Source organism: Ictalurus furcatus, chromosome 15 (genome assembly GCF_023375685.1).
Source record: "Ictalurus furcatus strain D&B chromosome 15, Billie_1.0, whole genome shotgun sequence".
Classification (NCBI taxonomy): Eukaryota; Metazoa; Chordata; class Actinopteri; order Siluriformes; family Ictaluridae; genus Ictalurus; species Ictalurus furcatus.
Window position 1 is genome coordinate 7,682,973 of NC_071269.1, and position 122,093 is coordinate 7,805,065.

General features: G+C 41.0%; 2 protein-coding genes across 5 annotated transcripts; both read left to right on the plus strand.

Moving 5' to 3' along the window:
- Positions 1–5,315: 5,315 nt before the first annotated feature.
- On the plus strand, positions 5,316–96,259 carry LOC128619035 (collagen alpha-1(XXIV) chain). 2 transcript variants are annotated; one of them, XM_053642876.1, is made up of 60 exons: positions 5,316–5,949; positions 13,329–13,399; positions 17,653–18,878; positions 28,548–28,601; positions 29,939–29,992; positions 35,656–35,709; positions 36,022–36,075; positions 38,645–38,689; positions 40,455–40,508; positions 41,071–41,115; positions 42,055–42,108; positions 43,361–43,405; positions 45,163–45,216; positions 45,480–45,524; positions 51,926–51,979; positions 52,075–52,119; positions 52,768–52,821; positions 52,980–53,033; positions 53,511–53,564; positions 56,309–56,362; positions 57,635–57,688; positions 58,312–58,356; positions 58,463–58,516; positions 58,993–59,037; positions 63,237–63,290; positions 64,503–64,556; positions 64,733–64,786; positions 64,913–64,966; positions 66,362–66,415; positions 66,519–66,563; positions 66,659–66,703; positions 69,336–69,389; positions 69,873–69,926; positions 72,245–72,298; positions 73,295–73,348; positions 75,081–75,134; positions 75,244–75,351; positions 75,435–75,488; positions 75,708–75,815; positions 77,015–77,068; positions 78,871–78,924; positions 79,058–79,114; positions 79,545–79,598; positions 79,774–79,827; positions 80,128–80,181; positions 80,748–80,801; positions 81,122–81,229; positions 81,528–81,635; positions 81,720–81,827; positions 82,879–82,932; positions 83,041–83,103; positions 86,658–86,711; positions 86,888–86,923; positions 87,682–87,717; positions 87,939–87,965; positions 89,135–89,188; positions 91,948–92,116; positions 92,337–92,446; positions 92,551–92,802; positions 93,294–96,259. In XM_053642876.1, the coding sequence occupies exons 1-60, from the start codon at positions 5,903–5,905 to the stop codon at positions 93,441–93,443; spliced, it is 5,025 nt and encodes a 1,674-aa protein (XP_053498851.1). In that variant the 5' UTR covers positions 5,316–5,902; the 3' UTR covers positions 93,444–96,259. The 2 variants fall into 2 exon arrangements, with proteins under 2 accessions (XP_053498851.1, XP_053498852.1); XM_053642877.1 differs by having other exon boundaries at positions 89,135–89,179.
- A 976-nt stretch (positions 96,260–97,235) lies between these two features.
- znhit6 (zinc finger HIT-type containing 6) lies at positions 97,236–118,684 on the plus strand. Of its 3 annotated transcripts, none has more exons than XR_008387947.1 (11): positions 97,236–97,432; positions 98,756–98,821; positions 99,297–99,403; positions 99,659–99,747; positions 99,834–99,937; positions 110,064–110,129; positions 110,426–110,506; positions 112,132–112,212; positions 116,826–116,950; positions 117,217–117,413; positions 117,693–117,830. XR_008387947.1 is itself a non-coding variant. In XM_053643733.1 (10 exons), exons 1-10 carry the CDS (start codon positions 97,341–97,343, stop codon positions 118,265–118,267), a joined length of 1,386 nt encoding a protein of 461 aa, XP_053499708.1. In that variant the 5' UTR covers positions 97,236–97,340; the 3' UTR covers positions 118,268–118,684. The 3 variants fall into 3 exon arrangements, 1 of the variants encoding a protein (XP_053499708.1); XR_008387948.1 differs by having other exon boundaries at positions 117,285–117,413; XM_053643733.1 differs by lacking the exon at positions 117,217–117,413 and having other exon boundaries at positions 117,693–118,684.
- Positions 118,685–122,093: the final 3,409 nt, after the last annotated feature.

Consider the following 122,093-nt stretch of genomic DNA (forward strand, 5'->3'; position numbering starts at 1 on the left):
ATAGTTTTTTTAAGATAAACGTTTATTTTGAAATTGATGCATGCAACACGTTCCACAAAAGTTGGGACGGGGCAGTTTAGGACTAATAGCGATGTGACGAGTTGATATAAGAAGGTGATGTGAAACAGGTGAAGAAATCGTCTAATCATAGTATATAAGGAGCCTCCCAAAAAAGACCTAGTCCTTCAAGAGCAAGGATGGTCAAGGCTCGCCAATCTGCTAACAGATGCGTCAGTGAATAATCCAACACTTTGACAACAACATTCTCCAAAGACAAATCGGTAGGATTTTGGGCATTTCACTTTCTACATGTGCACAATATAATTAAAAGATACAAGGAATCCGGTCAAATCTTGGTGCGTAAAGGACAAGGCCGAAAACCACTCCTGAATGCGCATGATCTCCGATCCCTCAGACATCACTGTCTTAAAAACCATCATGACTCTGTAATGAATATCCTGACATGGGCTCGGGAATAGTTTGGTAAACCTTTGTCACTCAACACCATTTGCCGTTGCATCCACAGATGCAAGTTAAAGCTTTACTATGCAAAGCAGAAGCTATACATCAACACTGTCCAGAAGCTCCGCCCACTTCTCTGGGCTCGGTCTCATCTGAGATGGACAGTAGCACAGTGGAATTGTGTTTTGTGGTCTGACGAGTCGAAATTTCAAAAACAGCCGTCGTGTTCTCCGGGCCAAAGAGGAAAAGGACCATCCAAGCTGTTATCAGTGTCAGGTCCAAAAGCTAGCATCTGTCATGGTATGGAGGCATGTCAGTGCACATGCTATGGGGGTGTGTCAGTACCCATGGCATGGGTAACTTGCACATCTGTGAGGGCAGCATTAATGCAGAAAGATATGTACACATTTTGGAGCAACAATTTGCTGCCATCCAGAGCAGGACAACGCCAAACTACATTCTGCCCAGATTACAAGCACATGGTTGCGTAAACAGAGAGTGCAGGTGCTAGCATGACCTGCTGCAGTCCTGACCTGTCTCTGATTGAGAACGAGTGGTGCATTGTGAAGCGCAAAATAAGGTGACGAAGGCCCTGTACAGCTGCGCAGCTGAAGAAATGCGTAATGATGAATGGGGGGAAATTCCGCTCGCTAAACTTAACCAACTTGTGTCTTCACTCAGTGCCCAAACGCTTAATAAAAAAAGTTGATGTTACACAGCGGTAAACAGTCGACTGTCCCAAATTTTTTGGAGTGTGTTGCAGTCATCAGATTTGAAATGAGTGTATATTTTCAAAAATACATTAAATTCACAAAGTAAAACGTCAAATAATGTCTTAATAATGTGTTTTCAATATAGTACAGCGTGAACTTTTTTCTTTCTTTCTTTTTGCATTTTCCATACCGTCCCAAAATTTTCGGAATTGGGGTTGAATAAAGATGTCCCATCTTGAGGAATTTTCCATCCTTGTGAGTTTATACCAGCTATATGACTTGTATGTAATGAATTTAAAAATAAATAAATAAACAACACCAACATTTTTTGTTACTTTTAATATTTAGTAATCTATATATTCTTGTATTTAGCATCTATTCAGTTATTTTTATGTTAAGTTATGTATTATTGATTTATTTACTTTTTTTGCATGAAGATTAAACCTAAATAAAGTGAAATATAGAGCAGACAGTTATACAGAGTGGCATGTTGCTTGTTTTGCCTGTTGAACATCTGCTAATGCTTCACGTTTGCCATCAGGGAGGAACTCGGGCTTCCCCTCGCGCTGCATCTCCAATCTGCACGGAATGATCCAGAAACCATGTGCTGCACAGTTACTAAACTGGAATACACATTATAGGCATTCACTGTCATATAGTAAAACTCCGACTCATGAGACTGTAGGTGATGAGACGTGTTATTTCACCAAGCTATGCCCTTGCTTTGTCAGCTAATTTCATTTCAGCTTTTGATGTCATGTGGTATTTATGTTCCAGCACATGTGCTTGACTGACTTGGACTATAATTGCACTTCGAGAGAACACCCGCTGAGATTCACGTCTGGTTCCTGTCATACGCTTGTTTCCACAGAACAGATCATCACACTCTGAGCGCTCTGTGGACTTTGAGAGTGGTGATGGCTCAGACTTTCCCTCTGGGATTTGTGGTAGCTCAGCTGTTAAAAGTTTTGTGGTCATTTCTAGAAGGTTGTGGGTCCAAATCGCAGACCAGCCAGAGAGCCACTGTTGGACCGCGTCAGCTGATCCACTCTGTGATTGGATTCTGGCACATTAAAGGAACAAAATCTACCCTGAAGTATGTTTATATTGGCATATTTATGATGTGTTTGGAGATTCTGGTGCTAATTTCTTGTCTAGGTTTGCTGTTACCTCCTAAAAAGAAAAAAGTGAGGGCTTCTTTTCTCACTCACTTTTCATTTTGCAGTGATGTTCAGTTTTATATATCAATGAGAAATCCAGCATAGAAGTAGTGGAGACATCGGTGGCGAATGCTGAACTCAAAGCCCCAGAATGCAAAGCAGTTAAAAGTGATCTACAGTGCATCCGGAAAGTATTCACAGCACTTCACTTTTTCCACATTTTGTTATGTTACAGTCTTTTCCAAAATGGATTAAATTCATTATTTTCCTCAAAATTCTACAAACAATACCCCATAATGACAACATGAAAGAAGTTTGTTTGAAATCTTTGCAAATTTATTAAAAATAAAAAAACAAAACAAAAAAGCACATGTACATAAGTATTCACAGCCTTTGCTCAATACTTTGTTGAAGCACCTTTGGCACCAATTACAGCCTCAAGTCTTTTTGAGTATGATGCTACAAGATTGGCACACCTATTTTTGGGCAGTTTCTCCCATTCTTCTTTGCAGGGCCTCTCAAGCTCCATCAGGTTGGATGGGGAGCGTCGGTGCACGGCCATTTTCAGATCTCTCCAGAGATGTTCAATCAGGTTCAAGTCTGGGCTCTGGCTGGGCCACTCAAGGACATTCACAGAGTTGTCCTTTAGCCACTCCTTTGTTATCTTGGCTGTGTGCTTAGGGTAGTTGTCCTGTTGGAAGATGAACCTTCACCCGACTCTGAGGTCCAGAGCGCTCTGGAGCAGGTTTTCATCAAGGATGTCTCTGTACATTGCTGCATTCATCTTTCCCTCGATCCTGACTAGTCTCCCAGTTCCTGCCGCTGAAAAACATCCCCACAGCATGATGCTGACACCACCATGCTTCACTGTAGGGATGGTATTGGCCAGGTGATGAGTGGTGCCTGGTTTCCTCCAGACATGACGCTTGCCATTCAGGCCAAATAGTTCAATCTTTGTTTCTCATGGTCTGAGAGTCCTTCAGGTGCCTTTTGGCAAACTCCAGGTGGGCTGTCATGTGCCTTTTACTGAGGAGTGGCTTCCGTCTGGCCACTCTACCATACAGGCCTGATTGGTGGAGTGCTGCAGAGATGGTTTTCTTCTGGAAGGTTCTCCTCTCTCCACAGAGACACGCTGGAGCTCTGTCAGAGTGACCATTGGGTTTTTAGTCACCTAAAACCCAGTCACAGAAAGGTTTCTGTACCCTTCCCCAGATCTGTGCCTCGATACAATCCTGTCTCGGAGATCTACAGACAATTCCTTGGACTTCATGGCTTGTTTTGTGCTCTGACATGCATTGTTAACTGTGGGACCTTATATAGACAAGTGTGTGCCTTTCCAAATCATGTCCAATCAACTGAATTTACCACAGGTGGACTCCAGTCACGTTGTAGAAACATCTCAAGGATGATCAGTGGAAACAGGATGCACCTGAGCTCAATTTTGAGTGTCAGGGCAAAGGCTGTGAATACTTATGTACATGTGTTTTTTTTTGTTGTTGTTTTTTTTATTTTTAATAAATTTGCAAAGATTTCAAACAAACTTCTTTCACATTGTCATTGTGGGGTATTGTTTGTAGAATTTTGAGAAAAATAATTAATTTAACATAATAATTTAATTGTAACATAACAAAATGTGGAAAAAGTGAAGCGCTGTGAATACTTTCTGGATGCACTGTACATGATGATGGCTGCGATGCCACTGGTGGTGGAATTAGCATGAAAGTTTAAGTTTTGGAAGCTGATCTGTTTGAGCAGAGTGTACAGATGAGGAGGTGAGAGAGCTGGACAGATTAAAGGACTAAAGCGTCACTGCATCGCGCTTTTTAGGTTGAGACGAAGTGAAAGCTACCACTCCACTACCAGGAGAGAGTCGACTGGGACTGTGGTTATTGTGGGAAACCAAAGTGAAAATAGATGACTAAATCTTGTACATCTTTGAAGATCACGTGTCGATTATAACAATGGATATGCAAATTGTTCAAGGTGGAATTAAGGCTGGATTGAGGTGACAGGAATTCTTTCATATGAAAACCAAAGAAACAAGCCTGACTCAACAGAGTAGCTGTGATCCCTGGGTGAGAGCAATGGAGTTTCACTTTTACCCAGCTCCCATTTAAGTCGTGAGATGTGACTAAAATATCAACCTTGGTCCTGACGGACACATTTTGGTATTTCTCCCTCTGTGTCACTCTAGTTCAACCACTGAATCAGGGGAATTGGGAGCAAAGAAAGCACTGAAATGGTGGTGATGGTAGTCCAGGTATTGCCCCTTTAACAAGTGAGGTTTTTAGACTACTCTATAGAGGACCTGTTTGAGACCTGCTCAGATGGTGTCCATGAGGTCTGACATGACAAAGAGTCAAACTTTTATAAAACCACTCTGACACCTTGGGTCTGTCGGCACGGAAATCTCTGAATTCAGATTATTAAATACTCTGAAGGACATACTAATGTCCAGAGATGTTCTCCCATCTTCATACATCTAAAATCCATCTAGTGGAAATCCCCCCAGAGACTGGCTTGTGTTAACCGTATAAAAAGAAGAGCAGTGCAAGCTAATTTATAGCGAGGGTTGCTATGGTGACTCTCGGCACCAACGGTGCTATTTTGAGCCAAATTCGCTGAAGTGGTGGTCATTAGCCGCCAAGTGCTATGGCTAAGTGACACTTTGAAGTCTGAGAGCAGACCTGAACCTTGGCCTAAAGGGCAGAGGCTTTGACCTCTTGGTGTAGTAGCAGACATCAAAAGCAGGACACTCGTCTATTTTACGTGTGTGTTTTGAATCTGATCAGAGATTGAAGCATAAAGTCTCTACAGCAGCCTGAATACATGCTAACATGTAACTTCTCTGCAGAATCATGATATCCACGATATCTCAGAAAGACATAACGTAATTGATCACGATATTGATATTATTATATTAATATTAAAATATGCAATTGACGCATTTTGAATCTGGTTTTATAAATATAACTGTGGAGAAGAGCTCGAGGATCGGATCGGTGACGTCACCAGTCGGTGAATCGGCGAAACCCGACACCAATTATTGCTCGGGGCTGGGATGAGCGCGTGCGGCTCCGCTTCTGCATAGCGCAAGTCGAGGCACGTGCGGCACCCGCTGCCCGGGGCTAACGAGAGAGAGAGGGAGAGAGAGAGCGAGAGAGAGAGAACTAACGAACGAACCAGAACCCAGACATTCCCACCTCCCTCACGGAGGATCTTCTGCGTTACCGAACCCCGGCTTCACTGTACTACGGATCCGGTCCTTGCACGTGCGCGCAGGACCGACACCGAAGAACATCCCGGTGCGCACGCGTCCGCATCGCCGTTAACACGCGAAGGGGATTAGGAGGGGGTGTAAAGTTTTCCAGAAAGAGGGAGAGAGAGACGAGGGGAGCAAGTTTCTGTCTTGAGAAAAATGAGGAGCGTTTGAGGCTCTCGTGCACTTATTTTTTTTTAAATTCACTCTCACCGGCCGCCACCGAGCTCCGGCTCGCGCTCCCGGTCTCCTCTGGCGCGCGATTCCGCTTTCACCCAGGACTCTGCTGCTCGGACAAATGCATACAAATGCATTTAGGAGCCCAACGGACAAGGGGCGGCCGCGTTGCACAAACGTGAGTAAAACCCTGCAATGAATTCTGCTTCTGGTGTGCAAACATATGAGCTATGGAAGACCTGCTGCAGGACACACACACACACACACACACACACTGCAAAATCAGCTTTTTATGGAAACACTGGAAACACATGTTGCACTCTCACAATCATGGGAAGGTGCATGCTGTAGCGAACTTTCAGAGAAAAGCTTTATCAGTGGTTCAACAGATCCAGTTATGTGTCTTAAATAATTTTTAAAGATATTAAACGTACATTTAACTACTACTTCCATTACTATCTTACATTTATTAAGTTTTATTTATGATTTTTTTGGGGGGTTATGTTCTTATGGAAGCATTATTATTATTATTATTATTATTATTATTATTATTATTATTATTATTTGTCAGTGCTTTTGCAGCACTTGTTTAATCACATGCCATTTAAGTCAGACTTTCTTTCAGCCACATATGACACAAACTCCATGAGCTCGAAGTACAATGGGTTCACATGGCAGTGAGATGTCAAAATATTTGTACAGGGTTGCAGGTGGGTTGCAGGACTCATCTGTGCACAGCTGGATATATCTGTTAAATCACATCAGAGTCAGAAAAGGCATCTGGGATTGCGGATATGGGATAATGAAAAGTCTGGAAGTTTTGGCCAGTGATTTTCTAAAAAGAAATGGGGGTTTTTAATTAAAAAAAACAAAAAACCCACACAATTAAATTAATCCAATCTGGCAACCATGTTTATGCAGGGAGATGGATTTCAGTACAAACGAGATAACAATATGCAAGTCAGATATGAAGTTTAATATTTGTTTATTCCTTTATTTGGCTCTTGTGAAGGTGTCAGCTGACATGCTTGTACACGTGGAAGAAAAATCCGTTCTCATTGTGGTCTGCTTTCAGTCTTCTTCTTCTTCTTCTTCTTCTTCCTCTTCTTATTCTTCTTCATGAGCCTGGTTAAATGGTACAAATTCCTCATAGCAGTGTGGAGACTGTTTCCATCTGGCCAAACTAAACCCACTGATGGATAAAGGTCTGAAAAATCCATGTGTATGCTGGATAAACCGGGTCATCGTGCAATAGAATTCTGCCAAACGCATCTTGTGGACATTTCACAACATTAACGTAACTATAAGTGGATAAAAAGGTATGACATGTCGTGCTTTAATGAATATAAAATTGTAATTGTTGGCAGACTGTGACGCCGCTTCATCACAACGCGCCATTGTTGATTATTTTCCTATAACAGCACGACACAGAGTGCTTTATTCCATGCATATATTATATAATCATTAAAAAATGAGCATGTGTCTGCGTTTTTTTATGTAGCCTTTTCCCTGCCTTTTAAACACACTGACAGAGAGAGAGAGAGAGAGAGAGAGAGAGAGAGAGAGAGAGACAGCGTTAGTTGACTCAAAGAGTTTTGTTCACTTACTCTCTGGTAGCTTGGATAAATATTTACTCAGGCCAGCAGAACATCTCCAGACTCTCTGACCGAGGTGAGAATCCGTCTGAAGACGGATTTGCCCAATCAAAAACAATGCAATCTAAAGGTTGTACAAAGTGGCATTAATCTTTAATATTAATCTTTTATATTAATCTTTAAGTTATCAAACCAGATAGCAGGCACAACAACTGCAGTACAACATCGTCCACCATCATATTTGTTTTGAGTTGAATGGATCACGTGACTAAAAATACGTCACGGTTTTTCGAACATCGCTGTTTTCTCAGTCCACGAAAATGCCGTTTTCAAATTCATCTGCTTGGGAGAGAGTTTTTTAAAAAAAAGCTCAGTTTTCAGCTAACAAAAGCGCAGTCTCGTTGTGGATGGAATTCCTATCATTACAACAAATCTCATTCTGAGTGGCGTAATCCCTACATGGAACGCCGGTTTGTCATGCCTGCCGGTGACCACCAACCAACTTCCTGTTTACACTTGTAAGTGCATGCCCAGTGTGCATGAATGTTCATGTGACATGCTTTTTCGGTCGTGTAGTGTGGATGGAGATCGTTTCTGAAACGTAGCGTGGATGAGGATCGTTTAAAAGCACTTAGTGTAAACAGGGCTTAAAGCTAACTTCCCAACACTATTTCCACCTCTGGTGCCATTCATCTTTCTGCTTTTCTTTATGAATAGATTTTGTAGTGTGTGTGTGTGTGTGTGTGTGTTTTGTTCTGCTGGTTTGCTCTGCTGAGTTTTTCCATGTTTGTATTACAAGGTATTCGTGTTCAAGCGTTGTTCTTTTGGTAAATTAGTGGTTCTGTGTGGTTCATTGGCTGTAATTGATGTTGCGGTTGCGCTGCTACGTTTCACAGTAACTACTCATTACAGCACGTTTTCTCGATAAATTCCCCAAACCATTTTTATTTCCGAGCAGGCGATTACCTTAAACATGATCCAGATAGCATTTGCTTTCATTCCTGACACTAATGCCTTGCTCATAGCAAGATTACTGTGACCTACTGAAGTAGAACAACATTTTGACACCTGAATCTACGGGGAAAAAACCCTGAGGTAACACTTTGTGTAGATCTTTTTAAGTCATGTCAACTAGATTACACACAAAACAACACAACTGAATCAAACCAACTTAATATTCAAATGCTTTCCCAGTACTCTGCTAAAGAGCTAACATTTTAACACTCGTTTATTTTTACTTACAAGCAAATTGCTAACTCAATATAACTCAATATAATCTACTCCTCATTTATTTTTGGTTCACTGGGTTTTGTTTTTTTTTGCTAGCTAGCAGTACCAAGCTGAACATGATGAGTCATTGTGTCAGGCTAGTATGCTAAAGGTTTAGCTGTTATAATAGTAAAAAATGCGCTAGCATTCAATCTAATCTTCAGTATCAATCATTGTCAGCAGGTATGAAGAGAAGAAAATGCAAGTCACTCAATTAATATATTTCTGTCCTTGATTTGTTTCATGATGGACAGATGGCTTTTATTGGTGTCTTGACACAACCCAAATTTTGCCTGTAGTTGAGTGGATAAGGGAACCCTGTGAGGTAGCGGTGGCTCTGAACCGATCAGAAGGTTTTCAGTTTGAATCCCGGTAAAGCTAATCTGCTGTATAACTCAAGTGTAAGTCGCTTCTGGCAAACGAATAAATATAAATTGTAAACTGTCCTGTTGGATGATCCAGATGTCTGAGGCAGCATTGCTATTTCAGATCTTTGGTTTCACATCGATTGGTGCACATACCTTCCCTTTTCTCACATCAACTTCCTCCATTTTTAGGCACAAGGTGTCCGTTCTCTCAGTGACATCACGAAGGTGAGCTCATTACAGTGCTCCAGTCCAGTGGAAGTCCATATCGATAAGGTGCTCTGTGTCCTCCACTGACCGTAATAACTCTTTCCTCACTGTCAGGAAACTTGAAACAGGAAGCAACAAGTTGAACCATCACAAGCCCCAGACCACGGTGTTCAAGAGGACAGGGATGTGCTGTCTCGAAAATAAGTAAACAACAAGCGTGATAACTGGGGAAGCGGTTTTGTTCTAGCTCGCCCTGTCATAGATTTTCAATTCTATTTGTCCTTTATTCAAGGTGTTGCTCTGGAAGTCCTGAGATTTGAACTCGCAACCCCCCGGAGACATGATCTTGCATTTTTACGTGAGGATGCCGATATTTTTTTTTTCTTTCCAGTGAATCATTTCCAGACTCTCTCAGTACGACACTTGGCTGTGGTCTGGCAGCGTGTCGTCTGGTTTGTGGAAGATCGTGGAGAGTTCAGTCTGACCACAGGACTGCAGTCATGTGGTCAAACATCGACTCTGTGCCACAGCAGCGAGAACTGAAAGGAGTGGATTTTACTGAACATAACAGCTTCATGCTACATAAATACTTCAACGGGTTCTTAAAGACGCAGTGGGCCGATTTGCTGAACATTTCTGGGCTGGAAAGCTTCACAACACGAGAGTCAGAGTCAACGATTTCTCCAAATAGAACAGACACCATGGAAACAAAGATTTTTGAGCAGTTCATTTTGAGAGTGTGCAGTGTCCTCAGGTTATGGTGTAAGAAAGCCACACCAGAGTCTCAACCCCAGGCAAGTGACACAACTCGATTATCAGATTGTCTTTCACCAACATCCATATACCCTATACACGGTCAAACACATCTGATATCTGTCCAGTCAAAAGCGTGCCTGACTGCATCTCTGACTGTAAATAATGTAACTTCCTTTTTAGTCATTATCAGTTTGCTAACTAGCTAACGTTTACTTCTGGAGTTAATGGGGGAATAACTGAATTATTCATTTGTTGTCCTGTAATTAGGGCACTGAATTCACCTCTGGGGTTGGGGGTTCGAATCCTGCCTCCACCCTGTGTGCGTGGAGTTTGCATGTTCTCCCCGTGCTTTGGGGGTTTCCTCCAGGTACTCTGTTTCCACCTGCAGTCCAAAGGCATGCGTTATAGACTGATTTCCAAATTGTCCATAGTGTGTGAATGTGTGTGCGTTGTGCCCAGCAATGGGTTGGCGCCCCGTCCAGGGTGTCCCCCGAGTTCCCTTGGACAGGCTCCTGGCTCCCCTGTGACCCTGTGTAGGATAAGCGGTATGGAAGATGGATGGATGGATGGAACACTTGGGCAGTCAGAGCATTAGACCAGAAAATTGCAGTGCATAGTGGGATATGTTTTAGGTGGCTGTGAGAATGGTAATCTGAAAATTAGTTCACTTTATTTTTGGTGAACACAGGCCTTTTTTTCTTCTTCGGTTTAGGAAAGCACTGGAATCCTTCTTTTAGTGCGAGTGCTAGCTAGTTGAGGGAAGTGCTGGCTCAGTGATGTGAGCGGTACATCAGAAGGTCATGAGTTCAAATCCCGGCACTCCCAATCTGTTCAGTTCTAAGTCACTTTGGATAAAAGTGTCAGTGCTTTGGCCTCTGGACTTTATTTGTTATTAGTTTATTGGCGTTTGTGGGAGAGTTCTGTTGAAAACTGATCACATCTACCCTTCTTTGACCTCCAGCTGTGATATAGGCTTCTGGGGAAAATTTGATTATACATGCATTGTGTTACGGTTTAGGCATTATAGACCCTTACATCCAGACCAGATGCTGTGTGTGTGTGTGTGTGTGTTGACTACAGTGCCTGGACATGGGTCGTAAAACTGTCAATTCGCTGCCAGAACTCGGTTTCGGCTTTTGTTCAGATCACTGGCTGTTTTTAATAATTGCAGCTCTGATTATTCTAATATTGTATCACTGATCTTTCAGACATTTCTCATTTAAATTCATCGGCAACGTTGTTTATTTACTTACAAAATGATGAGTGGAATGTGTGAGGAATAAATCACGCCGTGTTGTGCTGTTATAGGAGAATAACCGACAGCGGGGTGGTGTGATGAAGGGGTGGAGTTACTGTTATCACCCTGAACTGGATTATTTTCCCAGAGCAGTGTTTTGTTCCTCTTATACCACAGCGATTTGCCAACAATTACAATGTTTAATTCATTAAAGAACAACAAACTATCTTTTTATCCATTTATAGTTACATTCACCTGTTGTGGAATGTCCACAAAACACTACAGTTCCTGTTATCAGTTTATTGGATAAATAAGGATTCCTGGCTTTCACAAAGGGTTCTTTACATGGGACATGGGACAATTAAGGGTTCTTAGCTTTGAAAAAAAAAAAGGTTCTTTAAGGGTTCTTTAAAAGTATATTGGATAAATGAGAATTGCTGGCTTTCAAAAGGGGTTCTTCATGGGTTCATTGGACAATTAAGATTTCCCAGTTTCCGAAAAATGGATGAATAAGGGTTCATAGCTTCCAAAAAAAGGTTCTTCAATGGCTTGTTAAGGATTCATTTGAAAAATAAGGGTTACTACGTAGCCTCTGAAAATGGTTCTTCAATGGTTTTTATTAAGGATTTGTTGTATATTTAAGGGTTCTTAGCTTCCACAAAAGGTTTATAAAGGGTTCTTTAAGGGTTCATTGGATAATTAAGGATTCCTAGCTTGCATAAACTGGCTCGTCAATGGCTTGTTAAGGGTTCACTGGATAAATGAGGCTTCCGAAAATGGTTCTTTAAGGGTTTTTAAGTGTTTATTGATTAATTAAGGGTGCTTAGCTTCCAGTAAATGTTCTAGGAGTGTAACATGTAGGGTTCTGCTTTGTTTGCATTGTTTATTTTGAGGCAAGGCTCTGTACTTTCATTACCCTCAGCTGCAGGCCACATCAAACCCACGTTTCTAAGATTAACATGCTGGAACCTGATTTAGCTTTGAAAGTCCGTTCTGCTAGTGATAAAACACTGTTTGGGGTTTGCTAAGTGACTCCAGGGTTCTGAATACATCTTCCCCAAACAGAAACTTTTCTGCAGACAGTGACTACATCCATGTCCTCAGAGGAGCCACAATCCATGACTTATACGTAAATTTACACAATCTCATGAATTCTTGTATGATACAAACCTCTTTCAGAATTAAGTGTTAGTGAATAACATGCTTTGAGGTGAATAACTGAATAATAAGCCATGGCAGTGGCTCATATCAGTAATTGGGTCTTGGGTTTGATCCCTGGCTGAGAACTGGGATGTTAACCCAGAGCTGTAGGACTCTGTGCTTCTTGTAGCGACTACCATTGCCAAAATATTTCATATTTAATCTGAAGGTGCTTCAGGCGTGTTACAGCACTGCGCTGATTAGCGGCCCTGCAACATGTAAATAAATCCTATAAAAAGTGTCAGATTAGCGCACTAAGCCTTCCTTTATCAGACTCTTCATCGTTGGCTCAGTTGCTAGAGGTTGAAACCTGGATGATTGATTAGCATTATAATGAGGTTATAATGCTAATGCCTTGATGTTACTGGAAGTGACACACCTCATGAAGCATTCTTATGTCACAAACAGCAAGAAATGTCATATTTGTGACACATGACTGAACCATCAGCATGAGCCTTCATCACCTTCATGATGATGTGCTCCAGACGTTGACTGCAGCTTCAGCTGTTTATGATCAGAACAGTGAAGACCTGATGAAGAGATGTGCTGAAGAAGTTGCAGCTAACACATTGATGTCATTCTGGTTATGTACTGGATATGTAGCTGAGATCTTATGTGTGTGTCTACACAGCTTGGTTAAATATCAGCCCTAGTTTGGATTTGTATGGAAGTTGAAGTTGTATGTTGTTATTTCGAGTTATTATATCCTTTATATTCACCACCTCACAATCTTTCAGTAAGACTCAGGGTTTCAGTAGATTTGGGCTGCTTCATCCCTGTAAAGTGAACGTAACCTTATTCCTTACTTAATGTCATACAGACACAGATACAGTCTTATAAAAATGAAATAGTTTTCTGTCATAAAATCACTTTTCTGCTGTGAAATAAAAAATTTCTCTTTCTTTTTGTTGTTTTATTTTTTCAGGAGAGCCCTCCTTCTGCTCCTGTCAGTATGTTTCACTACACTATCTGCAGAAGAACATTCACAAACTCAAGGTGAGCAGTCTGCCCGTCTATCTCTCTCTCTCTCTGTTTCTCTGTCTGTCTGTCTTTCTCTCTGTTTGTCTGTCTGTCTATCTGTCTCTCTCTCCCTGTTTCTCTGTCTGTCTGTCTCTCTCTGTTTGTCTGTCTGTCTCTCTCTCTGTTCTCTGTCTGTCTGTCTGTGCTGTTTGTCTGTCTCTCTCTCTTTCTCTCTCTGTTTCTCTGTCTGTCTGTCTCTGTCTCTCTCTGTTTCTCTGTCTGTCTGTCTCTGTCTCTCTCTGTTTCTCTGTCTGTCTGTCTCTGTCTCTCTCTGTTTCTCTGTCTGTCTCTCTCTCTGTTCTCCGTCTGTCTGTTTGTGCTGTCTGTCTGTCTGTCTGCCTCTCTAATTTTCTCTCTCTGTTTCTCTGTCTGTCTGTCTGTCTCTCTCTCTCTCTTTCTCTGTCTGTCTGCCTGTCTCTCTCTCTCCGTTTGTCTGTCTGTTTGTCTGTCTTGCTCTCTCTGTCTGTCTGTCTGTCTGTCTGTCTTGCTTTCTCTGTATCCCTGTCTGTCTGTCTGTCTCTCTCTGTCTGTCTGTCTGTCTTGCTCTCTCTGTTTCTCTGTCTGTCTGTCTTGCTCTCTCTCTCTGTTTGTCTGTCTGTCTGTCTGTCTTGCTCTCTCTGTTTCTCTGTCCGACTGTCTTGCTCTCTCTCTCTCTCTCTCTCTCTCTATTTGTCGGTCTGTCTTGCTCTCTCTGCTTCTCTGTCTGTCTGTCTATCTCTCTCACTCTGTTTGTCTGTCTGTCTCTCTGTCTGTCTTGCTCCCACTGTTTCCCTATCTGTCTGTCTGTCTGTCAGAGATTACAACAGTATTATTTGTTTTGTTAATTCTTCATCATCTAAATCAGAACAGTGGAATAACAGTGAAACTGAAATGAATGAACGCTGAAAGCAAGAAAGTCTAAACTGTTTGTTTGTCCGTGTATGAAAGGTTATGAAGTCCTGCTATCTTCCCTCTGCACCGTCTCGGCGTGTCTGCTCTTGCTCTGTGAGAGGTAGAATGCAGCTTGAATGCAGAGCGGTTTCCTCATCCATAGTAGAGAGAGAGAGATAGAGAGAGAGAGAGAGAGAGAGAGAGGGGGACTCACTCTGTAACCATAGCAACACTCTTACCAGTCCTAGTTAGTATCAGATAACTAACCAGTCTAGCTTGCTCTCTAGATTAGATTGATCATTATCAGTAATGCAGATGAAATAAAGGTGATGAGAAGGTTGTTTGTCTTCACTCTAGTTTTGGAGGTAGAGAATTTGAGCTTCTTATGTGACTTGACTGAGTTAAAGTGAAACTCCCAAACTACACACTTTGTTATTGTTAGTTGCAGCAACATTGGAATATTGGAAATATTTCCCATTCCCATTATGTCCTAAATTGTGATCTGACGTTTAAATAGGTCGAGAGGTAAAAAAAAAGAAAGCGAACGCTCTTACTTGCATCTCAAAAAGTTGAACTTATTTAAACTTCAGAAGATCCAGTGTAACCAATGCTTTTTTTTAAATATTTTTTTTATAATATCTGTTTCCATGAGCTGGAGGTCGAAAAAGCATCTTAAGTTGGTGAAGAAAGCACGTTGTCGTCAGATTCCTCAGTGAGCAAAGAGAAATTCCTGCTCTACATCAGACACATTAACGAGTGTCCAGTCTGAGATAGAGGGGTAACAGGAAGTGGAGTGGAGGAGAGCCTCAGGCCTGTGTGTAGCAACGGTGAGGGAATGCAGTGTTTATAAAGACCTACTCAAACCGGCTGTGAGAACTCATTATGCTTCAAGAAAAAAAAAATACTGAGATAAAAAACAGTGTTTATGTAACCTTAATTTCCGCATAGTCGTTAACATTTATAGGAACAATAAAACATAACGAGGCAGATGTTGGAAAGATAATGTGCAATGAAAATACCAATTATAACAATAATAATAACTAGAGATGGCATGATATCACTTTCTTTTCTGATGATGATACTGACACTGAAACCAATAGCCAACCCGGAAGACTTCCGTGACAATGTCAGGAAGGATGTCAGTGAGTGAAGCCCTTTGGTTATGTTGAAGTGGTTTTTATGGGCTGCATGGTTTCTCGTTAATTCATGTCTTTGGAGTCACAGCTCTGACAAACATATTGGACGACCTATACCTGAGGTCAAAGTTCACGGGGTCGGCCATGTGGAACCTGCCTGGGAAGTGAGTGGTGATGCTTTGATGTCTGAATGGTGGAAAAGGGTTGAAATGAGTGCTGGATGGGTTTAAGAGGTATTTTAAAGGAATTTTACTCAGGAAGTGGGTGGAGTCTTCTGATATTGTAATGAATAACATCCTCAGTTAGATCCGAGAGAAAGACACAAGAAAAGAGATGGTAAAACCAGTGATCCTGCAGGGATGAGAAAACCAGTGATACTGCAGGGACGAGAAAACCAGTGATCCTGCTGGGATGAGAAAACCAGTGATCCTGCTGGGATGAGAAAACCAGTGATCCTGCACGGATGAGAAAACCAGTGATCCTGCACGGATGAGAAAACCAGTGATCCCGCTGGGACAAGAAAACAAGTGATCCTGCTGGGATGAGAAAACCAGTGATCCTGCACGGATGAGAAAACCAGTGATCCCGCTGGGACAAGAAAGCAAATGATCCTGCTGGGATGAGAAAAGCAGTAATACTGCTGGGACGAGAAAACCAGTGGTCCTGCTGGGATGAGAAAACCAGTGATCCTGCACGGATGAGAAAACCAGTGATACTGCAGGGACGAGAAAACCAGTGATCCTGCTGGGACGAGAAAACCAGTGATCCTGCTGGGATGAGAAAACCAGTGATCCTGCTGGGATGAGAAAACCAGTGATCCTGCACGGATGAGAAAACCAGTGATACTGCAGGGACGAGAAAACCAGTGATCCTGCTGTTGTGTGCTTTGAAACTCAGCAGGGCCCCGAAAAGGGGTCAGGTAATGGATTGTACAGGTACAAGTGTGAGTGATGTTAGCATTTAAAAAAAAAAGATCTCCTAGATCTCAGATCAGTGTGTAGCAGTAGTAGTGTCTCTGGTGTTATAACACTGCATGAACATATTTTAGTAGAAGCTTAATTAGTTCAACTTCAGGAAAGTTACTGGTATCCGTAACTGGTATAGACAACACCGTGTCCTGGAGAACAGAAAAACCAGCTCAGACTCCTGCTGTTGGGATCACTAGCCTGGATCTCATATTCACGAGCTGAGATTGATGAATTTAATCCTAGCGCTGAAGGGAAAACCTAATCTGAGATCTAAACCATTCCTTTGAAATGTTTAATTAATCTGGGTTAAGGGCAGTGGACCAGCTCACACTGTGTATCTGCAGCAGGCAGGAAACAGAGTTGCTTTTCAACAGCTTGAGCATGTCAGAGCAGGGATCATGGAGGTCCAGTAGCAGGGCAAGGCATTTTCATTACAAATCCAGTCATCAGGTTTTCTCGGATAAGACTTTTCCCTCGATCCCTGTGTTCTTTCCTGTTCTGAGAGAGAATACATGCTGTTTTACTGATAAGAAACATGGGCCAAAATGCTGACTCACTCTTAAAGAAAGCATCCAGTGTCCTCTGTTTCTTTCTGTGTTTGTGTGTTATCCTGGAAAGATCCTGGATCCATGACCTGAGTTTATGGAATTATGAGTAAGACTGAGATGTGATGTGATGTCCAGGATTCCTTTGTATTATGAAACTGTGTCCATTTCCTAGTTTTCATACAGGTGTGTGGGGTCATTTGTGTTTCAGATGTTCACAGATCTTTGATTAGGCAGCATTGGAAAACAGGGAATCATGAATCTTCTTTGTTTTCTCTGCGTCACTAATTCAAACCTGCTGTAGTCTGACTACATGTCGAATAAATTGCCTGTTGCATGTTTTGTATAGATAGAACTCAAAACATGAAGGACTGGATCTTGTCGTATGAGCTTGTCCAATAGAAGTAAAGTTTGTGGATCTGAATCAGTAGGGTGTAGAGGAAATTTAGATCTTTGTGAAAACAGTTCTTGAAGAAACCTTTCAGTCTGACTCAGAGGACTTTACCTTCTGCTCCTCTTTGTCATCCCTTCATCTTGACCACAGCTGCCCCTGATGACTCTGTGCGAGGCCTTGGGGGTAAACTGATATCAGCGCAGCAGATACTAAAGCATATTGAGGGAAATCATGGGCAAAAAATGTCTAGGAGTTTTTGGGTGCTTGGGCCTTAATCACTTTTTCATTGTCTCTTTTTTGTCTTTTTGTCTTTCAGGTGTAGATCTTATTCTCCAGCTGGGCCTGTCCAGCCGCAGAGATGTCACCCACTCCTCTTGGATGATGACCTCACCTCCGTTTATTTCTTCCCTCCCATCTCTCGCTATCCTTCCCCCTGGGGTTGGGGTGACTCTGGACCGTGATGCCATGATTGAAGCCCCTGTAGTGACTGTCCTTCCTGCAGGCGTGGGGAAGGAGTTTTCCCTGATAGTGAGCCTCAACGCCAAGCATGCCACCAATGCCTTCCTGTTCAGTGTGCGGGATGGAATGGACCGGCTCCAGTTTGGTTTGCAGCTTCTGCCCAATCGGGTGGTGGTGTACACAGGTGACAAGGCATCCATCTACTTCAGCTATGAAGTGCAGGACGGACGGTGGCACTCGTTTGCTCTGGCAGTGCGTCCACGCTCTGTGTCCTTTTTTGCCCAATGTGGGGGGCTACACTACAGTGAAGAGACACTGACCAGGCCACGAATGGTGGTCTCAAATGGCCGGGTGGCCATCGGAAGGATAAGCTCCAGGGCGGCACAGTTTGAAGGCTCTCTATGCCAGCTGGAGATATATCCATCAGCGCAGGTCGCAGCACATTACTGTGACTATGTTAAAAAAAACTGCAGACTGGCAGACACTTTCCGATCTCCATTCCCTTCCACATCACCTTCCCTAACGTCCTCTGTGACCTCACCTACTCCTTCTGAAAAACGCACGCGAAACCCAGCCAACTCCACACTCAGGAACTCTATGGACAAAATTAGTCCTACAACTGCATCCTTTTGGAATACACTGAGATCAAGTACCACTCGGACTGTTAGTCCATCTCCAAGCCCTTTCAGGCCAACGCACTCCCCAGATCTTAGAACTACTACGAGCACCCCTCCAAGTGAAGGTAGACCCTACGAGGAGAACAACACTGAGGATCAGCAGCTGCTTGGAAGACCCCGTGCCACTCGGGCCACTCCGAACCTGACCTCTCACCACAGGAAGAACCAGCTGAGTAACGGCAATGGCTCCCAACTTCCAGATCTCTCAGAGCCTCAAATGAAGCTGAACGGTGCGACCTTATACAGGCAGCAAGGGTACAACAACCAGCTGGAACGTCTTGAGGAATATGGTGAGGAACGGACATATGACTCAGGGGTATACGGATACGACTATGGATTTGAGGATGGAGACTATTTTTTAGACTATGATGGTTTTGAAGGTCTGAAAGGGGATCCAGGCCCTCCGGTGAGTGTCTCAGTCATCATTTTATACTTCATGTGTGTTTGTGTATGCATGTCAAAGTGGTGTTTTTTTTTCAAAACCTTCCAAAGGCAAGCAGGAGCAAATTTCTGTATGAAAAATGAGCCAAACGGAAAAACATAAATATCCATACTAAATTCTTTTCTTTTTAGACATTCTTGGACAGCTTTGAGTACTTGGCTGCATTTCTAAGAGCTTCCCTGAGTGAATCAGGGGAAGAAATTAATAGAAATGTTTGGCAGCTAGAGCTATAGATGCTGATTTAAGAAGCAAGACAGTCTTGTTCAAGCGTCTTTCCTTTTCACCTCTAGAGAAACTGAAACACAGCCAGTAGGGAAGGACAGCTGGTTTGTACAGAGAATGCTCTGAGATTTCTAAATAGATCATTTGTACCTAGTGATAACCCAAATTGGCCTTTGGAGATTTATTAGGTTTCTAGCCAGAGAGGTGGACCTTTTAGAGTGGGTTACCCAGATTTTGCCTACTAACTCGGACAATGATGAAATGAATTACAAAATTTCCCAGAGATGTTGTCATATCTTAGTGGGGTGGCCACTGGGGTAGTCATGCTTCACCCTAGCTCTAACTCTAGCATTACCAGTGGCAATGCAACAAACTATGCTACTTTTAAAATGTAACTAGATTATTAAACGCACATAAAGTTACTTTTCTTCACAAAAAAAAAACAATAAACGGTTAATGGTTTATCATTGGGCTATGTTGATTTCCTCATGACCATTCTAGGTCACATGGGCTGTAGGTCAATGGGGAAAGATAAGATATGCTTCCAGTAATACTAGCTTTAGCATTAGCATTAGCAGTAAACCAAAGCCAGGGACTGGATCACTTGCAATAGGAGAGTTACATGTCTCATGTGATGTTTTATTCATATTTTAGATAGAATTTGAAGAATGTTTGGAATAATCATTTCTTTTAGACAGGTCAGTTGTATTAATGTGAGGATGAACCCATACAGAAACTTATCTCCGAACCCATACATATTAACCTATGCATACACACATTTATTGCTTCATCCGTTGAGCTGTAAGAGCAATTGATGCCTCAGAATTTCCATAGCACACTCTCTCTTTGTGTGTATATGTGTGGGTTTATCTGTGTGTGTGTGTGTGTGTATGTGTGTGTGTGTGTGTGTGTGTGTGTGTGTAATAATGAAACTGAGGAAAACAGCTGGCTCTGAAACATATCTGCTCTGGTGTTGGAGTAACTTTATTTCCAGATGTTTACACACACAAACACACACACACAAACACACACACACAAACGTTTGGCGTTTCCCTGATCAAATATTTCGACCATGTTATCTAGCGATTTAAAGTTTGATTCATTTAAAAGAGTCGATTCATTTGAAGGATCGATTTCAGTGAATCGACTGTTTCAGTTTCACCTGGTGGGCTATAAAACCTCTAAATCCTTCCACATTAAATTCTTATCTCTTGGTCCGCAAAAAATAGAGGAGTATGCGGCCAATTTTAGATCGGCGTCATCTGAACTGTACTCTTCGGACATACAGGTTCAAGATGCTGACGCCCAAACTTATCGTTCCACAGATTCAGTTTGAGGACTGGTTTGTGATGATAGATCTAAAAGGTGCATATTTCCACATAGAAATATCACTAGCCTTATCCCCTCGCACCTTCACAAAGTGCATGGATGTCACTCTGGCTCCATTGTGACTCCAGGGCATCCGTGTACTAAACTACCTGGACGACTGGTTAATTCTAGCACGATCCAGGGAACTGGCGGTTCAACATCGAGATGTTGTTCTTGCCCACGTGAAGAGCTTGGAGCTCAGGTTGAACCTCAGAAAAGTATGCTTTCCCCAGTGCAGTGGATAACTTTTCTAGGAGTTATAAGGATTCTACTACGATGAGGGTGTTTCTATCCCCAACATGCGTAGGGTCAATCCTATCAACACTGAGCAAGATAAAACTCAATCTTGGGAGACTTTTGGAGCTTCTGGGCCTATTGCACAGGAAACCGTTCAGTGGTGACTGAGAAGTTGGGGGTTTCGTCGAAGTACAAAACCTCTGAGAGTAATCAGTGTCACGCGGCGATGCCTACATGCTCTGAGAATTTGTGTGTCCCTGGTTTCTAGCCTTGGGTCACACTCTAGGGGTGTCTCCTTTAGTGCAAGACGGTAATGACAGACACCTCCCTCACAGGCTGGAGCACGGTCTTAGACAGCTGTCCAGCTCACGGTCTCTGGAGCGGCCCTCATCTGGAGCGGCATATAAATTGCCTAGAAATGTGGGCCATATTTCTAGCACTGAAATTCCTTCTTCCTCAATTGAGAGGTCACCATGTGTTTACAGACAACACAGCAGTGGTCTCATATATTGACCACCAGAGATGATTATGTCCATGCCCCCTGTTCAGGCAGGTGCACCTAATTCTTCTCTGGGTAGAAGGAAAGTTTTTCAGTGAGTGCAATGTTCATTCTGGGAATATGGGGGCAGACATCCTGTTGAGAGGGTGGCTGAGGCCCCGAATTGGTGGCTTCATCCACAAGTGGTGGAGTCCATATGGCGAGGTTTGGCCAAGCAGGACTGCATGTGTTTGCCTCCGAGGAGACAACACATGGCCCGCTGTGGTTTGCCCTCACTCCTCCCACACAATTAGGGCTGGACAACATGGTGCACATGTGGCCGAGGTCACATCTGTACGCTTTTCCCCAGATCGCTCTGCTCTTACAAGTTCTAGAGAGAGTTTGCCAAGACAGTCTATGTCTGCTGCTAGTAGCACCTTACTGGCCAGCTCGAATATGGTTCTCAGAGATAATAGCCCTGCTAAATGGTACTCCTTGTCAGATTCCCATCCACAGGGATCTACTGTAGACCCAGTGAACTGCGCAATAGCCACAGTCCTGGAGTTCTTAGAAGAACGTTTCTCAGCAGGGTGGGGTCCTTCTACAATCAAGGTTTACGTGGCCGCCATTTCGGCCAGCCATGCCCCTGTTGATGGAGCCTCTGTGGAGTAACATCCTCTAACTTCGAGGTTTATGCGTGGTGTCAGGCAGCTGAGGCCCATCTGCAAGCCTTGCATACTTTCCTGGGACCTTTCTGTGGTCCTGGAAGGTCTGTCAGCTGCCCTATTTGAGCCCTTAGACTGAATCTACTGTCTCAAGCCGGAGGGCTGATTTATCACTTACGTCCAGAACTATGGAAACTGTGGGTCTGGCCCCTGAGGGGTACCAGCTCATAGATTCTGGTCTCACAACTGAGGTTGTAGAGACCATGTTAAACACTAGAGCACCATCCACAAGGAAATTGTATGCACTCAAGTGGTGGCTTTTTGTCTTGTGGTTTGAGGAATGTCAGCTGGACCCAGTGAACTGCACAATAGCTACAGTCCTGGAGTTCTTACAAGAACGTTTTTCAGCAGGGTGGGCTCCTTCTACAATCAGGGTTTATGTGGCCGCAATTCCGGCCAGCCACGCACCTGTTGATGGAGCCTCTGTGGGGCAACATCCTCTAACTTCGAGGTTCATGCATGGTGTCAGGTGGCTGAGGCCCATCTGCAGGCTGCGCATACCTTCCTGGGACCTTTCTGTGGTCCTGGAAGGCCTGTCAGGGACCCTATTTCAGCCCTTAGAGTCAGCCTCTGAGAAGCTTCTGACTCTAAAGGTAGCTCTTCTGCTGGCCCTGACATCTCTCAAGCGAGTAGGAGATCTACAAGCTCTCTTTGTTGCCCCTTCCTGCCTTGACTTTGCCCCTGGATTAGCCAAGGCCTTCCTGTATCCTATGCCGGATTATATTCCTAAAGTGCCTACATCGGCTGCCCACCCTGTGGTGTTGCAGGCTTTCTGCCCTCCTCCATTCCCCACACCGGAACAAGAGAGAATGCACCTGCTGTGTCCAGTAAGGGCTCTTTGTATTTACGTCCATCGCTCCGGCCAGTGGCGTAAGTCAGAGCAGCTGCTGGTCTGCTTTGGCGGCGACAGTAGAGCTGATGCTGTGTCAAAGCAGCGCATCTCTAATTGGATAGTGGAAGCAATCTCTATTGCTTATTGTATCGCTACACCTCTGGGCATAAGGGCTCATTTCACTAGGGCGGTTGCCTCCGTGAAGGCTTTGTCCAAAGGGGTAACCTTACAGGATGTGTGTGCTGCTGCAGGGTGATCTATGCCGCACACATAAATTCGTTATTACAGCCTTGATATTCATTCCACCCCGGGCTTGAGTGTGTTGCAGTGACCCTTGGGCTTGGGTCTTTTTGAACAGGCTGTACCCTCGGTATGACGGAGCAGGTATTCTTGTTCCCATAGTGTTATGCTAAACGCAACGTCGAAGTTCCCTTTGAAAGGGAACGTCTGGGTTACGCATGTAACCCTGTTCCCTGAGAAGGGAACGAGACGTTGTGTAGCTTTGTCATACCAGGGCAGGCCTGTGAATTGCGTCTTCGCTTCAGATAATAGAGGCTGATGGCGTGGTTCACAGGTGCCATATTTATATCACGCGATGCACTTAATTGCCACGTCACCTGATCATGGCAGGCCTATAAATAGAGGCATGATTTTACACAAGCTTCAGATACCGGTCACGCACGCAAGAGCGCTCCCATAGTGTTATGCTAAACACAACGTCTCGTTCCCTTCTCAGGGAACAGGGTTACATACCCAGACGTTTTTTTGGTGAGTTTTTTCAGTTTTGTGTTGTTGTTGTTTTAAAATTTATGGATCTTGGTATCAGTTCATTTACTGGTCGTTGTTTGGGTTTTCATTTTGTTTTTTTTTATTCAAACACGGTCGACATTGATGACACGCGTTGTGAGTCAATCGTGTCATTCATGGATTTAATTTGTGTTCATTGTTCGATGTCTCATGTTTCCTGTTAAGTTGTTATTGCACTTTTATTTTTAAACCTACACACACGTTTTTTTTTTAAACATTTGCATGTTTTTCTTAACATTTGCATAGAAGCTACACAAAGTATTATTCAGATCGACTGGTTCAAATGATTCATTAAAAAGAATCAGTTCACGAGCTGCGAGTACCCAGTCCTGTATTCACACAGAGCCGGGCAGTATAAAGATATAATATCCATATCGTGATAAATGACTTTACAGTATGTGTTTCTTGGTATCGTGATGTACATTTAGTACATTACTTTTTTTTATTATTAATTCAAAAAACTGACAAGAGGCAGCTGATTTAATGGGAAAAAAATATTTCTCATTTTCAGTGTTTCAGTGTACATCTTGTGCATCGTAGAGATGGTTTTGAGAATCCTGACGTGATATTTGCATCATATTTTTATTTCTACGGCAGTGGACTAAATCCCATGTAGAAATGACCAAAAGAAAATTTCTTAATTTCTTTCTTAAAAAAGACAAATATAAGAAATAATGAAGCTTGTTAACATTGAACTGGAAATGTTACGTGTAAATGTTTATAGCCCGAGCCAAGCTCCATTAAAATTAGCTGTACAGGAACCACATGGGAGCGGGAAATAAAAAGTAAAAAAGTAGAGACAGTAAAGAACTGAGAAGCAGACAAAATGTACCACATGACTGCTTTCAAAGACTTCATCGCATAGCGTTCATTTGTTTGTTGCTTTAACCCACTATATTAAATCTGCAGTAGCTAGAGGAAAGGCGTTAGATTTCTTGCTTGTTGCTTGAGTCCTGAACTTTCTATAGCCACTTTCCTCTTGCTAGAATTCATACATTTCGCATTTGAACTTTAAGAGAGAGTACAGAGAGAGAGAATATAGAGGGAATAAAGAGAGAGAGTATAGAGAGAGGGAATAAAGAGAGAGAGAATAAAGAGAGAGAATAAAGAGAGAGAATAAAGAGAGAGAATAGAGAGAGAGAATAAAGAGAGAGAAAAGAGAGAGGGCTGGTGAGGGGATGAATGTTTATAGCTGCTATAATGTAAGTGAGATCAGGAACTGACTTGTTTTGCGGATGTTAAATGTAACTCTAAATGGTTAAAAAGTATGACGTATCGTTCTTTAATCAATAAGGATTGTTAGTGTTGGCAGACTGCTGTGGTATAAGTGGAATAAAACACGCTGTTATTGTGGAACAATTCAACATGTTTTTTCAACATGTTTTGTTCCTCAAATATTAAATTGTTGACATTTTATGGATATTAGTTTGAATTTATTCCTAACGAATGATTCTTGCCCCATGGTGTTTTCTGAGTCAAACAATAAACAATAAAATGTCATTAAAATATAGTAATTATTAGTTCAATATTATTTTTAATATTAATAATACACAAACATTTATTTATTTCTTTATTTTGCAGCCAAAAATGCTTGAACTGGTGAAATTGACCGTGTTTTGCGCGCTGTTTTGCAGTGATGTTTGTTGGTAAACGAGACCTTTTAGCTGTACTCATGTTCAACAAACATGAATCAAAGACGGCTTTGTCTGAATGAGCGTCGTGACGTCACGTGACGCGTCTCAGCCCGAATCTACGGAAAATCTACGGTAATTTAGAAAAATTCGCAAGCTTGTAAATTACCTTGATGGTTAAATCCCCAAGATTTCCACATATTTATATTGATCCATCCATCGGTGGTTCTGTTGTGGTTGTAACGGCATCTTTCTGTTCATCACGCTGTCAGTATGTGACTGATTTGTTTTAAACGATTCATTTCTGCATAATGAGACACATTTTGTTGCCGAGCCTGCGGCTTTATTCCAGCTGTATACATGTATCTCATGAGCGCTGTGTTAATGCAGAATTAATGCAGTGGTTTATGGGGACATTTCTGTGGTCGCGTGCCAAAACAAGCTCAACATGGAAACGAGGTTTTGGAAGAATAGATTGTTGAGAGATAGTGTCTGTCCTGTTTACAAGGTAGCGTAAGGACAGAGCTGTCCTGTAACATTAATTATTATAGACCACTTCAAAATTCAATCCCATCGTTCTAGTTTCTACTGTTTAAATATAATGTAGTAGTAATTATCATGTTATAGAAATGTAGTATCAGTAATAGGGTAATCAGGACTAATAACGAGTATTAGTCCTGGTAGTAGTTTTACTAGCAGCTATAATACTATTGTACACTTTTTTTTGTAGCATGCAATGGATAATACTTAATATAAAATACTTTCATTGTTTTAGTGAGATAAAAACAAACATTCCTGAATGTTAATAGGAAGGTTTATCAAAATCATTATAGCAGTTGATGCTAATAGACGGTAACAGACGCTAAAACAGTGGATCCGGTGTAACGTCTTTTTGTCCATACCAATAAGGAGCATGTGAGAGAGCACCACGGCCTACAAACATGGCTGAAACGGACTACGAATCCCAACAGACACATCCACGCTCACCGAGTACTGATTATGTGGACCTTGTTTCAATCACCTACACACTATTAATATAAATGTTTGTGCACGCGTATCCAATAAGACGTCTAATACGTCCGATATGACATCTCGTCCGATACGACATCTAATACGTCTGATACGACATCTAATACGTCCGATACGACATCTAATACAGCTGATACGACATCTAATACGTCCGATACAATATCTCGTCCGATAAGACATCTAATACGTCCGATACGACATCTAATACGGCCGGTACGATATCTCGTCCGATACGACATCTCGTCCAATACGACACCTAATGCGTCTGATACGACATCTCGTCTGATACGACACCTAATGCGTCTGATACGACATCTCGTCTGATACGACATCTCTCCCAATACGACATCTAATACGTCCGATACATCAACTAATACGTCTGATACGACATCTCGTCCGATATGACACCTAATGCGTCTGATACGACATCTTGTCTGATACGACATCTCTCCCAATACGACATCTCTCCCAATACGACATCTAATACGTCCGATACATCATCTAATACGTCGGATACGACATCTCGTCTGATACGACATCTCGCCCGATACGACATCTAATACGTCCGATACATCATCTAATACGTCTGATACGACATCTCGTCTGATACGACATCTCGCCCGATACGACATCTAATACGTCCGATACGACATCTCGTCCGATACGACATCTAATACGTCCGATACGACATCTAATACATCCGATACGACATCTCGTCCGATATGACATCTCGTCCGGTACGACATCTAATACGTCCGATACGACATCTCGTCCAAACCGACATCTAATACGTCCGATACGACATCTCATCCGATACAACATCTCGTCCGATACAACATCTAATACGTCCGATACGACATCTCGTCCGATACGACAACTAATACGTCCGATACGACATCTAATATGTCTGATACGACATCTTGTCCAATACGACATCTAATACGTCCGATACGACGTCTCGTCCGATACGACACCTAATGCGTCTGATACGACATCTCGTCTGATACGACATCTCTCCCAATACGACATCTAATACGTCCGATACATCATCTAATACGTCTGATACGACATCTCGTCCGATACGACACCTAATGCGTCTGATACGACATCTCGTCTGATACGACATCTCTCCCAATACGACATCTAATACGTCCGATACATCATCTAATACGTCTGATACGACATCTCGTCTGATACGACATCTCGCCCGATACGACATCTAATACGTCCGATACATCATCTAATATGTCTGATACGACATCTCGTCTGATACGACATCTCGCCCGATACGACATCTAATACGTCTGATACGACATCTCGCCCGATACGACATCTAATACGTCCGATACGACATCTCGCCCGATACGACATCTAATACGTCCGATACGACATCTAATACGTCCGATACGACATCTAATACATCCGATACGACATCTCGTCCGATATGACATCTCGTCCGGTACGACATCTAATACGTCCGATACGACATCTCGTCCAAACCGACATCTAATACGTCCGATACGACATCTCATCCGATACAACATCTCGTCCGATACGACATCTCATCCGATACAACATCTCGTCCGATACAACATCTAATACGTCCGATACGACATCTCGTCCGATACGACATCTTGTCCGATACGACAACTAATACGTCCGATACGACATCTAATATGTCTGATACGACATCTTGTCCGATACAACATCTCTTACGATACGACATCTAATACGTCCGATACGACATCTCATCCGATATGGCATCCCGTCCGATATGACATCTCGTCCCGACTGCGTAACATAATATTCAGTGTTTTCACTGAAGTTACGTTTCCAGGTAATATATCAGATTCTGTTGATTTTTTTTGTGGAAATTCCCAGGATGCTGATTCTGCCTTGCGTTCATTCTTAACCCTTTTCCCGTGACATTACCGTTAAACTCCTGCGTGTTTCATGGGAGCTCAGCTTTCAGCTCCTTGTTCTCATTTTATTTTAAAAACAGTACAGTGTGAAACAGGACAGGAGACGGGTTAGTAGTGAAGAGCAAAGCAGACATGTCTGCTAGACCAGGGTGACTGGGGGGGGCGGGGGCGATATTGCGTATTACATTTATAGGTCACAGGCACATTTTCCTCCAGAAAGAGAAACACAGACTTGGCCTGGAAAACATGAGGTTTCATTTACGCCATGCATCTTGTTTCCCCAAGCAGACTATTGTACGACATAAGAAAAGCTCTTTCAGTAAGTTCTGGCTAGTTTTTCTGTCCTTTTCGCCTCTCTTCTCATGTCTCTGTTGTCTTGCAGGGTTCCCCCGGTCCCCCCGGTCTCCCTGGGCCAGCTGGAAAGAGAGGACCACGGGTAAGATCCTCGCTTTTGCTCTGTTTGTGCTTAATTAAGTTGAAGGTGTTGATTCATTTTCTGTGACAAACCGCAGGTTTATATTGTACGTACTCGTCTATACACTCACAACTTACACAACGACTTAACACAAGGTTTAAAAAAACAATAACAAACGTCGACGTGGTGAAGTTTTCTGTAAGGAGACGTTTATTTAACGTTTATGGATGGAGTCTCCAAGCTGTGTTTATTTCTTTTTTTGTTTGTTTTATTATTTCTGTCTATAACGTGACGAACAAACTGGAGCTGACTCGTCTCATGGATGCTTCACGACGCTCACAAATTTTACCTCTAACTAATCTGCAACCAGTGTGTGAGAAAGTGGTCTAAAACGGAGAGGAACACTCTTGCACGGATTGGATTGCTGTGGTTATGGAGGCAACCGAGTGTTAGAGAGAGAGAGAGAGAGAGAGAGAGAGAGAGAGATACGTGACACACACTTAGTGTTCTTCAGCGTTCGCCGAGGAGAGTGAAACATCTGCTTCATCAGATAAAGATGAGAAGTGAGATGCAGGTTGTTTAGGTTCCCACAGTTCACCAGTAAAACCTCTGGCAGAGCTCACACCGAGATGTCGGTTCTCTTTCACTTTTTTATTTAATGTAACAACACACTCAATTGTCTTAAACATAGTATATAGAGCCTGCCATATTCTCAGACACTTTCAAGTGTGTATATGTGTGTGTGTGTGTGTGTGTGTGTGTGTATGTTAGACAAAGTGAGGGAGACGAGTGTGTTACAGATGTGCATGAGAGCATGCATTCCTGTGGCATGCTAGCACACACACACACACACACACACACACACACACACACACACACACACACACTTAACCCATGAGCTGAGATCACTGCTGTCGTGTGAGCTGTGACAAAATGCAGTGTAATATAAATCACAGCTATATCTGTGAACTCATGGGAACTGTGTTACCTTTCTCAGTGTAGTGTGTGTATATGTGTGTGTGTGTGTGTGTGTGTGTGTGTGTGTGTGTATCATATCGTATTAACAAAAACTGTGTTTATAATGTTTGATCCAAAGCAGAAGGCCCAGAAGGCCCAAAATGGCGCATTTGTCCATAAGGAGCGGTCCTGAATGAGAGTATAAGATGAAAGCTCTATTCGGACGGGATTAGTTTTATACAGGGAGGTTGGGTGATGTAATAATTACCAGAGCTTCTCTATGGTTTTAATTCCGTACGAACTCATCATGTCATGTTTTACCTTCTATGAAACAGCCTGTAAAAATAACCCCAGGTTATTGAGTTTGAATGAGTATGAGTATCTTTCTCTTTCACCTGCAGGGTCCTCCTGGTCCTCATGGGATTCCCGGCCCTCCTGGATTACCTGGCCCCAAGGTGAGTCCTCCAACACAAGGTCATTAACATAACAGATTCATGGCTAGGAATTCTGGTCTTCCCATCCCCCGTTACAGCTTCAGGTCTAATAGTTAACAACACAGCTCTATGTTAACGCTAGCTGCTATTCGAAACAAAACTACAGCCGTCATGTTCATCTTTTTTTTTTTTTTTCTTTTGGGTTGGAAACGGCATACTTTCGTATACTTTTTTTTGTACTCTGAGGCATTCTACAACATTTTATAAAAGTTAAATGAATCGATACGACGGCACTGTTCTCGAATTCTTGATTCTGATTAGTTTAAAAATAAGGTATTGATTCATTTCCTGTAGTCGTGCTGCTACAAAATCGCAGGTTTATACTGTATTAACTCGCTCGTTCTAACGCGTTTCCGTTTCTATAGTAACCGTTCCAATGTTTTCTGTAAGAAGGTAGTAAGGTTACTGTATGTAAGTAGTCTCCAGTGTCAGCGCTTTGTAAAAGGTGTAACTTTAAAGTTTTCCACATTGTCTTTTTCACTTGAGGAGAGAGAGAGAATAAAGAGAGAGGACTGGTGAGGGAATGACTGTTTATAGCTGCTATAACGTAAGCAAGAAACAGGAACTAACTTGTTTCTCAACATTCAGTGTAACTATAAACGGATAAAAAGTTATTTAATAAATGCAAAAATTGTAATCGTTGGCAAATTGCTGTGGTGTAAGAGGAATAATTCACTTGTGGACGTTCTGTCTGAACCCCAAGTTACTCCCAATGGCAGACTAGTTTCGTGTGTGTGTGTGTGTGTGTGTGTGTGTATGTGTGTGTATGTGTGTGTGAATGAGACACAGTGTAAAGTGCTTTGTAGGGCTGCTAAGATTAAAAAGTTGCTATATAAGTGCAGACTATTTACCATATTTGATGAATGATGTTGAGAATTTATCGTAGAGCTTCCTCTGCTCCTATTGGCACTGTTGGCAGCTACATCTTTACACACACACACACACACTCACACACACACACACACACACGTTTTTGATAGCACGTTATGTTACAAAATTGGACGAGAGTCAATGTTTTGATGTGTGTGGCAGCGTGTGCTGGCAGATCTCTCTGCCTCGCCGCATATTTCTCCTATAGAGTTCCACTTTCCATCCTGTGTGTGTGTGTGTGTGTGTGTGTGTGTGTGTTGCTTTATATAGTGCTGTGATTAAGATCAGGATCCAGATGTCACACTGAACCATCAACAAAACAGGAGCGATGGGTCATATCTAAGAGATATATTTTTCATTCCAGTGGAAAATCTGAGCACCTTTAGTTAGACTTCTGTTTCTGTGTGAACCTTGTACCTCATGTTCACACACACACACACACACACACACACACACACACACACACACACACTTCTCCATGGTATAGCCTGGAGGTAAAGTGCCCTCACTGATTTTCCATTTTGGCAGCAGATTTTTACGATTTTTTGCTCTCGAGCGTGTGCTGAGACTCGTACAGAATGTCATGTACATCCTTTGCCAATTTATACCATGCCAATTTATTAGCGCTTTAATGATATTCATTAGTATGTGATGTATAGTATGTGAGGTCATGGGATACAGTACCTCGATGCTCATTGGTCACAGGAAATGATGAGGAATACTTTGAGAAATTAATTGACATTGTGTGTGTGTGTGTGTGTGTGTGTGTGTGTGCGCGCTGCAGCTTATACAAGGAAGGGAAGATCTAAATAAGTGTAAGCTCAGTAAATACAATAGTGTGCATTGAATGTAATAATAAAGACGGCTGACGCTCTTAGACTTAATCTTTTTTCTCTTGACCGTCCAGTTCCGGAGGCTTAATTAATAAGTCTGTAACGGTTTGGGACCGCTTTTTGCTCTAGTTTGGATGCAAATCGATGAAGGTTCCTGGAGCAGTAGCGTGTGAACTGTATCGCGTTCTGCGGTGCATACGTTTTAATTAGGCAACATATACGAAGTGAAGAAGCTCATAAAGCTTCCATGATTGTAGACATCTCCAAGTTGGCGGTTTTAGCGTAGAATGTGGCTCAGCTGTAATGGGGAAATTGTTGTGTAACCGCACTCGTCACTGTAACCATGATCATTTGATCATCGCACTTAGCATTTATTGGCTAGTTCTCACATGGCAGTGTTTTATTTATTCATGCGCTAAGAAACAAGGGGTGTAAACCCTCAGGCTTCGTATACAAAGTTTTCAGCTCTTAAGGCAACAGTTGGATATTTGAGAACACTGAACATCTGATCTGATATGATTGGATATCGATGCTTAAAGCGACAATCTGATATTTGATGAAACCGGTGATTCTGCTACGATATGGTACGCTTTTCGTTCATCAGGCAACGATCTGGTATTCGAAGATATTTGAAGGTATGTTCACACGTGCAGTGACAAAGCGATTCGTTTTCGATGAGAGCTGCCGACTTCCAGCGACATAGGCAAATGTCGGCGCCTAGATATGGGCGTGTCCGGCGACACGACGAAGATGAGAAACGTTTATGCAAATTTGGAGCGACTTGTTGCAGTGACTTTCAGTGGGAGCGAAGACGGTAGAGTGCATGTGATCCGTGATCCGCCATGCCTAGTCCGAATTGTTTTGTGGACTTGTCGCGCTTTCGCCGCTTTTAGACGGCCGCAGTGGCAAAGAGCACACGCTGCTTCTCCTTCATCTCGTAGGATGTGATATACATATACACACTGGTGAATTTTATATACAAACACGTTCCTTCCAGAATGTTTCGTTTTAGCAGAAAGAAAACTGGTGTGTTGTCAAAAGTTGAACGCTATTTACCTAGTGGCGAGTTCACAGTACAGCGACTGGCGACTTCCAGCCATAAAATCGCTGTATACGTGAAGTTCCTTGATGATGCCCTTAAATCTGCTATGATATAAATCCGGCATGATTTTGCTTCATAAGGCGACGATTCTGCTGTTAATTCTTGAATAATGAAGGACCATTTTAAAAGTAGCAGAGGTACAGGAAAATTAGCTTGCTAGCATGTTTGCATGTCAGCTTTTGTACCCGGACTAACAAGTGGTTTAGCTGAACCAGGTTCTGCTCTCTGTTCTCGCTGAAAAAATCACAAAATCTTTCTCTTTGCTGATAATAAAATAAACACATGTGGTAAGTGTGGGAGGATAAACGATTGTTTTTCTCTGTCAAATGGCTTTAAAAATGTAGGACATGTGCTGCTTCTCGGTACATGAGTGGGCTAAGTGTCGGCTTGGGGTTTGCACTTCCACCCAGAAGCTGAGAAAGCCTCTCACATTCAGTTGACATGATGGAGCATCTTCACCCACAGCTGTATCTCTGACATGAGTCATCGCCCCACAGTGCTGCATCGCTCTGATCTCTGATCCCTCCATCCTGCGAGCTAATAGTAGAGATAAAGAGACGGTGCTGAACAGAACATGTTGCTGAAAGCCGTAAAGCCGTTACACTCGGGTGTGACATGAAAACGTGCCTGAAACCATAAAACAGCTGGCATCTGCTCTCAGGGCTGTTGACATAGTTTTAGAGTGTGAATCTATCGCATAGAACTTTCTACAGCTGGAGATGTTCATGGGGTCAGCACATAGCTGGTTCGGTGCTAGCTGAGAAATGACATGCTAGCTGAGTTCTGCTTTATTTTTAATAATTTTTTAAGAAAAAATTACAAAAAATACAAAAATATGCATTTCATCAGGGTTTTAAACCATCTCAGGCAACAATCTCAAGGGTTTTTGTTTTTTTCCCCTGACAATGGCTGCTTTTAACTGAGTGACAGGATTCGAGAATTAGCAAGAATTAGCCAGAATAAAATATTTCCTTATTTCCTCCAAAATTAGATTTTGGGGAAAAATACTTACACACAAATCATTTCCTTACCCTTGATTAGCAAGATAAAAAAAAATATCTTAAACAAGACAGTTTCTTGTGAGTTTTTAATTTTTGCTAGCTGCTAATATTATGCTAGCAAAGCAGCAGAAAACAAGGATTAGTCACATTAGCTAATTTGCTTTTGTCCCTTTTTTTTTGAAATTTAAAATTTCTGTTCAACATTTCACACAAAAAATGTAAACGTGTAAACGGTAAACAACAGGAGGAAGTGTTGAATTTTGGTACTGGAGTGTTTGTAGCTAACGATGTGGCTAATTTCAAGAACCTTTATCATGAAATCCTGTTTGATCAGTTGTTTTTGCGAGTAAAACTTGGACAAGTGGCTCTGTTTGTGAGATGGTGGAGAATGTTTGAGAGAGCAGTTGTGCCTTCTGTTTCTGTCGTCGCCGTCTCGTTTTAGCTCGGCACGTTGAGAACGGAGAGCCGACCAAACAAGAGGAACGTCTTTATTTAGCCAGACGCGCTCGGATTAGGAACAGTAGCAGGGCAAAAACACGGGCGTGCCGCACTTGCGCTGTTGCTGCGTCGCCGTACTGTGGCTATGTGATGTGAGATATTTCTGAAACGTGAATCAGCCGCATTAAAACCTATGTTTCTGCTGCGAGGAGGAAAGAAATGAGCTGTTCACGTCCTCTGCTACAAATCCTTTTTGGCAAATTCACGAGCTGCTGCTTTTTGTATATAACGGCGAGGACTGACAAAAATATCACGTCTTGATACTCAAAGATATTCCAATAATTTCTATGGTACATGATGTGCATCACGATATACGTAAAAAAAAAAATCCAGCAAAACATTAATGCTGTATTTAAAAACAATGATGTATTTTTAGTTTTTAAAATATATTTTATATTAGATTATAGTTTTTTTTCTTCTTTTAATTTATTTAAATAAATGTAATACATTATTTATTTATATATGAAATGAGGATTCAAAACAAGCATTTTTTTTAAAAAATCGGTACACAATTTTAACATTTTTGCTTGCTATCAGACAGTATCATTTTATTTATTTTATTGTAAATATCATATCTGTTTTATTCCTCTTATACCACAGTGTCCTGCAAAGAATTACAAGTTTTTTAATTAATTATAAAGTTTTTATCCATTTATAGTTACGTTGAATAGTACGTTCAGAGTACTTAGCCACAGTGTCTAATGTGGTATCTAGGTGTTTGTTGTTTTTTTATTTCTGAAAGTAATACAGAATTTAAATGTAATTTATATACATACAATACATAGATTCTTTTTCTCTTTAAAGCGACAGAATTTAAGAAGGTGCGCCTCAAGGAATAAAATACGACATGGCATGTTGTTATAGGAAAATAATCAGCGACGAGGTGATGTGATGCAGCCTAGGGTTAGGGCTAGGTTTAGGGTTAGGGTTAGGGCTAGGTTTAGGTTTAGGGTTAGGGCTAAGTTTAGGGTTAGGGCTAGGTTTAGGTTTAGGGTTGGGGTTAGGGTTTAAGCTTTACTGCAGCAATTATTTTTATTTAAATTATAATATATATTTTTTATCCATTTGTTGTTACATTTAACGGTGTAGTAGCTGTAAACGACCATTCTCTGTTCTGCGACAGTCTTTAGGTCTTTCGTCACACCTGAACAGACAATGCTACGAGCTGTGTGCAAACTTTATTTAATTTTATTAAACGTTATTTAACTTTATTTGAGTTTTCCATACCAGGTCAATTCTAAGACTAATTTAACTTCATGTCGGTTTGTTTCAAAACGGTTTGGCATGAAAAAATGAACTGATGATGTTTTGTTACCTCAGGGTGCGAAAGGAGACCCCGGGCTGTCCCCAGGTCAGGCGACGAAAGGAGAACAGGTAAGGAAATCACAGATCACTGCTCTGAGATCAGATTACTGCTTTTCATTCCTCTACCACAAACTACACTAATTTCACTATCGCCTTTGCCTCCTACTGTATTTTTTCCATTTTTCCGATGATCTGCTGAATTCTCGGTGCTACTTTGGTTTCTTTTTCGCACCTTCCTTCCTCCAGAACTCATTAACCATCTTGCTGTCATTTCCTTAACACCTTTTTTCCATTCCTGCTTCACATCTCTTGACATGTTTTTTTTTTTTTTGGCTTCTGAAATAGTCTAGACTTATCTCTTTTTTTTCATCTTTTGCCTAGGGTGAGAGAGGACCACCTGGACTACCAGGCCCCAAGGGGTTTCCAGGTCCAGAGGTACGTTCCTCTTCACGCAGTCCTTTTGCGAGCTCATCCCATCTCACCCTGTTGGTATCCCAGTGGTGATAGGCTTGATGGGTTTCTGTGTGCCCCACACCTCAGACATCAAAGTAGATGGATGTTTCATTGCCATTCCCTGGACTAGAGTGTGGATAGTGTCTGTTACAGCTTCCATCACTGCTGCTTGGCTTCTCTAAGCAGGATAAAGTTACATGCTGGTATAAAGTTCCTGCCACGAGCCTCACAAAAGAATCAGAGGTCATGTTTTAACAGCAACCTTCTGACACGACGGCTTTAAAGAGCGAGAGCCGGAGATAGTAACAAAAGCGTATTTCTGTCTGTAAGCCAAGAACATCCTAATAATACAGGTCGCTTTTAAAAGGTGTTTTCTGGAGGAAGAGGACAGAATCGGTCAGTTACTGGTACTATCATGAGCATAAGTAAGGAATAAAACACTCGTGACATGCTGTTTCAGGACGATCTCCAACACCAGAGTGGCGAGATATGAAGCGGAGTTACTGTGAGGTTGATTCTTTTCCTTCGAAGTCTTTTGTTCCTCTTATTCCACAGCAAATCATTCATCTTATACATTTATAGTCAGATTTAATGTTGCGGAACATCACTGGTCTGTCTTTTAGCTCTATCTTGATGTTGAGAAGAAAAAAAAAGTGCACTTTATAATCAGGAAACCACGGCGTAAACTCCTTGCTACACCTTTACCTCTGACTGCTCCAAAGCGCTGAAACTGGAGACTCCTTACATACATGTTAAACAAAAAAACAAACAAAAAAAACACCTTACTACCCCTTACAGAAAACTTTACCATATCAACGTTTACACTTGTTTATGGGAATGATCTGTTACTATAGAAACGAGAAAACAAACGTATTAGAACGAGCTCATTAGTATGAACCTGTGATGTGCAGCTGCGCTACTGTCAGGGCTGCTGTTATAGAAATTAATCAACTCCTTCTGACCAATCACAGTGCAGAATTCGACAGTGCTGTGGTATAAGTAAATAAATGTTATGTTATTTTAGCTACAACTCCTGTATCCAGTGGCTGAATCACGAGTGACGATTTCTTTATTTGTTAATGCCAAAAGAGGATGATGATGATGATGATGTTGGACCTTTGGCGGAATTGCCCTTTAGCCCCCTGTTCCGCCCCCACATCTCCACATCTGTAGAGGATTTAGGAGAATAGACGGGAAGATGGACGAACGCCGACAAGCGATTTCTGCTGGATCACTCATGACGTGACGTGTCGGTCCACCGAGAATCCTCGATGAATTTTATATCTCGCTTTTAAGTCTGATTCTCTTTGAAATAAGATTGCCCTTTCCCACCAAACTATAAGGCGCTCTGATATACTTCATACCTTCGAGACTCTTATTTGTCAGGTATATATATTGCAGCTGACTGCAGTAGTCCGTGGTCGATGGTCCTTTTTATTGATTATTACCCAACTTGCAACCATAGTCGTTGATACTTTCATCTTAAATGTGAGGTTAAGCACCATGGCTATAGGCACATTTCTCCACATGACTGTGAACAGAAATAGTCCCGCATACCGGACCTCGGTTAGGCATAAATAACCCTGAAGCATCACTGTGTTGTCAGGGTTCAGGGTGAAAGGCCAAAACCTTCCAACACTCTCTGAATTCCCCATTCCTCTGCATTTTACACCTCATGGATATCACAAGCCAGCTCAAATTATAACCGTGCTACTAATGAAGTGCTTTATTATTTGGACTGGGCGAGTTACGTTGGGTTTACACAACCTGAATTTGACACAAGACAAAAATCTATTTACATTGTGAACGAATTATTTGCTCGTGAATTGAGATGGACGAATAATGTCATGACCACTGAGACCATAGACCATAGACGACTTTAATGATTAAAATCTCCTTATTACATAAAGAACAGCTCTGTTTTCTGCCCAAGCTGATTGAAGATGTGAGCAGCGTCATTTGATGTGTAATGATTTGTTTGGTACAGGACCTTCGTTGTATAATCTGGAGAACCTGGAGGACACGCCGTATCACACGGTCTGCTCTACAACTTGGACGAGGGTTTATTTTGAACAGCAGCATGAGTGATAATCTAGTGGGGAAAAAACTGGAGAGCCCACATTTTATTGGGGACATTTTGTGTTCCGGTCGAAACCAAACCAAAACAAGAACCCCAGCAGGTCCACCAGCACGTTCAGTCTGAACAGAACGAGGCAGCAAGGTTCTGCCGCGTGTTCTTTTGACCTCCCGTGTCTTTTGCTGTTGTGACTTGTCTCCTGTGTGTAATTCTAGGTGTAGCTCTCTGAAGGGGAAAGGCTTGAAAGGTTTTGACAGTTTGGAGAGAACTCTTAACGGGTATTAGCCTTATCTAAGGGGGGAGGGGTGTTGGGAACCTAAGGCAACAAAATCCCCAAAAATGTGGTTGGACTGGGAAAAGAGAACACATGAGAGGAATGAGAACAAGGTGATTTCTCTCTCTCTCTCTCACTGTCTTAGTCTTTCTTTTCTTTTGCTTTTCTCATCATTTTCTTTGGTTCTCTTTCCCTCACAGGGTCCCAAAGGCTATCCAGGACCACCGAGTCAGCCAGGAGAACAGGTATGCAGCTTGTATACAAAAACACTCACAGTGAAATTCTTGTTTTGTTTTGGTTCTTCTTGTCAATTTTGCGTTATGCCAGTATAGATATTCGGGTGTAATGCAATGACACGATTCGTATCCGCATTCAGATTTAAACCTGAAGTGTGTGTGGCCTAAATTTTTCAGAAGGTTTTTTCCTTTTTCTTTTTAATGAAATATAAACCTATAAACACTGAAAAAAAAACACTTCTGAGATGTAGAAATGCCAGCAGTGTCAGCATACTGTGTTATTTCTGGCTGTGACAGGTCTTCAACCTCAGCTATATCGCCCCAGTTCATAATCGCTCTCGACTAGAGATGCTTCTTTAAAGTCCCCATGAAACGGTTTCTTAGCTGTAACCATGATGCGATTCCGTATGTCGACACATATCCATCTGAAACAGGACATCAGAGTGATGTTGTGTACAGTACAGTACAGTAACAGTCCCTCCAGGATTTTGTAATTTTTTGCGATAGCAGAAATAAACGCAAAATCGAGGATGAGCGCGTAATTTTTCTAAATTATCGCAGATTTTCCGTAGATTCGGGCCGAGACGAGTCCTGTGACGTCATCATTAAAGCCCTCTTCTCGTTATCACAAAAAGCCCTCTTCGATTCACGTTCGTTGAACACGAGTAGAGCTAAAAGGTCTCATTTACCAGCAAACATCACTGTGCGATTGCGATTTCGCCAATTTAAGTAGTTTTTCGCAAAAAAGCACAAAAAACTCCGCAAGTTGCATCACAAATTTTGAAGAAAAGAAAAAAATTGCAAAAAAATCAAACATTTTTGGAAGCTACGATCACAAAAAAACTCCTCAAAATCCTGTACGGAATGATATACTACACAAATCGAAACGAACCTGACTGTAGCTTAGCGAGCTAGCTAAATATGGAGACTAGTGGAGAGATTAACAAGAGGCTTTTTTTACTTTTACTGACGGAGAAGCCCTAATCCTTCTCCATCAGTGACCTCAGTGGTTAAGGTGTTGGTCTAAATGGTAAATGCCGCACTTATATTGCGCTTTTATCCAAAGCGCTTTACACTGCATCTAATTCACCCATTCACACACACACTCACACCAGTGGTAGCAGAGCTGAGATGCAAGGCGCTAACTTGCCATCGGGAGCAACTTGGGGTTCAGTGTCCTTTTAAGGACACTTCGGCATGTGGAGTCACGTGGGCCGGGAATCGAACGGCCAATCCTACGATTAGTGGACAACCCTCTCTACCACCTGAGCCACAGCCGGCCACCTGGTCTACTGCTCAGAAGGTCATGAGTTCAAACCCCAGCACCACCAAGCTGAGAAAGGCCCTTGAGCAAGGCCAAGATGTATGAATGAGATAAATGTAAGTCGCACTGGATAAGGGCGTCTAAATACCGTAAATGAAAACATAAGTGTCTAATGGTACATGAAGACTGAGTTGTGTTCTCGCGCAGTCTGATGACGTGACGTTACAGCATTGAAGAATCAAAGGAAACCTCTGAAAAAGCACCTCACACCACCACTTTGTACAAATAAACTCCAAACATTGAAAGGTAGAAAAGCGAATAGTGTGTTCTACATCCTGATGCAGAGTCAGACTTGAAGGACTTCATCCTGGGCCACAGCCAGAACTGGGGTGAAGAGAGTTCGGCCGGCCAGCGGATGGATCTGAGTGCCGTCGAAAACAATAGCTGTTCTATTCCTCCTCTGGCATGGCTGTGTTCTCATATTTCCCTTCTCTCTCTCTCTCTCCACAGGGTTTGCCAGGATTGCCGGGCATGGTCGGGGCAGCAGGTTACCCTGGCAGGCAGGTGCAGTGACCAAACTCCACTAAAGAGAAACTATATACCCAGAATTCCACCTTGGGAAGGGACTAATGTGTAAAGGAAAGGAATCTGGGACAGGATACTTTAATACAATGAATCAGTAGATAAAGTGTTCTTTATTCTGATTGGATAAATGTTCCTTAACACAGATTTATATTAATGCTCGTGTTCTGTAATAATAGGTTCTTGTTTCTATAGTAACAGCTCATTTACAGGGATTTTTGTCGGACACACAATATAACTTAAAACTAATATTTAAAATATGTGTTCTTTAAAAAAGGAACATGTCTAATTATTATTATTATTATTATTATTATTATTATATTATTATTATTATTATTATTGAAGTTTTCTGTGAGGAGATATTTATCTGTGAGGAGTCTCCAGTGTCAGCACTTTGTAAAAGTCAGAGGTAAAGCTGTAACAGTAACGTGATGTGTTGTGTTTCACCGTGCTGAGTGTAATTAACTGTGTATTCATATGTGTGTGTGTGTGTGTGTGTGTGTGTGTGTGTGTGTGTGTGCGATATCTTTGTGTTCTCTTTCAGGGACTGGCAGGCCCAGAGGGAAACCCAGGCTCTAAAGGTGTCAATGTGAGCGCAACCTCTTTCTTCGTGTCAGAATATATACAACCATATTGCCAAAAGTATGTTCACCCCTGACCATCACACCCACATGTGGTTCTTCGTCAAACTGTTGCCACAAATTTGGAAGCACACAATTGTATAGAACGTGTTTGTATGCTGTAAGATTACATTTTCTGTTCGAGGGCCAAACACTGGTCCAGCATGTCGATGTCCATGTGGCGAGCTCCATGAAGACGTGGTGTGAAGGTTGGAAGAAGGTAGAAGAACTGGAGTGTCCTGCACAGAACCCTGACCTCAACCCCACTGAACATCACTTTGGGAAGAACTGGAACTGGAGCCTCCTCACATCAACATAAGCGCCTGATCTCAACCTCACCAACGCTCTCATAGCTGAATGAACACATATCCCCACAGCCACGCCCCAAAATATAGTGGAACGCCTTCCCAGAAGAGTGGAGCGCATTATAACAGCAAAGTGGGAATAAATCTGGAATGAGACGTTCAACAAGGACATATGGGAGTGATGGTTAGGGGTGCACATACTTTTGGCTATACAGTTTATTTATTTGTCGTATCTGTATGAAGTGGGCGTGGCCTAAACCAAATGGGATTTTGCATGCGCAGTTATTATTTTTGTTTGTACCTACCCGCAATATTTTCTGCTTTAGAAAAAATCAACTTAAATAACCAAACTAGTACACAGTGGAATGATTTAAGGATGCTGTAAATGCATCATCTACCAGATGTTGTCATGTCATAAGCTCAGCCTATATGCCAAGAAGGAGCCGAAAAGAATATTTAAGAACGAATGAGCTGGAAATATTAACTATAATCTTCTCTTAATATACTTTTTATAATTATATTATAAAAATATATCAGTAAAAAAAATCTAGACCTGATCTAAGGCTAATGTGTTTTATTTCCTTGTTTCTTCCTCATATGAAGGGTTTTATCGGACCACCAGGAGCACCAGGAGCACCGGGCATACAGGGAGAAAGAGTAAGTATCACGAGTGATGAAGTGGCCGGAACCAAGGTTTTAAATGACAGGTCAAATTGCTATGATGATCCATGAGTTTACTGACGTAAAGGCGATTCATCAGTAATTATAAAAACTGCAAATGTGCCAATATATTAGTTAGAGCTAGAGTAAGATATAAAGTGATCCATATTAGACGTTTCCAGGACTCAATATTTTTCCCAGTAAAATAAAACGTTACAAACATTTCGCAGTTCACTTGAACCCATTTCTTGAAAATGTTAATACAGGGTGTTCAAAAACTTTTGACTTTCTGGATGATAAATGGCTTTAATCCGCAGCGCAGTGTTATTCTTGATTCTGATTGGTCAGAAAGTGCCAATCCATTTTATTTAGCATTTTTGGAAGGAGTCTCCATTGTCAGTGCTTTGTAAAAGTCAGAGGTAAAGCTGTAATATAACGTATTTGTGAACAGGAACTTTTCCATGACATTATATGTAATCAGAAAACAGATAACAAGTAGAATGTGTCATTCGTTCATAAATTCTGACCAAAGAATGAAAGACTGAATGAATTTACGAGAATGTTTTCAGCCCTACACGCCCCGCAACCATCAGTAGGTTTTTTTTATATTCCTTTTTGATTGATTTAATAATGTGCCAAACAAACCAAAAAGCAAATATATAAATCTGTGTTTCAGTCTGTTGTGAAAGCGCTCTGAAAGTCACAGTACTTATTACAGGGCAAAAAATAACGTCTTAACAAGACAAATCATTCAAAAACAATGAAGGATGTAGTTTTCCAAAAGTATTTTTGATTACAAAATGGTCAAACCCATCTGGCTCTAGTTAACATCTGTTTAGAAGCTAATGTAATGTTGTGCATTATGATTTCTCATGCAGAATCGTGAGGTTTGATTACTTCACAGAAAAGAGAATAGTTTTTTGTTTTTTTTTAACTTGTGGTTGCTATAGCACTTTCAGGCGTCCATTTTGAACCTCACCACCATTTAGCGCCTTTGGATGTTTTTTTTTTTCTTCATTTTTTTAAATTGTTTTTCTCAGTAAGTCCATATGGTACATGTTTAAAATGGTTCAGTGCAACAGTTTCAGAAAACAAAAGTTCAGTCTGCACAATGATGATGATGATGATGATGGTCTGTTAAAAACAGTAGAAACAGTCAAATGTTATCGGCTTGATTTAAAGGAGGTTCATTTTGTTAAATATTTTCAAATTGGACATATTTAGTAATAATCTCTCACTCTTTTTGCAGGGGATACCAGGACCTGTGGGGAAGAACGGACCCAAAGGAAGACAGGTAAAAGGTTCTCGCGTGTTACCAGAGAACGTAAACATTTCTTCAGTAGCGGTCTGTATGAGAGATTGAATTGAAGCTGCAGTGATCTGTAGGAGACGAAGTGTAAAAGTACAATATGTATGGATTTTCTGCGTTGTATGTTTTATAATCAGTGTTGAAAATTCAGTGTTGAAAACAGGCTTGCGATCTGTGAGTGAAGGGTCATTTTACCACTAGAGAAGATACAGAGAATAAAGGAGTGAAATTACCAGTAGACTGGCGTTTACTAGGAAAAATTACACAACCACAAAACTGATTAAAATGAGATTTTAACAGTGCGGTGTGTTATCTGCATGACTACGAATGAAGGGATGCTGATGAAGGAAAGGTAGAATAATTACCATAAAAGGCCATTAAAATGATGATCATTGAAACATTTTCAAATCTGACAATGTTTCCCTGACAAATATGAATCCAGTAATAGGATTCATCACCAATATTCCAGGAAGGGGTCAAACTGGGGACAGGGACAAACTGAAACGCACCAATGATGGGACAGGGGGCAGAGTCAAGACTATTAGAATCAAAACCAAAACCACATGACAAGAACTCAAACCAAAATATGAAAGCAGTTCTCGTTGCACTGGGGGAAGACGTCACATCGATTGCCGCATCCGATAATTAACCTTATAGCTACTTAAGGTTATCAATCGGCTTGTTCGGTATGAGAGAAAAGTCCACTGTTGGCTTGAATTTGCCATTTTCTGTACCGATTATCCTACACAAGGTCGCGAGGAACCTGGAACCTGGGGTCACTGGGGATGTGGTGCAAAAGCATAGTCAAGAATATCTATGAAAAGAAATTCTGTAGATAGTGTTCAATTATATACGATCTTTCACACAACATGTTGTATACAAGGGAAAATCTTTTATGGACACCAATGAAATCCCATAATGCACTGTAAAGCATAAACAGTGTACTTTATAATAAACTATTTATAATACTATATTAAATACTTTGTAATAAACTCTGTTGGGTGCAGAATACATGGAATGTGACGAATTGTGGATTTGGAGTAGATTAATGCTACTTGTGAAGATGCTAACGTATATGTACTATTCAATAATGATTTTAAAGAATGTTGTATGGGAAGGAAAGTGAATCGGAAATTCAGTTCCCTCAGATAGTGATGGACAGGACTTCATCCACTACAGCTTTGTAATATAGTATAATCTCATGGATAACAATATCATGCGTATTATAATTGTATAACTTCAAAGCATGCCCACAATTGCTACAAGCAGTAAAGGAACATCTCTGATGGGCATTTTGGCCTCGTAAAAACATAACACTTGTAAATGCGGCACTAGAGCCATGTTGCCAAGTGGGCACGACTCCCAGCGTCTGTGGATAAGTCCGCCTAATCACAGCCTCCCCTGACTGGATGAAAGCAGGGTGGAAGATGTTCAAAGGGTCTCTCGGACCAGAGAAACACACTTTCATCCTGTGATCTGTGTGCACGCGCATTTTTCAGCATAAAAAATTTGATTTCTTATCTTAATTTTTTTTTGCTTCAGAAGCCCATTAAAATGGTTATATATCAAGTAACACAGCGCTGTTAAAATCTGGATTCTGATTGGTTGTTACTATGGAAACAGCTCATTCACAGGGACTTGTACGTTGGACGCTCGACATCATCATTAATATAATGAAGTTGTCTGCAAAGAGACGTTTAGGTTGTTGAGGTGTGTGTATGTGTGTGTGTGTGTTTTCTCAGGGCGTGATTGGAGACGTTGGGGAAAGGGGTCCTCCTGGGCCTGACGGGAATCAGGTACGATTTTTATGTTCCATAATACTAGAGTTATGAATATGATGATATGATCTCTTCACACTTATTATTAGTTTACTTACCTAAGCATTTACTTAACAAACTAGCGGTTTGTTAAAAAGGTTCTGAAACGAGTTAAAACGAGTTCTGTGAAACAGACCAGTAGCCATGAATTTCAGCCCAAAAGGTCATCACTGCTCTGTCTGTTCAGTGTGGTTTATATTATGGCTAATACACAATTTCATAAATGTCGTTTTTTTTCACAGGGACCTGTTGGAGCAACCGGCACCGGTGGCTTCCCGGGCCTCAGAGTGAGTGTCATCTGCATACTCATGTCTCACTGACGTGTCCGACATTATGTAATCCTCATGCATGAGATATACAGTACAAGAAAGTTAGGATTTGAAAATATTTTAACGTCATTGCTTTTTGATAAAATCCTATCCCAGTTCTTGTATATTACAGAAGAAAAGCTTTCACTGTGATATTTCAGTGACTCGGTGCCTCGGAAGCTTTCATCCCCTTTGCCTCCATACCTGTCTTCCATGAGAACGTGACTTTGAATTGTTCTTCCTTATCACTGTTTTGGTTTCTCATGCTGGGAGAGAAGTCAGAATTAGGGGTTATGGTTATTTGTTCTCGGTGTGAGGAACTCTGATTTTCCATCGCTCCTGGGCTCTCTTGCCAAGAACGGATTACTGGCCTTTAACATGCTTTAACGACTTGGGTAAAAGTCGGCGTTTAAACATTGTTTGGCTGGTTGATGATGTCGAGAGATACGTCAGAAAATATTTGTTATGTGTCATAACTAAATTCTCTTATTTTGATTGGTTGAAACAGCTGCAAATCACAGGTTTATATTAGTGTCCTCGCTCTAATCCGTTATAGTTTCCGTAGTAACAGATCATTCGCAGGGACTTGTACAGCGAACATGTAGTCTTTGATATGGCGACGTTTTCCGTCAGAACATTTATGGAAGTCTCTAGTGTCCGTGCTTGTTGTTGATTATTTTCCAATAAGAACGCTAGACAGAGCGTAGCAGAGAGCCATATGGATTAGCATGAGTACTATATATCATCAGAAGTAGAAGAATGGAGCTGCATTCTCTGGAAAAGTTCCTGAGGTCATTCATCTGAGCCAGGCAAAGAACCCCTCCTCTCAGTTGCAAAGGGTCTGGAACTCTTTGCAGGTGATCTTGTCCATCAGACTAATCCCCACAACCATAACAGTGAAGCCATATGTGTGCAGATGCTGCACTTAGAAAAAGTGGATTTCTCTGGCATCTCCAATATCAACAGGTGTTTTTATTTTCCCTCTGAACACTACTGAATTCCACTGGACTATTTTCTGACCTCAGCTGTACTGTATGTACTGTACACAGTCCATCCATACAGAACATACATGGTTGATCTTTATAATCCAGCAATGGGATGGGATATTGAAACAGAAAGCAAAAGTGTACATGTGTTGCTATATGTTTTTAGCTGCTATAATGCTAATCATTTAGGTCAATTGGTAGATTTTTCTCTAAACTACTTTTTTTTCTTCTTCTTCAAGGCCATTGCCTTGAGCTTGGTATACTCACTTTGTTATCCATGATGGTGTGTGTTTCAATTAGACATGCAATAACGGGAAGCACATGGAACGGAACCCCAGCTACGTCATTCCAGTACCAACCCCCGATATACAAAATTCCAAAGTGGTTAGTTTGATGCTTTGCCCAGCAAATTAGATGCATCTGGTTTTTTTCCAAGTGGAAACAGCATTGTGGACATACATGATTCCATCACTTTTGTTCTCATTGTTCACAATCGTCCAGCCATTTCTCAGACTTGTTACTGGTATCATCTCGGACATTATTGGTATAAAGCAATGGCACTATCTGTATGTGTTTAGCGCTCCAAATATCTGTATCTGGATTTTAACCTGAAGTGGGTGTGGTCTAAACCAAAATGGTGGTGTTTTGTGGGGTTTTTCCTCCTGGAAACTCTGTAGAGCACTGGGGGAAAAACAGATGTAGAAATATCAGCAGTGTCAGCAAGGTGTGTGAATTCTGACAGTTCCTTGGACTCGTATTTGGTTACATCCCTGTTGGACGTAATCACCGATGTAATTTCAGGTGCTGTAGTTCAGTCACATTGTGGAACATGGTCAGGGTTTTATTACTAACAGAGAGAAGGATATTTTTTTTCTTCATTTTATTGTTATTTTCCATGTAAGGCAGAGACCACTTGTAAAAATGTGCTGATTTTTGTGCCTTTTTCAGTCACAGGCACTTTATGAGATTCAGATGTACAATTCAATGGCATTCCAACAGATGGACTTGCTTTGCTTTTCCATTTCCCTTGTGTGCTGGCTCTTCCATGTTTGCTAACCATTAGCTTTCTATTTAAGTCCACGTACAGACGGGATTCTCTGCTTATTTATTTATTTCTTATTTGTATTTGTTGCTTTGGATCCACTTGTCGCCTTGGGATGGAATCGTCACCGCAAATCAAAATAACGTTCTTCAGACTGATCATCTTTATCCTTTAATGAAACATGTCTATCCTGAAGGGTGTGGCCTCTTCCACGATGACTCTGCCCCCCCCCCCCCCATCATCAGGCCGTGAGGGCTCACTGAATGGATTGAGGAAAATGAAAATGATGTAAATCATATGATATGGCCTTCACACTCACCACATCTCAACCCAGTTGACCACCTATGGGAGTGCTCTCCAGCACCATCCATTTTCTCTCCACTACTCTCATGAAAACTCCAGGAGGGAATTTCTTTTGAAAGAGCAGTGGTCCATCTCCCATGTTTTGTTCTAGACACTTGTATAACTATGCCAAGGTGCACTGAAAATTTTCTGGCAGCTTGTTGTTTACTTAGATGATTTTTGTTGTTGTTTGTTCTATTACTTTGTCATAAGATTGTATCTTTAATAATACTTGGCTTGTGCTGCACTTGTTTCTAAGGTTAATGGCTATTCCATTATCTCGTGTATTATTCAATCGGGCAGGCAGCCTGGGAGGATATGGGTACATAAATATCTCCAGTGTCAGTGATCCCTGAGAAGCACAAAACACTGAACCATGCAACCAAATGACTAATTCACATTTCCTAACCAATTGGGCTAGAGTTAGGGTTTGGAAATGTTTAGGTTAGGGTTAGGGCTTAGCTAAAGTTGGGCTTGGCCTATGGATAAGTTTTACTTAGTGTTGGCGTAGGGTTAGGGTTAGGTTAGCCTAGGGCTATGCTAGGCATGAGTTTCGGCTAGAGTTAGTGTTAGGTTAAGATTATGCTTTATGTATGGTTAGCGTTGTTGTACGGGACACAGGGTTACAGTTAGGTCACTGTTAGTGTTTGCCTAGTGTTAACCCTGCTGTAGGGTTGGGTTATCGTCAGGGTATTCTAAGCCAGAAAAATTTGGTTAAACCAATGGAGAGAAATTCCTAGACTGTTTATTGACCATTGAGAGGAAACCCATTTGACTCAATGGACCACTGGATAGGAGCTCAAAAGGATGTGGTATGCAAGTTAGATACACTCTGTGGTTATTGGCAGGCTCTGAAATGTTAAGACCCTGCCAGTTTCTTTAGTTTCACATAACAACTAGTAGGCTCCTATACCCTGTCCTCCTCTTTCTCCAGTCAGTTCTGTTTCAAGCTATTTCTGGAAGAATTTATGAGGGCAAGATCATGTTCCAGCCAGTGCAAAGCACTTTACTGTTTTAAAAGCAGGCTGTCAGTTGAAAGAGACATAACACTTTTATGAAGTGCACACGATTTGTCTTCATCCCATGAAGCCATTAGGGTATCCCGTTCTCCTTCTATGCAATTCCTATGATTTTAGATTCTCCAGATGCACTTCACCGTGCCATGCATTCATGCCGCATGTCCTTATTGGTGGTGGGCTGAGGATGCTATGAGGGATGCCAGTGCTAATAGTGGTGTCAATTGCTCAGTAAGTCCTTTCTTGCAAAGGATGGTGATTCTGAGTGCTTGGAGATAACTATTTGTTTGACACGAGACATGTGCATAAAAGATTGCTGAGATCACTCCTGCGTTAAAGCCTAGGGAAAGGTCAGTGTGTGTTGGAATTAGGAGAAGGTGAAGAAGCTGGTTCCAATGAGTCCAGAAAGCCATGTCGGTTATTTCTTTAATGAACACATTTGTTTTGTGCTTGATTGCCATGGCCTATTTCTAAAACATTTTCCATAATAAAAACCAGGCCAACCTTCAGCACCAGCAAACATCTAACCCTACATGGAAGGAATCAGTGTCATGGCTGAGCAGATTGCCATTTGTGGCTGTACAGCCTTAGCCACTACTTATGCTAATTAACGGGCACTGGAGAGTATATTAAGCAAAAGTGGCCCCGATGTGTAAACTTGAAAAGTAATATTCCATTATCCAGGGTTTATTCTAGTTTTAAATTTGAACAAATATGCTAGACCAAGGGTCATCAACTGAGTGAGCATAGTCTGGATGCAAAGTATTTCAGCAGAAAAAAATACTGCAAGAGAGTCTTATCAGTGAATGTAAAAAAGACCATAGTTCTGTGATCATGGTTCTAGCTCCTTGGAACAAAAACTAATCTCTAGAGCAAATTACAATGTGCATGTACATATATAAACATTTTGCACATTCTTGTTCCTTAGACTTAGAATTTAAGTCCAATCGTAATGCTCAAGATTGCTCACAGTTCCACTTTTAGGGTGAATTTATAGAGGGAAGGGTTTGAGTCTCAGTATTAACTTTTTAGGGGATACCTAGGTAAGTATATTGTGCATGCAGAACATTTCAGGTTTGAGACTTCTCTTTTTTAATGGGGGCAAGAAAGTGCAATTTTTAAAAAATTTCCCTCAATTTCGGGTTGAATATCTCTGGTGAAGGACCAGATACGAACCTGAAATTTTCACAGAAATAAGTCCTCTGTAGTAGTATTCTGCTGTAAAAAAAAAAATTGTGAGGTTGAGGTTAGAGCTAAACTCTGCAGGACAGTAGACCTCTAGGAATAGATTTGAGGAATCACCCTGATCTGTCATGTTGGTACAGGTGTAAAGTTGGTATGCATTAATAGATATTATCCAAATATAAAAGTCCAGCATTTGGGTGAGTGTTTTACCGTTGAACAGTGTCATAAACAGAGCTGTGGTAGTGTTTCTCCTGTGATAAAAGCACTTAAAGCTCGAGGTCCACTCCAATTAAAGCTCGAGTTTACCTCCAATCTCAAACTCACAATTTTTTACAGCAGAATGCTACTATAGAGGACTTATGTATATGAAAGTTTCAGGTTCATATCTAGTCCCCCACCAGAGATATTCAACCCGAAAGTGAGGAGAATTTTAAAAAATTGCACTTTCTCATCCCCATAAAAAAGAGAAGTCTCAAACCTGAAATGTTCTGCATGTACACTATACTTACCTAGGTACCCTCTCAAAAAATTAAGATGAGACTTGAACCCTTCCCATTATAAATTGACCCTAAAAGTGGAACTAAGTCTAAGGTTAGGGTTAGATATTGACGATTCCATAAACAGCTGTATAACCAAAATTTGTTGTGTGCCATGACACAAAGATGGTCGTCGTAGTTAAACCAAATAGAACTGAAAAAATTGGTGATTTTGCAATGACAATACATAGAGGTAATCACTCATAAAATTAGGAAAATTAAAAACTGTCGAGCAACCAACTTAGCGATTATTGGACCACTTGAGATGGAATGACCCTTTTACGTACCTGTATCTTCACAAATTTTACTTCAATACTGCTTGTCTAGATAATCATACCTGTGTTTTGTAGAAGCAAAAACATTACCACCCCACTGACTGTAATAGATATCTCAAGAGACTTGGCACTGCTCTACAAGTGTAGACAACTTGGAATGTACTGTTTGAGACCTGAAGGAAATTTATGTCATGATATGGAAAAAAAAGGATGGATTGTGATTTTCCTCATTAGCCTGTCATCTGGTGTCGGTCACATTAAGTAAGCCTGAGGTGCTTAACCTTTCTCTTGAAGATTTTCTGCTCTTTCAGAATTTAGTTCCAACCCTAATCTTACACATCTGATATTCTTTAGAAGTTCCTTCTGTGGGGTGTTTTCACACTAGGCATTTCTTTTTCCAGAAAATATTAGCTATTTTCTACCGGCTAACTTTCTTCTCTATTGCACAACAGCTAGCAGTGTGGCAGGTTAAATGTGTGACTAAAGCCACAATTCAGCAGAAATATGCGGGTAATTTGCGTTTCTCCTGGTGAAATGTGAGACCAGAGGACAGAGGACTGGCAATGAAGAAAAACTCATCCATTTCGTGAAAATTTAGCTGTGACTCAGCATTTTCATTGTGGTTAGCAATATTTTGGTGAGATTCAGGAAACCCTGGTGAAGAGCAGTATTAGCACTGCTACTATTTTGGAGGAAATCAAGTCATGGGTACAACCCAGAGTTTTGTGCACTGGGACTTTATTGGAAAACTACCTGACTTCATAAACTGTGCAAGTTAATTCTAACTAATTAACTAAGATAAAATATTACACCACCCAGTCCAGCCTCTCATTTCTATTTTATGCAGTAATTTACACAGTAGTTTGGTTGGGAAGTATTATAAATCTTATTCCTCTACAATGGTACTAAAATTAGCACGTCCTTCATTCTGTTCTGCAATATGAAGGAGTACTCCTTAGTGTTTGAGGTTTTTTTCACCATTTTTTTCTTATTTTCAGGGCAACCCTGGGCCTGAGGGACTTCGTGGACTACCTGGCATTGTTGGACATCAGGTAATGACCAGTCATTAAGTAATGTTATGCCAGGCCCTGTGCACTTCTCTGGTGGACACTGAAAACCTCTCCTCCACCTCTTCTGTCATTGGCAGGGCCTGCCTGGAGGCGTGGGACCACCTGGATTGAAAGGTGATAAGGTGATCTAAATATTTCTATTATTGCAGTAAACTGTAAATGTTCAAAGCGCAGCACTTGTGCTAATTATGGGCAGTTGGGGTTGTAGTCATCGTTACCGTTGAATGAAAAGCTAAATTAGTTAAAAGCTAGGGATTTATCAATATGGACACTTGTTGGGTATCCGGTCCAATACCATGCTCAATACCTCCTGCTCGTTAAAAGCGCTCAGATACCAACAGAGGTGATGATACTATGTGACGTAAGCCTAGTGTACATTGGCACACTAATAAACAGACGACACAAAATTACAGCAATCTGGACATATTTCTCAATTAGTGATGCAAACTGTGAAAATATACTCATTTCAAAAAGTACCAAAAAAACACATACTCACCCTGGTATTGATGCATCCTTATCCAAAGGTATATGGAACAGCTCATGAATTTAAACAGGAATTTATGCTAGCACCATGCCCTGCATTTCAGTCGTGGAAATAAACTTTACACTTATGCCAATTCCTCAATCAGGTTGATTGCAAGCAGGTTGATATTTTACTGAAATTACGAATGCTGCAGAATTACAGTACGATGTGGTTATTTCTGTCCCTGAAAGTGAAACTGCTATGCTGTGTTTAGCCTATAACCTCTGTATGGCGCTGTATGATCTAGGGAGAACCTGGATTACGTGGGGAACCAGGAGACTATGGCTACCAGGGTGACAAGGTGAGGGAATGGGACAGCGAAATGTTTGGTTGCTAATGTTTTTAAGCTCTTTTGAACAATGGCTAACATTCAAGTCTTCTTCCAACCATTCCAACTCTTTTGTATGTGTGGAGATGTGTCTGACATTTCAATATATCATAATGTTCCTCTGTGTTCAGGGGGCTGCAGGTATTCTTGGACCACCAGGCCCACGTGGAAAACCCGGACCAATGGTACGCTAGCCACTCTTTACCATGTCATCCTCATAAATACTTCATCAATGCTCTCTCTTTAAGAGTTTTTGGAGCTTGCATCTTATTTTGCGTGCTATCCAAACCTGTATAGTCTTCTATGCACCAGTTCTTTTTTTTTTTAAATACAGCTCACAAAGCTATGGAAAAAGTGCTTGGTAAAGCTTTGTTTCCCCTTGAGTCACATTTCCAAGACAGCGCTTGGGACTGATTGGCATTTTGTACTTGTGCCCAGTTTAAATATAGGTTGGAAGAGGAGGGGGGTGCTGCCGTAACTTGTCAAGCTCTTGTAGAAATCATTGTTTACTTCAAGTTAGATTACGTTCATTTCCACCAATGATCTTCAGCCAATGATATAAAAATAAGCTGCAATCACCACCAAGCCCAAACTACCTCTTGCTATTTGTGTATACCTATGCATTTTGATTATGTGTACATCCTTTTTGTCTTGTTTGAAAGGGGAAAACAGGTGACCTAGGTGCCCCAGGACCACCGGGGCCTCCTGGACCTGAGGTAAGTATCACTAACATGCTCATTGATCTACATCAAGCATCAGTGGTAACATGGAAATTCTGATAGCATCAGTCCAAGCCCTTCAGTTGATCAAAAAGTAAAGGTGTTGGCGAAGATTGCGGATGATTGCGAAGGTTTCTGGTGTGACAAAGTCCTGAGCTGAGAAAAACCCTGGTGTTTGAGACGAATAACATTTTGTTTCCTTGGTTATTCTCAGGTCTTGGTTATAACGGTGTATGTTGGAGAATGTTTGAAATTCTAAACCATAATTATCTGTTCAACAGCGAACAGTGAATCTGGTCTTGTGTTTGGACTTGTATCTTAAATTCATTTAATCACTTCTCTCTCAAGTAAGTGGTAAAATGTCCTTAAGGTTATAGCACAACTTCGGTCACATTTAAACAAACGTACTCCAAAATTTAGTAGGTGGTTTATGGTAAAAAAAATAAATAAATAAAATGCCTTCAGTCATTTAAGGGCACTCAGGTACTGGCATTGGAAGTTGGAGCTGTAGGTCACTAAGCTGTCAGGGATTAGTATTGTGCTAGCATAAGAGCTCGGGGGCATGAGCTAAACAAATACCACGATTTAAAGGCACTTGAGTGACATTTATGATAGTTACTGTATTTGATGTTCCATTAGCACAGTGTTTTGGAGGCCAAAACTGGTCTTTCTTGGGAAACGTAAGTAGATAAGAAGGAATCTGCACATCTTTACAGCAAGGCTTCGTTCAGCATCTCTGTCTAGATGAAACGCTCCAACAGCGGTTGGATGGATATTCTTTAATAATTGTCACTGGGAAAGTTTTCTCGAGGCTCTGTCTGGTTAAACGTGATTCCATCTGGGTTGCAGATGCTGGATGAAGATCAGTTCACGTCTGTGAGTAGAAGGAGTTGTCTCACACAGACTGTTTGCCATCTAGTGGATTTCTTTCAACACAGCACTCGGGTTGAAGGCAGTCCCTCTCTTTTACTGTATTCAGGAAGCAATGTAGCTGAGACGTTAACATGTGTGGGTTGGGGGGGGGGGGGGGCGCTTGAAAAGTATCTCTACAAAAGTAGAGGCAAAAATATTATTTTACAATTACGTCTAATCTAAGAGCACTGGTTTAGTCACAGTTAGGGTCAAGTTGTTTTGTTTTGGGGATGTATAAAAAATATGAATTAATAATACAAATTGAATTTAAATGAAGATCAGACTGATCATGGCTGAGGTGTTACGGACAGATTGGACTTCTCGAGCGTGAACAGGCTTTTTGTGGCTTTGTGAGTTGCTGCAGATGTAGATCGGACAGAGATTGGACTTCTCGAGGCTAAATTACTTTAAACAGTGATCAGACTTACTGTGGAATATATGTTTTAGACCGAGATCTAAATTTTGTGGATAAAATGCTGTTGACCAAGATCGGACCCCTTGTGGCTGTGTTGCTGTAGACTGAGATCAGATTTTTTTGTATGGCCGAGCTGCTAAGACCAAGATCAGACAAGATTAGACTATGGACAGCGATCCTCATGGCTGAGATTCTACAGACCGAGATTGGATTCGGTTGATTCATAGAGATTAGACTCTTTGTGGATGTGATTCTTGAGACCGAGATTGTACTTCTTGTGGTGAATAGGCTTTATACAGAGATCAGACTTTTTGGCTGAAGTGTTACAGACTAAGATAGAACAACATATGGCTGAGTTACTTTAAACAGAGATCAGACATTTGGTGGCTGAATGCTACATACAGAGATCAGACTCACTGTGGATGTGATGTTTTTTGACAGAGATCAGATTTGTGGTTGATTTAGACAGACTCATTGTTAATGAGATGTTTTAGGGTAGAGATCAGACTCATGAACTCAGACTTGTGCATGACCTGCTTAACACAGAAGTCAGACTCCTTGTGGTTGAATTGATACAGACAAATCAAAATACTTGTAGGTGAAAAACGTGATCAGACTTGCTGTATTTGAGATGCTTTAAATAGAGATCAGACTCATTGTTAATGAGATATTTTAGATAGAAATCAGACTCTTTGTGGCTGAAAGCGATCTGACTTTTTGTGGCCAAGGTACTACAGTCCAAGATCAGACAGACTGAGATGCTACAGACATACAGTAGATCAGACTTTCTGTAGCTGAAGTTCTGTAGAGTGATTGGTCTCCTTGTGCCTGTGACGCTACAGATAGAAATCAAACCTGTTGTGGTTGAGACTACAGACTGAGATCAGACTCTTTGTGACTAAGGTGCTTTAGGCAGAAATCAGACTTTTTGTACCTGTAGCGCTACAGACAAAGACGAAACAACTTGTAGCCAAGGTGGTTTAGACAGGGATCAGACTTGCTGTTGATGAGATGGTTTAGACAGGGATCAGACTCCTAGTGGATGAGATTGTTTAGACAGAGATCAGACTTCTCAGGTTAAGTCAGACTCAATATGGATGAGATGTTTGAGTCAGAGATTAGACTACCTTTGATAACGAGATGAAATAGAAAAAAAGTTGCCACCTTCATGACTGAGGTGCCACACGCAAGAATCAGATCAGATGACTGAGATTAGAGGTAGAAATCAGACTCTTATGGTTGCAGCATCAACTCACCGTTCCACAACTGCCTAATTTGTAGCAACTGACTCAAATAAAAACCCTCAAAATAATTCGCCATTAATCTGTATTCCATGACTCGAGGAATAAAATGTCATGTGACTCGTTTGAGGATTGGACATCTCTTCATGTACGCACTTTTCCTTTATTTTCAGGGATTTCCTGGAGACATCGGGGTTCCTGGTCCCAACGGTCCTCCAGGCCCAAAGGTAAAGAAACAGCATGCCAGTTTAAGCCCTGAAACATGGAGAGATTAGCAGTGATCTATGAAGGGTGTAGTCTGATCTAAGACTATCTTAAATCAGACTTCTGACTGCTTATTCAATGTAAAATATTTTTATTTATTAATATTTGTTAATGGTGTCCTGCTATGGACTGGACTCCCATCCATGCCCAGTATTCCCGGGACAGGACCTGGATCTGCCTTGACCCTGATGAACACTTATTAATAATATTGGTATTTTAGTTCCAATGTCTCATAGTGGTTAAAAAGGAGAAAAACTTAATTTCGCTATAATCATATACTTGCAAAGTCACAAAGCAACTTTTTGGCATCAGACAGCTTTGATTAGAATCGGAATTCCTAACAAATCTGAACAGTGAGAATGAGACCTAATGCCTATCACTATAGTCTATGTGACAGTTAGCCATTAGCGCTCGACTAGTTTGTATGGTCCGAGATATTATCATGCTAGCAAACATGCTAACCGACAACTCCTTGGTGAAAGAGCCCAGTAGCTGACCATCAGGAGCTCAAATCAGTGTGATTTTACAGTTGAGACAGATGTCTTTTTCTTCTTCTTTTATTTTCATACGTTTATGTGACCTTTTTTCCTGCTTTAAATTTCAAGCTCTATTTCAACATTTTTCCAGAATTTCAGTCCTTTCACCACCACTTGTAAAACTTATGAGCTTGCGTAGCCAGGTCAGATGTCGAAAGCACAATTTCAGTTGCTAATTTAAGACCGATGTCCTGCTTCACTTCACTTGGCTTTTCTCCCAGAAGATCAGATTACTACACAGATGGACAATATTTTACTCCTTTATCTTATCTAAAGGACCATTATGTGTTTTTGCTGTTGTTGTTGTTTTTTTAATAGTAAAGCTCTTCTTTTCTCTACTGTAATGTCACAAATATGTGTGGATATAAGGAGATTCCTACAGTCAGTACGTTTACATGGACAGCAATAATCTGATATGACCCTGATTAAGACGATACTCTGATTAAGAAACTAGCATGTAAACAGCTATTATTGCTGACCTTAATCCGACTAAAGTCATACTCGAAGTAAACACAAATGGAATTAAGACATGTGGAGTATTCCTATATTAGTTGCATTATAGACATGTATATACCTTAATCAGAATATTGTCTTATTCAGAATAAGGTTAATTGTTAGATTATTGCTGTCCATGTAAATGTAGTCAGTGTTTTAATGAGGATTATGTGTGTGTGCGTGTGTGTGTGTGTGTGTGTGCAGGGTGTTCAGGGAGCGAGGGGACCTCCAGGGCCTTTGGGGCCAAAGGGAACAGAGGTGATAATCTCGTGTTTTTATTTTTCTCACACACATTTTTCTGCCAGTGTTAATAGTATCAAGCAACTCTTTTCCTTTAATCACAAACATGGTCTAAGTGGTTCACACACACACACACACAATTCCTGGCCCTGATCCTCACATCTCTTAGACTCAACTCAACGAGCAATTAACACACAGCTACATATTTTCCAACACTGAAGTCTAGCTTATATAATTTTAACAAGATTTCAACCAGATAATGGGCCAGCAGTGCATTATGGGATTACAAATGCAGATTTTTATTTTTTTACAAATTTTTATTAGGTGTTAGGAAAAACATTTCTCAATCAGCTGGGTGGAAAACCGAGTGGGTGTTTTTGGCGTGTTGCGTGGCATGGCTGTTTCTCCTGGCGTAAAGGTGAAACCTTGATAAACCTTGATAAAGGTGCTTGGTTTTTTTGTTTTGTTTTGTTTTGTTTGTTTTTTTTACAGAGTCAGCTATATTTTACTCTCTTTCTTTTTTTTTTTCCATCTCAACCCCCTCCTCCAGAGGAATGTCCTCATGTCCCAAATAAAGTGTTTATGGCGCCTCATCATTAGATTGTTTACTGAAACGTTACCTCATGTGCTTTTTTTTCCAGGGAGATGAAGGCCCTTTGGGTCCACCTGGCAGTCCTGGCCCCACTGTAAGTGTGCGTTTGTGTGTGTTCAAAGAGTGTGTGTGTGTGTGTGTGTGTGTGCTGGGATTCCATGCTGTAATGCTATGTGTGTGTGTGTTTGTGTATTTTTCAGGGCAGGCAAGGAAGGAAAGGTTATATTGGTGAGCCAGGACCTGAAGGACCAAAGGTAATGGAATTTACTTTTTAAAAAATTTCCTCTTTTTTATATAAATTTTTTTATTTTATTTTTATGCCTGAATAATTTATTAAACAATAAAATATACATCGCTAAGATTTCAATCATCCGACTTGGAGGATTACATGGCTCTTCTTTAAAACTAGTAAAGACTTTTATTTCCTTTTTTTTGTGGTTCCGTCACCAGAATGAAATGCGCTTTGATGTTTTATAACTCTCGGTGATGCTGAATGTTTCACAATGGGTGGTGGTTGGTTGATCTGATAATAAACGTGTTGTGGTTCATTATGACGGCTCAAGAGATCTCTCAGGGCTGTCATTACAGGATAATAACAACATTTGCGATGAAAGAAAGAACCACACAGGAAACACAGACATGTGCTTAGCTTTTCCAGCGTGTCAGTGGGAGAGACGTTAGAGAATGCAGTTGTTTGTTTGTTTATTTATTTTTATTCATGTATTTACAGGGAGAAGTCGGCGACCAGGGAAACGTCGGCAAGAGCGGCCCTCCAGTAAGTACAGCATTGTTAACGTGTAATATGACAAAAAAAAACATCATATCACAATACTTGAAGACATTTCTACACAGGGTTGGAGGTATAACCAGCGAAGTTACATACACACATGGTATATTTAACGGTATATTTATACTAACACGCTGCCAGTGGGGGGGGGCTATAATTAAAAATGAAAACATGAAAAAATTCATCACGTGACATTTTACAATTTGAATTAATTAAAACTTTAACATCTAATAAGCTACTTTCCATACAGACTTGTTCAAAGATCAGCCCAACATTAACACGCCACTTTAGAACAAGTTAAATCCCACAGCAATAAACGTATAAGCTTTATAATGAGTAGAACACTGTTATAATAAGGATGAACGCATCCTTACATCCTTACACATATGTTCCAGGTCTGTGGTGTGATAAGGAAAAGTTCCAGCGTATAAAAACCACAGACTCACACTACTGTACTACGGTAACACTAACGGCACAAAAACTAATGTAGACCAGTAGGAGTTTCTGAAGTGTTGTTTTTGAGGACAGGACAACATTAGACTATATATATATATATATATATATATAAAATAAAAATGCCTGGTGCATTAATATAACTGGATGATGGCACGGCGCACATATCAGTTTAATTCCTTTAAACAGACGAAATTTATTGTGTCTTAGGTCAAAATTTTAAAAATGTGTCATTTCTTATCCATTTTTCCTTCCCGCTGACACTAAAAGGCCATTTTACCCTTTATTTTAGCAGTACGACATGTTAAAAGCTAAAGACGAAACGGTTGCGTTGTAGTGTGAGCAAGCGAAAGCGTAGCATTTCGAAAACGCTTACTGCGACGCTGTTTTCTTTATTAGGTAAAGATTTTACATTCGACTTTTGATTTTGTATATGGTATGTGCGATTCTGCGTGTAAGAAAGAAAGCGTGTTTTCAGTTGAAAAAGAAGCAAAGATGGAGGACATGATGTAAAGGTCATAGGTCAGCCATCCAGCGCCCTAGCACGCATACCAAGCATGTGGAAAATTAAATAGCTTTCACGCTTTGTTCGGTTTTTAGGAAACTGAAAAGTCTACCACACAAACGGCATTTACGTGGTGGAAAAATCAACGTCTTCATTTCTCTGTAGTTTAATAATAATGACCGAAGGACAGCGCGTCCTCTTACAAAGTTTTTGACGTCGTGTTCGTAAACGGATTTTCTCAGCGTTCAGGTTTCAGATTCAACACATGAGCGACTAATCTTCAGTGAATGGTTTTGAAGTTAAAAGCCTAGATCTGCTTGTTTTTTTTCTTCTCCCCCCCCCACCCCCCCCACCCTGTTGGCCTCTTGTGAAAGAAGGTTTGTTAGGCATCAAAGCGAAGAGAAATCTGACAAGCTGTGTATATCGGATATCGGCCATGCAAGTTTGTTCTTGAGAACTGTGTGTGTTGCTCAAATTCGAGTGAAACAGCTCCAGAAAATCAGCACCGGTGTTGCAATCTCCAACACACACTCACACACACACACACACACACTATAATTATAGCGGACACCTGAATCTATGGTCTCTGGAGACAACCCATGAGTGATGGTTTTATTCAGTGATGATGTATAATGGATCTGCATTCAGAATAAGGAATAATTTTTTCACAAAAATACCACCCAAATATGTGATTAAAAGGTCTGCCTTTATGACCCAGTCAATCACCTGACTTGAATCCAATTCAACAAGATTTAAAGACAATATGTTTAGAAGAACGGGCCAAAATCACACTTGAACACTGCGACCCATTAATTTCTTCATACAGGAAGCGTCATGAAGCTGTCATTACAAACAAAGGCTTCTCCACGACGTATTAAATACATTTCACTTAGCGTGTTCAGTACGTTTTTCCCGTGTCATTCCTCTTTATTCCACATATCTTTATTTATTTAATGTTGTGAATTCTTTATATTTCCGGATTTCTTGAGCTAAGACTGATGTCTGGTGAAAATTTCATGTGAATAACCTCATTGGAAATATATTTACTGAAAAAACATGTTGACACGTCCTATACTTATTTCCCCGACTGTACCTACTCTGGGTTGGGAAGTGCAGCTGACTGTTGTGTTCAGCCCCCTTTCATATCTTTCACTGATTCAGAGTTGGTTAGAGTCGTCTGGACATGTAGCGTCATCGTCATGGAATTAAGCTCTCGTACTGTGTGAGCATTTTTGTCAAATACAAATCCATCAAACGCACTATACACAATGGGTGAGATTTACTGTGCAGGTTTTTCCACTGATGGCACGCACATGCTGTACGCACCCAGTCAAAGTCACACCACTAATCCAGGCGCCATTGCTCCTAGGGTTGTCTAGAAGGAACGGTTGATGAATTGCTTGATATTTTATGAGAACCAACACTTTATGAGAACTAATCTGGTGATTGTCAGGGATAAAACGCAGTATAAGTAGCGGATTCACAAACCATTGAGAGATCGGTTGCTTTCAGTGCAATTTTATTTGTAGAGTTGATTAATAGAAATCCAGATGTAGATTTAGATCCCTAATGAACAAGCCAGAGGTGACGAAGAATTCTTCATGAGGAAGAATCCTTGAGAGGAAGCAGACTCTAAAAGGAGCCCATCCTCTTCTGGGTGACACACGGTTTTTGGGAATATAAATCCTTACAGTGTGTTGGTATAGAAAAATAAAGGCAAATAATACTAAGCCCTGGGATGCGTAAAAAGGACAGTCTTGATGATTACAGCAGCAGAAGGTTTCACGATAATGACCTGGTCAATCGATGTGACCCCAAAGTGCTACCATGAAAAGTGCCTGCAAAGTGAATATTGGTAAGAATCTGACAAGGAACTATAAAAGAATTCCCATGTATGGTGTCTTTCTGCTAAAGTCAGATCTACAGATGCAGTTTGTGCTTTCAGAGGCAGGATCCAAGCTTAATCCAGAGTCTAGCAGAGCGGATGACTCTAATTTTCTATGGAAAGAAACCCACTCTCGCCTTAAATTTGGACAAGCTGGAGGAAATGTGTTCTCCACATTCATCAGTTGCAGCCTCCATCCAATTTCAGATTCCAGATTTGTGTGGTGGGAGAACACATCTGCATGTTTTGTATGTGCTGAAACAGGTCCTGGAGCATGATTTGACGTTTTTTGTATACTTGTTAGCTGGATTTGGTTTGATGAGACAAATGTTTAGACTGGACAATGGACAGAAGGAATTAAAGGGAAAGCTTGGACGTTACTGGGAGATAGTGTACAATTGACAAAATACCCAGAGGTAGACCATCAAGTCTTTCTTTTGTCTTTAAACCTGGTTATGTCATGTCTTAATAAGACCACCCTTAATCCTACTGATTAGGATCATTACAGAAGTGTTTTTCATCTTCCGTTTCTGTCCCAATCTTGGCAGTGTGCTATTGCTAGACAATATGCTAGGCTCATGCTAGGCTTTTATTTGTAGATTTTTCTCCAGCATTTAATACGATTCAACCGAGTTTGTTGGTCCACAAGCTCAGGTTGGGTTTTGTAAATGTGTAAATGTGAGTGTGGCCACTTGGTTGCTTGATTTCATCACTAATACGTCACGGAGAGAAAGGCTCAGTAGTAGGTGGGAACTTCTTGAATACTGTTTAAAAAGAATCTCAGGGAAATTCCTCAAGAAATCGGGTGAGAAAACGCCAAGAATACATTTCTGGAAGTTCTAGGTGAAAAGAGCATCTACTTTTGAAGATGCTAAAATACTAAATTGTTTTTGATCACAACATAAAAATAAAGAATGAGTGTATTTAAACTTTTGACCGGTAGTGTAAGTCAAGTAGTTTTCTTTTTAACGTTTGTATTTTAATGTGATATTGATGTTGTGTATTTGTCTGTCTTTGTCTGTATGTGGTGGTAAACTTCCATGCTGCAGAACAAATTGCGCCTAAGGGGGACAATAAAAGGTTACTATACTAAAACCGGTGTCCTGGTGAAATTCCCTCATTGGCCCTTATAAATCATGGCCCCCTAATAATCCCCGTCTCTGATTTGGCTACATCACTCTCCTCTCCTCTCCACTCATAGCTGTTGTGTGGTGGGAGTTCTGGAGCACTATGGCTGCCTTCGCATCATCCAGTTGGATGCTACACACTAGTGGTGGTCCTGTGTATCTTTCTCAGTTATGTGTTTAACGTCTCTTTTTGTGTTCTTCATCTGGGTGTTTGCAGGGAGAAGAAGGACTTCCAGGAATTCCAGGCGTGGCTGGCCCACCTGGGGAAAAGGTAAAATGACATCTCTTTCTTCTTTTCATTATTTCACATCCTAAGAGATTAATGAATAGAGATGAATAGAGTCTTCAGTGTGAATCTTATGGAATTTAGATGATGCTTGTGCCTGAAGTGAATCGTGCATGAATTAATTTTCCTGCACCATTTGAGCATGTATCATTAGCACATTTATAGAAGGGACTTATTTATAATTATACTATCCGTTGTTACCCAGATGAGGACGGGTTCCCTTTTGAGTCTGGTACCTCTCAAGGTTTCTTCCTCATATTTTAGTCTCATATTTCACGTCTCAGGGAGTTTTTCCTTGCCACCGTCGCCTCTGGCTTGCTCATTAGGGACAAATTCATACATTTAAAATGTATATTCTGAATTGATATATTTCTGTAAAGCTGCTTTGGAACAATGTCCATTGTTAAAAGTGCTATACAAATCAAACTGAACTGAACTGAATTGAATTGAATTGAAGGAATGTCGGTCAACAACAGAATCTGTACTCAAGGGTGAATCAGCCAACCACAGGCCAATCCAGATCAGTTTCAGGCCAATTTCAGATCAGTCATTCAGAGGACAGTCCCCACGGAACTGGGCTAAAATATGACCTGTATCCTCACAGCTCCAGGGTCCTTGGGTCAATTCTGAGGACCATTTAACATATTCATTTGCTGGTAGATTCAGGGATAACTGGAAATTATTCCTAGGTGTGAATGAGTTTGTTAATGTGTCCAGTGTTCCCAGTATAGGCTTTGGTTCTACCATGACCCTGATCAGAATACAGTGGCTACTGAAGATGAATAAAATAAATTCTCATTCTTGAAGTAAAAGGTGATCTAGGGATTTCCAAGTGGCTGCAAGTTGAGTTGGTTTATGGCTCCTCAGTTCTCCTAGTTGGTCCATGACTGATAGCTTAAGCTTTTTGTATAAAGTGTTGGTAAATGTGTTAAGTATGCATTGTTAAATCGGTCGTCCAAAGGACATCCTTATATCTCCATTGATGTTAGAAAACGTTTTAGAAGCCACATAATCATAGTTTGCCCAGATAAACCTAGTTTGTGGAATTTTTACCTGAGGTTTAGAAAAGGAATTTTTATAAATAGATAAGAAAGGCTGTAGGCTCAACCTGTTTGGAGAAATTCATCCCACCATAGTTAATCTCAGAATGAATAAAAGTGCATATTGGTTCCTAATTTCATTTTTTTGTTTTCACAGGGAGATCGTGGTCCAGCAGGGCCTTTGGGTCCCCCAGGAGAGAAGGGTTCAATGGTAAGAACACTAATCATTGTTTTAACAAAGCAAAGATGTTGATGTTTAGACTGCTTTTGGGTTTTGTCCATTAATAATCATATGTGGCATACAATTTAACCTCATATCAGCTTTTACTTCTTAGATCTATACTGAATTATTGGTGACTTACTAGGTATTGCTTCCCTCTGTTTAAGGGCTATCCAGGTTTGCCAGGAGGTCCTGGAGATGTTGGCCCACAAGGCCCACCAGTATGTTCTGTAATCAATTGTGGAATAAAAAATTGGAATATATCAATTAGGTCAGTGCAAGAAAAAAAAAGATGGTGTGATTTGAGGTAAAATAACCTTTCTCCTTTACTACATCCCTCTGCTTAGGGTCTGACGGGTCCAAGGGGTACTCCAGGTATTCCTGGGACAAAAGGAAGGAGGGTAAGCCACTAAATGAAGTATCTCATTTTTTGTCCATCCTTTTTTAGCTCAGGGGTTCGTGCCCTTGAGTTTCATTCCTTATTATCGTTTGTATGGAAGAAACCGACTATAATGTCAGAGTAACATTTTTCTAGCTGGGAGCATTACACTAACTCTCTTTTTGCTGGTAATTTGGGGATCTGCAAATCATCTCACTGTAAAGGACTCGTGATTTGCAGAACCCATGTGGTGGCTGCTGTACTGTCTTTCATCTTGCACAAGGTTTTATATAATTTGCTCTTGAGGTTCTTCCAGCTCAGTGTCCTCCATCTGTTTCTTGTGGATTGCGTAAATAATGGATCATAACAAGTTCAAGTTGACCTCATCAACTCTTTACATCAGAAAGCTCTCAATGAAGTGAGACAGTGAGGATCAATCAGGATCTATAAACCAGAACTGCTGAACAACTAATGCCCTTATGAAGAGTTTGAAGTGTGTGCTTGCGTGCTCTGGGCCTGCCTCTTTTTGATGCAGTTTACAGTGACCCCTTATGGTCAAGATCAGAATGACATCCGCTAGTTGTTCAAAACGTGTGGCTGGCCATCAAATCTGTTTTACTGTTGATTCAGTAGTGAAGTTTTGTGCCTACACAGGATACCAGTCTGCTACATGAGTGAGTAAAGTATACCACAGCATGTGGAGGCCAGACGATGAAGCCATGCTACTGCCGGCTGCATGTGTGACTGTCTCGGGTCCCCAGTTTATAACATCATTAGCTATCTTCTATCTGATTGTACAGGAAGCTTTTCATTTATATGTGTGTGTGTGTGTGTGTGTGTGTGTGTGTGTGTGTGTGTGTGTGTTTTCCCTTATACTATTATATACGTACAACACACACATGGTAGCGCTTACCACATAAGCACAGATGGTTGGATTGTTTAAGCATGACGTTGTGGCATGACTTCCTTTCCTGTTTATTTCCATGTCTTAGGCTAGATTCTAAAGCAAATTAAGTTCAAGCGTGGATCATCTTGGTTTTTTGTTTGGGATCTGTTTTTCCAAGCATATTTTTGTAGTAGTAAGTAATTGTGATGGCAGCTTGCGGTTTTGCGTAGATTTGCTAATATGATGCAGTCTCACTGACCTGGATGATGGAAAATCGGTACAATTTCCAGGGGATTCTCTATTAATACTTTTATTAGCCTTGTGCTAGGCTGAGGATTGGGGATTCCAGTCCTGGATAACCACAACACAGACCGGTTAACTGTTACTGAAGCGTATTTGCTAGCTTCTGGTTGCTTACACCTTGATGGTTGGGATCTACATAGAACTTACAAGGGTTCCCTTGTAAATGAGTCAAACTGAAGAACCTATTGCTAGGTTTTTGTTTTTGTTTTTTCTTTCTGTTCATATCAGGGGCCAAGAGGAGCCGATGGACCACCCGGAGAGCCAGGTCCAGAGGGCATCAAGGTACTAATACTACTCATAATATCAAACACACCCCCACATACCGACGCACTTCAGTTGTTTTTGTCTTAACTCAATACAAAGCTATTTACTTTGCTATATACAGGGAGAAAAGGGCGGCCCAGGCCTGAAAGGAGCTACGGGGTTTGTTGTAAGTCCATCAACTTAGTGCTGCATGATACTGATCAAATCAAATATTGTATTTTTATACCACAGTGCTGTTGTGATCCATGTGTGTCTTTGCAGGGCAAAGCAGGAAGTCCAGGGAAACGAGGCTCTCCAGGGCCACCGGTACGTCCACATCCAACAGTTCCAGTTCATGTAGCGAGACCGTATTTTCCGGATTATGACACTCGTACCTCAATTCTGTCAGCATATGGGCATCAGTATATATATATATACATACATATATATATATATATATATATATATATATATATGTGGCTTTGCTTTATTTAGGTACTAGCGTATTTATTTTACATTAAATTTATTAAAGAATGAGGATGGGATTGATTTGTTAATTGATGGGATTGAGTGAACGTCCAGCCATAACATGACCACATGATCATGCGTGACGCAGTCTGTGAGAAGGTTATCCATCCTTTGTTTGTTTTCATCCAGCGAAACTAATCCCATCTTAATAGGGCTCCAGAGTCTTGAAAATGAAAAAACGTCAAGTAATAAAGAATGATCTGACACCCTACTGTCCTGCACTTGACAATCAGGAGGACATTGCATTAGTAGTTTTGGACAGTTGCTTAGTGGACTGTCCTTAACCACTTAATGCACTTGCACTACATACTGTACAGTGACGGACACGGGAACTGTTTATTCTCAAACCTTTTTACTAAACCTTGCCTTCACTCTGTCATTATTGCTCCATTTCCCCTGTATTCCAGTCTTATATCACATGGTGCCATGTGAACTGCTGACTGTACAGTAGAAGGAAGTAGACGGAGTCTGTCATTTTACAGCACACCCTCTCAGTCATTAGCGCTGGTGGTGTGTGTATGTTATACTAAACTTTTAATAGACTTTTAATAGCCTGAGGATGCAGTGCATCGTATCCCCACTTCTCTTACACTTTCCAAATGCTTTTAGACCCACAGCGCCCTCTAGTGCCACAAATAGAGCAACTGAGACTAGTGTACACACTTTGTTTTCAAATCAGTCAAACATATTTGGTGTTTCCTGCTCGGACATCTAATTTTACTTGTCAGTGCACAACAAAAAAAAACAGATTATAAGGTAGAAAGTGCAATACAGCAGTAAGCAGATTTACTGATTTAGTGCACACGTGTTAACATGAATGAAAGAACAAGCTCTTCCTATGTTCCTGAACAAAGTCCTCAAAATTCACAGTGGCTTCACATTTGGCAAAACAAGTGTTTATTATCCGCCAGGCCACACGTTGCGGATACAGCAACGTTGCGGAACAGAAACGGATGTTTCTGTTCCTCGTGGCCAGCCAGTTCCCATGTCTGAAAGAGATAAGAGTTCCACAATAATAATCATCAGGAACAGATTTCCAGGTCCGGTTTCGCATGATGCTATCCCACCGTGGTAATGGGAGCGGGTTGCGTGTAGATTCAGTGCATCCTGTAGATGATAATGAGCCATGTAAACAGGGATGAAAGGAAAACATATGAAGTGGTGCTGGTGACACATCTGAGAGGAGTCTGAGAAACAGGCTGCAGTCATTTCCTGGTGGTTTAACAGCATGCGGCTGGTTTCTCGCAGACAAATAATCAACGTCGCAGAACACAGCATGGCTGAATACACCGCAGTACAACTTACTGTATCTCACTACAGCGTAATGAAACGCAGAACAGCACAGTTCACACGTTCTTTTACTTTTAAAAAGTCAAAAGCAAGGACATTTAAACCGAATCATGTTTCACTTTAGCTGTCGTGCAATTTCCTGATGTACTTCTGTTCTGCTTTCCCACAGAATGTTTACACAAAGCTTTAAAATCCCAGGCAGTTCCCTGAAAGCCATTTTGTGCACTTACTCTCAGATTACTCTCTTCTGATTTCCACGTCTTTCCTCCAACGCTCTTGGATTTTCTGCACCTTATTTTCAGACTTCCTTCTTCTCACACTTGGATTTTCTTTTACTTGCTCTCATTTCATGATAGCTTACATTCCTGGGAAGACTCAGACTTCCTCAGACTTCCATGTCCTCATTCTGAGACTTCCTACGACTTCCTTATCCTCACTCTGGGACTTCCTCTTCTTCACCCTGGGACTTTCACTTCCTCCTCACTTTGGGACCTTCCTCGGACTTCCTTTTCTTTACTCTGAGACTTCCTTGTCCTCACTCTGGAACCTTCTTAGACATCTTCCTCACTCTGGGACCTTCTCAGACTTCCTCCTCACTCTGAGAGTTCCTCATCCTCATTCTGGTACCTTCTCAGAGTTCCTCCTCAGTCTCAGACTTCCTCATCCTCACTCTGGGACTTCCTCCTCTTCACTCTGGGACTTGTTCTGACTTCTTCCTCCTCTTCACTCTAGACTTCCACATCTTTGCTCCTCATACTTTTGTCATTGGAAACAACTAATGCTACAGTATAGGGTATATTCTTCCTTCTTGAAAAATAAAATCTCTCATGCTCTCCAGAATTCCTGTCCTATTTATGATAATTTCATTAAACTTCAGAAAAATGTTAGTTGATGGTTTCTTGTGTGGAAATTGTTTACATGTAGCTCCAGTTTTAGTGATTCAAACTCAATCTCACATTCCTGTAATTGACAGCATGCAGCCACACTCACTGCATACTTCTCCTCTTATCTGTGAATTTATAATGTCCTGGATAAGGAGATCCTATCTACACAAAAATAGTCAATATGGTCATGACCCAGATATGTGTATGTATGCAGGTATGTAATGTGTGTTTGTGTGTGTGTGTGTGTGTGTTTGTAGGGTGTTGCAGGTCCACCTGGAAGTTCTGGTGAAAGAGGACCTCATGGTGAACCTGTGAGTATTTCAGCCTCGTTTCATAAATATTAGGCCAAATTGGTGGTTTTGGGAGCAGGGGCATGGATTTTTCCTACTGGCGTTTTATGTGTGTGTGTGTGTGTGTGTGTGTCAGCTAGTCTAAACATGTAATCAGTCGACAGGCCCCTAGTTGCTCCGTCTGCTGTAAAAACACACCGCAGCTGTTTGAAGTAGCCGTACTGTTTTTTCATTCTTTCATACACATATACACATCAGAACACACACACGGCATCTTCCCCAAGGTTATGTCCTTTATCGGGTTTGTGTTTGCAACATAATTTGGCGATGACAACTGCTCTCTTCACAATAATATTGCCTCAATCATATTTATTTTGCTAAGAGTGTTGAGATCTAACATGTAGCCATGTGTGTGTGTGTCTGTGTTATGCAGAATAATGGAATGTGTTTGAGTGCTGAGTTACGTAACCGAGATTTCAATCTAATGCTGGATTTGTCCATTAGGGACCTAAAGGGCCACCGGGGGAACTGGGAGCAGACGGAGAGCAAGGATCTGAGGTAACACACAGCGTTCCATAATAATGCTTATAAGTGCAGCGATCTCTCTCTCTATCTCTCTCTCTCTCTCACACACACACACACATACTCACACACTCACTCACACTGTCAGCTAATTAAGTTAAAATGTTTGTAATGGTAGCTGTTTCTAATTTCTTTTTTTAATGCTAGTTTGTGGGTTAATCTGTTTACTATAACGCTAGTTCAGGTTTTAACCTCTTTACTATAGCGCTGTGTTTATTTTAATGCTAGTTCTCATTTTAGTCTGTTTACTATAGCACTTTGTGTTTATTGTAATGCTAGTTCACATTTTAGCCTCTTTACTATAGCGCAATGTGTTTATTGTAATGCTAGTTCACATTTTAGCCTCTTTACTATAGCGCTATGTGTTTATTGTAATGCTAGTTCACATTTTAGCCTCTTTACTATAGCGCTATGTGTTTATTGTAATGCTAGTTCACGTTTTAGCCTCTTTACTATAGCACTTTGTGTTTATTGTAATGCTAGTTCACGTTTTAGCCTCTTTACTATAGTACTTTGTGTTTATTGTAATGCTAGTTCACGTTTTAGCCTCTTTACTATAGCGCTATGTGTTTATTGTAATGCTAGTTCACGTTTTAGCCGCTTTACTATAGCGCTATGTGTTTATTGTAATGCTAGTTCACGTTTTAGCCTCTTTACTATAGCACTGTGTTTATTGTAATGCTAGTTCACGTTTTAGCCTCTTTACTATAGCGCTATGTGTTTATTGTAATGCTAGTTCACGTTTTAGCCTCTTTACTATAGCGCTATGTGTTTATTGTAATGCTAGTTCACGTTTTAGCCTCTTTACTATAGCACTGTGTTTATTGTAATGCTAGTTCAGGTTTTAGCCTCTTTACTATAGCGCTATGTGTTTATTGTAATGCTAGTTCACGTTTTAGCCTCTTTACTATAGCGCTATGTGTTTATTGTAATGCTAGTTCACGTTTTAGCCTCTTTACTATAGCACTGTGTTTATTGTAATGCTAGTTCAGGTTTTAGCCTCTTTACTATAGCGCTATGTGTTTATTGTAATGCTAGTTCACGTTTTAGCCTCTTTACTATAGCGCTGTGTTTATTGTAATGCTAGTTCACGTTTTAGCCTCTTTACTATAGCACTGTGTTTATTGTAATGCTAGTTCAGGTTTTAGCCTCTTTACTATAGCACTGTGTTTATTGTAATGCTAGTTCAGGTTTTAGCCTCTTTACTATAGCGCTATGTGTTTATTGTAATGCTAGTTCACGTTTTAGCCTCTTTACTATAGCGCTATGTGTTTATTGTAATGCTAGTTCACGTTTTAGCCTCTTTACTATAGCACTGTGTTTATTGTAATGCTAGTTCAGGTTTTAGCCTCTTTACTATAGCGCTATGTGTTTATTGTAATGCTAGTTCACGTTTTAGCCTCTTTACTATAGCACTTTGTGTTTATTGTAATGCTAGTTCACGTTTTAGCCTCTTTACTATAGTACTTTGTGTTTATTGTAATGCTAGTTCACGTTTTAGCCTCTTTACTATAGCGCTATGTGTTTATTGTAATGCTAGTTCACATTTTAGCCTCTTTACTATAGCGCTATGTGTTTATTGTAATGCTAGTTCACGTTTTAGCCTCTTTACTATAGCGCTATGTGTTTATTGTAATGCTAGTTCACGTTTTAGCCTCTTTACTATAGCGCTATGTGTTTATTGTAATGCTAGTTCACGTTTTAGCCTCTTTACTATAGCGCTATGTGTTTATTGTAATGCTAGTTCACGTTTTAGCCTCTTTACTATAGCACTGTGTTTATTGTAATGCTAGTTCAGGTTTTAGCCTCTTTACTATAGCACTTTGTGTTTATTGTAATGCTAGTTCAGGTTTTAGCCTCTTTACTATAGCAGTGTTTATTGTAATGCTAGTTCAGGTTTTAGCCTCTTTACTATAGCACTTTGTGTTTATTGTAATGCTAGTTAACGTTTTAGTCTCTTTACTATAGCGCTATGTGTTTATTGTAATGCTAGTTCACGGTTTAGCTTCTTTACTATAGCACTATGTGTTTATTGTAATGCCAGTTCACCTTTTAGCCTGTTTGTGAGTCAGCGTGACATAATGCTAGTCATGTTTTACCCTGTTTACTGTAAGGCTGGTTTGTGGGTTAATTTGTTTATTGTAATGCTAATTCAGACACTTTACTATAATACTATTTCATGGGTAGCTTATTTAATAGAATTACTAGCAAACTGAAGTTCATGAGAGTTCCTTTTTGTCTTGAGAGGAAAAGGTGCAGTGTTTTATAATGAGTGCTGTGCGTTTCTCTGGCAGGGGCCTCCAGGACCTGAAGGTGAACAGGGACCTGCTGGAGAACCTGGATCCAAGGTAAGGAGTTCTAAACCCATGCTAGTGCTAATAAGTGCAACATCAGAGCGCTTTTTCTGGAAGCCTGTAGAACTGTTGAAATGATTTGCATAAATTTTATTCGACTGATGAGTTAGCATGAATGTAATTATTTTACCATAAACCATTTTATGAATCTCATCAGATGATTTTTTTAGAAAACATGCTGAAAAGTAATGGCACCCTTCATCTACAGCTGACTGAGGTGTTTTATATTAGAACAGAAAAAGGCGATGATGTTTACAAATTATTATTATTATTATTATTATTATTATTATTATTATTATTATGCACCTGGAATATAACCAAATAATGAATAAATTATTACATTTTATTGTAAAATGTACCCTGACATAAATAATGACGCAAAGTCATTTTAATGTTTACTTTACAAAAGTGAAATGGAGTACAGTTAAGGTGTTGCGGAATTTAATTCTGGATTGTGATTGGTCAGAAGGTGTTGATTCATGTCCTATATCAGTGGCTCTGACAGTAGCGCAGGTTTATTCATAATTAGCGCGGTCGTTCTGATACGTTATCGTTTCTATAGTAACAGCTCGTCCACAGGGACTCGTACGGTGGATGCACCACATAAACGGATTAAAAAACGTCTCTTAATCATTCAAATGGTTTATTTAGCACGCTCCAGTGTCGGCGCTTTGTAACAGTCAGAGGTAACACCTGTAGCGTTAAGTTTTCCGACACCTTCAGGACGGAGGATTCTTTTTACACTTTGTGATTTCTTGGTAACACGACAAGCTGCATCTTTTAACAGGAACTAATCCCAGACTATGTTTTGTCGTGTCGTGTGCAGTGTGTATGTCTGCGATGATATATTTAGTCGATCGGTATAGCATGAGAAAGGAATCTGAAATGTACTGTACAGGGTAAGTTTATAGCAGTGTGTCTTATTCTGGAAAATAGTCTTTATTGGACATTTCTGTTCACTCATGGAAGGTCTGATTCTCTTCCCTGTAGGGTGAAATCGGACCTGCGGGTACTGAAGGAGAGCAAGGGCAAGAAGGCGTAAGGGTGAGTCCACATTCTTGCTCCTTAATTACAGGTCTGAAGGCCTCAGCTGTGTTTTTATTCTTTTCCCTCGAAGACTTTGTGTGTTCATGCGCACTGTCTGATCTTCTACTGATACACCATAACTCAGTCAATCCTCGTGTTTTTGCTTATGGTGCGTTATATTACTGGCACTGATATCCTGCTGTTTTTAACTGAAGAAAAACTCTCTTGTGAACTGAGTGAAGGTTTTAGTTTGGATTAGGGCGGCTGTGACTCAGGTGGTAGAGCGGGTTGTCCACTAATCGTAGGGTTGGCAGTTCGATTCCCGGCCCACGTGACTCCACATGCCGAAGTGTCCTTGGGCAAGACGCTGAACCCCAAGTTGCTCCTCATGGCAGCTCTGCTACCACTGGTGTGTGAGTGTGTGTGTGGATGAGAAACAGTGTAAACCACCTTTTTTATAGAACCATTAAGGTTATATAAGTGCTGACCATTTACCAATTATGAAATGTGTGCACTCGGGCTGCTTTCACACCTACGTTTGTGAACCATGGAGGCCCCACCTTGCAACTTATAGGACTTAAAGGATCTGCTGCTAACATCTTGGTACCAAATATACCAGAAGATACCAAAGATACCAAAGCACACCTTTAGAGTCAGAGCTGTTCTGGTGGCACAAGGTGAACCTACACAGTATTATGCAGGTGGTTTGATGTTATGGTTAATCAGTGTAATTCACACAGTCTACTTCATTCAAAAGTACTTATATAGCTACAAATGTAGCTAAAATATAAGGAAAGATTAACACTACCAGTTCAGCTAAGTTCATCTAAATTATCACCTGTTGCTAGGTATCGGTAATATGGATGCCTGAAGACTAATGTTACAGGTAATTTAGCTAGCTAGCATGTTAGCATTTATACAAACAAAAATGTCAATATATAAAATGTCTTTATATAATAACCATAACAGCCCAGCTTGCTCTCAAGATTAGATTAGATTTCTTTTGAGGACGTTGTTTGTCTTCACTGTAGTTTTAGAGGTTTTAGGGAAAATTTAAAGAATGTGGCCTGCTTGTTCAACCATTCAACAACCAAAACATACACACACTGTTGGTTTTAGTTACAGCGGCGTTGAAATGTTGAGAATATTTTCCATTCAGCATGCTGTAAATCTCCTCATAATCACTCACTAGCGTACGAGACTCTTTTTTCACCATCACTTTGTCCTCCACATTTGTTTTTCTCAACCTGCAACTTGACTGGAGGTCGAGAGGAAAATGGCAAGGGTGAAAGCAGCTTTATGAGGGCTGTAATGATGAACAATATTTCTACATTGTTCTAAAAATGTAAAAAAAAATGTCAATCCTCTTAGAAGGTCTGCTTTAAACCAAATTTGAGCCTCATCTGATGTCTCATCAGGTGACTTTACAGGTGCCATATTGTGAATGTTTCATAATTTTCCACCATAGGAGGAGGAGGAGGTGGATGATGATGATGATTATGATGATGATGCGTCACTGTTAAAATGCCTGTCAGGTTAAAAATACATACCTTCCCTGAAATTTGATGATGCGCTTTAATTAGAGGTTCATGACTCTATACAGGCCTCATTATAATGCATGGGCATATATTTTTCAAAAAAGCCCAAACTTGACTGATTTTCATCATCCGTGGTAATGGAATGCTTTTAAATTATGGTAATGGAATGCTTTTAAGAGTTTTTCTCTTTAATGTGTGTGTGTATCTGTCAGGGGCCTCCAGGTCCAGCAGGAGAAGATGGACCTCAAGGAAAGGATGGGCCAAAGGTCAATAAACAACCAAACTTTTTTTTTCCATTCATTTCCATTCCTTGACATTTTTATTCTGTCTAACTGCACCTTAATTGGTTTAGTGGTTCTTCTGCTTTTGCTCCAGGGTGAACAAGGTGACCACGGTGCTATGGGAGAACCCGGTGAAAGGAGCGAGGTCGGTGACCCCGGACCTCCAGGACCACCTGGAGACGCCGGCGTAAAAGGATTCCCGGTGAGTGCATGAGCCTTCGAAATATAGATTTTATTTATGTTTTCTAGTTTTCTTTCACACTAATTATGATTTCTTTGCATTAGGGACCAGAAGGAAAACAAGGTTCACCAGGCAAACGTGGACGTCATGGAAAGAAGGTAAAGCATGATTTAAGACTTACTGTACGACTCATGACGGACAAGAACAACAAAACAGCTCCAGTCTCTGCTACCTGGGCTGTTGTTTTTGGACAGGAGTCAGTGGTTAGCTTTTGCATCCCAGCGAGCTAGACTAGAGACATGAAGTGCTTACGGGAGACAACCGTGACATTTAAACACTCACCACTGAGACGCCATCATTGTGTTGATTTGTATCAGGGCGACCACGGTCTGGCGGGACAGCCAGGTGAGATGGGTTCCGCAGGCGAAACTGGACAAGAAGGAGAGCGAGGACTAAAAGGAGCTCGTGGAACCAGAGGACCACCGGTTAGTACCTAAATGTGTTCTTGATTACATCACTTCCTTCCTTCCTTCCTTCCTTCCTTCCTTCTTTTCCTCCATTTCAGTTTGTAGAATAGGTGAATTACCAGGCAATGTCCTGTTTGTCTTCGGTTAATCCATGTAAAAGTCACTATTATTCCGAGAAAAGGCGATGTCTGTTTTTAATTTTGGCATGTCTTGGTTGCGCACGATTCCAACCTTCAACTTAAGTCCATTTTTTATGAGTGATTTCCGGAATTCAAGGCCAGTAAATACATAAATATGACAATGTTGTCCCTAATGGAAAAAAAACCCCAGTAATGATTCGTCTGCTCAACAAAAATCTTAATCTTAATCATTTGATTGAAGAATCAACCGAAGCAACCGCGTAACCCGACTCTGAATACGAGTAACTTCCCGGGTTGAACGTGTAAATACTAACTTTAAGACTCTGATTATGACCCTTAACTATAAAGCCTGTAGCTACTTGTGAGTCAGTTAAGCTTTTAGGATGCTGACGTCATGTCCATTTTTTTTTCTTTAAATGTTCATAGATGCAGAAGAAACATCCAGTTTAGCTAAAAAATAGCTTTAAGTGCTGTTGGTGTATTTTTTCTAGTCTCATGTCAGTGGTTCAAGCAAAACAGATCTAAGGTCTGTTAGGATTTCAGTTCTTCTCAAAGTTCTGGTTGGAAATAGAACAGCTCACAAAGCTGCCAATGTATCAGAGTTTTTTTTCCCCTTAAAAGCTGAAACACTTGACAAAGATCAGAACCAGAGCTCGATCCAACAATGTTGTTGACCTTTTAGCTGTTAGACTCCAGCTAGTGTAAACAGTAACAGAGTCTGGACTTGAATCAAAGACTCCTAATGGGATATTATGTTGTTGTTTTTTTTTAAAGTAAATCCATTAAGGATTGTTAGCATGCTAAGCATGAATCAGTTTCTTCTGTACACAGTGATGAACACACCGAGGAGAAGCAGAAATACACGCACCAAAACCCTTCTCCAACTTGGACAGAAAACGTACTTTTCCGAGCTCATTTCAGCAGAAAGAGACTCAGTTTCTAGGAATGTGTTGGTTCTGAACCTGGGATTAGATATAAAGAGAACTTTCAGGTGGCTGTAAGCAGTCTTATTTCAAACACAAACTCGTTTTTCATTCGTGTGTGTGTGTGTGTATGTGTTTTTTTCATTACGTCCAGGGTCAAGCCGGAGTTATGGGACCGCAGGGGGAACCAGGAATGGAAGGGTACACAGTGAGTTACTTTTGCTTTTATTGAAAACAAACATGCACACACGGTTAAATGCTAAATCGCCCCAGGGATTCCTCGCACGGTATGGCAGATTAATAAAACAGAAACTCGCAAAAATAAAAACAGAAACATTCTTCGAAATAATTCATACCAAACATACCAAAGTCCTCCACACGCACACTCGGATCCACACCAGGGCCTAACCATAGATTCTTCAAATATACATTTGAAGAATATAAACAACAAGGCTCTTACAAGATTTTCAGGATTTTCCTCACATTTTGACTTTTGACTCAACATTCCGGAAAATCTGTGTCACCTGTGTATTGCAGAGGATATTCAGAAGTGTCAGAGTATTTTGGCACCTATTCACTAACGGTATTGTTAACTCACAATCCATTTAAATTTACGGCATTTTGGCAGACGCTGTTATCCAGAGCAACGTACATTTATCTCATTTATACATCTGAGCAGTTGAGGGTTAAGCACCTTGCTCAAGGACCCAACAGTGGAAACTTGGCAATGCTGGGGTTCAAACTCGTGACCTTCTGAGCAGTAGACCAACGTCTTAACCACTGAGCTACCACTGCCCAAGCCAACCACAATTGGATTTTTATGGGTTACCCATCAGATCATCTGATTTCTGAGGTCTGAAATTCCTAGTGGAATGTTATGTTTGTTAGTCCTCTCTGCTAATGTTATGCTGAGCATGCAATATAGACTGTTCTGGAAGAACTGTGACATTCTGTGGGTTTTGTGTGAATTTTACACGGTTGCAATTTGTCCCAAAAGTCCCATTCGTCCTGGATTAGTCTTCCATGTGTAGGTGAGGTAATGCAATATAATTATTACCGGAGCATCTCTGGGATTTAAGTCCTGTCCAGATCAGTAATGCCAATAATATTTTTACAGACTGCATATGAACTGGATGTCTGGAATGACTAGAGTATATAATACCTTCTATGAATTATTAAAAAATATATAAAATTTTATATACATCTCCAAACGAATTGACATGTTGGGAAAGATTGATGGCCCTAACCGTGACCATCACACCCATATGTGCTTGCTGAACGTCCCGTTCTAGACTTATTATTTGTGTACATTCAGCTATGAGAGCGTTGGTGAGGTTGAAATCAGGCACTGATGTTGATGTGAGGAGGCTTCAGTTCCAGTTCATCCCAAAGTGCTGTTCAGTGGGGTTGACATCCGGGTTCTTTGCAGGACACTCGAGTTCTTCAACCTTCTTCCAACCTTCACACCACGTCTTCATAGAGCTCGCTTTGTGCACAGGAACATCGTCATCCTAGAACAAGTTTGGGCCTCTGAAGTTGTAATTCTACAGCGTACAGAGACGTTCTATACAATTGTGTGCTTCAGACTTTGTGGCAGCAGTTTGAAGAAGAACCACATATGGGTGTGATGGTCAGGGGTGCACATACTTTTTGTCCACAGAGTGTTGGTCCATCATCCTGTTGGAAAAGAGGTTTTGTGCTCAATTCTAAACACCAAAGTTCACAGGAAGGGTTTTTTTGATCTGTGAGAACATTCCACCAAGGAACACGCAAGTCTGTTCTTCACATTCTGAGAAACAGGCGAATATAACTAAAGAATGAGACAACATGAGTAACAGGAATAGGATAAAAAATAATCAACAGTGCAAAGTGTTTTATGAAGGAGTTTGCCAATAAACTTCACAAGATGTTAGCATTTAACTATAATCATGAACGAACGGTCGTGGTTTCCGAACATTAGCTAGAGTTTTGTGTAATGTTTCTTTCCTTCTGTATCTTTTCTGAATTTAGGGTCATGGTGGCAAGCCCGGTCCACCTGGCCCCCCAGGACCTAAAGGTGAAAAGGTAAGTAGTGTCATACAGATCTGTGTATGTTATTTCTTTAGCAGGAATGTGAACATGTGCTGGCTGTGGCACTACTTTGTGACTGCAGTATATTTGTGTGTGTGTGTGTGTGTGTGTGCGTGTGTTTCCTCAGGGTTATCCAGGAGAGGACAGTAAGACTCCAGGACCGCCGGGGCCCTTAGGTGAACCAGTAGGTCTAGATCTCCTTACACCTCCTATCATTACACACCACTACTTCCTGTTTACCAAACTCGCTACGTGTCAGCCGGGTCCTTATCGACCAATAAAATGTTAGAAAATGATCACATAACCAAGTTTGAACACCATGTCTGAACGTCACTTTTGATTTCATCACGTATCATGCTGAACATACATTAGCAAGTAAATGAAATATTTAATCTTTTAATTGAATTATAAGTCAACCTGTTAGAATAATTTATTTATAAATAGCAACATGGAAAAATGTTTTAAACAACCTCTACTTCCTGTCAAAAAAAAAAAGTCAGTCGTGATACATCTGCTGGTATTTTACATAACATGGTGCTGTTAGATGTCTGGAATTGTGTGTGTGTGTGTGTCTGTGTGTGTGTGTGTGTGTGTGTATGTGTGTGTCTGGACAGGGTCCTCCAGGTGAGAGAGGTGACCGAGGAGACCCAGGAGACAACGGATATCAGGTGAGTAAAAGACGTCTTCAAAGACTTCAGGTTTGTCCCAGGATAAATTTAATCCCAGATTCATTTTTGATCCGTTTCCTGTAAAATGAATGGTTTTTCAATCCCCAGTTAATCTCGTAGAGAGACAGAACGAGAGACGAGGAGATGTGGAGTAATGTGGGTGTGTGTGTTTCAGGGTCACGTTGGGGTCACCGGTGCTCGAGGGTCAGTGGGACAGCAGGGAGCGCCAGTGAGTACACGAGTTTAATCTGTAATTCCTTTCGAAATGGTTTCTTTTTTTTTTTTTTACTATTTTAATCCGCAGAACACAGTCTAAATAACGGGAGAATAACCACATGTACCTTTACTACACCAGAACAGATCTGCTTTTTAATATGGATCATTAAATGTTTTCAGTCCTTTTTAGTAATTATGGAGTGAATTTTTTTCATGCAGTGGTAACGTTCTAACCAACCACAAATGTTTTTATTTGCTTTTGTATTGTGATCTTTTTCATTACATCAGTAAATATTTACCTGTTCGTTTTTAGGGATTACCTGGACTGTCTGGAGAAACAGGACCTAAAGGAGATAAAGGAACTCAGGTGTGTGTGTGTGAGAGAGAGAGAGAGAAAGAAAGAATGAGAGAGATTGATAGATAGAGAGGGTAGAGAGAGAAAGAGGAAAAGAGATATGTACAGCGCCCTCCATTATGAGCAAAGAAGGCTGTGAAAAAGAGAAAGGCTGTGTCTTTATTGTTTAAACTTTTGATCTTTTGTTCAAAAAATTCTCAATATATACAGTATCTTTGTTAAATATAGATAGATAGATAGATAGATAGATAGAGACAGATGGACAGATAGAAAGAGAGAGAAAGAGGGAAAGACATAGATAGATAGATAGAGACAGATGGACAGATAGAAAGAGAGAGAAAGAGGGAAAGAGACATAGATAGATAGATAGATAGATAGATAGAGACAGATGGACAGATAGAAAGAGAGAGAAAGAGGGAAAGAGACATAGATAGATAGATAGATAGAGACAGATGGACAGTTAGAAAGAGAGAGCGGGAAAGAGACATAGATAGATAGGTAGGTAACTGGCTGAATAACTGTATTCAAATAAATGATAGTACTTGGTAAAGTGTGTGTGTGTATGTGTGTGTGTTTAGGGACAGCCAGGAAAGAATGGTGCTCAGGGTCAGACGGGTTCTCCTGGTCCAGAGGTAAGTGTTTATGGCTGTTATGCTAGTCGCTGTGCTGTAAGAGGAATAAAACACTCGGGGACGTGCTGTTACAGGGAAATGATCACCTTCAGAGCGGTAACGGTCACTGCGCTTCATCGCACCACCCTGTCCTGTCGGTGGTTATTTTCCTATAACGGCGTGCCACAAAGTGTTTAATCTCTTCCGAACATTCAGCTAGTTAACTGGATAACTAACACCAGCTACAGATGATGTGAATTAGTTAAAGTGACGCTGGCTTCTGAACGGAGTGCTGAGGAAATGGGTGGTTTCGTGTGTGACGAGTGTGTTGTGTGTTTCAGGGACCTGTAGGTTTGCCAGGGCCCAAGGGGATGATGGGATATCCAGGACCTGATGGTCCTCCAGGCTTGCCCGGGCTACCAGGACTGCCTGGTTTGATTGGTCAAACAGTAAGTTGAATTCTCAAATCTGATTGGTCAGAAGCAAATCTCAGGTTTCTATTCATGCATTCATTCTAATACAGTATGTTGTTCCTATAGCAACAACTAATTTCACACTGCACATTAATTCAAAACGCGTATCGATCATTAATATCGTGAAGCTTTCTGAACGTGTACGGAAGGAGTCTCCAGTGTCGGAGGTAAAGCTGTAACTTTGCGTTTTTCCGATGTCTTCAGGAGGACAGAGGAGTTTACGCTTCTTTGCGGTTTCTCGGTAACATGACAAGTCTCCTGTTTTGATTGACAGGGTCAGCATGGCACGTCGGGCATCGAGGGGAGTGCGGGACTTCCTGGACCGCGTGGTGAGGTCGGGCTGCCTGGTCCGATTGGAGACAGAGGAGAGCCTGGGATACAGGTACGTTCTTCTCTTCTCTTCTCTTCTCGAACCCTTCCTTGAGTTCACCTGTATGACCATTTCACCTCTGTTTGCTTTTTTCAGGGAGAGAGGGGTTTGTCAGGCGACAGGGGGCCAGCAGGTGCTAAGGGCTTGCAGGGTGCCCCCGGAGACCAGGGCAGAAAGGGCGATCCTGGGGTCAAAGGTCAACTGGTGAGAGCCAAACTCCAGTTGAATATCTATGAACCATCAGCTATTAGTCGGCAGTGTTTTTTAATACTAGGGTAACTCCAGTTAATACTGGCGTACAAGCAACTTGCATACTTGCATACTACCTGCAGACTACTACACTCACTAGTATAGTAGCACGCTTCCATAGTTCTCTACTAGCTTACTTTTGTACATTAGCACACTTGCCCTTTAACCAACTGCTAATAGATTGCTTATTGGCTACTTTATCTACTAGCATACTTGCATGCTTTCATAATAGTGTGTGTACATACTTGCATACAGTATTATCCCACTAGAATACTAGCTCTCATGCTAGCACACTTGTGTAATAATGCACTGGTATACTAGCATACTTGTATACTAAGATACAAGCTTTCTTACATGCTGGCCTACTTGCATGCTAGCATTTTTACATCCTAGCATACTTGCGTAATAATGCACTGCTATTCTAGCATATTTGCATATTAACACATTAGAATACTTTGTGCATACTGGCACACTAGCCTACTAGCATTTTTTACTTGTATACTAAGACATTAGTTTTCTTGCTAACTTGCAAACTAGCTTCTTTTTTTTTTACAAACTAGCATACGTGCATATTAACCTACTAGAATACTAGCTTTCTTGCATACTAGCACACTATTCCACATGTGTGGTGGCATTTTACAATGTAGCATACTTGATGTAGGACTGAACTCCAGCCTCCCCTCCAGACAAACCCTTAAAAAAACACGCTTATCTTGTTTTTTTTTTTTTTTAAACTTCTCCAGAAGTCGAAGCTACTAAATCTGCTCAGGCTAATAAGTGAGCAGCGAGCGGTGTCTGATTAAACACACTCCTCAGTGCTCAGAGACACTGCTAGTGTTAGAGACGGACGAGTTCAGGGGAAGAGAAAGTTCTCAGGTTTCCTACAGAACACAAAGATGATGGTGATGCTGAGACTCCACACACATTCCAGACGTGTGTGGTCCAGATCAGCTTAGCTCGGCTGTCAATCGTATGTGTATGTGTGTGTGTGTGTGTGTGTGTGCAGGGGGAAGTTGGAGACCCAGGCATATTAGGACTTCAGGGTTTCCCAGGACCGAAGGTACATAGGCACACACATATCATTAGCATTCTTGTTGAAGTTGTTGTTGTTATTATTATTATTATTATTATTATTATTATTATTATTATTATTGTTTGCTGGGTCCAGGGTCCGAGTGGAGATTTAGGCTTTGCTGGAGTTCCAGGACCCAAAGGACCGCTGGGTACACTGGTGAGGAACATCACTCTATCGTTTTTCTATTTCTTTAGTTTCCCTTTTTATTTTCCTTCATCCCTCCCCCTGTTTTCTAATAATATAAACATTAAAAGTATGAAATAGTGCGCACACACACACACACACACACACACACACACACACAAACATGCACGCATACACACACACACACACACACTCACACTCACACACACGCACAGAAGTACACAGTGATTAAAAAAGTAATACACAAATCAGAACTGTCTTATATTGTAGATTTTTCTTCACTCCGGTATTCTCACAGCGGCTTTACTTTCACTCTTCCTTATTTGCATATCTTCACTACTACTGCATTTTAATACTTGCATACTTAAAAAAATATACATAAATGTATGCCTTCACACTTGCATACGTTTCTGTACTTGTACAGTATACCTCCATTCGCACCCATATCATACTCGCATACTTACATACTCACACACTTTCATACTTGCACGCTTTCATACTCACACACTTTCATACTCACACACTTTCATACTTGCACGCTTTCATACTCGCATACTTACATACTCACACACTTTCATACTTGCACGCTTTCATACTCGCATACTTACACACTCACACACTTTCATACTTGCACGCTTTCATACTCGCATACTTTCATACTCACACACTTTCATACTTGCACGCTTTCATACTCGCATACTTCATACTTGCACGCTTTCATACTCGCATACTTACACACTCACACACTTTCATACTTGCACGCTTTCATACTCGCATACTTTCATACTCACACACTTTCATACTTGCACGCTTTCATACTCGCATACTTCATACTTGCACGCTTTCATACTCGCATACTTACACACTCACACACTTTCATACTTGCACGCTTTCATACTCGCATACTTTCATACTCACACACTTTCATACTTGCACGCTTTCATACTCGCATACTTTACTTTTACTTCTGTATTAATGTGCTTCTCTGTTTTGATGCTCTGACCGGGTTAGAGTTTCTGTTTATTTAATTTTATTAGTGTTATCTCCTCGGCTTTACGTGCTACACTGTTATATTATTTGTTACAAGTCTTTAAAAGGTAAGGACATTATATTTATTATTGTGTGAAGACTGTTTATCAGTCTTGGTAATTTTGTTGGTTAGTCCAGCTTACTCTCCGAGTTGTTTTCACATTGTGGACAACGTTTGGTTTTTGTAGGATACACTGCTGTCTCATTTGTTTATGGAGACTTTGGGTGTGGGAGTTTGGAGGATTGTGAGAGTAAACAGAACATGCCGATGCTTTGAAGGATGTAATGTTATTTAATTGCAAATCTGTTTTTAGAGGATTTAAACCTAACATGGTGAACAAATTATAATTATAGAATTCAGGCAATTTTACTGGGGTTATCTCATATAGTGTAGCAAGTAATAATCTGGAAAAACCTTTGTAATATCACAGTCTAAAACTGGATTTAAAGAGAAGCAAATTAGTAAATGAATCACATGTAAATGAATCATACGTAAAGGAATCACATGAAAATGTATCACTTGAATATGAATCACATGAAAATGAATCACATGTAAAGGAATCATACGTAAATGAATCACATGAAAATGTATCACTTGAATATGAATCTCATGAATATGAAATTCATGAAAATTAATCACATGTAAATGAATCATACGTAAATGAATCACATGTAAATGAATCACATGTAAATGAACCATATGAAAATGAATAAATAAATTAAAGACAAAATAACGAAAAAAAAATAAATAAATAAAAATACTTGCACGCTTTAATACTCGCATACTTACATACTCACACACTTTCATACTTGCACGCTTTCATACTCACATACTTTCATACTCACACACTTTCATACTTGTACGCTTTCATACTCACATACTTTCATACTCACACACTTTCATACTTGCACGCTTTCATACTCGCATACTTTCACACTCACACACTTTCATACTTGCACGCTTTCATACTCACACACTTTCATACTCACATACTTACATACTCACACACTTTCACACTTGCACGCTTTCATACTCGCATACTTACATACTCACACACTTTCATACTCACATACTTACATACTCACACACTTTCATACTTGCACGCTTTCATACTCGCATACTTACATACTCACACACTTTCATACTTGCACGCTTTCATACTCTCATACTTACACACTCACACACTTTCATACTTGCACGCTTTCATACTCGCATACTTACACACTCACACACTTTCATACTTGCACGCTTTCATACTCGCATTCTTACATACTCACACACTTTCATACTTGCACGCTTTCATACTCACATACTTTCATACTCACACACTTTCATACTTGCATGCTTTCATACTCACATACTTTCATACTCACACACTTTCATACTTGCATGCTTTCATACTCGCATACTTACATACTCACACACTTTCATACTTGCACGCTTTCATACTCACATACTTTCATACTCACACACTTTCATACTTGTACGCTTTCATACTCACATACTTTCATACTCACACACTTTCATACTTGCACGCTTTCATACTCGCATACTTTCACACTCACACACTTTCATACTTGCACGCTTTCATACTCACACACTTTCATACTCACATACTTACATACTCACACACTTTCACACTTGCACGCTTTCATACTCGCATACTTACATACTCACACACTTTCATACTCACATACTTACATACTCACACACTTTCATACTCGCATACTTACACACTCACACACTTTCATACTTGCACGCTTTCATACTCGCATTCTTACATACTCACACACTTTCATACTTGCACGCTTTCATACTCACATACTTTCATACTCACACACTTTCATACTTGCATGCTTTCATACTCACATACTTTCATACTCACACACTTTCATACTTGCATGCTTTCATACTCGCATACTTACATACTCACACACTTTCATACTCACATACTTACATACTCACACACTTTCATACTTGCACGCTTTCATACTCGCATACTTACATACTCACACACTTTCATACTTGCACGCTTTCATACTCTCATACTTACACACTCACACACTTTCATACTTGCACGCTTTCATACTCGCATACTTACACACTCACACACTTTCATACTTGCACGCTTTCATACTCGCATTCTTACATACTCACACACTTTCATACTTGCACGCTTTCATACTCACATACTTTCATACTCACACACTTTCATACTTGCATGCTTTCATACTCACATACTTTCATACTCACACACTTTCATACTTGCATGCTTTCATACTCGCATACTTTCACACTCACACACTTTCATACTTGCACGCTTTCATACTCACATACTTACACACTCAGACACTTTCATACTTGCACGCTTTCATACTCACATACTTTCATTTTTACACATTTCCATGTTGCATACTTAAAAAAATGTTTGCACACTTTTATACTTGCATACTGTGCTTACCTGCTTGCACACTTTCATACTTACATACTCAAATACTGCCATGCCTGCATTCTTAAACATTTCTATAATTTTCAGGGTTTCACAGGTCCTGTTGGTCCAGTCGGGATGATCGGCCCGGTCGGAAGACCTGTAAGTAGCTGCATGTTGCACTCTCTCTCTCTCTCTCTCTCTCTCTCTCTCTCTCTCTCTCACTCTTTCTCACACACTCACTCTCTCTCTCTCTCTCTCTCTCTCTCTCTCTCACACTCTCTCTCTCTCTCTGTGCATTTGCTTTAGCTCATGTGTGTGTTTGTGTCGTCTCTCAGGGTCTGCAGGGTCCTAAAGGAGGAGCAGGCGAGATGGTGAGAAACTCGTTTGTCTTTCCTCAATATCATCTTAATATCTCACCTGTAAAGACTCAAGACTCTGAGAAAGTTTTTCTTTCATTTTCATTATTTTCCACATTTTAGATTAAGGCTGAAGACGTTACAACTATCACAAATATGAACAAGATGGCATTTTTCAATTTTACCAACTTTTGGCCTCATCACAGGAGCCATGTTGTTTAAGTTGTAGATCAGTGTAGGCTCGCTTGCTGCTGGGAATAAAAACTGAATAAACACACACACACACACACACACACACACACACACACACACACACACACAATGGTATGAATGATGAAGCCAAGCTGCAGTGTTATATTCTGGCCTGTAGGGGCAGCAGCGCTCCATCACAGATCTAAGGCTCTTTCATAAAACACATTTGCATCCCAGCGCTGCTGAATTCCGCATTCTGATTGGTCAGAAGGTTAAGGTTTCTACAACAGCCGCTCTGACAGTCGTGCAGCTGCAAATCACAAGTTCATATTAAAGCGCTCATTCTTTAATACGTTATCGTTTCTATAAACGTGTAGAATTGTTGACGCGGTGAATACGTTACTTAACATTTATGGAAGGAGTCTCCAGTGTCAGAGGGAGATCCGTAACTTTAAGTTTTCCAACATCTTCAGGACAGAGGAGTTTACGCTTTGGCAACATGACAAGCTGCAAGGTAGTTGTTGTTGTTGCTGTTGTTGTTGTTGTTGTTGTTGTATTCACTTTTTCTCTTGCCACAAAAGGGACCCCAGGGGCCACGCGGTACTCCAGGACCGAGGGTAAGTGAGTCGAGTCATCCAGTGCCACCTTTAAATACCATTCTTTTCACTTTTATTATATACGTCATTTATATTTATGTGTAAAACTAGTAGCTTCTTGTAGTTCTAAAATTCGGTAAAATGGAAGGTGTTCACATCTTGAATCTGTGTGTTGGCGTTAACCATCGAGGAGCAAACTACACTTCGGTTTTCTCAGATTTGTTTGTTTTGTTTGGTTTTAGGGTCCTCCTGGTGCTCCAGGACCACCGGTAAGAGAACTTGTGTTCATCTTTAATATTAAGGCCATGTCCCGAACCTCATGCTAGTACAGCGTACAGTAGGCCTACACATACATGAGCTCACAGACACCCATGATTGGCTAGTGTCACTCTGATTAACTCTCTCTGAAGAGAGAGTGTTCGGCATGGCCATCTTTGCTCTCTTGAACCCCCCCGGCCACGGATAAGTCTGGCGTCGTTGGGATTCGATCTCACGACCGCCAGCCTATAGTCCGAACACTTTTCTGTTGGGCCACTTGGGAGCCATCTTGGAGGTTTTTCAACGTTGATAATGAACCACTGCATTTAACTTAACACATTTAAAAAACTAGTCTGGATCTACCTCCGTCGGCCGACGCGTGTTGCTCGGCTCTCGACTGACCGAGTGGGGTTGGGTAGCGATGTGCAACTTGCGGCTCTGCAAGGTCCCGACAGAACTCGTTCTGCCACGGTGCACAGGTTCATTCTTAGGAAATGAAGTAGGATGAATGGAAATGTTTTAATAAATAAAGCCGGCAGTGGAGGCTGATTACTGGAGAAATGATTACTCGTAGACGTGTAGTTTCACTCCAGGTCAAAGATAAATATTCAATTAGCTAGTCATTGTTGGTTACATTTGGCTGACCTTCAGAGGAGAATCATTTTCTGTGTGTGTATGTGTGTGTGTGTGTGGTTGAGGCCTGTGAAGTTGAGTCACGATGGTTACTGGAAAGTTCGTGGTAGGGTTTACAGGATGCGACCATACTGATATGCGGGATTGTCCAGCAATCCTGACAGCACATTAAGGGCACACACACACACACACACACACACACACACACACAACAGATATAGACCCCAAATTTACAGAATTGTATCTGAGCGCCTCCAGTTCTCTGGCAGCTCTGTGAGGACAAATGGGATGTGTCAAGGTTATTGTTATGAGTGTTCTGATTTCTGGGAAAAGGAAAACCTACGCTATTTAAACATCCAAGGTTAAACGGTTCTAGTGTAAATCACCGAGCCGGCGCAGATCTACACCAGATAAACGAAATGAACATACAGCAGCTGGTTAATTAGATGTGTGGTCCGAGGATGTGAGGGCGTGTTCCTTCTTCTTCGGGTTAACGCAGCTCTGATCTGAGGTCCGGGTGTTTGACTGAGTTGTGGTTACGTTACAGAGACGCGTGGGAGCCAGGACGACGGCTGTGGAATACGACACACCGGTGCGTGAGGTACCGAACCATACATCTGCCTGTCTCTCTCTCCCTCACACACACACACACACACACACTCATAACTTCATTGTTTTATTCTGAAAGTTTTTCCACCACAGCTGAGGGATCTTCATCAGGCTTTCTGAGGAAATCTGAATCAGACATGAAAGGAGGTCAAATGTGAGATTCTAGTCAGGACGCGTGGCTTCGCTTCACTGTCACAGAGAGACAGCTGCTTTATGCAAATTCTGGACATGCAAATAAAAAGAACCAGAAAAGTTATAATGCAAGACTAATATTTATTGAATACATTGTTATTAATAATTATTTACAAACGAAATAGGTGGAGAAGGAGAGCAAGAGAGAGAGAGAGAGAGAGAGAGAGACTAAGCAAGAGATGGAGAGGCACAGAGAGAGAGAGAGAGAGAGAGAGAGAGAGAGAGAGAGAAAGAACAAGCAAGTGAGAGAGAGAGACACACACACATAGAGAGAGAGACCAAGAGAGAGAGACACAGAGAGAGACAAAGAGAGTGAGACAGAGAGAGAGGCAGAAACAGAGAGTTGTGTACAGAGAGAGAGATGGGGAGAGAGAGAGGCAGAAACACAGAGACTCAGAGAGAGATAGAGAGTGAGACAGATAGAGACAAAAATAGAGAGACAGTTGGAGACCGAGAGAGACAGAGAGACCAAGAGAGAGAGACAGAGCGAGAGACAGACATCTACTGTAAATGGGGTTTTTATGATCATTTTGTTAATTGTAATAGTAAAGTCAAAGGGAAAAACAATTCATATTGCAATTTTTCATAGAGGTGAAAAGACGAGATGTGAAGAGTGATGGAAGTTTAAATTAATTAACGAAAGCAACATCAGACGTCACCGTGATTCCGACCGGGATACAGAGCTTATTGAGCATGAATTATTCAGTACAAATTATACATCTCTTAATACGTTACATCTCTTTATACCATAGATCACTTTATACGATACATCTCTTTATACCTTACATCTCTTTATACTTTACATCTCTTTATACGATACATCTCTTTATACTTTACATCTTTTTATACTTTACATCTCTTTATACTTTACATCTCTTTATACGTTACATCTCTTTATACGATACATCTCTTTATATGTTACATCTCTTTATACCTTACATCTATACTATACATCTCTTTATACTTTACATCTCTTTATACTTTACATCTCTTTATACGTTACATCTCTTTATACGATACATCTCTTTATACTTTACATCTCTTTATACGATACATCTCTTTATACTTTACATCTTTTTATACTTTACATCTCTTTATACTTTACATCTCTTTATACGATACATCTCTTTATACTTTACATCTTTTTATACTTTACATCTCTTTATACTTTACATCTCTTTATACGTTACATCTCTTTATACGATACATCTCTTTATATGTTACATCTCTTTATACCTTACATCTATACTATACATCTCTTTATACTTTACATCTCTTTATACTTTACATCTCTTTATACGATACATCTCTTTATACTTTACATCTTTTTATACTTTACATCTCTTTATACTTTACATCTCTTTATACAATACATCTCTTTATACTTTACATCTTTTTATACTTTACATCTCTTTATACTTTACATCTCTTTATACGTTACATCTCTTTATACGATACATCTCTTTATATGTTACATCTCTTTATACCTTACATCTATACTATACATCTCTTTATACTTTACATCTCTTTATACGTTACATCTCTTTATACGATACATCTCTTTATACTTTACATCTCTTTATACTTTACATCTCTTTATACAATACATCTCTTTATACACTACATCTCTTTATACCTTACATCTTTTTATATGATACATCTCTTTATAGCTTACATCTCTTTATACGATACATCTCTTTATATGATACATCTCTTTATACCTTACATCTCTTTATACCTTACATCTCTTTATACAATACATCTCTTTATACCTTACATCTATACTATACATCTCTTTATACTTTACATCTCTTTATACGATACATCTCTTTATACTTTACATCTCTTTATAGCTTACATCTCTTTATACGATACATCTCTTTATACGTTACATCTCTTTATACCTTACATCTCTTTATACCTTACATCTATACTATACATCTCTTTATACTTTACATCTCTTTATACGATACATCTCTTTATACTTTACATCTCTTTATAGCTTACATCTCTTTATACGATACATCTCTTTATACGTTACATCTCTTTATACCTTACATCTCTTTATACCTTACATCTCTTTATACAATACATCTCTTTATACCTTACATCTATACTATACATCTCTTTATACTTTACATCTCTTTATACGATACATCTCTTTATACTTTACATCTCTTTATAGCTTACATCTCTTTATACGATACATCTCTTTATACGTTACATCTCTTTATACGATACATCTCTTTATTGTGGAAATTGGTTTCAGAATTGTGACTCATTTGAATGGAAATTGGGTTACTGTCTTTCCAAAACAAGCTCAAGCCTGCCTCTCTCTCTCTCTCTCTCTCTCTCTCTCTCTCTCTCTCTCTGTCTCTCTCTGTCTCTCTCTGTGTCTCTCTCTCTGTCTGTGTGTCTCTCTCTCTCTCTGTCTCTCTCTGTCTCTGTGTGTCTCTCTCTCTGTCTCTCTATCTGTCTCTGTGTGTCTCTCTCTCTCTCTGTGTGTGTGTGTGTCTCTCTCTCTCTCTGTGTCTCTCTCTCTCTCTCTCTCTCTCTCAGGGCTACCAGAACGCCGAGGCATCCGTGTCCGTGCAGAACGCCGAGGTCCTCAGGACTCTGCACTACCTGAGCGCCATTGTCTCTGACATCAGGACCCCGGCAGGCACCCGGGAAAACCCCGCCCGCTTCTGCAAAGACCTGCTGGACTGCAAACCCAAGATGGCCGACGGTGAGATCCAGATTCCACCATATTAATTAAGTTGTCCCACATCTTCAGGACAGAGGAGTTTACTCTTTTTGCATTTTCTCGGTAAGACGACAAGCTGCGTTTTTGGAGAAAACAGGAATGGGGGCGTGGCCAGGGCAGGGTCAATCATTATTAGTTAATGATTATTGTTAGTAATTATGAATATGGTTTACTAATGAACGTTAATTTGTGCATCTCTCAGGAATGTTCTGGATCGACCCGAACCTCGGCTGCTCGTCTGACGCCATCCAGGTGTTCTGTAACTTCACAGCTGGAGGCCAGACTTGCCTTATACCCCTCGCTACAGATAAGGTACTTTCTCACTCACACATAGACACCACACACACACACACACACACACACATCCGGCACATGTTCATGTGTATATGCTGTACCATTCCTCTGTGTTCCTGCAGGTGGCACTTGGGGTCAGTAAGGTTCAGATGAAGTTTCTGCACTTGCTCAGCGTTGAAGCCACTCAGTCCATCTCGCTCCACTGCTACAGCGAGCCAGATACCACCTCCTCCTCCTCCATCACCTCCTCCATTTTCTCCTCCATCACCACCTCCTCCACCCAGATGCCTGGTAACGTGCGCTTCTATGGTTGGAACGGCCAGGTGCTCGAGAGGAGCTCCATACCACATCATGTGCTTCAGGACAACTGTGGGGTGAGAGAGAGAGAGAGACCGACAGAATGAAAGGGAAAGAGAGTGTGTCTGTGTGAGAGAGAGAGAGAGAGAGAAATAGAGAGAGACGGAAAAAAGTGTGGGAGAGACAATGACAGAGTGAGAAATATCGAGAGTGAGAGAGAGAAATGCAGATACAGAGAGCGACAGACAGACAGAACGAGAGAGAGAGAAAGAGAGAGACACAGAGACCGAATGAGAGAGAGATATATAACGAGAGAGACACACAGAATGAGAGAGAGAGACACACAGAATGAGAGAGAGACACACACAGAATGAGACGGAGATACATGAGAGGAACAGAAAGAGAAACAGAGGGAGAGAGACAGACAGAGAGAGAGACAGAAACAGAGAGAGAGCCAGAAAGAGAGAGAGACAGAGAGAAACACAGAATGAGAGAGAGAGAGAGCGACAGAAAGAGAGAGAGAGAGAGACGCCGGTTCTGATCTTGTGTTTGGTGTGACTGTGTGCAGGTACGTGACGGCCAATGGCACCACTCTCGGTTCCTGCTGCACACTCAGGACCCGACGCTGCTCCCTGTGGTGGACGTGCAGGGTTTCCTGCCCCGGAGCACGGGGCCTGAGCAGCGCCACCTGGAGGTCGGACATGTCTGCTTCCTGTGAGCCACTTCCTCCTCCTCTCACCTGTGAAACAACTGAAGGACTCTCGTTTCAAGATAGCTGCCTGCAAAGCTGGGCCGCTAAAGAGCGCTGTGCTGCCGCCATGCCGCCGTAGCTTCCCACAGGTCCTAATGCCTGACGTGTACAGGGAACACGCCCTGTTTAAACTAAAGAAGAATGCGAGTTGGAACGACGCAGCTCGCTCCCGTCGAGTGTGGGGTTTTTTTTTTGTTTGTTTGTTTGTTTTGTCCGTCGAATATGGTGCTGGAGTTAACCGGGTCCACAGACTGGGTTTTCAGAGCTGTTTTTGTTTAAAAGTGAGCTACTCAAATGTGCTGATCTTTGGAGGTTTTGAAGAAATAATCCAATCCAGAATCTAATAAATAAGTAGAGAATTCAAAACAAAAATGCTCAGTTGTGGTATGAACGATCTGAATCAAGTGTACAAACACGATCAGGTCCAGTTTCAGCAAAAAAAACAAAAAAAAACAAACAAAAACAAAAAAAAAACCCCAGCGTTTCCCTGTGAAGAACTTCTGAAACACTGATTCAGGATCAGGTGCTAATAATCAGTTGTCCAAAACACAATGTTATGTAACACGTACTATATTGTTATTACAGAGGCACATTTCATTGATTTACGTCATAAATACTGTAAGATTTTGTGGCAACAAATTAAGCATGATCAACAGTGATATGGGCGAGTTTAACTAAAGGTAGCTAAAGTTAGCTAACTAGCTAATGTTAGATATTATCTTTCAATGACCAATTCCTCCTTACCTTGTGTAGCTGATCGGGCGAGACGTGTTTGCCAAGTGCAGTAAAACTGTCCCTAAAGAGTTATAAATAACTGCGATTCCCAAACTGAACAAAATAATCCTGATTAGCAGTTTAGCTGTTATTGTACAGCCCTGACTATTTAGTATGAGCCCTTCTAAATATCATTTTGTTAGCTGTTTATTGGCCATAAAAAATTTGGACAAGTTTCGTATTAAGGAAGGTGAAGACAATCCCATAATTCACTTCAGATTAAAAGTGCCGTTTCATTGCAGCTTCTCTTCATTTTGACAATATAAATATAAATCTTCACTTACATACTTATTAAACAAAGCACTCAAACTTGAAAATAATATCTATCAATAAAAAAACAGCGTCGCAATAAGTTCTGCCATCTTGGAATTGGACTGTGTTCGTAAATTTTTAGCAGGACAATATTCTAGGACTACGTTCATGCAGACTAGGACTCAATATATAAGACTTAAAAGTCATAAGAAGTCTGTTGCTAGGCAACAGACTTATACGGCCGAGAAATAAGCAAAAGCTTGCTAATGACCCGGGCTAGAAATTCAGTATGAAGGCATTACGTTTTTTATTTGGACAACATACTGTAAACACACCGTGACCATGGAAACAAGATAAACTGATTCGGAATATCAATATTTTCTACGTGATTAGCAAGCAGGTTATTAGCTAGCTAATTAGCTAGCTATAGTACTGAAGGTTAAGACTATTGTGATCAGGCTGTTTCTGAATCTTTGGGGGATTTAAGTGACATCCTACGTATCTTTTTTTAAAACCCTTTTATTCAGACAGGGCCCTCTAGTGGCTCAGAGGCCCTATGCGACTTATGTTTGTTATTTGCTTTCTGAACGAACGTATAAATTCTCCTATAATATAATAAACTCTCCCCATTTGAGATACTTTTCTAAATATACTAGCATTAAGAAACACACTTTACATTAACATGATAAATCACATGCTAACACTTGTTGTAGCCCAGTGAAGGGTTTGTTGATGATCAGATGAGTTGAATCAGGAGTGCATTGGGACTAAAAGAGCAGGATTGGCGAGGAAACGATGCACTTACCCGGTGCCATGAGTGCAATAGCTTGTGGACGGAACGTGAGAGATCAAGAATTGCTTTTTGTTACGTGTACAAACTGAACCAGAGCCTAGTTAGACAGACGGCACCTACCTCCTTCCCGCATCGCCTTCCAAGATGGCCGCTCACGATGCCTTGGTGTTTGTTGTACGTACCGGCTGCGTCAAGACCCTTAAAGAGTACTTTGTTTGAAATACTGTCATTGCATTATAATATAATTTATATGAATATGTGTGATGTTGATGTGATGTGTTTTATAGGCTTTATTCACGTTTTTTATTTTTCAACAAAAGAAGGTCACCCTTACAGAAAAGTCGTCCTGCATTTCATGAAGCAAAGAGTTTCAGTGTAATTAAATATACTGTACATATTGTACAGTACAAGTACACGTGTGTGTGTGTGTGTGTGTGTGTGTGTGTGTGTGTGTTTGTTTGTGTGTGTGAGATATAACCTGCTTATATGAAGGGCATGGGACTTCTCTGTAAGGGTTCGACACCTTCTCTATGGTGCTGCGCTCGACACAGCTAGTTAATCAGTCACTTTTTTTGCCTGTGTATATTTTGACAATATAATGTTGGTTTATTTATGTTCTCCTTTTTTCTTCGTAAAATTGCTGTACTCCAGTAAATGATAATATCTTAGCCAGATCTCTGACAAATTAAGCATTTAGTCCTAATGATTATTTATATAAAGTTTGTATTTGTATATGTATATACACACACACAAACACACACACACACACACACACACACACACAAGTGGCTCATTGTTTGGCATTGTACTGTCACATTCTGGCAGCTAAAACAGGCCAGATTCACATACATCACACATGTTTAACTTATATTAGCACACATCAACTCCAACATTCAACCTGTAGAACAACAAAATGTAAACATTAGATATGTTTGATATCAAATAAACTGGTTTTATTCCCAGAGTATTTCTGTTTCGTGGTTATGCAGTTGTCCATGCTAACTGTTCGATAACAAGCCTCCAAGAAGAAGAAAAAAAAATCACTGAAACAGTTCACTGAAGCTGGTCAATGTGCATTCGCTTTATATTAAATAAGCTAGCCAGGCTGTTAGTGGAGTACATTACCTGAAAATAAATAATTGACTACCAAAAAAATTGGTATTAAAAATATGAAGGTATCACACCAGGAGGTCTACGGAAATAAGACAAGGCTTGGAATTAGTCACTTAAAAAAACAAAAAAAAAAACAAAAAAAAAACAACATTTACATGTCTTTATTTGGTTGGTTGACAGCAGCAAAATGCTCGCTCTCTCTCTCTCTCTCTCTCTCTCTCTCTCTCTTTCTCTTTCTGGTAAACTGCAAAGCGTAAAATGTTGGAAAACTTAAAGTTACAGATTTACCTCTGACTGTTACAAAGCTCTTACACTGGAGACTCCTTCCATATGTGTTAAATAAACATTATTATAGTACAACAACATATTAAGCCTAAAATAAAATAAAGTAGCCTACATGATAACCCTATATGCACACGATAAGGGGGGAAAATCTTCAAATTCTTTGTTGCAAGCAGATATTTAATAACTATATATATATATATATATATATATATATATATATATATATATATATATATATATATATATATATAAAGATAAATATACATTACATTTGTAATATATCAACCAGTTTATTGTGTCATTAACTCAGTATGCTGTAAATGTTTCACCTAATTGTGTGATATTAAGGCTGTACAGGTTTCTCAGGCGAGACCAAAGACAAACAAATATTTAAAAAATAAAATATAATGAAATCATATGATAAAAACGACGTGTTTCTATGAACACGGGTAAATGAGTGTAAATTTGATCTGGACTTCATATTTGCTTTGCTACAGCACGACAAGTGTCGCAAACTGTCGCTGCGAACAGAAATACGGCAGCGGCTGGTGCACGTGAGGCGGAAGTGAGTGAACGCACTTCTGGAAAGGTTTGCAGTGCGAAAGTTCACTATCGGAGTTTTATTGATTTAAAAATAAGCAACAACAATGTGGGACGCGGCGTTTTTACAGAACAAACTCGACATGGACTTGTCAGAAGAGGAGCGGAGAGGACTGAAGCGGAAAATATCGTTGACAAGGTAAAAGTGTTTCACAGCCGCGTGCGTTTTTAATCCCGTGTGTTCCGGAAACATTCACCCTCTTGCTCTTTTAATGTGTGTTAAACAATATGAGACCTACGACATAAATAATGTGCAGTTAGAGTTATTTAATTTATATGTAAAACTCTGTGACCAAAAAACAACGTGATAGAATTAATGTGTGTGTTTGTAAACATTTTATGGATGCGCAACTGTTCTCTGGTTGCTACGGTGACATGACTGACGTCTCCACTGTCCAATCAGTGACGTGTTTGTGCGATGTACTAGCCAATCCCTGAGCAGGACGGGGGATTAATACCAATGATAATGGAGGAATGACAACACATGAATCCCAAATGTATTTCTTTGTAGTGTATCTTGTTTATTATTATAAACGTATTTTCTGGTATACAAATATTAATTAAATATAAATTTTTAGTTATATATAAGTATCTTCATATGGTGTTTACATCCTTTCTAGAGCACTACATGAGGTTTACACTCTAGTGAATTTTACTCCCTTAATAACAAAATATAAAAAAATTCACAACAAAATAGATAGATATACATTGCATTTGTAATATATCAACTTGTTTATTATTATATAACTATTTTCTTATGTCATTAACTAAATATGCTTTAAACGTTTCACGTTTACGTAAGGCCCCTAGTAGTAATAGTGGTAGTAATAATAACAGTAATAGTAATAGTGCACTTCCATAATAAATAAGGAGCAGGGAGAACTGGAGTAATTAAAAGTTGGAAAGTATTAAAGTAGCTTCATCACCTGCCATTTTTACACACACACACTCCTCCTTCTCCTCCTCCTCCCAGTTCAGGGAAGCATGGTAGCGGCGGCATCGTGTTTGTACATTCTCGGTTGCTTCTCTGCCTAATCCCCTCTAGTCACGATGATGCCGTTTGTTTAGGTGTGTTCTCTTAACTTGCTCTGGGTTCTTCCTGGAACAGGTGTATTGATTGATTCTGAGATCATGTGACACTTTAATTCAAATCATTCGACTGATGACTGCAACCAGAACTAATTTAGACGTTTTACAGTGGTGGGGTGAATACTTTTGGATTTTTTATTTGCAAATAACCGTGCAGACCCCCCCCCCCCCCCAAAAAAAATTGTTCTATTATGGGATGTTTGTGTATATTCATGACACAATCCTAACTTCAGTTCCAATACAAAATGTGGAAAAGAGCAACACTTACGCAAGGCACTGTATACGTTTTTTTTTCCGCTAAACTCTCGGGTCGTTCTGTTCTGTTTCTCTCGCTGATATCCTGCAACATGTTGTGTTTTTTTTTACTCCACAGCTGTGATGTGTGCGAAGCTGAGGAGGCCAAGTACCGCTGTCCCAACTGCCTGAAGTGCTCCTGCAGGTCAGAGAACCCGGAAAAATCCAGACACACAGAAAATAAGAAAAAATAATGATGATAATGTATTTTATATATATATGTATATAAAAAAAATATATATATATATATATATATATATATATATATATATATATATATATATATATTTTTTGCAATTGTAATAATAACTTCTTGTAATACCGATATGGGGATCAAGTCTTTCTCAGTACACCTTTCAGAGATATTCAGAGATGTTATCTTTTTTCAAACATTTAAAAAAATATTTTTTAATTCCAATTTGCAAGCTTGGTTTCGAATTGGAGTAATTTTTCTCGTTTTCTGTTTATTAGATGTTTTAATTTCCAAATAAAATGTATGGTTGGTTATCTGATAGTTGTGAAAGATAAACAGAAACAAACATGAAAAGCACAGGAACAGGTGATGGTCAGGTTAACTGCTAACTGTAATGTAGTGAAATGTCCCCGTGTGCTTGCCGTAGTCTGCCCTGTGTGAAGCAGCACAAGTTCCGCTCAGGGTGCAGCGGCGTTCGGGATCGCACCACCTTCGTCCCTCTGTCTCACTTCAGCGACCTCCACCTGCTCAACGGTAACTGCTCACACCTTCACACTCTGCTTCAATCACAGATCAGACATGCTGTAGCTATATAATGTTTATAAAACATTACAGTATTGTTGTTATAGTAAAAATGGAAGAGCTAATGTTAACAAGCTAACCTCGAACTAGCACTAGTAAAAATCTAACAGCCCGTGTGAGCTAGCATTAGCTCACAGTTAAATTAAAACACAGAGTGTGTATTGCGTAACCTGTCGGAAGAGTAATGGTACGCTGTGTTCTGTGTAGACTACAGGTTTCTGGAGGAGACGGGACGCGTTGCTGAGAGACCCAACAGAGATGCACTGCTACGCACTCGCTCACGCCACAGCTTCCGTGTAAGAGCATGCTGTCCCTCCATCTGTGTGGGTGTGTGTTTTGGTTAGTGTAGTATTTAGAGATTCTCTGCCCCCCCGTTGTTCAGGTGATGCTGCTGTTGAGGAACGCGAGGGCAGCGAAGGTAAATCTGAAGATCCTGCCGAAGTCCTTCAGCCGGCGCAGAGAGAACACGTCCATGTACAACAAAACGTAAGACTCCCACAAAATCACTAACGAAGTTTTTTTTCTCTAATCTGCCCAAAAGTTTTCATCTTAAAGTGGTGAGACCTGAGGCCCCGCCCACACATGGGCAGATCTTTTTAAAAACATCACTTTTAATTCTCGGTGTTAGGAACAAGTCCCCATCCGTGTTATCATCATGTTTCGTAAATATCTCCATGGCAGCATGTTATAGGCTGTTAGTGGAAAAGAAAAACACCAGCAGGGTGAGAAGAAAAAAGAAAGAAGGCAAGAATGAAAAGAAAAAGAAACGTATGAAAGAAAGAATGCGCGAAGGGAAAGAATCGTACAGGATTTCGCAGAGGTGTTTTTGGTTTTTGGATTTTGCTGCGGCTTTTAAAAAATTTTGCGATGAATCTTGCAAAAAAATTTTTTTTTTTTTTTGAGGAAAACTACCCGAATTGGCGAACTCGCAGTTGTACGGAATTGCCTTTCGCAGTCATGTTTGTTGGTAAACGAGACCTTTTCGCTGTACTCGTGTTTGACGGACATGGATCGAAGATGGCTTGACGACGTCACATCACGTGTCTCGACCCGAATCTGCGGAAAATCTGCGGTAATTAAAAAAAATTGCACGCTCCTAAGAGTATTGCGGAGTTCGCTTGATTTCGCAAAATCGCAAAAGAGGGACTGAAGAAAGAAAAAATAAAGAGCGTAAGCAAGAAGGGAAAGACAAAAAAGAAGGAAGAATGGAAAGAAAGAAAAACTAAGGAGTTTTTTTGTTATTATAAATCATCTCAACATCGTGAAGTGTTTTATTCCTCTTATACCACTGTGATTTACAATTACACACAATTACATTTGTAAGGTTTATTAAAGAACGACACGTCATACTTTTTATCGGTTTATAGTTACATTTACTGTTGTGGGATGTCTATGTATCTAGTTCCTGTTCTCACCTACCTTACGGCGGCTATAAACGGTCGTTCCCTCACCAGCCCTCTCTTTATTCTCTCTCTTCGAGTTAATATGACCAAAATAAAAATAAACGTCACAGCTTGTCGTGTTACGGAGAAACCGCAGAGTGAGGAGACGTTTGTGATGGAGGACAGGTTATTCTCCAAGCAATATTTCTATTTTATATGGATATACGGATATATGACGGAACGACGAGACAGACTGGAATAAAACAGATGTACAAATGAGTCAGTTGAGGTGCAGTCTGTTTATTCAGGATGTTCATCGCACTCAGGATGAAGGATTTGTTCTTCTAAATGTTTGACTTGGCGAGGAAGATTTTACAGCAGTGACCTGAAATGAGCGAAACAGGTCCTGGGTGATGAGCAACGTTTCCCGGAATAACTGCGTGTAACGGTTCTTCACTTTACTCTCACACTTCATCATCTCGGAGACTAAGAGAAACGTGTTGGGTTGGTTTTTCTTCTCGTTATTCGTTGGGTACCATGAGAGAGAACAGTTCAGAGAGAACATCATCATAAGATGGAGTGAGAAAGAAAGGTTAAGACGAGATTCAGGCTTGGATCACATGGTGGCACTCTTGTTTAGAAGATAGAAGAACTCTGGGCTTCTGGATCTCACACTCCAGCTTCTCCACAGACGGAGGAACCACCTCAGTTGCCTGCTTTCTGAGCCCTTGCGCTAACAGAGTCTACACCCGGATGTGAGGAGCTCGTAATATCCCAAGTTCTCAGAGCACCAGAACTTCACACAAGGTTCTACGCTTTCGGGAAGAGCCGTAAACATGCTGCTGATGCCTTCAGCACGACACGGTGTGGCACGGTGCTGTAAGGTCTTACAGAAATGACAGCTTTTTGTCAAACGCCCATGTTAGGATGGTAGGACGTCCAAATTCTGGCACGTCGAGTTGTAGAATGTGGATCGTTTTAAAGGATGTAGAGGTAGAACGCTAAGTTATAGAATAGTTTAGCACTGGATTGTTGGGATATAATAAAAACTCTTATGGAGGTACATAATGGTAGAAGATAAAATTCTGGAATTCCCCAAAATCGTATTTCCGGAAAGTAGAATCGAATTCTGCTTTGAAGATCAAGATGTTCAACGTTAGAACACGAATTCCAGCAGCATTGAGGGGCACAATGTTCTTGGAATTCCAGGACGTTATCAAATTGTCCAACATTGGAATATCAAACTGGAATTTCAGAATTCCCGAACATCACTAAGTTGTGCAGTGTTATAATATCAGTTTTTGGCATTTTGAGCTGTGGAACGGGGATTTCAGCGTGAGGGTTCTACAAGGCTCGTGTGACTGTGACTGGAAGTTCTTCCTTCAGTGTGGCCATAGAAACGGAAAACACTCCACACCTCATCAAACAAGTGCAGCAAAGGAGAAAACACAAAGACTGCATTCATGCCTGAAAGTGCAAGTCCCGTCAGTGTTGTGCGTGTGCCTGTGAGTGTGTTTGTTAGCGTGTGTGTGTTACATAAAGTTGTTGTGAAATGCAGACGGACCCACAGATGCTCGGCGGGGAGTGACGCACAGCTGGAGACACACCAGTGATGTCACACACACAAACAAACACACACACACACTTTTTGAGCCTAATAACTCTTTCTCACATAGTGGGTTAGCCATAAATGTTCCGTTTATGCCGGGAACGTTGATCGGACAATTACACGGAGCAGACCGGTGGGGTTCTGATGACATATTTGCACCCCAGTTTGTCCTTTTATACAAAGCCTTATAGCAGCTGGTTTGAATCTGAAACATTGAATAGCAAACCAGCTGTCAGAGATGATGATGAGTGTTTAAAAATGTCTGGAAAGTGTTGAAGCTGTTTAATCAGATTCCAATCCCAGCACAGAGCGGTTAACGCATTATCCAATTCAAGCATAGTGACCAAGCGTTAGCCGGAATTGTTATGGTTAGCCGGTGGGAATTCGGCCGTGTCGCACGACAGGAATGGTGACGATGGTTTTAATAAGAATACGGCCAACAGTCTGGGGCTGAGTTCGCAACTTTGGCACAACTGCCCTCAACTGTTCAAATTGGGCCTGTTGTTGTGTTTTCAGCTTTTATATGACTATCCTCTCTCGACTTTTTGACTAGATTTCTTCTCAGCTTTGGTGCAACTGACTTTGGTCTTCTTCGCTGTCTTCTTGACTTTTGTACGATCATCCTCTCTACTCTTGGTATGACCAGACTCTTGACTCTGACCTGACTGTCCTCTTGTCTTTGGTACAACAGCGGTCTTGACATTGCTATGACTGTCCTGTAGTCTTGACAGTGGTCTTGACATTGTATGACTGTCCTCTTGAGTGTTGGTGTGACTCTGCTTTCGATTCTGGCATGACTGTTTTCTCATCCTTTTACACAGTTGTCCTGATTCTGGTATGATCTTCCTCTTGACTTTGGTATGACCGTTTGGCTACGTCTGTCCTCTCGACTCTGGTGTGACTGTTCTCTCGACTTTAGTACAAAAGTACTCTTGGATTTTGATGTGCTCTCGACTTGTTGCAACTTGGCTCTTAACTTTTGGTATGACTATACTGTAGATTTTGGTCCAACTGTGCTCTCAACTTCTAGCCAGACTGTCCTCTCGAATTCGATTCAGCTGTCATCTTACCTTGTCCTCTTGAATTGTATCTGGTCATCCTCTTTACTTGGTTCTGGCTGTCCTCTCAAATTTTGGTATGACTGTGCTCTTAAATTTTGGTAGCTTTTCATCTCGAATTGGCTCCATCCTTCAACTTGAATTGGATATGGTCATCTTCTTGACCTGGTTCTGGCTGTCCTCTCGAATTTTGCTATGACTGTGCTCTTAAATTTTGGTACAACATTGCCAAACGGTCTCCTCGACTTCCAGTATGACTTTTCTCTCGACGTTGATGCATCCGTCCTCTCAACTTTTGGTATGACTATACTGTAGATTTTGGTGCAGCTGTGCTCTCAGCTTCTGGTAAGACTGTCCTCTCGAGTTTGTTACAGCTCTTGTCTTAGCTTTTCATCTCGAATTGGTTCCATCCTTCAACTTGAATTGGATATGGTCATCTTCTTGACCTGGTTATGGCTGTCCTCTCGATTTTTGGTATGACTGTGCTCTTAAATTTTGGTACAACGTTGCCAAACGGTCTCCTTCTCTTCCGGTATGACGTTTCTCTCGACATTGATGCATCCGTTCCCTCAACTTTTGGTGCGACTGCATTCTTGATGGTTGAACCACTGTCCTTTGAATTGGTACAGCTGTCCTTTACTAGTCTCTGTAATTGTCCTCTACTAGCACAACTTATGTAAGATCATCCTCTCAAATTCTGGTGGAACGGCTCCGTTCTCTTAACTTCAGGGAAATGCACTATCATCACATGTGATAAGAATGGCGGATACTAGATCATGGCTTAGACTTTTCAGAGGAATACAGCCAGAAGTTGCTGACCAGGCAGAAATGGGTTAACATAATTACACTCTCAACCTTTGCTTTGACTGCTTTTGAAACCCCCCCCATACACTGTTCTTTACATTGAACACCAGTAGAAACCAATCACGGTTTTGTTTTATAGGCCGAGCTATTGCAGCTTGCCGTCAGGAACACAGTACTGTCATGTGGCATGAAGCCTCGCCGTGTGGCCAAATCATTGCTTGGACTTTTCAGAAGCCAAAAATGAGTCATTTTTTTTTTTTAAAGGGCAGCCATAACCGCACATGCACAGGGACATGTGCTATTGGATAAAACAAACGAAAGCTTCCCAAAAAAATTCCAAGAAGCTTCATCATTTTCCTAAGTGTTGTCCCAAAATAGCTCTGGCATGTGGAGTGCAGAACCACTTCTCCCAGATCCGCAGCGTGCTAACAGTCATCACGTCTAATGTTCTTAGGTGAAAATCCTCTTCATGCCGAGTGCTAAATGATCTTTTCTTCGGTGGAATGTAGCCAGGATCAGGATTTGGTGTGCACCAGACAGGGAGAGAGAGACATATAGAGGTGTTGGGTGGCTCGCAGCAGGCAGGAAGCAGTTTCACAATGTACTGAGTACATTATATAAAAAGCAGATGTGAGCTGCACAGTGGCTGCAGATGCTTCTACACATAATCTCTCATTCTTTTACTCTCTCGCTCTATTATGGCCCTTTTCCCCCTGACTCCTTTGTTCATGTTTATTCTTTTGTTTAGTGGCTTTTAAAGAATCCTTTGCTTTCTGCAGGATTTAATGTTATCATGTTATATTCTGTAGTGTAGCGTTGCATCTCTTGCATTTCCCTGCAGTCTCTGTGGGTTTTTTTGTATACAGTCCAGGTAAAGATTAGCTAGTACAGAGAGGAAAGTAATACATGTTTACGAGTGTGCAGCATAGGTCCCATCATAGGCCAATAAGAGAACCCTAGCACACAGAGAGACAAAATTGTATTATTCCCACAAAAAACGGTCCTTTTCTTCACAAAGCAACAGGTGTCCCGCCCACTTGTGTCATGTCGACTCGCACGTCAACGTCCACCTAGATAAAAATTGGAAAATATCTGCTAACGCAAGCAAATGGGTTGTGTATTGCATCCTTTCCCTTTCATTGAGTTGCCATTTCCTCCGTTGAATTGTATTTACATTTGGTCTGACTGCCGTATTTACCCGAGAAAGCAGAAGAACAGAAAACAGTTTGAGGTGTCTCCCTCAAATATTTGTCATTTCAACAGGTCAAAAATGGTCAATTCTATGGTTAGACTGCAGATCCTGGTACGTTCAGCTTGTGTGAACTAGCTAATCCTAGCACAACTTATAGGATCAGTGCATTAATACTGTCAGAGCCAGGCCTGCTAGGAAGCTAGTTAGATATTTTGCAGCTTAACTAAAAATATGGTCTTCGTTATTGTTTTAATCTGGACATTATCCCTCATAGGTTTAACAGGTGGGCGAAAATTCCTTCTCCCCTTTAAAATCTAGGGAATATTGTAAAGCTTGTTGGAGATGCCCATACCTGGATATAGTTACTATGGTTCAGTCGGGTTAAATAATAAGTAAATAAATAGGTACACTGTATGGCCAGAAGTTTTTGGACACCTGACCATCACTCCCATATGTGCTTGTTGAACGTCTCGTTCCAGATTTATTCCTGCTTTTATGATATATTGTACTCCAGTCTCTCTTCTAGGAAGGCTTTCCACTAGATTTTGGGGTGTGGCCGTGGGGATTTGTGTTCATTCAGCTACGAGAGCATTAGTGAGGTTGAAATAAGATGCTGATGATGATGATGTGAGGCGGCTCCAGTTCATCCCAAAGTGATGTTCAGTGTGGTTGAGGTCAGGGCTCTGTGCAGGACACTCGAGTTCTTCTACCTTCTTCCAAGCATGTCTTCATGGAGCTCGCTTTGTGCACAGGGTCATCATCATGCTGGAACAGTGTTTGAGCCAGTTTAGTGAACAGTTTAGTGGCAACAGCTTTGGCCGTATAGTACTGTATATAATATTTAAGTATTGTTAGGGTAAAGTAGGAGTGATGTCTCGTCTTGGGGTTTGTAAGCCCAGTCATTATTTATTGCATTACATTACATTACATTTCTCTCTGTCTGTTTTGCTAAATCATTTCGACTCTGTGGTGTAAACCCCACCCTCCCTGCTCGTCATTCAGGAGGCCAGACGGAGCTGCTGCGTGATCGTCGGCAAGCTCGGCAGGAAAATGACATAATTACATAACGGAAAGACGGACGACTCGGGCTCAGCCGTCATGTCATCAGCTTTAAATCATCTAGCTGCTCTTTATTCTCACTCCACTGGGACGTGCAGAGGAACTCGCAGAGCTTTTTAGTCTGTCTCTGCAAAAAAAGTCGAGACATGGACTCAAAGCACATTCTTGTCCTGATATTTATGCTGTCCAAAACTCGCAACTCAATATTTCCAGTTTTTTTGACTAGGGAGAAAAAAAAACCTCCCAAACCAACCTTTCCCTCGACTCAAAAGTGTATGATATGATATATGATGATGATATCAATGCAGAACCATAAAGCACTGCTCTTTTTACTTATTATAGCCGTATTTGTTTTAGATCAATAAACAGACACAGTAGTTGATTAAATCTGTAAAATTGTCCTTCCTGTACAGTTCACTGAAGTCATTGCTTATAGTCATTAATGTTAGCTGGCTACCTCGTTGCTAAATCAAGGCGAGCGTTCAAGGAGGTGGCCATGTTTGTTGCCTCTTTATAGCTTGAATGCCGCAACATCTGATTCCAGCTTCCTGCTTTCGGTGTATTGCTAATCCAGTATACCGCCACAGACACATTTAAATAATGTCACTGTTCAGTCGCATTGAGAAGGTGGAAGAATTTATGGTGGTATTAACCCAAACTCCGCCCTGATTCGAAGGCAATACAAGGACATCTCTTTTCTCAGTTTTTTTCCCCTAAGTGTGGACGGATAGGAATACAGCGTCGCTTGCGTTCTTCTCGGCAACATCTGCGAAGGCGTGAACTGTAACTTCAGCTCTTCGCTTCCACGTCCCCAAATGAGACGCTTCCAAAGATGAAGGCCGCAGTGTCCTACACTTTAATATTGTAACCCGTTGTAAAAACTAGCCGGTTGTCCAAAAGCAACGTCGCCTTGGCACTGTTTATGCATTGTGTAATGATGGTTTCTTGGTGTTCTTGTGTGATTTGGAAGAGGTTAGGGATCATTGCGTCCTGCACTAATATCACTGTGCGGTTGTGTACAGTGTCTTTTGCGGTCAGCGTGTCCTTCAGCAGGATCATAACGTCCCCGTTTCTTGGACAAGCGTACAAACCCACACACACATTTATTTTCAAGGTTTGGCCTTGATGCTTTGGATGAAGGTTTTGCTTTTTGTGTATTTATCGGAGGAATGAAATTAGCCAGAGATCATTACCGATGCGCTGTATATTCGTTCGAGTTTTTTCCCCCCCTTACTCTTCATCGTTCCATCTTTCCTCAGCCTCGGTCACTAAACCTCACTATCCACACAGCAAAGTGTTTGAAACATCTTTTACCAAAATGGAGTGGTGGGAATGAAACCTCTGTGCTTTACGTCCGTAGCTTGGGGAAGTTTTTAGCATCTTTGGTAGGGTGTGGATCAGCCACGAGGGTTTGGGATCTGTTTCAGTGTGAATGTAGTGAAAACGTGTACTCGTTCTTGATTTATGAATGGCTATATGAAGCCATTTTTGGTTGAGGATCTACACTTTCAATCCAAAATCAGTTTTATGTGGTATCTACAGAGATTTAAGGCTTAAACCTTGGCTTCCCTGGACCTCTACATCTACAACAATCACAGGAGCTGAACGTCTTGTCAATCATTGTCCAAGCAACACTCGATACCCTAATACAACCAGAACGGTCAGAACTCCTGTGCTCGACAACGCTAGCGCAGACGAGAACTCGTCCCCACCCACTGTTACTCGTTGTTTTGCCGTTATTGTGTCATGTTTGCGGTTGTGGGACGGAAAATCTAGTTACGATATCGATGTTTGTTGCTCTGAGTCACATTTCAGACAGTTGCTTTTACTGGCATCTTTATCGTGTTTTGCCAGCTTCCTGTCTCGGGCATAAGTCTGTGCTTGGACGAGCGCTTTCACAACCCAAGTTATGAAAAATCTCCTTTTATAGATTTTCCCGGTTCATTAGGTAGCTCGACTAATCAGTTTGAATCCCTCCAGTCTTTAACAGCCGCCTGTTTGAAGCTGGAAGGTTTGATGTTATTTTATAAAGTCTCCACTCATAACATACCCAACATTCAGCCTTTTATTTCAACCCTGAAAATATTTGAGCGATGGAGTGGTTCTGCGTCCTCACCTGGCCCTCCGATGCCCGCCAGCATCTTTCTGCCAAACCTCTTTTTCCATTCGATGGGAGGGGGAGGGGGGGGCATACTTTCCACTCGACACCGGCTCAGAACAATGCCGTTTCACCTTCGCGAGTAGGCTAGCTCCAACACACACTCACACACCTTTACCCTGGAGTCACAGCCAAGCCTGAACACAGTCATAAATCCCAGAGGAATGCTGGAATACCTCCACACATCCACGGGGGGAATCCCTGCCCACTCAGTGTTTGATCTAAAACATTTTTAAAAAAATTTCTCATAACTGTTTCCATGACCTTCTACTTTTATATTTCTTCATTTGGTGCATGTTTTTAAAGTCTAAACACAGAGGTGATAAAATGGCAGGTGTTGGAACATTCACCCCTGACTGGTTTTTAATTAACTTAACGTTGAACTTATGCACCCAGTGTTCAGTTACCGTGTTCGTCTCCAGGTTCTTCATCAGGTCTTATCTAAACAATAAATCACTTCAGAGTGTAACACCAAACAGAGTTACTGTTGATTATTTTCCTCTGATTGTCTTATTCTTCTTATAGCCAACCAAAGCAGTTCGAAGTGAAATTTCGCGTTTATTTTCCCCCCAAATTTTTTCGATTCCATTGAAGTCAGATGTGGGATGATATCGGTGTATTTTGATCTGTGATGATAAGAGAGCGGATCCCTGCAGGGACTTGGGACGGAATCCAGTTCACTGTTCCTGAGCAGTCGTGGTTTTTAAATGTTTTTTTAAAACTAAGCGCTTTGTACTTGTTCCAGTTCCTGTCTTTCTTAGCATGGGTAATGTCTGAAAACGGTTCTCTGTACCGCAGGTGAGCAATGATTTCAAGAAGGAGGAATTACGCTCGAATACACACACGGCTCTCGTTGGTATAGAGAACAACAACTTGAGTTTTATCAACATTCTTCCTACATTACCCACAATGCTGTTCTACTGCGTTCAGGGACTTTGACTCACCGACGTCTACGCTGGGTTTCTCGTTAATAAGACGCCAGAAACATGGAACGTTGGAGAGAAATGAAGATCTCGCGGTTCAGTTTTGCTTTTAGGCTCTAACAGCAAAACCTGATCATCACTTACGTACAAGATGTTGGATTTTTTATTTTTTATTTGTTTTTTTTTTCTCCTGTTAAACTCCATAGTAACTGAGCTAGAAATAATCAATACATATGTATATTTAATGTGTCTCAGCATGGAGGTTTCATTAGTAAATGCGTTGTGCCAGTGTTTATTCATGAACATTACAGGTTCACCAGTGAGTTTTATTTTTTAGAGATATTATATGGCATATTACATTATATGCTCATTAAACGATCACAAAGCGATGAAACGATTCCGTGTCACTCCTCCTTTTGTCCTCTAGAGAGAGGAAGCTGTACTGGCACCTGAAGCTCATCTTCCCTCAGAGCGATGCGGAATACTCCACCAGGTACGACACGACCTCTGACGCTTTCGCACGTCGCTCTCTCTCTCTCTCTCTCTCTCTCTCTCTCTCTCTCTCTCTCTCTCTCACCCTCACTCTCTCTCGATCACTCCGTCACCCTCTGGTCCGCTCTTTTCACGAGGTCTAATCTAATCGGATCCAGAGGTTTCGTTTTATTTTTAAGAATAACGTCCGTAGATGATCATTACGCTTTTTTTGTCTTGTTTAAAGCGGTTCTAGCTGATCTGCAAATACTTCACTACAAGAGTCAGTCACGGCTTTGCGGTTTGTTTTCCTTGCAGAGTTCCAGAAGACCGAGTTCTCGAGAAGATCCTGAGCGACTACGTCCACCCGACTGAATCGGATCCGGTCAAACGGCAGAAGTAAGATCCCCAGAAGTGACTCTGCAGAAGTGGTTAAATTTTAATTGAAGATAAATTAGATATTGATGTGGATCAACAATTTAAAGAAAAATTATTAGATAACAGAAAAACCTACAAAACACGGTAAACTTTGTTGCATAGAACTCATTTGCATGTTTGAACCTGATTGGCTGTTATATTTTGTGATGCATGAATACTTGCCTGTTCAACACTGACACAGGTTTTCCGGTGGCATTTTTAACGTCGTAAAGGTTTTATTGTGGACTTTATATGATGTCATGCTTGCTGATGTGGTTCGTGCTGAATTATGGAGCTTAAAACAGTCGTAGCTTCATTTTTTAGTACACAAATAACATTTCTGAGGCACTCCATGTCCCTAATTTAGCTACAGCTATAAACCTCCCTTGGTTAAACCTCATAACTCCAGTTTTTAAAAAAAAACACGTGTCTGATTGACAGGATTTGGAACGAGCACACACCTCCTGTCATCGCTCCTGTGTATGTGTGAATCTTCAGCCCTCTCTGCGGTTAATGAAGAGACAAATATAGCTCGGAGACGGGTTTAGCGCTCCTGCAGAAGCCATCAGCTCGAACTTTCCAGTCCAAACCACAAACTTTCTATTCGCGAGAGCGCCGCGCACGTACCGTACCCGTACGAGATTACCCAGTCTCAGCCTGTCGGTAGCCTCCCGCTGTTCCACCTGTCCACCAGGGGTTCTCTGGTACCTCGAGATTCCTCCAGAACCACTCATCAGGAAAGGGCTCGGGACGGAGCGTCTCAGGTGGCCGGAGCGAGGGATGTGATTGAGGACAGATGGATGAAGCTGGGGCTGATGGAGGAGAGAAGTGATGAGGAAGTGTGTTCATACCTCTCTCGCTTTATCCGTCTGCCTTCGGGTTCTCGCTTAACACCCGAGTCTTTATTTCTCCCTGTGTTTTCCTACTTATGATGATGTGATTATCTTTTTTTGTAGACAGTAAAGTTTCACAGTTTGCTTTGCTGGCAGTTTGTTAACAAACCCAGATATCGTAATGCATATCATTTATCATAGACAGCCTTTCTCTCTCGTTTCTCTTTTTTTCCTCTCTCCATTTCACCATTCCTGTTTCCCTTTTCCTCCTACTCCGGAGTGTGATTGTGACATGACCTGACACCAAACTTTGTACCAGGGAAGAAGACGATGATTAACCAAACGCCACCAGATGCTAAACCGGTGTCTATAGGCTTTCCCCGTCTTCTTGGTGGACACTAGTGTTGTCGCTCCTATCCCGAAACACCAGACCTATTTTGGCCGAGGAACGTTCGTTTTTTTTGGTCAAAATGTTCTCTTAAAACCACGCGGCTGTGTTTTTGTTTGCTCTGGCATGAGAACAGTCGAGCCTCCTTTTTTTTTTTTATTCAGTGCACGCTGGTTATTTTTAACCGCCATTCTTCATGCAGGTCTTGTCCTGAACTCTCATATTTGATTCATCATAAGCACATGGTTCTGAAAACCATGTTCCTGGAGCGGGTTATGGGATGTAATTACATTGTTCCAGCTTCAGCTCATAAATAAACGCAGTCACTGATCCTAGATCGTGTTTTCAGCCGAGTCGATTTACATATTTATTTATTTCTTTTGCAGCTTGAAGACGTATGTTCTCACTCCCCTCGATCAGCTCAGCGTGTTTATGAAGTCTGAGCAGAGGCTGCCAAACTCTCTGAAGTAAGTAAACCTTACAGGCATATGGAATAATCTGGAAATATGCAAAGATGGAGATACCGGTTAAGATGAACATCAGCGTGAGCAATCAGTCACAGCATCGATCGCCAGACAGTCTTTTCGTTTATGTTTTTTTCATCTTAACGTACAGCTTAGCATATAATAATGGTTTTCATTACACAGTAAACAACAGATTACTGCTATCAGAAAAAAGGTCATTTTCCTATAACTGTACATCCAGAAGCGTGTTTTATTCCTCTCGTACCGCAGCAATCTGTGAGGAAACTTCGTTCAATCGATACATCGTACTTTTTATGTTACAGCCGCTATAAACAGTCTTTCTTTTACGTTAGTAAGATGGAAAATTGCAGCTCGACACACGCGCATAACGGGATGTTCAGTCGGAAATACTCCCCAGTTTGTCCCGGGCATTTTGAGTTCACCGACAGCCCTAGCTAATGTGGGGTAAATTAATTGGCACCGTATAACGAAGTTCAATTTGATCAGCCAATCACAAACCTAAACTCCACAAATGGGATGGTTTACCCAGGAATTCCAGACAGAATTTTCCCAGACGTCCCAAGTGGACCTAGCCAAAATAAATACCCTGGAACCTCTGTGTAAAATTTTGTGCCATTTTTAACTCTGGTGTTAAACGGGAGCTGCCGAGTGTAGGCACGGATCAGATCCCGAACCTGCTCGGATCCACATGGCCATGTTTTGGTTCGGTCTAGAAGGAGAAAAACAAAGCCCTGGTTTTATTCCGAGTTATTTTTAAGCCATCTCTTGTTCCACAGAAGGGCACTCTGTGTTTATTTATTTATTTTTTGCACTGGCTGCGTTTGGGCAGTGACTGACAGCTGGTTACCATGGTGACAACATTGGCTCCACCCCTTCCACCAACAATAATGGGTCCGTAGGTTCAGCATCAGCCCACGGTGTTCAAAGTAACTCGAGTGTAATAACAGGAAATTGGCGGAAAGCATGCTAGTGCTCATTCCAAACACATGTACAGTGTCCGTCCGTCCGTCCCCCCCCCCTTGTTATCCTCGCATGTTTCCTCGTTTTTGGAGGCCAGCGACTGCAGGGGGCGTGCTCCAGAGTGCTCGTCCTGCTGCTGTCAGGGGTTTAAGCGTTAAGTACGACACTAATGAAAGAGAGAGCTGTTGAAAATAATGCTGTCAGGGGTAGAGGATTTACAGTGTACACACACACACACACACACACACACACACACACACGTGCGCACACATCCCCCTCAGGACATGGTCTTTATTACTTCAGCAGTTTGATTATGACAGCTGCCCGAACAGATCGGTGCCAGAGTATCGTTAGCTCACGTCAAGGCCTACGTCAGTGATTAAGACTCGGTGCACTGAGTACAGAGAGAGGAATGAGCGAGGGATTTGTAAGTGGAGTGACAGGGAGGAAGAATGAAGAATGCTGATGTAGCTGGCAGGAAGAATGATAAGGAAGAGGAGGAGGAGGTCGTGATGTTCAGCTGGTGGCTTTGTGACGAAGACGTGCGTTTCTGTGGCGTACGGGAATGACTCGGCACAACACTTGTGGGCTGATGCACGCTGGTAAACAGGGTCTCGTTTATTTTTTTGTATTTAATCAACAATAAACAACATGAACAAACGAGTCAGCAGGATCATCCGTGACCCGTCCGACACGTCTTACCGGATCTGCAGCAGCTTCTTTTCCCAACCGGTCAGGTTCCCCAGTTCCCCCAGTCACCCGCCCGCAAATACATCACTCAGTTTTACTGAAGCAGCTGAACATAAAGTTTATATCAGGCGCTGTTGAATTCTGGATGGTGATTGGTCAGAAGGTGTTGATTAGTTTACTATAACGGCAGCTCTGACAGGAGTGCTGCTGAAGAACCGCCGTTCTGATACGTTATCGTTTCTATGGTAGTGGCACAACGAGGAATAGAACACTTGGGGACATGCTGTTATAGGAAAATAATCAACTTCAGGTTGGTAACAGTAACTCCTCCATCACATGAACACACTTTTTTTTCCACAATGTTAAATGTTAGGAATGTGTCATTCTTTATACAGTTAAAAACTTGCTGTGGTATATGAGACAAAAACTTGGACATCTATGGCTACAAAAGCTGCAAATCAAACGTCTTTTTTTTTTTTGTTTAAAACTTATGTCTTTGTTAATATGACGTTAGCGGCTAGCTCGTCAGCAGGAGCGGCTCGGCGTGAAGCAGTCATCGGCGTTTGAATAGCGAGCCGTGAAAAATAAACATTGGTGGTACTGTGTTTAGTTTTATTTTCCTCTGAAACATGTCGAACCAGCACGCGAGTCCTCAGCTGTCTACATCATTTCGAGAGAATAGCGCTGCGCCACGCCACACCTCCTGTTCTCTTTCTCACAGATACCCTGAACCTGTTCGACGCTCTCTCGGCAAGTTACGGATCTGATTCGCGGCTTTACGTTGGGTCACGCCGGGTCAAGCCTGAACAGAATCTGCTCTGTAAATGGCCAGAACTACAAAGATCCTGCCATGTTCTCACACACATACACACACTGACTTTTAGCTGACATGTAGCATGCTCTTACTGGAAGAGCGTATAGAGGTCATAAGTTCTCTCACTACACACGGCTTTGTTTGTTTACTGTGTGGTTGATTTTCCATTTCTTTCTTTCTTTCTTTTCTCTGAAAGTTTGTGCGCTCTCAGTCTCAGAGCTGAAGTACAGCTGGCCTTCCTCACACACACACACACACACACAGAGAGAGAGAGAGAGAGAGAGAAATACAGCAGAGATGGTGAAAAAAAAAGTGTGTGTGTGTATATATATATATATATATGTGTGTGTGTGTGTGTGTGTGTGTGTGTGTATTTTTATACTTTTTTTTATACATTTTTTATTTTTATTTTATCTAAAGACAGATCCTGCTAAACGCCCGTTTTCCACCAGCACAGACGCACCACAGCGTTCAGGCAGCGTTCCCTGGCCCAGGGAGAACATAGCTGTGGTCACGGGCTCGCTAACACACCGACGCACCCACGCTGAATGCCAGCCGTGTCCTGGCAGCACTTTTAAACGATCACTTTATCGCTGCTGTTTTCCAGAAGTTTGAACGTTCTTATGAATGCTGGAGCTTGTAACGGTGGGGAAGTCTCCGAACAGCCATTCGCTCCGGGCACTGGGAGCTGTTTACAGAACCACCGGTTCAAGAGACACGAACCGTTACGCAGTTATGCCATGTTGCTGAACGGCTTACAAATAATAACCATTGAGGATCTGGCTTTAAGTTCATACTTTACTGTCAATAGCAACTCCTCCGGCATTCGTACGCAGCTCAGAGGAAGACGGAGTGGAGATGCATCCTTTTATCACTTTTATTTTGTTATTATTGCTTTTAGATAATTGCAGATGAACTAAACAACAACCTGGATTTCAGTTTGATGCAGTGGAACAAATCGCTTACCACAAATGACCGCTCTTTGAGTTCGAACCATAGTGTTTGTTGGCCTGTTTTTGTTTTTGTTAGTTTTTTCTTCTGACGACAGACTGTGCTCTGAAGCTCATCCCTGGGCTGTTCATCTGCGTGGAGAGAACCATGTTCTCTCTTTATCTAGCACTAAATTTTCCCAGTTCAACTCTATTTATTTGTTTCTTTTTTTTGTTTATTTATTTATTTTTTGAAATGAATGACTGGCTTGTCAAGGCACCAAAATGGCATATCTGTTGATTTAATCTTTTATTTTTCCTATAACAGCACAGCCCAAAGTCTTTTTTTCCGCTTGCACTACAGCAACGTTTCAGTGATTTACATTTTAAAAAAGAATTCATTAAATAACGACGTCAACAAGGGCATAGCTTAAGTTTAAAAATTCATCAATCACCGTTAACCTTTTTTCTTCAAAAATACCAGCTTTCATTACAAAATAGGTAAGGACTAAAACACTGGGGACGTTCTGTTGCAGTAAAATAATCAAGGACAGGGTGTTTTGGGCCAGCACAGTTACTGTTACTACTCTGAAGTTGATTATTTTCCAATAACAGCATCCCAGAGTGTTTTATTCTTTTTACACCACAGCGGTTTGATCATTTTCTATTCATTAAACATTGACACACCGTATTTTATTTATCTATTTATATTAACCCCAGAACAAATCAGTTTCTGTTCTGACTTGCATAAGAGCCGCTATAAATTTATTCCCTCACCAGAATCTCTCTCTCTCTCTTTCTCACACACACACAAAGTTAAAAAGACAAAAAAAACACGACTGACTCCTGTTCTGAAGAAGTTCTGACACTGGAGACTCCTTCCAAAAAAACAGCTTCACCAGACCAACATGTACAAACGGTTCAAGTGTGATTTGCAGCTGCACTACTGCCAGAGCTGCTGTTCTAGAAAATTAATCATCGCCTTCTGACCAATCAGAATTCAGTAGTGATCTGGTGTAAGTTAGACCTTCATAACGAGTGGGAAAGTTCAGTAGCTGATTTGGGAACCAAAACTGGACAAATTCTTAAGCAAAAGAAGGAGAAGATGAATCGATTGATTGGTTTGAGTTGTTGTTGTACTGATTCTGGTCAAACCCTGGACTTCACTTTCTTCTCCGTTCTCTGTTGGTTTCTTTTTGCAGCTACCATGAGCTGGACTTGAAGAAAAGTCTCAGAGAGAACCTGGCATTCAAAATGGTGGTGGAGTACCCCGAGCTCCACGTGGTTGTAAAAGGACATTGTGAGGAATACCGCACTCGCATCCCAGGTAAAGCTCAAACCCCACGTGCGCTCATGTGCTCTCAGCCGGCGTTTGTTCCGTCTTTCATCCCCACATTACTCAACGAAATGTCAACTAAACACACTCCCGATGCTCTCAGGAGACGGATCCTGGCACCGCCGATGGGCTAAAAAGTGTCCTCGTCCAAACACCCGCTTCTTGTCAGGCGCTGACACAATCCAGGCCTTATTCCTGACTGGAAACAGGACTTGCGTAATTCAGTGGCCATATTAAGCTGTTAATTTCTCCATTAGCCAGGCTCAGTCAACGAGGACAATACACCATGCAGGGAGATAACGCAGCACGATGCTCTTTCTCTTAGAGCGCTGAGTGTGAGGGGGCGAGGAAGAGGACGCAGTGTGAGGTTGTAATGAAGACGAGTCTCACGTCTTCACGATTGAGTTTTCCAGACAATGTCTGCAGTAACACTCTGGTTCAAGATGTGATCTCGGTGAGAAAGTGATTCAACTCCGAATCGACTCCGAATCAAACGTGCTGTGTGGTTGTTGTTTTTATTGGGGGGGTGATATTTTAAACTAGTTATTTACATAATTCCGTCATCATTTCTTTCTTGATCACCGGCTCCATGTTCTCCGTACGTGGCTTTGATGTTTTTTGTTGTTCTTCTTCTTCTGGTTTTTTATTGGTTTAAATATGTACAGTGAGAAACAAACCCAGATATGCTCCCGGTCTCATTGTCCAACTCAAATGTGATTTGTGTTTGTTCCAGACAGAGGCATCATCTCATCACGTCCGTCTTCCTCTTCAGAAGCTCAGGGAGCTCCGGAGAGCCACACGGCAAGAACAGAAAAGGAAACAATGGCAGAATCGGAGCTGGAGGAGGGAGAGATCCAAAGCGAGGATGAGGAGGATAATAATCTAAACAAAACATTGAACGAACCTCCACATCCTCTAAATGATGACGATGATGATCTTAAAAATACAGCAGGCTCAGAGTGTCATCTTCCTCCTCCTTCAAGCGATAATATTGATGAGGATGTTGAAGGTCATCTTGGTGACCTTGAAAGTCCTGCTGTCCAGAATGCAATGCGTCTTTCTTCCTGCCTTGATGATGTCACCAAACAGAAGAGTGATTCCCTGGAAGCAGATGTTGCTCCTCTTCCTCCTCCTCCTCCTTCAAGCGATAACATTGATGATGTTGAAGGTCATCTTGGTGACCTTGAAAGTCCTGCTGTCCAGAATGCAGTGCATATTTCTTTATGCCTTGATGATGTCACCAAACAGAAGAGTGATTCCATGGAAGCAGATGTTGCTCCTCTTCCTCCTCCTGATGGTGGAACATGAAAGGATGACACTGCGATGGAAATGATTGAAAAAAAAATCTATGCTTTGTATGTTTCGCTTACTGAGGAGTCAATAATCACAAATTCATTGTCGTTATTTAGGACAAAGATCAGGTTCTTATTGTAAAATAATCAGCGACAAGTTGGTGAGGAGGCGGAGTTACCGTTACCGCTCCACAGGTGATTATTTATCAATAATCGCACGTCCTGAAGGGTTTTATTCCTCTTTATTACAATGCTTACAATTTTTTTGTTTTATTAGAAGAACGATGAATCATAGTTTTTTTTATCTGTTTATAGTTGCTTTGACTGTTTTGGAACATCCATGAAACAAGTTAGTTCCTGTTCTCACTTGCATTATAGCAGGATCAGTATTTTCTTAGCATGTTCTATAAAAGTTATACGTAAGTAATAAAAAGCGCAGGTTTTTTTTAGTAAATGTGTAGAAGACTCTGTCATTTCTGTGATATGAGATTTTAATATTAAAAAAAAGGGTGTGTCTCAAGCTCTGGTGTGTGTGTGTGTGTGTGTGTGTGTGTGTGGCAGGCATTTTGTTTTGCTTGTTTTATTTGTAAGTAAGAAAAGTACTGTCTGTGTGTATCGCTGTTGTTGTTCCTCACTAGTGAAGTGTGTGTATGTGTACAGTTTACAAGCTGTCATTACTCCTACTGACATTTCTGCTGGTACGCGTGTGTGTTTGTATGTGTGTGTTATGTTTGTGTGTGTGTTGGAACTGCTCTAGGCCCCTGCTGTGGTGTGTGTAAGTGTTTGTTCTTAACACCTGTAGGCATGTGTTCACTGTAGTTGTGGTTTTCCAGACAGACGCCCTTCATCAGCGGCTCTTTGATGCCTGAACGCGATGGTGCGTTTTCCATCCTCCCGCTGGGACGGGAGCCGATGACCTCATGGCTCACCGCTGTGCTTCCCTTTTATTGCAGTGTGAAAGCGCGACCTGTTGCTGTGTGCGTCCGTCTGTCTGTCTGTTTAATCGAGAGGTCTAGAAGTAATTTGTCTCTCACTTCCTGACTGCCTCTTCATGTCTTTTTCTCTGAGCAGATTTGTCCTGTGACCTTTTGCGGTAATGCGAACGGCCTTGAACTGTTCAAACCGAAAGATTTAATGAAACCTTCAAATCCCAGCGAGGGATCGTCCAACAACTCCGTAGCCGCTCCAGAATTTGGCTCGGAGTTTCCTAACAGCAGGCGTGAGTAACGACTGGGGCTTTAAAGCTCTAAATGTGTGTACGTCATGTTTCGGGCTCACACTGAGCTTGATTGAATTTTAATGAAGCAGCTACCATGCTGCCAAAAGCTTAGCAGCGGAACTCTATCTAGCATTGCGATTTTGACTGGCCGTGTTCCATGTAGCATTACGGGCTGGGAGCGTTAGCATTAAGCCTGATCATTTCCTTCCACTCATCTTCCCACCAAATCCTCTCTTGCACAGCGCCAGTGTTCTTCTCACGCCAGAGTTTTAGCTTTAAGTTAACAAACCCCAGGTTTCTGGCTGGACAAGTTGATAGGAACCTGGCTATGTGTGTTTTTAGCCAAGTTAAATTCCCAGTTTGCATTTGATGTGCTCTAGGAATTAGTGTTGTGCTGCTTTGGTCGTCTTCTGTTGGACGATTCCCACTTATTGGTAATAGTTGTCCAGATCCACTTCAAATGGATGGCGATGAACTCTAAAAGGGTCTTATTGGACAGTACTCTATGTTCGTCAGCTCGTACTGCACAACATTCTGCCTTTGCCCAATGTTTATTGCATACTACTCCGCCTTTGTCCGATCTTATTGGATGAATCATTGTCTTACTGGACAGCTTTCTGCTTTAGTCCACTCTTATTGGACAAGATCTTGTTTTAGTGCACTCTAATTGGATAAAATGTTGTCTTATTGGACAGCATGCTCCTTTCGCTCTTATTGGATGGCAGGTTTTCTTTATCGAATCAGAATTCAGCCCAGGTCCAAGCATTTCGTACAGCACTTCTGCCTTGTCCAGTCTTATTGGACAGTGCATTGTTTTGCTGTACACATCTTGGACATCTTGCTGCCCTCATCCAACTTTCTCCCCTTGTCCACAGCACCTTGGTTTGTGTCCAGTTTTACTAGACAGAATTCAGCCTGGGTCAGATCTGATCGGACAGCCCTCTAGCCTTTGTGCAGTCCTAACAGACACCAGTCTACCTTGGTCTGCTTTGAGTCCTGCTCGTTATAGCGCGCTCTGCTGCCATCCATTTTTACAGGCCAGAACACTGCACTTGTCTAATCTTTCTGGATGGCAGTTTTATTGGACAGCACTCTTCCTTGTTACCTTTGGAATGAAATCTCCATAGAAAACTGTTGGAAATGCTGCGTAAAATGTGTTTTTTGGAACCAAGCCCCAAGGGTATCTTTCTGAAGGCAGCTGGCATTGCAAGTAAATTACAGAAACAGTACTGGGAATAAAGCATTTTGATGTGATTTGCTGGAATAAAATGCTTTCCGTGTGACAGTTTTACTTCCAGATATACCAGTATGTGCCAGTTCAGCAGTTTTTTTTTTTTCCCTCCATGTTCTGGGTGTAACATATATGCACACTGTAAAGCTGATAGGTCCAAGTTCACATAAAATTCTAACTTTCCAGTTTTCTTTAATTATTACCCAACTTTGCATATATAAGTGTGTGTGTATGTATGTATATGTGTGTGTGTGTGTGTGTATGTGTATATATATATATATATATATATATATATATATATATATATATATATATATATATATATATATATATATATATATATATATATAGGCCTAGGTACTGATCTCTGGCTTCACAGCAGCGTGCCAAGTTGCAGTGGAATGGAGAAAACATTTATTTAAGTTCCCCAAGATGTTTCGGAGGACAAAGTCACATAAAAATCACCATAGGTCCGAGTTTGTTTAGAGAGAAGATGCACATTAGCACTTCGTATGGTTTTTACCAGATCTTTCAAAACCTTTCCATTTAGCTTGCATGGATCTCATGCGCAAACATGATGCATTGCTTTGGAGAAGTGTGTGTATGCGTGTACCACCTGACTAGCCATGATTTTTCACTCTATTCGTGAGCTGTTTTGACGTCTGCTCTTGTTGTGTTCTTATGCATCCAATCAAGGAACCACATCTAGGAGTTCTGTTTAGGAAACACAAACATGACCGATAGGCATGAGATGAAAAATGATTCAGAATCAAAATTCTAAACCGAGCACGTTGTGTGTTTTTAGTGTTTGCAATAAGAATAGCAAATAAAAATCCTGTGCGTATGTTTGTGTGGGTGCGAGGGTTGCTGTGGAAAAGAATTTGAGCTGTCAAGGTCTTTCTGGGAAGATCTGATGTAATGTAATTTTGGAATTGGAATATTGGAATATAGTTCCTAATTTTGCGGGTTTTATTGGAGACGCTTATGATGAGTAAATATTTGACGGTTAAATTAAACAGCAAACAGGTTGGCTAGTTTAAAAAGGACACGTTTGAAACACATTTCCCCTCTCTCGCATGGCTGTTTATTTCCCCTGCAGCATCATTATCCGGGAATCAGATCAGTGATTGACCTTCTCATAAAACGTAGAAGCCTTTAAAACTGCTGACAGATGTTCAGCGTGTTGTATGGCGTAATTTCCAGAGCCATATCAGCCTGCAGTTCTCACCTGGTTTCCCCAGTGATGATAAGCAGGGTTGAGCCTGGCTGGTACCGGGATGGAGGTGAGACCTCCTGGGGAAGAGTAAGGTTGCTGCTGGAAGTGGTATTAGTGAGGCCAGCAGGGGGCGCTCACCCTGTGGTCTGTGTGGGGCCTAATGCACCAGTATAGTG

Coding starts and splice junctions, on each gene's coding strand:
- znhit6 (XM_053643733.1), top strand. CDS start 97,341: ATGTGGGACGCGGCGTTTTTACAGAACAAACTCGACATGGACTTGTCA. Junction 110,130..110,425: donor GATGCGGAATACTCCACCAG/GTACGACACGAC, acceptor TTTTCCTTGCAG/AGTTCCAGAAGACCGAGTTC. Junction 110,507..112,131: donor GATCCGGTCAAACGGCAGAA/GTAAGATCCCCA, acceptor TTTCTTTTGCAG/CTTGAAGACGTATGTTCTCA.
- LOC128619035 (XM_053642876.1), top strand. CDS start 5,903: ATGCATTTAGGAGCCCAACGGACAAGGGGCGGCCGCGTTGCACAAAC. Junction 35,710..36,021: donor AGGCGACGAAAGGAGAACAG/GTAAGGAAATCA, acceptor TCTTTTGCCTAG/GGTGAGAGAGGACCACCTGG. Junction 52,822..52,979: donor ATGGCTACCAGGGTGACAAG/GTGAGGGAATGG, acceptor CTCTGTGTTCAG/GGGGCTGCAGGTATTCTTGG.